The following is a 116,172-nucleotide window of genomic DNA, read 5'->3' as shown; positions in this document are numbered from 1 at the left end:
GTGTCGCATCAACCAAAGAGATTTAGGGTACGTCCTTGCACACTATTCAACTAATTGGGGCTAGCCTCTCTCCCTCCCAGGATGTTACACACTTTTCGACTGATAAGAGTTAGTCTTGCACCCATCACAGGAATTTAATCTAGCCTCTACCCACTTGAGAAATAGGGCTCGTGATACAATTATACTTTCTCTATTCTAGTGAAAATTTCACTTTGGCGATCAAATATTTTAATACTCATTTGTTTTTATTCAAAACTTTCGGACCTTGGAATTGCGCGGCTTCATAATTTAGTGCATTGGCAGACCTATCGGGTTTTGGCGTGACCATTGGGCTTTGGAGTCCCATCGCATTTTGGAGTCCTATACATTAATTTAATCACATGAACTTAAAATCTTTCTGAGTCTCAAATGCAGATTTTGGACTATATAAAGAATTATCTAATCATTCACATCAATAAAGAGAGATACATTTCCTCATAATTATAGATATAAATGAGTGTTAATGATATTCAGCTGATAAAGCTGAAAAAAGACGTATTAAAGTGGGATTTTTAGCATTCATATCTCTTACATACAAAGAAGTGGTAGGCTGCTATCTGACCCCCGTCAAGAATGTTTTTTTTAATCAAGCCTGATAGTCTCGTCCTAGATGTGCACACACTTCCGGATGGAAGTCCCCATTCCTGATAAACTATTCTATCTACAAGACGTGGAAGTTCACAAGATGTACACAGTTTTCTTTGTATTGTGTCTTTTATTTTGTGTAACTGTGACATTTATTTCCAATAGTTACTGTATGGATACAAAATGCAATTATACTAGAACTCTTCGATGTGACATTCTAGCAAACTGCTCGGGATTAAAGCAAAAAGAGATTCTTCTAATTAACAAAAATGTCACCTGCATTGATTTATCAAAAAATCGGCTGTACAATGTCAACAGGGCTGCATTCTATGGATTCAAAAACTTGACATTTATCGATTTATCTAGAAACGTGTTAAAAAATATTGAAGAAGGTGCATTTAGCGACCTAGAAAATCTTAACTACCTAGATATTTCATTTAATATAAATCTTGGATTAGCTGTTCTTCCAAACGTGACATTTGGATTAAACCAGACTAACATAAAGGTGTTCAAGTTTGAGCAGATTACCTGTCCAGGTGGGAGAAGTAATATTCTTCGTCGGCATCATCTAATTAATTTGGATAACACTTTAATTACGGAATTAAGTATTGCAAGTAATCGCATTGAAATGTTTGATCCATGTGTCATATTCAATTTACCAAAAACAATTAAGAAACTTTCCATTGCCGAAAATCGTTTAATAGTTGGTAAATATGTTCTTGAATATTACTTGCTCACTGGAGTTGAAATAATCAATGCAAGTTTAAGGAACACACCAGCTCGTTTTATAGATTCGCTCTCTAGATGTGAAGAAAATGTTGATGCATTTACATGTACGAGTAAAACGTATGACTACAGCTGTCAGAAGAATCTCTCACTTTCCTCAATGCATCATAATGGCTTGATATCTGTATCCATACCGCAAAATCTACAAATTGTTTATGCAAACTCGAGCAAATTATACACACGCGTAACAAAATTTCAACTCAAGAAAAATAATTTAAGAGAAATTTATTTTCAAAACAATGTCATTCATTCATGGATTGGACCCATACAAGGCGTGGAGAATATAACTATTTTAGATATGTCGAAAAACTTTTGTTCCAAGCTTTCAAATGATATTGCTGAACATCTTACTGGCTTACTTAAACTCAAACTGGCTGAAAATTCTTTAGGTTCAAAGTTTCAGTTCGATATGAATGGTAAAATACTTAGAAATTTACGTCGACTTCAACATTTAGACATTTCCTTCAACAGAATACAAGCACTGCCGTTCTTGTTTATGAAAAACCTCTGTAGTCTTGTTTATTTAGACATTTCCCATAATCTAATATCTGACTGGAATATGAAAATGGGGCACATGAAGAAATTATCAGTTCTTAACTTGTCGCAAAATAGATTGGGGACAATATCAAAACAAGGTATGGAAGAACTAAATAAGTTATTTGCTGTTGGAAACTTATCTGTCGACTTGAAAGACAACAGATTGATGTGCACATGTGATAACCTGGACTTTCTGGAATGGATGTTAAAATACAAAGCACATTTTAAAAATTACAAGACCTATAATTGTTCCAATGCACGTCAAAATAGCTTTCAGTTTCATGACTTACACGTGTCAGTAGAAAAACTGAAAAAGGATTGCAAATCTTACACAGCTTATTATATATTAGTATCCATCACGTTGAGTTCGCTGTTAAGTTTGGTTATTTGTATAGCTTTGTACAGAAACAGATGGAAAATTCGATACCTGAGGTATACATTGCTACAGAACCGTAGAAGTGGATATCTTCGGCTCCAGACTTCCTCAGACAACCGCTTCCTGTACGATGCTTTTGTTTCCTATACTAGCAAAGACAGGGAATTCGTGATTAAAGATATGATTCAAAACTTGGAACAAGTCAATGGCTTTCAGCTTCTCATCCGAGATAGATCATTCATACCAGGAGAATCAAAATCTCTTCAAATAGTACGCTCTATTCAAGAGAGTAGAAAAACTGTATGCATTGTCTCAAAAAGATACCTCAAGTCTGCATGGAGAGATTATGAACTTAACATGGCTCGAGTGGAAGGTGTTGAGGCCAGAAATACGCTAAGATATGTTATTCTTATCCTCCTGCCAGAGGTGTACAGCGGTGGATATCCCAAAAAGATTTCAGATTTTTTGAAGAAAAACTGTTTTATTGAATACCCAGATGATCCCGCTGGTTATGAGGAATTCTGGCAAAACTTGTCCGACAGGTTGCGAGAATGCCTCCATGAGTAAATTTCAGTCATACTGAAATGAATTTGCTTATAAGTATTTTATGATAAGGCCCACACATCAATTTACAATGTCATGAGGAAAATTTATATTCTTTTCTTATAAAATCATCTCTACTGGTGGATATCTTGGAGACATACTGTTATTATGTGTACAATGATTATTTTATAGCCCGTTGATCATACATGTATATTAAAAATAAACTGCATTTTTGAAGGTATTCCCCTCTACTCATTTTTCATGGAAAACATATATTATATTTATAAATGTAACAACTTTGCTCTATGCGATAATTGTAAAATTAAAGATCTCCAGGTCAGTGGTTCAAATTACTTAGTGGATTTGATTTGTTTTGTTGCTGTGGTCTTCGTGGCCTTCAATTCAACATGACCGTTCACGGTAGCTCAGTCGGTAGAGCGCTCGCTCCCTGATCGGAAGGTTGTGTGTTCGAATCATGGCCGCGACTGACCTGAGTCGATAAAAAATAGGTAACAACTGTTCCTTCGCCAAGCGCTCGGCACTTTGAAGTGAAAGTTGCAGGTCGTTCGGATGAGACCTTAAAAACCGAAGCCCCGTGTCACGTTAGACGTTGGCACGATACAGAACCCTCACTGCGCAATGGCCCTGAGTGCCAAGTATAGGTCTAAATTTGAAGCCCTTCATCGATATATGGTGACGTCTCTACATGAGTGAAAAATTTTCGAAAGGGGCGTAAAACAACATTCAATCAATCAATCATTTCAACTTTTAGATATGAAAATAGTGAGTGTATTTACCAATAACCAATTACTATCTATAATGTAACTATAACATAGTTAAAAAACTATCAAAGTGAAGGATAGATGTTGAATATTCTTTTGCTTAAATGCAAAGATGTTAGCTACGTTTATTTTTTTTAAATAAGACATTTCTTAACTATCAAAATTGTTCACCAATTGATGTTTAGATTTTTATGTGTTGCAACTTTTTCTTTCAAAAACACTGGTTATAACTTTGTATCCATGAACAGATCCGTTGGGAGAAATTTCAGAAATTTTCAGTTTAGAGTAGACTCTTATCAAGGAATAATTTCTTATAGAGCATACAAAAGTTATCAGAAGTTAATATTTACATGATTTAGATGACACAATCATAAAATAGCTATGTATATAAATCGGCAAAATTATGGGGGGGGGGGGGGGGGACCCCCTCCGGTTCCTACATCTGAGAAAAAAGAATTTACAAGTAATATAATGTATACAGAATAAATTTATGTCAAGTTTTATTTTATGTTGATGCCACTGAATTGAACTTTTCTTGTTTTTTAGTAAAAGAATTCATTTTATGACTCAGACTCATGTTGATTACACTGTATTTAACATTTCTTGATTCTTCATGTACAAATAAATTTGCTCAAGTCAGACAAGCTTTTTAGTAAAGCTAATACCTGTATGTCGATTCGATATATCCCAGTAAACTTGAAATAAAAGACGCCACAGAGTATGACACATCTGTTTCATATTTGGATAATTTACTAGAAAAGGAAGTTGATGGTAACCTAACAACAAAATTTTATGATAACCGTGATGAATTCAACTTTTCTATCTTCAACTTCCCTTAGTTATGTATATGCCCTTATTACCTGCATATGAGGTTTATGTCTCCCAGTTGATTCGATACGTAAGAGCATGCTTTACGTACGATCAATTTTCAAATCGAGGCAAGCTATTAATCAACAAGTTGATGATAAATTGTATGTTGTTTAACGTCCCTCTCGAGAATTTTTCAGTCATCATTTCGCAAGTTCTATGGTTGATACAATGACCTCATCAGCAAATACAATCCATCATTCAGGGCTTCAAAAGGGGGAGGCAGAAGCCGTTGTATTACCATTTCAATGACTCGAATTAGCTGCTTCAGATTTAATAATTGGCAAAATAAACGATTGGAAATAATTCCAAAACAGCCTCTTCAAATGGATAAAATCACCTCTTTTCTTTAGATTTATTAAAAGCACTGATCATTAGGTCAAATTCTGACATGTTTTTCATACTAATTGTTAGGCCATTATTTACACACTTAAATTTCTACTGATTTTTCCGTTTACCTGATCATGACAAGGGGCACACGGCGGATGTGACCGTTCGACATGGGATGCTTACCCCTCCATGGCACCTGATCCTGCCTTTTATATTTTTTGAGGTCCGTGTTTGCTCTGCTCCCTATTTGTATTGTTTAAATGGACTATAAGCTTGAATACTGTTCGCTGTCTCCATATTTCATTTCAACTACATTAACATCACAAGTAACAGTGTGTACATGTGGACATCTAGTTGAAGAAGAGGAGAAAATAAGAATATTCAGGAGGATTTTGTTTTAGCTGGTCAATATCGATGCTTTGTAGAATTTGTTTATAACTGAAAAGTTTGGATTTTTTTCTTCTTTTTTTTTTTTTTATAAAGACGATAAATAAAGAAAAAGGTCTGGTTTTGGCTTATTGTACCCAATAAATTTAATGATTTCAAAAAGGTTTTGAAATTGGTTTAAATATGAGTTATGGATATATGAATGAAAGAATATGACAATAAATGAGGACCATGAGATTTGACGTTATTAATTTGGTACATTTTTAAGTTTGAAACAGAAAAAACCTCAAGATGACTCAATTCAAGAGTTATGTTTCTACAGAAAATAGTGTTCACAGCCATCGTCCACTTCAGTTTTTGGATATGTTGTGTAAAATTCTTTGAAAAATTAATTTTTTCTCAATAGCTTTGTGGGCGATGGATGTCGTCCATATTATCTGTAAGAAAATTCCTTTGAAAATTGATGTCTTCTGCAACTTGTTAAGAAAATGCGGGAAAATACACAAGTTCATGTCGTCACAATGAGCATTAAGGGGTCATATGAGAAAAATGATTTGTACGATCTCAATTCATGGAATTTGAACGATTCAGAAAGCACTAGTTTAAAGTTATTACATCACTTTTATATATTAGAAAAATACAGGGCCAGACTTGTATTGAAACTGTACCTTGCTCTATAAATGATCTAAAAGTTACAAAGAACTTCTTTCAAGCTCAGCAAGATTAACCAAGTATAAAGTAATATAAGATGATGTTCAGATTGCTAAGAATTATATTCTCACATTTCAAAATATCAAATTTTAGATGAGGAAAAATGAATCATAATATTATATTGTCATTCTTACCATCTATAAATTTGAGCACATCATCTGGATTACATGACCTCAGAGGTAATCTTTATTTGAATCAAATGAATGAATTAGTAGATTTAAGCAGTAAATCTTGGAGATAAAACAAAATGATCAATGAAATTGCTTTGTAACTTTTTTTCAAATTATCTATCACAGTCGGAAATTTCATCATCCATACTTCAAAAAAGACATTACACTGAACATTTCTGTTTTTCCATGTAGCCTCCTACTGTAATGTCTTTCCCTTTACCGTATGTCAGATGTCCACTATTAATTTCTTTTCCAGATCCATCTTTTGGTGTACCTTTAACGTCATCCATTTCTGTGTCAGAATTTTCTAGGAGACTCTCAAGAATAATGGACGGCTTTTTTGTTGTGTTGGAATTAGACACACAGTTGGAATTGTTTTGGCTGAAATTCTTCTCTTGTCGAATAACTTCCTTGAAATGTTCGGCTTCATCTTGCTCACGCTTGAGATGGTCCTCTTGGCATACAGATTTTATAGGAGAGTACTTTGGGGATTGACAAAAATTTTGATACATTTCCTCATCTGGTGGATCGCTCACTGTCTTCAATTTAATCTCTTCTCGAAGAGGGCTTTGGTTTGGAGTACTAGAAAAACGAAACCCTCCTTGGTCACCTCTCTCATCTGGAATACTTGCCAAGAAATCAAATTTCTTATCGCCACAATTGTCCATTATTTCTCCAGTAGCAGTAGGCATTTTGTCCTCGGTGTAGACTGGCGGATTTCTAGTTAATTTGGTATCCATATCATTTCCTACTTCATCATCTTTTGAATCCGTTTCATTTCGAGAAATGGCGGGATCGGTATTGGATTCAGAAAAATCCATTATTTCTGGTATCTCTTTTACAATTTCCATGTCTGGCATTTCAATTTTTATTGTCTTTACAGCAATTTCTGTCTCTTTTTCCAAATCTAACGCATTATATACGCCGCTTTGTTGTGTGCTTGAATCAGATTCTGGGATATCCAAAAGTTCTGTACTTGAAACATCGGTAGATGTCACTTCATTACTGAAAGTAAGAATCACATTTAAGAAATATTGCTTTCCATCTATATAAAAGTGATGCTTACCTGTAATTAATTATCAAAAATTAAAGATTTTAACAAATTTGAGTATAAGAATATTGCAGAAGAAACATCAACTCGAAAGTTCCAGAACAGATTATTTCCAATACCTGTAGACTGTCAATACTATAAAATAAATATGCTAAACATAAAAATTAATGATAATTAATTCCACATTTGTGGAATAATTTGTTTAACAACAGATAAACGTACAGTTTCTATGTATACAGTATTCTTATTTGTGAAGAAATATTTTGTTCACTTCGGTACAAAAAGATTTTATAATCAATTAAAAATATCGTGATACGTATCGTATCGTGACACAAATATCTTAATACTGTATCGATATAAAAAGTTTTATCGTCCCAGCCTTTTAAAATACAACATTAAATCTAAAATTATCTACGGTTATTTATTAAACTTACTCTGCCATCTTGGACAACCATTTCGGCATAGAAGGCAGCATATGAATTGGCCATCCCAACTTTTTGGCAACATCCATATCTACCGGTATCATGACGTAGGGTTGTCCATCTAGAGAGAGATACTGGTCGATTCCTTTTGAAAAATAATAAAAAAAATTACCTACCAACAGTAAAATACTCATATACATGTATTGTGAACTGGAAACAATACCAGTCATGTCCTTTTCGATTTTAGCAAAACCAGTCAACTGCAACTCTGCAATTTAGTACGTTATAAAGTCTAATTTTGTAACGCTTTAAAAAATACAATTGTGGTGGTAAGAAGTTTCTGTGAAAATTGTACTCATCAAAAGTATTAAAACAGACAGATGGTAATATTTTTCTTTTTTATCCAGGACCTGAATTTATCTATATTTGAAGAGCAAAATATTAAATTATAACCAAAAAAAAAATGAAGACAATGAACAGTGATCAATCTTCTAAAATCCAGTTTAGAAAACGAATCGTGAACAAGGCAAAACGATGGACCCCTTGTAACATCAGAGGTGGGATCAGGTGCCTAAAAATTATTAAAATTAATCAAAAAGAAGTTAACGGAAATAAGATGTGCAATTTTAAGAAAATATATGTTCATCAAACCTTCTTCAAATGGAGCAATGGTGGGATTGATGTCATCCAGATCATCACAGACGTCCTCTTCTTCTTCCTTGATATCCTGGTCAGAGTCTAAACCCATCATATTGAATTCCACCTCGTCCCCGTCTATCTGGATTTCATCTTCGTTCAGATTTATGTTCAGAAAAGGATCCTGTTCTAGATATTCATCATCTGATATCTCAAAGTTCTCGAACGACTCTGTTGTTACCGGCTCATAGCGAACAGTAATGGAACCCGTTGTTACAGGGGAGCACTTTATTTCTGAGTAGACGGATGTTTGAGCTGGGATGGTCTGTTGGTACAACTGAGGGGCCGCTTGTATGTAGGAACTGTGGACATTCGTCAGGTAAGGGTATCGCAATCTTTGGAACTGTTGAGGATACATTCGTGGTATTAAGTTCACCGACGGCGATGCAAGCTGAAATTGGGCATAATGATGTCCATTCCCAATGATTCTAGGATGGAAGTAACTGTTTCCTTTCAGTCCAGAAACACATGGTCCAATGCTGTAACTTTTACCATAACCATTGTGTCTTTCGATGTTTGGAAAAGTTATCGTGGTTTGTCCTGATTCGTCGACAATAAGAAGGTCTGGGTTGTCCTCGCTGCGTTTGAAAACACCTATGTGTGGTGGAGCTTGTTTATGGTACAGTCCACGCTCCATCATCTGAATCCGCTCCTTGTATGTTGGGTAGGTACGTATGAGAGGCCGAGGTGGTGGTGGTCTCTTTATTGGTTGAGGTTTTGGAGGTCTTGGACGTGGCTGATACTCCGAGCTTTGGGGAAATTTATAAGGAAGTTCATATCTTCTTCGTTTTGACTTCTGAATGAATGGAGAGTCTATCAATTTCATTTCTCCGTTTGGTACAATTATACAATGCTCTGGTCTATCTGGGGCTTTCCGCTTTTGTTCCTCTTTTTGTCTTGGAAATGTTTTCTGATCCGAATCTACAAAATGGTTAAGAATTGTGAACATTGATCGATTATGGAAACGTTCTAATTAAACTTAATTACTGCAATAGTAATTGTTAATTATTATACATGTATCTAGGAGTTGTGCATATCAAAATGTACCGGGTCGTGTATATAGGTCAAGGGAACGACGATGGTATATCAGTTTCTCTTCTTCCGGAAGATCGTGCCAAGAATCTGCCAATCTGAAAAGTATTATATGCAAATTTTACTAATGAAAATTGTAGTTTTTAAAAAAAAAAGTTGTGCAATAAATTTCTAGAAAATCTTGTGGCGCAACTGATGATCTTTAGTAACGACCATACGTACTTTTGTACCAGTCTTAAGCCATATCATAACTGATGAGTAGTACAGTTTTTGTCTGCAAATGCGCATACACCAATACAAAATTTCCTTTTATACTTTAGTCAACTATAGTTTACGATAGTAAATACTTTGCTACTTTCACTATGAAACTTTTATTTAGAACTTTTTTTTTAGAGATTTGAGGCCCTAATATCTCTTTAATTTCACACTGGTAAATTTTAGAAATAATACTAAATATATGAATGTAGAAGCAATATTTCCTTTTGCTATGAAAAAAAAATTGCAAAATGTAAGACTTGGAGAAAATGAAGTATAGAAATATGAAATTCATAGTAAAAATACTTCTTTTTCCTATAGTAAGTACTTGTTTACTGCAGTAAAGACTTTGATACTATGATAACCTACAGTCTACTATAGTATTTTTGTTAGGGTACTAGTAATCTTTTCAACAACTGTTTTTCTTTTTTCTTAATATACGTAATTAAAGGATTTCGACAATTTGACAAGCTTGTTACATACTTAGAACTAAGGTCCACAGCCTTAATACTCGGGTTTTCCATTTCCAATCGAGGTCTCACATCATTTGCAAACAGCATAAATGCGCTAAGGGGCCTGGATGCTGTTTCTTTCTTGTCCTCATTCTGATCTGTGGTAGAAGTATTCTTTATTCAAACTAAAACAATATGTGTCCTGTGGAACGCTTTAACTGCCTTATATAGATCAGGATAATACTTATGTTGTGATGACGTTTTGTCTTCATATATGCTGATACTTAGTCATGATGTACTGAGAATTCATTATACGTTGTAGATCTAAAAATAATATGACTGCGCGTGCCCATACTTCTTTAACTGTTGAAACTTTGAATTGACATTACTTCAGTAATATGATGATACACGTTTGTACTTTGACATTGCGTGCTGATACTTCTTCATTACTGTGAAATCACTAATTTTCGGGGGGGGGGGGGGGGGTAATTTTAGTTGTTTTCGTGGTGTGAAGAGACCCACAAATTCATAACATATTATTACATGATGATTTCCTGACATTATGTGCTGATACTATATAAGTTGCTGATACATGTATCTTAATATGTGCTGACCCACCTTCATTTTATTTAACATACAGTACATCTTCGTCAATATATCTTTTTTGTGAAATACTGTGCTAAATTTGTGCATTTATCGAGGGCATGCAATGCAGCATTAATGTGCAATTATTGAAAGCAAAAGAGTCGAACGTTAGCGAGCTTTGAGTAATCAAATTGCTCGTTGTTTCCTGCTTGAGGTCTTACAGATAGTTTGAATGTATGTAATGAAAAGGTAAGCTGTAATTTGGAAGGGCAGGTCGGGTTACAGGAAATACTCTTTTTTAATCCTTAAGTACAAAGTATCAACATATAATGCACATACATGTATTATTTATTTATTCGCATATTAAGGCAGCTGAGGCATTCCATGGTGTCCTTAGGAGAAAAACATATATTTCAACAAATTCCCCTTTTTCCAATTTTCTTCTTGATAAATATATACATGTTCCTTCCAAAATCCCAATGTAATGTACATGTAGCCATCTAATCACCCTTCCCACCCCTCCCCCTCAAATTCTCCTCTGATTAAATAATATTACAAGTTCCTCCCAAATTTGTATTTATCCAGTTTTATTATGATGCAATTCAATACAGGGCTGAGAGGTAAATGCAATAACAATGCAATAGCATTCGAGAGGAAGAATTCTATCATGCACCCCCCTTTGTTGACGTTGATTCATTCTTTTCTGGTCCTATATGCTAGGCCTATGTGTTGGAGGAAACCTGTGAATTTAGAGGATAGCCCTGGGATATAGGCCTATTTTATTTTGCTATTTGTGATTGAATTCATTTTGAATTCTTCTTCTTCTTCCCTTAATGGAATGAACTCAATTTGAGTGTCAATACTCCAGTAGTAATTATGAGAATATTCCTAAAACTTACTCCTTTTCAATTTTTTAAAGAGAATACACAATGCACACGTGTATTCCACTATTCCTAGATCACGTCATGTCACATTTTGATATAGATCTATCCACTGCACTGTGAACAAAGGTCAAGGTTTGTGAATAAATCTACGAGAGTCGGAGGACACTCCGCCTGGCATTAAATCCGACCCCAAGGAAAATACAGTATGCATAATTAAATTTTAAGTTTATAATTATATATTTATTTACCTTTACCATGCCTTTTCTTAATGGGTGGTGTTGGCATTTTTTATCTTTTTGAAACCTGCCACCTTCCCTACTCCTAGGCAGACGATTACTACGTCATCAGTTTATGTGTATACATAAATATAAATTATGATTGATAAGAACAGCTGTCAATATTCCGGATTATTTTTTTCAATTTTGCCAGGGTTACGTATTTGGTATACACGGTATATTTGCTTTTTGTTTAACTTTACAGCTTTCTTTATTCCCCTATATTTCCTTAATAATGAAGTGTACACGTATTATTATTTTAACAGAGTTTTAGGCGTATTACATGCGCAAGCCGATCCGGTATGCATAAAAAATAATTGCTTTCTGGAAGTTTATGCATAAATTTTGAAATTCAGCATTGATGTTGAATTTTTTTTTTTTTTTTTTGGGGGGGGGGGGGGAGGGTCGGTTCTCACCTACCTACCAACCCAATTTTTTCACGTTGAGTCTGGAGAGGGCAAACAAACATTATTTTAAACTTAGCCTGAAATTACTAAGAAAAAAAAGAAGACTTTTAGGATACATGTATTTCTCTTTGAACAAACAATAAGCGCTCGCTCCGTGATCGGGAGGTCGTGAGTTCGAATCTCGGCCGCGACAGACCTAAGTCGATAAAAAAAATAGGTAGCAACTGTTCCTTCGCCATGCGCTCGGCACTTTGAAGTGAAAGTTGCGGGTCCTTCGGATGAGACCTTAAAAACCGAGGCCCCGTGTCACGGCAGGCGTTGGCAAGATAAAGATCCCTCACTGCTCAATGGCCCTGAGTGCCGAGTAAAGGTCAAAATTTGAAGCCCTTCACCGGTATATGGTGACGTCTCTATATGAGTGAAAAATTCTCGAATGGGACGTAAAACAACATACAATCAATCAATCAATCTTGAACAAACAATAAAGAAGTTCTGATATCTTACGACATAATTACAAAATTTCATGATAAAATCAGTATTTTGAAGGTTATAATTCAGACTTATTTGTTCAAATAAAGCTGTCAAAAATTCGATCTGAAAATTAGCACACACACACCCCGGACATCCATCATGCATGCAGCGTTCTAGGTCATTTGGGTCATCAAGAGGGTCCTAAATCCAATGCCTTTATTTTGCTTTCACATCAAATACACCAGCTAACCCATCTTCGTTAACGCTAAAGAGTTTTCCGTCTACTCCCCTTCCCATGGCTTACGAAGATGCAGCTAACTATGTGCATCCAGTATTGAGTAAATATACATAGGGATGACGATTGTGATTTGCAATCTGAGTGGAAGGGACAAGCGCAAAACACACGCCAAACTTTGTCACTGCGCGGTAGAATACTCAGTAGGAAGTATAAATGCATTTTCAATACTCTAGGAACACCCAAATGTATATTGTTTTTGGCTCAATTTAATTAAAAATAATTACCCCAATAAACTCTCTGAAAAATATAACAGTTGTACGTTTAAAATTAATTTGTCTTTTTCCCCTTGCAATATTCATTTGCGTTATTTTACTTTCCACGTCGCAACGGCAAGCACACGGTCACCAGTACTGAAAGGCGCTAATTTCATCATAAAGATTAACGAAATTAACAATTACGAAGGCAGAAAATTAGACAATGTAAATTATAAGCAATTAATTCTTATTTTTGGGTGTCGTCGGTCCTATAACAGCACCTGTCCGACAAATTATCATATACCGCGCTAACGCGTGCAATTTGTCGGCAGAGCCAGGTGCTGTTATAGCACCGACGACATCCCAAAATAAGAACCCAATGCTTAAATGGGACAAAACGCATAATTCTGTAAAATTGCTCAATATATTCAAAAAAAAAAAATCCTCAGAAGGTCTGGGTTCTGAGTCTACTCGTGATCGTAGAACCTTTGACAAACTTCAATCGATTGTTTACGGGCTGGCCATTTCTCTCGCAAGAAATCATAAATTGGATTTCTTTTTTTTTTTTTTAATAATTAATAGATTTAAAGCAAAATTTCATACAGATGAAAAGGGGGATGTTGAACCTTAAAAGACCCTAAGCTATTCAAACAGCTCCTTCTGCATGACCTTTCCATTATACATGTATGGCGACCGTTGGTGACCAATAAAATTCCGAACTTGGTCACCTAATGGATCATATAATTATGCAGATTTAAAAATCTGGGGGTGGTAACGATGCTTTTTTTTTCTCCGTTATCAGGGTCATTTCAGGCACCTAGTTTCCTTTTTTATCCAAACGCCTTTTAGTGTTGAAAATGTTAATTGAAACAGCGGTTGCCACCCCTCCCACCTCTTGTTTCAGTATAGTGTAATCGTCCCATGGTAATGTGTTAATAAATTAAAGTTTGAACATCCCACCCCAAAAAAATGATTTTCGATTTTTGTACAATTTCCTCTTTTTGCGAAGAATTGAAGATTTTTCAGGTGAGTAATCTTCCCCCCCCCCCCCCAAAAAAAAAAACATTCTACGTAGCTGCATTTCTCGAACACTAATATGTGATCGAGTAATATATTATGTAGATGTGCCCGTCACCCTGCTCTCGTTGAAAGAAAAGCACCGTAATCAACCAATTTCCTGACGTTCCTGCGCCCGTTACCAATTAACGCTAAAAGCAATGCCATTGAAATTAATTTTCCCGAAAGAAATTATGAGCTAATTAAACACGCCCAATTTAAACAAGAAACAACCTTGAACTGATGGATATTACTCTAATCTCCAATAGATCTTTTACGCTGGTTATGGTAAATTAATATATTTAAAAAAATTTGGAAATTAGGAGATATCCATGTTCGAGATACCGAAGTTCAACTGTATATAAAATTTATATTTCATGTACATGCGTAAATGCAGTGTATGGAATATTTTTTTCCTATTCCCCACATAGCATTGTTTGATCATATAATGAAAGTACATCATTCTGATTCGACTTTGAATTGTGACCTCCAATGAAGGTCACTACATATCCTTCGAGGGTTCAGACGATGTTAATGACCATATTAAGCTTTGCCTCAGTAATATGACCTTGAAAAATATCAATTGGTTAAAATACATCACTGGTCTTGAACTCAGTATAAACCAAAAAGCAGCATTCTATAAAGTCCAATGCCAATTGAGGAATGGTCATACCACACATAGAGAATCCTGCAGAACAGCGATCTCAGGCATATTTTTTTCATTATTATATGTCATTCATAAGTATCCACTGTCAAAATACTTAATATTCTTCATTTATATATAAAGTTTTGCAGAAATCCAGCCTTTCATGTAAAATGCCTCCTTAATATATATGTTTTGGAATCATAAGTTGACCAGAATTTCAAGAACATCTTATGCATTTACACAAGAAAAATTAATAGTTGTTTTTCAAACATTTTTATGAAGTGAAATTAGAGTCTGAGCAAATCTTCTCTTATATTGAAGAAATATACAGTGAATGCAAGAACTTTCATCAAACAACCTGCAGGCGTCTTGGGCATGCACTAAAAGCATTACACATTATATTATGTTATATTGTATGTTGAAAAAAAAAAATTAACACATGGCACAAAGTCAAAAAAATCTATTCTGTAAAATGCATAACAAGAATCATGTGATGAAGAAACTGCAACTGGATGAATTCATTATTCTCTTTACTTCCGTTTAGGGGATCGGGACCTGTAAAAAAAGAAAATTTCCTGTGAACATTACACAGCAACCTAATTCCTTTTTTAAACCTACAATGCACTTTACTTTACTTCCTATAAAAACTATATATTTGTACATAGCATAAATACAACACTTAGAAAAACCAACTCTGCATAAGCTAAGAAAAAAAGCACCAACAGTGGACATAAGAAAAAGTAAGATGAGGTTTTCCCACCTTGAGCTGGAGTTAGACCTGTGTCTCGACTTCTTACCGCCACCAGACTTTTTGTGACTGCTGGATCTGGTTTCTTCAGAGGGACTCCTTGAGCGATTCTTTCCTGACTTTTTGTGCTTGCTCTTTAATCGATCCTCACTGTCTGAATGTGACCTTGACCTTCTCCTTTTCTTGGACTTGGATTTGCTATTTTTAGAGTCCAAAGAGCGACGTGATGTTTCCTTTTCATCATCCTGGTATTTGTCACTACGCCTACGACTATCCCTTCCCCTTGACCTACTTCTACTCCTCCTCCTATCCCTTGACCTACTTCTACTATTCCTCCTTTCCCTTGACCTACTTCTGCTCCTCCTCCTTTCCCTTGACCTACTTCTACGTCTCTTTTCCCTTTCCCTACTAGTGCTCCTATCATGCTTCCCTCTATCCCTTGACCTATTTCTATACCTCTCTCTTGACCTTGACCTGCTTCTACTTCTCTTTGACTTCTTTTTTTCAGAATCACGATCCCTACTATCACTTCTGTCACGAGACACTCGAGAACTATCTTTGCGTGAATCTCTCCTCTTTTTACTCTTGTCTTCTCTGCTACTCTGCCTATCATAATCCCTACTATAACTTCTGTCTAACTCCTCCCCCTTACTTCTCCTCCTCTCCTTTTCCTTTACATAGTCAGATTCTCGGTCTTTATGTTTTTCTGACTTACTGCTACTCTTATCCCGACTCTTACCCTTTTCTGACACTTTAGATGAAGAACCCCCAGACCCCTTTTTCTTTTTCCTACTTTTCTTTCTTTTCTCACTGACAGAACTGTCAGAGTCACTTGAAGAACTGGAAGAACTAGAGGAACTATTAGAACTGTCAGAATCAGAATCACTTGAACTCCCAGTGGAACTAGAACTACTACTAGAGGAAGTCCTACTTTTCTTAACTCTCTTAGCTTTATCTTTTGAACGCTCAACCTTTACTTTTGAATCTTTTGACTGATTTTTGGTTTCAGTGCTGTGTTCAGCTTCGGATTTCACATCTAGTCCAGGAATTCCATTATATTTGTTTTGAAAAGGGTAGCTGTGCTTGTCCGAAATTGGGTCTTTAAAGATTTTTGGTGCTTCTGGCTCTGTAAGTTAAAATTCGATGATATGTCAATTGTATGTACATGTAGGCCATAATGACATTTTTTTCATAACATTACTGTTAAAAGAATAGACCACCAGCTGAGAGACCATTGTTGTTACCTAATTCGTCTTCATCATAAATGCCCTGCTCTTTAATTTTGCGTTCAAATGCCTCCTTCTTTTGTCGGATCCGCTCCTCGAGATCCTCGTCTGAGTCTGGCTCCTCTTCTTCTTCCTCCTCCTCCTCATCACTGTCACTGCCATATCCTGCCAGTCCTACAACACCACTGGACTATCACACAACAATACGAATTACAACTCAGTCAATATTTCTGAGAAATTGAAAATTTACTTCATAAGATTTTCTGACTAATAAACTCAATTTTATACCACTAGTACTTTTAATGCCTACTTAAATGGGCAGTATGTCAAAACATCTTAAAACTCTCTATTATATCATGATGACTATTAGTATAGTCTTTGTCAACATGCTTTGTGATACAGTTACTTCCCTTCAAAATGTATTTCTTGAATATTGCATACTGTAAAGCATATACTTTTGAAGGATAAAATATTGATGGTTTAAGGAAAAAATATTAGGGATTTGCTTTTATGGTTGGAGAGGTGTAGATTCTTAGTTTAAAATTTTAACACTTTGTGGTGGACTTGAATTTATGGGTCTCTTCATACTACACAAACAACAAAACTTAACCCCCATGAAATTTAGTGATATTACAGTAATTGATAGAAATAGCTGTTTCTTATTTATTAATTATGCCATGTTTTGCATCTCGTGTTTTTTTTCTTAACATGAAAATGAGACATACATGTAATTTAATCAATATGTTTTATTTTTTTAATTAAAGATTTTTTTTTTTTGAAATTCTTGACTACTCTGATTTGGGTGAAAAGGAATCATAGCAACAATTGTACTGAAACAAAGAGGTTCCTATTTTAAAACATGCTCTGTCACTCAAGACTTTTTTTCAGTAATGCTGAACTCCTATTATAGGGCACTGAACAACTAGCTGATTTGAAAATTAGGAAATAAATAGAAAAAAATACTACCTGACTGAGATTTGCACTTTTTGCAATCAATTTGTTTACAAGGAAGGACAATTGATTGTCTATCACTTTCAAGCAATTAATAAAATCAGCAGTTACTTACCCAAGCCAGTCAAAGATGCTAAAGCAGTAGACTTGGTGAGCTGCTTTGCTGGAGCTTTTTGTACAATTATACAAACATGATTAGTTCCTCATCATAAAACTCAATATCTATACAATTAAAGAGGCTGGATAGGGGAATTATCTCCCCTTACATGTTCTTTGAGCTGTGAAAATAATCTGAATTATATCACCTGAAAGACAAAATAATTAGAACACCCAGGCTAGGAATGTTTCAAATTAAGCCCATAATTACATTGTGTATGAAATTTCTTCTCCTTTGGAGGAAACAAAAAAGTTATACTTCTTTGTTGCAAATTCATGAAAGTATTATTCTAGCCATAAAAATCTAAGAACTTCAGATGCAAGATTCTAGATGTCATATCTCCACTAACAATTTTTTACCTAGCCCAGATGTAAACAGTGCATTTTTGCAGAATGCTTTTGCAAATATTTATGGTATCTAAATAATATCAACTGTTGTATAGAAAACATCCTCAGTAAAGGTTCTATTTTTATTTGATAGTTGAATTTGACAGTCTTTAAGTATAACGTTACCTCATGTGCCACATTTAATTTTATGCACACAGCAGAGTTTCCATTACAAAAGTTCAACCATTGGAATTTTTGGCACATATTGCATAGAGTATACAGATCAAACAGCACAAAATAGGTCTTTAGGCCTTTACCAAAATACCACAAAAGTAGATTTTTCAATGCTTTCTCATTTCTACCTTTGGCAGCTTTAGATTTCTCTTTGCGGACCACTTCTTTGCAAACACTTTCAATTTCCGTGTTGGTCACATCCAAAAGTATTTCTGTCAGCATTTTTCTCACTTTCATCATCTAAAAAAAGTAGTTTTCATGAAAGTTCAAATGCTTCTTTTATCATGGAAGAGTGCTATCTTGATCTTTAGATGCATGTAAATGAGAAAGAACATCAAAATGTGTCAACATGTAGTTTTTTGAAAGTTTTGGTATGAAATACTCACAAACTCCATCTGTTTCTCTTCCTCAGATTTAAATGCCTGCGGGGAAGGGCTTCTCTTTTTTACCTGTTCTGGTGACCTTGACCTGTCCTTGACAGGAGCTGGCGATACAGATCCTCTATCCCCTTCATCATCCGAATCCTTCAACATGTATGCAGTCATAAATATCAATTCTCATTACACTTATTATTGTACATTCTATCAAGTGGATCAAATAGACCCCTAAGAAATATACTCCTCATCAAATGTTTCTATTGTATAAAACTCAATACTTTTATCTATTCCTATATATAAATATCACACACGAACCTTTATAATGTTATACTTATACAACATTACCATATGTATTTTAATGGAAACTCTTACAAATCTGCTCTTTTTTGGGATGTGTGGCTGTCCGTCATTCGTGTCTTCCATTACTTCCTTCTCTATTTCCTCTCGCTGTTTATCAGCTTCCTCTTTCTCTCTTTCTAATCTTTCTTTCTCCATTTTCTTCTGTTTTTCTCTCTCCATTTTCTCTAACCCTTCTCTTATCCATGCTGGAAGAGTTTTCCTTTTAGCAGCATCTACAAAAGTTGAAGAATGTAAAAAGTATTATTAAACTTGAAATTAGCTAAAACAAAATCCAGATATCAATTTTGTTTAATGCAAAATTTAAAAAAAAAAAAAACCTCTGTTGATCAAATTTATGTTGTTTGAAGTACCACATTGCATACAGAGATGTTTTTTCGACATGATGGACGATGACATACCCAATCCACTGCTGTCCTCGTCGGTCCCTGGGGGAGTGGGGTACCGACCTCCTTGGTGGTTGCTTCTGAAGGATCTGCTGTGTTGGGAGTCTTCATCTCCCTCCCAGAACTGATTGTAATTATCACCACCACCCTAAAAATAAAAATTTCATATCACTCTTCAGTACAAGTTGGTAAAACAACTTAGCTATATGTATGTGAATTTCCAAGTAGCCCTGGTTTCATGGTCCACAAGAATTAATGCCAGTGTGCCATTCTGCTGCGAGTAAAAATATTTATTCACAAATGAATGAATGAATGGATTTTTTTCCCTAAACAATAGCATATACAATATACTGAAACAACATACTTGGTAATTATACTGATCTCCTCCATGATTGTAATCAAAGGCTGGTGGGAAATTTCCCTGGTGGGAATAGTCAAAACTCTGTGGATTCTGGTGGGAAAAAAGGATAATTTTTATCAGTGTACAAATGCCCTGAAAATGGGTATAAAATCAAATTCCCGCCATTGTTCTTATCATTATCTACATGTAGGTCTACAGTTTTTATTAAAAAAATCCTTTTAACTTTTGTTTCATTACTTTATGTTTATTTCATGTAGTTTCCATAGATTTAGATACTGCCATATAATGTTCTTGAATTAACCATTACGCATGTGAGTTAAGGCTAGGTATAGGCGTTTCTATGCAAATGAGCATAAAAAGCATAATTTTAAGGTATATTTATTATTCAGAGAAAGTGTTGATTTATTTTCTTATGCATACTTAGTACCCACGATATGTTATAGCCATTACACATTATGACGTCACATTATGACTGATCTTACCTACTGGAGGTAATAAAACACATCAACAAAACAGCTTTGGCACAAGGGATTATCCTATCTTTTTTACATAAAAATTGTATAATGCTAAGAAGAATATTCTATCGATTAATAAAACTGCTGCACAAATCCTAGGTATTTTTTCTTTTGATCGGAATTTGAGAAAACTTATGCCGGATTGTACATTTCTACCCTTATTCAACTTAAAACTTTACAAATAGAAATTATACAAATGAGCTGTTGATATTTGTGCAGCAATACCAGCAAACTTTGGAATATTTTGCTTCTTAATATACCTTGTTTAAGTTAAATCAAATAGAGCATGCCCTTGCGCCGAAGGATTTTTGTTGATCTCCATTATAATCTTGTGTAGTAAAGTACAATGATGTCATAATATGACATCATAATGTGTACTGGCTTTCTCATGTCGTTGATACCAGGTATGTATTAGACAATAAGTTTTAACTTTCTCTGTATAATAGAAATAGTCCTTAAGCATATTAATTAGATTGTTTGCATAGAAATGCCTATACCTAGCCTTAACTCACCCGCGTAATTAATTATCATCATTGAAATAATAAATGATGCCATATAAAGACTACACAATACCTTGCCTTCCCCCATATTCACCCCCCACCCTGTTGCCATATTCATGTTCCAGTTGGGAAGCCCTGTCCATCCCCATCCTTGCTGGTTGTAATCTGTAATAAAATACAAAAAAAATCATGCACTGCCATTCCTATTTACCTTACTACTAAAAAGAGGACTGAAAACTCTTTGAACTGATATATGTTGTAATCTTTTGTCAGATTTTGTAGTTAGTGTATTATCATTTATCATTGATATATTAATAAAAGTACAAATTTTAAGTAGAAGGGTTTTCATCCTTTCAATGCTTAAAATTCAAATTAAATGTAATTTACTCTCATACAGACAAAAGAAAAACAATAAAATATTTCTTATAAAGCAACTAAATTTACCTTGACTCTGATAAACTGGCATATTACCGTAGGAGTTAGAGTCTTGAGAATTATTCTCATTGTCTCCTTCAATGTCCATATCATCCCCTCCGGTGCCCCCATTGGCTGGGGGAGGTGGAGGTGGGGGAGCCGCACTCATCGACATGGAGGGTGGTGGCTCTGCTACATTTTCTCTCTGTTGAATCCACTGCTTTGCAAGTGCAGCCCAATCAACTAAAAGCAGAGAAAGAGAATTACATATCCATCTAAATCTTAAAAACTTTTTTTTTTCAATTGGTAAGCAATCTCAATTTTTTTAAGACACACTGACTACTGGATTTGTCTCTCATTTGTCATTTTCCAAAAATTTGTCTTAAAGCATTCAAAAAAGAAAAATTATATAACAATTTGTAAACCAAATAAAATTGAACTGCCAGCTTCAAATGATGAAGAAAATAAAGATTATAATGGTTTGCAAATTGTTATAAATCCCCCCCCCCAATTTCATTATCAATGTGCTGCCTTAATTACCTTGATCAATGGGCATCCCTTGAAATGCTGCCTGCTGGATGGGCCCACTGCCCCATGGATTGGCCCACATTTTGAAAACCCAATTCCTATCCAAAAACCTTAAAAAGAAAACCAGAAGTCTCTGATGAGACTGTAGCTCTACTGGTCTGTTTGTATAACAAAAGAAAAGTAGCACTTGGATTTGAAACATTGCAACATGCAACAATGAATAGAATTATGTATCTTATGTATCTTAATGTAGTCTACTTCTGTGCCAAGTTATATTGAAATCCAATAAAAACTGTAGGAGGAGTAGCGTTTTGAAAGTATTTCACGGAAATTTCTATTTTCAGTAAAAATGACAACACCACTCACCCAAATAAAAAAAACAGAAATACATATTATGTATCGTAGTGTATTCTGTGTGCCAAATTAGATTGAAATCAGACCAAAATTGTAGGAGGAGTAACGTTTAATGGGAATTTCACAAAAATTTCTATTTTAAGTAACCATGGCAACACTGTCCATCGAATTCAAAAACCAATGCAATAAATTATGTATCTTAGTATAGTCTTCTTGTATGCCTAATTATATTAGAAGCAGACTAAAACTGAAGCAGGAGTAGTGTTTAAAAGGAATTTCACAGAAATTTCTATTTTTAGTAACCATGGCAACACCGTCCATTGAATTCAAAAACCGATGCAATAAATTATGTATCTTAGTATAGTCTTCTTGTATGCCTAATTATATTGAAATCGGACCAAAACTGTAGGAGGAGTAGCGTTTTAAAGGAATTTCACAGAAATTTCTATTTTTAGTAACCATGGCAACACTGTCCAACGAAATCAAAAACCGATGCACTAAATTATGTATCTTAGTGTTGTCTACTTGTAAGCCAAGTTATATTGAAATCGGAACCAAAACTGTAGGAGAAGTAGCGTTTTGAAGGAATGTCACAGAAATTTCTATTTTTAGTAACCATGGCAACACCGTCCATCGAAATCAAAAACCGATGCACTAAATTATGTATCTTAGTGTAGTCTACTTGTGTGCCAAGTTATATTGAAATCGGACCAAAACTGTAGGAGGAGTAGCATTTTGAAAAATTGTTTACAGACAGACGGACAGACAGACAGACAGACGGACAGACGCCGGACACCTTACTATCGCATAAGCTCTTCTGGTCTCTGACCAGTAGAGCTAAAAATTAACAAGTAGTTCAACTTTTGGGTAGCTAGATCCTTTCAACCCCCATCTGGTGGTCAATCGCCCACATCAGAGACAAAATTACTGACCAAATGGTTGTCTTTTTTATTTTATTTGAATCCAATTTTTATTTAAATAAAGCATAGGTGCATTTGCATAGGCATCAGGGAACTTTAGTAAACAGTTCCTCACACCATTAAAACATTTCGGTCAATTTTCCATGTGGAATTTCTGCGAAACTTGGTAAAAACGATACTGAAAGCTGTACCTCACAGCCAAACTTCTTACTCAATTAATGAAAAAAAAAATACTTTTTTGTTAGATAAACTCCATTTTATCCAGAGGTTTAATTTTTGATAAGTTAACCTTTAATTGATATTCTGATCTTCATCAGTAGTAATCTCTATAAAATCCTGTTAAACGCAAGCTCCTTATACCTTATTGGTATGGTTGGCACTCACTGCAATAATATTAATTTTTTCTAGATTTGATTGTAATATTTATTTTTAATATCTTTTAGGATAAAGTTGCAAATTCTGTGCAAACTTTTGAAGTTCAGTATGCATATTTATGGTGATTCTAGTATATTTGACCAATGATTTTGAATACAAGATTTACAAAGTGAAAGTTAAAATTATTCTTGTTTTTATTCTAAGAAAATCATTTTCAAACAAGTTGTACCCTTATCTCCCTGTATATCCTATTTGATAAAGAATTAAGCCATCCCATACAAAAATAAGCAAAGTAAAACCAAAAACTTCATCTTTTCTTTTATTTCTTAATTGAAAATTGACACTAATGTACCTCAAATCAGACTTCTGACCTGGTTCAAGAAAGATCATCATTCTTTATGGGTTTAAATTATTTAATTGGTCATTCCAATCATTGAAATAGAAAGTTAGCAACATGATTGACAGTTGCAATAACATTTAGGAATGAGGGAATTTTTCTTTTTAAGTAAAAGTATAGAAATGTTGCACCTGAATATGTGGGTGACGATTTTTTAAATTATTTGAACGACACTGTGCAAAAAAATTCCATGTTGAATTTCCGAATTTTTTTCTTTCATAGCACCAATAAATGTCTATATTTTATTCCACAAAATTTAAATTCCATAGAATCAAACAAAACGATTTTTCTCTCCCAAATTATCCGTAAACAGGTCTAGGAAAATCACTATATTTAGCTATATAGCTAAATCTACCTATATAGCTTTATTTACCTATATAATATAGCTTTAATTAGCTATTTCAGAGTAAATTTCTGTTTTATGAAAAGCAGACAAAAAGTCGCATAATGAGGCAGTATTAGTTTTCAACTTTGAAATGGACTGAAAACAATTCACCAAAAACCCACTTTTAAAATTGTTTCTCCTTTTGTGCAATTGCAATCAAAGATCTAAAAGTTTTGGAGCTATGTATAACAGTTAATCTGTGAATAAGCAGCTACTTTAACAAAGAAAAGCAGTTTTGTTCAACAAGATAATTGATTGGTAATAATTCAGCACAATGCAAGGCAATCACACTTAGTCATGCCTCATTGCACTTCCAGTAATGGACAGCTATCCAAACAATAGAGATGCATTTTTTGGTTAAAAAGTGTTTAAAAGAGGCAATGTTTTTACTATCTATGCCCTAGGTTGTTTTTATCAAACCTTTTTAAAAAAATATCAGCCATAATTTTCATGCGACTTTTTGTTTGCTTTTCATAAAACAGAAACTTATTCTAAAATAGCTAAATAAAGCTATATTATATAGGTAAATAAATCTATATAGGTAAATTAAGCTATATAGCTAAATATAGTGATTTTCCTGGACCTGGTAAATTCAGACTCCAGTCCAATACCAAACGGGTTAAACCACCATTTGGTGGTCTCTGCCTAACCCGTTTAACATTGCCCGTGACTATTGCCACACCTCAAAGTACAGTGTGGTGTAGTTATCCAAACAAACAAAATACGTCTTTTTCTTAAAAGAATCCAAAAGCTGCAAATACTGCTGAGTTGCTGAGTGCGACTTTTTGTCTATTCCTTACACTGCGACTTTTTTTCTATTTCTTACAAAGACATTTTTGAGAACTGCATATAAATAGCTTTATCAAGCTATTCTAAATATCTTAATACAGTATATAGCTAATTCCTGCTATGTAGCTAAAATAAGAGATTGTGCTGGAACCTGCAAACTACACTATAGCCTCTTTGGGCGCCTTACAGTGCTTTGTAAATAGTGATCACGATACCAGTCCGTGAGGAAAAGCCTGTTAAAACCATCTAGAAAAGTAAGTAATACTCTACAATATTACCATTAAAATTGTCCAAAGATTTTTCGCATGAAAGTTCGCATGCTACAACGTAACGAACGTTTGCTTTAGTTTAACCTTTTTCAGTCGGCCATTTTCTGCATGCAATCGTCACTAGAGGGTATGGAGCAATTGCCAATACATCGACCCCATGTTCACAAACTATAATAATCCGGACTGTAGAAAATTATCTTTAAAATAAACTGAAAGAAAATAAATGATATATTTCAAGCAAATGACAGATGACAGTATAATCTGAATTCAAAATTCAACAAACTAACGTTACTGAACAGTTAGATTAAGAAAACTTTTTCGGGACAAAAAAGGCTACTGTGATTGTAAAACAAGTGATTTAGGGTGCCATTTTTATTTCCGGTAACTTTCAATCATGTTTTGCAAGAGATGTCTAGGACAGTTTATGTCAATATCAAGGTTAGGCATTATCAGCTATTCAAAAAACTCGATTTAGCTATTTGATCATAGCTTTTTCTTAAATGTGTTATATTTTTTAGATTGTATAAAAAGTTGCATCTTGATGTACACAGTGATAGTATTCAACCTTGAACTCTTCTATGTAAAAATCACTCATCAAATTATGTCTTCTTGAGAGACTTTGTACCCAAATTTCTAAAAGTTTTGGGGCTATATAAAGCATTTGATTTGTGACCACACAGTTACTTCTGTTTTGAAATAAATATGTTTAACGGTGTGACCGTTGGGGCGAGCGCAGTTGTACCACCAAAAAGCTATAGCAGCTTACACTTGATCCGCCTCTTCAAACATCAGACCGCAAGAGACACAATCTAGACTGTGACATCACATAACGTCGGAATTTACGGAGACAGCCGACACTCCCGAGCGTCTGGTTGAATGAGACTAAAGATCTTGTGCAATAATAACGTTGTAGAGTAGATGTAATTATTTTTTGTTTCTTTTAAGCTCTCTGCAAAGAAAGAAAAGTAAACGTATCTCTCTGTAATGAATAATTATCCTTGGTCTTTTGTATGTTTTGTAAGAATTTCGCATGGAACCCTGGTAGCGAAGGAATTCTGGGAATGTTGCACCAGAAAATTTGCCTGACGTATGAACAGATTTCATTCCGAATTTCCTCTGTTCTTACACGTAAGTATATTGAGCTCGCTTCGCGCTGCTTGCTGCGCTCGCTATAAAGGAGATAAATTATGGTCAACAAAATAATTGATTGCCAATTCAGCACAATGTGTAGCAATCATTCTTATCCACGCCTCAACGCACACAAGGTGGTGGACAGTTTTTCAAACAATAGAAATACATCTTTTGCTTAAAAGTATTCAAAAGCTGCAATGTTAGAACCATATTTGATCTGGGTTGCTTTTTTGATAGCCCATAGTACATAGAATAGTTAAATACTTTCGACTTTTTGTTTATTTCTTACAATAAACTTTTTGGTGAAAAACTGCAAATAAATAACTTTATCAAGCTACACATGTATTTTGAATAGCTTAATAAAGCTATATAGCTAATTCAAGCTATATAGCTAAATCAAGAGATTGTGCCAGACCTGGTTACTGTTAGATTAGATTATGTGATATGATACATGCCTGAAGCTCTTTTTCATTAATGCATGTATTCTTAAAAACATCTATAATAATTACTGACAGACATTGCGGTCATAACAAAAGATGGACCCATGCACGTCCTATCGCCCAAACCACAATAGATGAAGAGGAGCACGAAAAATTTAAAAAACTGTCACATACCTGGTGGAATGAGGTTGGAGAATTCCAGGCTCTTCATGCCCTCAATGCACTGAGAGTTCCGTGGATAAGAGACTCTTTAGTAGAAAAACAAGACCAGCCACCTCCATTACACACAAAACCTTTAATTGGTCAACAAATTTTAGATGCTGGGAGTGGTGGTGGCATTTTATCAGAGGTAGATATGAAATACATTTTGTTTCTTTTTTTTATTTTGATAAAAAGATGTTTCATATATTTATTTGTTTTCTTTGTGTATATCAATCACACCACAATGTTCATTGCCTATTTAAGCATTAATTGAATTCTTATTTTTGGATGTCATAGCACCTGGCCGACAAATTGAATACCACACATTAGTGCGGCATGATAATTTGTTGGCACGGACAGTCGGACAGGTGCTTTTATAGAACAGACAAATCCAAAAATAAGAATTTAATGCTTATATTTACATTCTCTTATTTTCTCTCTTCATATAAATTGTCAATTTCATTCTTTATTATGAATTTAGCACTTTTCAGAACTGGTGTGCTTAATAGAGCTGTTGTGACGTGGAAAGTTAGATTAACGCAAATAAATATTTCGAGGGGAAAAAAGGACAAATTAATTTTAAACATACAATTGTTACATTTTTACAATAATTTAATAGGGTTATTCTTTCTAATTAAATTGAGCCAAAACAATATACATTTTCATGTTCCTAGAGTATTAAAAAAGCATATAGTTACTGCTGTAAATTCTATCGTGCAGTGACAAGGATTCGTGTGTGTTATAGGGGTTTGAATGTTGTAGATTTCCAATGGATTTCATAAAGAAAATTACACGGAATGTAAATATTCCTGAATAAAGATAATTATTATTATTTAATTTCTAGGCACTGGCAAGACTTGGGGCAAATGTGATTGGCGTTGACATGGTGGAGGATAACATTAAAGTGGCTCAAGCCCATTTAGAGGATGATCCAGCTATTTGTGGGACAGTTAAATACATCCAAGCAACTGTGGAGGATTTAGTCGGAACAAACGAGGAGGCATTTGATGCAGTTGTGGCTTCAGAGGTGGTAGAACACGTATCAAATATTGACACCTTTCTAACATCATGCTGTAAAATCATAAAGGTAAGGCCTATTTTGATTTTTTTTTTCGGGGGGGGGGGGGGTCAAAATATATTTGAATTATATAATTCAATTAAATATAAGACGTATGTATCGTGGCATTTGCTTTTTACATCTAACCTAATGGGTTTACATTTCCAATAAAGCGCTTTGACTTAGGAATGTTTATACTACATGTACCTGTATATCTTATTATACCCCACCCTCCTGGATAGCTGTATGGTTTAGAGAGCTAACCATGATTTATTTAGGCACTTGCATGAGCAGCATCTACTTTATCTTCTGATCCAGACAAAAATACTTCATGACATCAAATCAGAAGATATGTCTGTTAAAGAAAAATCATATTAATATTTTACAGTCTTTATCGCAGTATCACCATTTCATTCTTGGACATTTCTGAAAAAATATCTCTTATTTTGTAGCCTGGAGGATCCATTTTCTTGACTACAATTAATAAAACAGCCATCTCCTATATGGCAGGAGTATTAGCAGCTGAGTATTTGTTACGTTTAGTTCCAATAGGCACCCATGACTGGGAAAAGTTCATCTCACCTGAAGACTTACAGTTTCTGTTGGATAAGAGTAAGAGTCAAGCTTATAATAAAACATAGTGCAGTTTTCAATACGAGTTTCTATATATTTATGCTTCAAAGATTGAAAATTGAGCAAATCTGATTTTTTTCTTTTGTATGTGTGACTGTTCACAGTTTTGACCATGTATGTAGAAGCATGCAAGATTGAGAAATTTATTTGATCAACCTGAAGGCCATAGTTACTGTATTAAATTCATGTAATTTCAAAGTAATGCTCACAAATCAAAGAATGAAATTTCCACCATTAGAATATAACCTGTGTCATGGTTTGGGAAAGAGAGGAATTACCGGTATTTAAAAAATAGCAATCATACAAACAACAACACATTTCAGGTGGATTTTCCACGACCTTGATCCATGGAATGATGTACAACCCACTGACCCGGAGGTGGAACTGGATCAGCCAGACAGGTATAAATTACGGACTTCACGCTGTCAAGTTACATTCACACGACAAACTGGTGTCTGAGACTAGTCCCGAAAATTCAGCAGAAACAATAGAAAAGAGTGCTTAGAATGGACCTGGAATTTACTTTTGTCAAAATACTTTAAAGCCTGTATGTACAATCTCTAAGGTGCATCTTTTGATTCCGTTATAGTGGACTTGTACATTTTCAAGGAAGGAAAATGTTTACTTTGTAGGATATAAAGTAATGCATATTTATGTTGGAATAATTAACACATCTGTGCCCATCTTTTATGTATTAAATTTCGTTTTTGTTTGTTTGTTTTGGTTTTTTATTATTTATAATTTTGATTTCAAACACCTGGAACGTGCAATCTATAGAAAAGGTTATGGATAATTTGCATTTTTACAAGTTAAGGCCAGATGATACAATTTTTTTTTCAAAATCATGAAATTTACAACTAAATCTATATTTACATAAGTAAAATGAATAAGTTTAGCTACAAAAAGGTTTTTTTTTAAGTTATTCAATAATGTCCTATATTGTCCTATAAAGTGGTAAAAATTTGTATAAATTTGTAAAGGTGATTCCAAAAAAATGGAAAATTTGAACATCACAGAAAGTTCACAATTTCTTAATATTTTACAAATCTGATGTATGCATCAATTACCACTAAAATAAATTTAAAATATATACCAATCCATTGCATCCATTTTTTTTGTTTGTACTAGTATCATGTGTCCTTAAATTTTTTCATGAAACATCAGATATTAATTATTTGGACTTGAACCCCAGACCCAGGGGTCCCAATTTATGTGCTTGATTTTCAAGTCCTCATTAAATCTTTCAATGTTGTGTGGAACAAACTACCTTTTTAATCAAAGCAATCCAAATTAGCAAGCTTTTCCATTTAGGAACCAAATACTGATTCATTTGTTTATTCCATTCAAGTTGCGAATAAAGGGCAGTAACTCTCTATACCTAATAATATTTGAAATCATATTGAACATAAATGCAACACTTTTGACTTTGACTATGTTTTATTGGCATTATATTACCTCTGTACTTTGCTACCAATGTAAATCTAAAACTGCATTAAAAGTACATGCAAAACCTTAAGTCAATGGCTATGATAGACATGTATTTTTAAGCACTAAAGATCTCTACCCCCCCCCCCCCCCCCCTCACTCTACTGAAGTAAATACAAAACAATATTTAAAAACTTAGGTACCTTAAATGTACATTTAAATTACTTGTTATATTAAGATTATTACATTTTGAAATGCACACAAATTTTTGTGAATAATCTAACAATCATTATCAAAAAGAAAACAATTGAAGGTCTTAAAATGTTATCATAAACAAGGTTTTTAAATATCCCTATTCTGTATAATAGCATATGTTCAGAAGAATGCATTCAATAATAAAATAGTGATTCTTTGATACTTCTAAAATTAATGCATCGTCTGAAAACAATTCATGAGAGATTCTGACACCCAAACAAACATATCCAAACCAGGATTGGAGTTGGAATGAACTAGTACCCGCGGTAACATAACAAAATTAATAACAAAATATGAAGTTAACAAATTTCACACTAAAAAAAAATAGTGCTACTATAAAATTAAGTCTAATAATGACAACAGTAAAACAACTACACCATTTGCACACAATTTGACAAATAACAAGAAAAAAATGAGACCCTTTGATTCTGAGTACATGTTGAAAAACAAACACTAAACTGGATAACACAGTCTGTAAACACTGTAGTGGATATCACAGTTGGTAAGTGGATGTCACAGATTTAGCACACTTTAGTGGATATAGTCTATACATATTGGAGTTGATCATCAATGTGGATATAACTTAACCTTTTATGTAGCTTAAGCACTAAAGTGGATATAGCTTAAACACTGAAGTAAACACCAAATTGGATATCATTTAAACATTTAAGTGGATATAGCTTAAACACTAAAGTGGATATCACTTAAACACTAAGTGGATATAGCTTAATCACTAAAGTGGATAACACAACTTTTAAACTGTCTAGTGAATACATGAAAATAAAACATAAGTGGATATCACAGCTTACTTTGTATAAAAAAAAAATGTCATGGCACACAAACAAATGGGATGCTTATATAATGGGAGAAGGTTAATTCCGGTGCCCCTCAATGGGTGGGAGTTTTTCGATCTTTGGTAACTCATGGCTATAACAGAATGGGTGGAGGTAAATCAATTAAATTAGGCACTATTTATTTAAACTAATTTTACTTTCTGTAAATTGAAAAAAAAAAAAAAAAAATGGTTAAAATGTTACTACTGCATGGCTTGCACATTTTAATAAATAAAGATTAAAATGCTGACAAACTTTGGCACATTAGTGAAATATTCATCTAAATTATGATATATTGTATATTAGGGGTGAAGTTACTGCACAAGTTACATGTAGGCACTAAGAGATCTTTACCAGGAAAATTTCTGTTTATGCCATTTAACACTACCACAAAAATGTTAAACATTCTATAAATATTGATTTCTCTAAATTTCTTCTGATATATGTATAAATAACTTGTCTTACCCTTAATTCCAAATAATTCAAAATTATTCATGAAGATTACCGGTAAATAAAAGATGTATATATATATATATATATATATATATTTATAAAAATAAAAGATCTAGAAGACTAGCTTTTACATCATGAAACATCATTTGGTAATACATGTATGACTTAGTACAAACATTCATGTATATTTTTCTGGAGTTTTACCAAACTGTGTAGAAAAAAATTGATCATTTCACATTGCCTTATAAAGATCTGGATCTGGGGCATGAGTTAATCCTATTATTAAAAATTCTTCACGAAAAATTAGTCTACCTTTAATAAAATTTTTGTCAATATACTGATAAAGTAAGTAGTAAGCTAGTCCATATTTTTTTTTTTACTTTTGATAAATTACGCCCTCAGATTACTTACTGTTTTGTCTTCATTATTCACAATGGGAATATAAGCTAGCATATTGTACCCAACCAAACAATACATTCTGGCAGTAATTTTTCATGTTTTAGAACTTTTGGGTAATTTTCTTTTCCATGACTTTAGAAAAAGCGAGATTAAGAACTTTGCTCCTACAGGCTGTAGCAAAAATATCACTACCACACTCAACAGTCTGGCTCCTACAGTCTGTAACAAAAATTTCACAACCACCTACTTGCATAACAATCGTAGTGGCCAACAGCTTATTTTCTGAAAAAGAAATGAAAGGCTCTTTATTTAGATTTTGTGTTAATAAGTGCCCCAAATTGTGTGCAAATGATTGATCAATAATTCAATGGCATTTTATTTTCATTTTAAAAATATTATTAACATTTATTATTCCATCAAATAATTTACGTATTAATGTTTCAAGTATAACCCTGTTTTAGGCTTATGAGCAATGGTTATTAAAGCATAAAATGTTAACTTTAACAAAACGTAAGTGACACACTCCTTGTTAATTTCAACATTTACTGCATCCCCAAAGCATCTAAACATTCGATTCAACACATTTAGTTCAAACATGCAATAACAATTAACAATTCAATGGCTCATTTCTTAAAACAATAGAAATGTGATTATTGTGGATTTTTGCAAAATTTTACTTTATCTTTACTTAAATAAAAATTAATCAAAATAATTTTTTTCAAAAATTCTATAAACAAAATTTTAAAAATAATCACATTTCTGTAGCTGTATGACACTGATATTTCAGGATTAAGTATCAACTTGAAGCCATAAAAACCTCAATGAATTAGTTTTACAAAATATGTATATGATGTTAATTTTGTTTTTAATACCTATAAAAAAAAGGAAGTTTAACTAAAAACACTATAATATAAAACATTTATAATTAAATACAAATTCTGAAAGTACAAAAACAAGGCTTTTCAATCAGTATGAAAATGCAGTATAAAATATGTATACTCATGCTCTCTACTTACATGATACTTATACATGTATATCATTAAAGTCTCGATCCAGTCAACATTATAAAAAAGATTAACTTTTTAAATATACATTTTTCAAAAATATAACTAACCCATGCATGAAGTATTATAGTACATATATATGCTAATTTCAAAAAATAAAATTAAAAAATAAAATATTATAATGACAGCTTTGTAATTGTTGGCAATATGGAAATTTAACATGAATATCAGATGAAACAAGATATATTATCAGATTACCCAGTATCACAAAACCATTAAGTATAAAGGTATGAAAAGAAAATAAAAGCTACATACATATGATTTGACTTGCTTTGATCCTGAAGTTTCCTCCAATTATTTATCTAACAATTCTTTGCTAATACTTTAGATTATAATAAAAGAATGAAAACATTTTAAAAATTTTTTTCATTGGATTTTTTTGGAATAGAAAAGATGAAGAAAGATGACAAACCTTTTATAGTAAGCTAGCTTCCTGAGTAGAAGTATAAGATAATCTTCTTTAGAATTTTGTAGTTTTAAGCTTTAAATCAGCAGTATTTTAAATGGGACCTTAAGAGTTAAGAAAAGTTGGGAAAAGAAACAAGTACTGGTCAGGATAATAGATAAAAAAAAAGTTTAAAAATCTTAATTGAGAAACTACAGTAATGATGATTAATTTTAAAGCATAGTCATGATCTTTGTTTTTTTTTAGTACAACAATGTAGATAAAGTACAGTAAAGACACAAAGCACCACAGGAAAAAAAAGTTTCAGATAATTTCACAAGTAACCACATGAGAGAAAAAGAAATTCTACATAAAAAGTCTTACTATTTCTGCCAAACTTTAGTAAACATTCCCTTTTCCAACCTATATATTACATGGATTCTACATTCCAAAATTAACCAAAAAATGTTATTTGGTAATTTAAAAATAAATGTACATGTATAAACTTACCCAAAATGACTTGGATGAACTAACATCACATGTTTGAAAATTACTCTGCAATGTTCCAATACAGATTTTAAAAATGTGTAATTTAAAAAAAATGTTGAAACAGAATTTTTCCTCATTTATAAAAGAAAATCAAGTTTTAAAAAGTTTTTTTTTTTAAAGTTGGGGATTTATATTTCAATATTGGTTTGATAGTGTTTTGAAACAAAAGTGATTGACTCATTCAATGTAGGACTTTAATTTTCAACTTAAGTTATGCAAGAAAAAAAAAAGAAACAGGATTTCATTCTTTTTGATGAAGGAGAAAGAAAAAAGTGTACATATGAGCTACCATGGATGGATTACTTTAACATTCTGAAGCAAATGTCAAATAATTGTTTGACTGATCATGTAATTTACTGTAAGTAAAATTTTTTTTAAAAAATAAAAGAAATGCATTTTTCATTGACTAGACTACAGTTACTGCTAAAACCTCTTTGAATGAAAAACAGAGGTAAAAAAAAAAAAACACTCAATAAAAACTGAAATTTCAGTGTATAAAATTAGCTGCAAATTAAATTTTCAAGTTTATTTGATTTCAATGGTAAAACTGAACAATTAAATGAAACCCAAAACACTTCAGAGGTGATTAAATGTGGTCATAATTTCACCGTCACAGCCATGCAGTGTTAAGTTCAACAATTCTCACCAAAATTATAAAAATTCAAGATCTTGTGTCGCTGAAATGTGGAGTGGTCTCCCTTTAAAGTGTATCAATTCATTTTTCTCCAGAATTGTGAGATGCTGTTACTATTTTGGCTCTATATTTGTAGGATTAGAATGTAATCTATTGGAAGCTGACTTTGCCCTCCTTGTTAACAATTTGGGAGGTGGAGAAGAGGAAATCTGCCTCTCGTTCTGAACACATGATGTAAATGGATTTTCTGTCACTGATTTGGAAGATCGAATATTATCTAAACTGTCTAATAGATTATATTTTTCAGGATATATGAAATTTTCTCTACCAGATTCACAAACAGTTTTGACAACATTAGAGCACAAGTCTGGAGAATCTGAATTTCTATAAACAGAGCCAGGGTAAATAGACTTCAACTTTTTCACACCAAAGTCAGTTAGAAAAGAAAACCCAGACAATCGACTTTCAGACCACGAGGCATGCAGTGTTACCTCAGACCGACTGCTCCACTGTTCAGGGCTCTGGTCCTGGTGGATGACGGTAGTGCAGACATTGCTGTTTGTGTTGGTTGTTACGGACTTCAGACTCCAGACGGATCCAGACATGGATCCAGCAGATGAACAAGATGGCGGACAAATTTGAGGCAAATCATTAAAAATTGCATTATTGTTACAAGATGTTTCTAGTTTCGCTTCAAAGGGATCTAGACCTGCATCATGTTGAGGTAGGTCAAGGTCAGATGAAATGCCACTATCAGCACTGGACTCGGTCAAAAATCTCTGCTTTTTCTGCCCTTCAGGGGTCTCCTGAACTTCAGCCTTAGAATGTAGACTAGTGCAACTACCCTCTTCACATTCGCTCTCTGTAGCTTCAGATGAAAAACTTTCTGAACTCTGACCCTTAACCCGAAATTTATTACCTTTCCCCTTTCTATATTTTTTCCTCACCTTACGAGAGTTTTCAGGGCCAATTCTTCGCCCCCTTTTTAGACGTTGTATATAAGCTAATGGGGGATGAACACGTGGTTGAACAGTATTCAAGCCATTCAAATTTGCAATAGCCTTGAGATTCTTTTTGTATTTTGTCTCATTTTTCATAAATGCTGGCATACGGAGACAGTCTTGCCTTGCTAATCGTTTACACCGGCTTACTTCATCCACACACATTTTCCCACACATCAGAACTTGAAAATCTATGTTGTCTATGTTGCGTAATATTTCCACTGCACCTAAAATAAAAGTAATATGTAATTAAAAATATTTTATTACCTTTTGAAAGCCCTATGATATCATCTTTACCAGTGAATCTCTTAATGTAGATTCCTTAATACATGTACATTTGTATAATAATTATTGCATAATTTCGCGAGAAGCAGCACTTGCTAAATAAAATTATTCGCTTTTATTTTTATGGTTCTTAAATCCATGAAGTCTTTTGATCAACTGTCCAATTGCGAATTATTATTCTTGCTATTTGACGTCTAAGAAGCATTTTGTGATATTAAGTACTCTGGTAAAATAAGGAATCTACAATATCTCATTACCATGTTTATTCAATTAACGAGCAATTAAAATTATGGAAAATATTTTTTTTTTAAATTCTAAAAAATATGAGATTGATTCAAAAATTAAAAGTATTAAGATACCTTCAAAATAGCACTGGTCTTTTCCATATCCTCCTAAATCATTTGGATCTATCAGTCCTCGCTTTATTCTCATGCAGAGGCGCCATCTATGATCTGGACTCTTGACAAACATAGCTAGGTGATCAAACAGTTGTTTAAACGTCATTTCTGCTGCTTTACAGGCTGCATCTGAAATCATAATTATTTGCTTTTTGCAAATATTTAAAAGGATCACTGTAGTGCATAAATCAAGAGGAAATATAGTATTACTCAAATATTTACTTTTTTATTGGTTCATGATTGTTTTGATCCCCCAAACCCAAGATGTTTAAGTTTTTCTTCTTACATCCTTTAAGCCATTTTCTTCTTTCGACACATTAAGTGTTCATTAATTCATATAGTCATATATGCTTATACTTCCTTTAAGAAATATTGAGTATCTATTTTTAAATTACTGATGCAAAACTTTAGGTAGAATAATTTAAGAATTAAGGAAGAAAAAGATTTAGGATGGAGATAAACCTTGATGTTAAAAAAATGTGCTCATTTGGTTATTACATATTACATTACATTTAGATCAAAAAATGCTTACAGTACTGAAGAGCTGAGCTCCAAAGATACCGAACTCTGGCATTCAGTACGGTATTTATACAGGCAAGTCCTTCCTCTGTACGCAGCTGTTCTAAACTCCCCAGACCTCGAACTCCAAACCTCTTCCTGTCCATAAACCAAGGCTGCAAGCCATCATTAAAAGATCGAAACTGATAGGTTAAGGAAAGGTGCATTTATATATAAAAAAAGGATTAGGTCTCTGTCAATGCATACTGGTTAAAGCTCAAATATTAAATGACCTGAGTTAACAAGGCTTGAGTGTTGATCATTTTTCCACATCATAGACTTCAATAACAAATATTATACAAGATTATTTTCGTAATTTTCATTGGCTGAAAGGATGTAATGTGATATTCCTCCTTTTTTGATAACGCGAAAGCGCGTCTGGAAAATGATATCGCACGACACACCGTTCGGTTGCACTAAAGTTACGTAAAACGTGATGTCATAATATAAGAAGCGTGTTTTAACCATTGTGACGTAATGACAGCCAAGTCTGTTCAGTTAGGACTGTGTCAGTGCATTCACTTTGAGTGATTATATAATATAACTATTATGACTTCAGTGAATGATCAATATATGGTTATAAGGACTCATGGCAATTGATATTGACCTCAGACACAGAAAATGATAGCGACCTCGCAGGCTTGGTCACTATCACTTTTTGTGTCTTCGGTCAATATCAATTGCCATGAGTCCTTATAACCACATATTGACCTACACTGAAGTCCATAATTGTATATTATCATTTTTTATTAAATCAAATATTCTGCTATAAATCTTATCAAAACTTTTTAGAGAAGATGGCAGTATTTCACCCATGCATGTTTTTATTTTTAAAATGAAATCTTGGAGCTAGTTTTACTCAGCTTTCAGTGTCAATGATAACTGCAATGAAATCTCTCCCTTTCAAATTGAAATTAAAACACTATAAATTTTCATCAGGATACAAAATGTGTTCCTATTTCATGGTCTGCAAGACATCTGATACCCCATTCTCTTAAAAAGTTGTTATCCTCTGTGTTCTTTATCCAGAAAGAGTAACTCCTAGCCTCTGGTTTGTTGTATTTAGCATGAGGACCGACCCACATCATTTTTGCACTTGAAAACAAGAAGATAACGTAGTAAGTTGAAAGCAAAGGTGTTTCAAAATTTTGAAGAACAGCTTAACTATTCTTAATGGCCATGTTTATACTTAATATTTTTGTTAATATACCAATAATGGCTCCACATTGATCATAGGACAATGACCAAAACAAATCTTAATGTACATAAAATTCATCATAATGCTTGAATGAATATAAATTAGAACAAATTTCATCATAGATACCTTGAAGCTAAATTAGTACACCATATAATGCTCATCGCTCCATCTAGTTTGTTTTCCTTGAGATACTCTAGGAGAATATTATTCGCCTCATCTTTGGTAATTTTTTTCCCATGCATAGCCTCCAAATAATCATGACCATCCCCATATTTTTCCTTCACAACCTTAAGTATATGCTCAGCTTCTCCAAACAGCTCAAACCTTATCTGATTGCTAGCTTTATTGTACAAGTTTTCTATTTCTTCTTCAGAGCCTTTTAAAACAAACTTTGGTAGCCTTCCATGCTTCAGAAACCGCTCTTTCTGCTCTTCTAAGTTCAGAGGACAGATTGCAGTTGCAAATTTTGCTGGCTGCTGTTCTAGAGTTTTGATGTTTGTAGTTTTACCCCCTGAGGAAGTTCGATGCTGGTATTTCTTGGTCATGACTACATCCGCAATGCGTGTGTTTACCAAAAACACTGGCTACCATGGAACCTAGAGGGAAACTAAAGGATAATGATGCACAGATGCTAAACTGTAGCTCTAAGTAAAATTTTCAGTTCACATGTCCCACAACCTAAAATTTTCCTGAGAGCTAATTAAGAAATTCAGCTAACTTACGTACAGTACAAATTTATGCATACACCCTCATTACATATTTGAAATAAAAAAGAATTAATTAAAACTAATATGCAAATGCAGCAGCTAGTATATTCAATGATGACGAAATCAATGTGTAAATTAAACCAGTTATAAGAGAAGGAAAAGAAATCAAAATAAACATTTATTTTAATAGTGTCAAAAGATGGTGGTTTTTCGCTTAAATGCTTGTGTATTTATGGCAAAGATCATAAGAGGATACTTTCAGAGGAGTTACCTTTTATAAACTTGAAAAACTATAAAATAGTTGCAGCGAATTTTATAACCATTTGACTTTCATGATACTCAGATACTAACGTTAGATCTAATAGTATAATAAATGAAAGCATTTTTTATTTACTGATTTATTTAGTCTTTTTATGTTTTTCCGGTAGTCAAAAATGTCTGTTTTTACCTTTTTTACAGTGGGTCTATCATTTTATCACTCAGTCTGTCTTCGCTTACTCGGCAAAAAAATATCTGCCGCCATATCTAAATAACAGAGTCGCTAGGGGAAGTACATTGACGTCACAATATATTACAAAGGTGAATCCAGAGAAGACCCGAAAAGCAGAGAACGAAAATTATAAAGGACTGAAAGTACTGAACCGAGGTAAAATGGTGAAATCCTTCTGGTAAAATTAATAAACTGGCAGATGCAGAAATTTAATAGAATACATTTATACTTTTTATAAGTAAACGGCCAGATGAAATATGGAGATAACGAAAAGAAATCAAGTTCAAAAGTCCATCGAAACATTACAAATCGGGAGCAGAGCAAACACGGACCTCTAAAAACATTAGAAGTGGGATCAGGTCCCATGGAGGAGTAAGCATCCCCTGTCGACAGATCTACTGAAATACGGAATAATTAAAATAGAGCAAGTATTTTTGAAATTTTAAAATATTTTATCATTTTTCGATATTCTCACCTGTCTGCATGATTGGCTAAAAGTATAGATCATGTGGTCAAGTATGCAACAACATACTGACCAGCTAACTGGGTGTTTCTATATTTCAAGTTAAGCTTCCAAAAAATAAAGCATATGATGTTTCAAAAATTGGAAACAATTTTCTCTAAAACGTCAATATAGTATAATGACGTTGCAATAGTTGATATTGACTGGATGTTTCTACAAACTGATACTTCAGCTCCTATATCATAATAAGTACATGATGACGTAACAATGCCTAAGATCAATTTTCCTTACTTTCATCACTTTGAACTAATGTATTTTTACGGAGATCTTTTGTCTGTTCATTTTCCGATGAATGTAATGTCGATTTTAGTAACCGAACTACTTTTCATTATTTATTTTGATACAATTATTGTCAGTGTTCGTCATTCCAATAATTAAAGGCACGCGACTGTGTTATAAACTAAGGCCATTCCAAGTTTTTTAGCGTCCACCCATCTTTCAAAAACCTACCTACCTATTCGCAACCCCCCCCCCCCCCCCCGACGTAACAGTAATAAAAATGACATCATTCAAAGGATTTGATTTCATGAATCTATTTTTCTCATAGAAATGTCTTCTGTTTGGTAGAATCAAGGTATTAAATGCTTAAAATATACATAATATGACTTACTAGTGAGAAATATTTAAAGGGTTTTTTATCACTTCTCAAATTTTTTTGATACTACAAAGTTTACATGCTATTAAAATCATATATTTAAAAATCTTTGTTAGAAAATTAATATTTTTGATGTTTCAGCGATTCAAAGTTTGAATTTCTCAATATGCATATTTTGATCGCCGACGTTACGCACCATTGCTGTCAATCCTGGTCAAGCAAAGTACTTATTGTGTATACAAAACCTGGCTCATTTGTAGTGTCTATTAAACCTGTAAGAAAATAATTAAGAGATAATTGGATAATTGACAGCTAGTAAGGCATAATTTAAAGCTTTAGGATGCACAAATGTGCACAAGAAAGGTTTTAGGAAGAATTTTTTCCCCACATTTCCTAAACTTGGTCGAGAGATGAAAGGGGGACCTTAATTTTGACCCAAATTTTGACCAAAATAATCAATTTTAGGACTCCTAGTTTTTTTTTTTTTTTTTTTTTTTTTTTTTTTTTTTTTTTTTTTCTGATATGGTATGCCAAAAACCAAGGCGCACGCGGACGCTAAACATAGAAAAAACTTGGAATGACCTAATACTCTGTAAAACGTATGACAATGTTCTTTTCATGATTTGAATTCAGCTTCTGTAAATTTTTTGTGTCTCTCCGTGTGCTTTAAAGGAAATATTTTAATCATATGTTTCTATTTTTAAATTATACAATAAAAATTCTTGTTGAGTAGAAGAAAGAAAAATATTCAAATAACTTATTAAGCGAGATAACTGTTGTCAATGAGTAATGCCGGGGATGGCAAGGGATATAACTCTGTAAAGAAGCACGTGTTTTGCGTTTTTTATTTGAAAAGAAAGAATTTACATTGAATTTAGTACAAATTGAAAACCAAACTAGAAAAAAATTATTATGTAGGTTATAAAAGTTAAATGATAAGAAGGACCCTAGACTAAGTTTTACTGATGTGAGTGTTATTATCACATTCTCACGTATTTCGTCTGCACATCAACTTTATACAAGGTATTAACCATGTTAAATGTCAATCAAGTTGTACGTGTATTAAGGTGTATCGACAAGTAAAGGACAAGATAGGCTATGACCCCTTTTTGCCCCTGGTTTGGGGCGTCTTTTTGAATGATGCAACAGTTTATCAGTAAAAACCTGCTGTCATCCCTGCCACAAAATGAGTATTGGTTCTAAGTTATTGGATACACAGAGGTCACAGGAAGGTCAGAAAATATGTCAATTTCCGAATTTTCTCATTTTTATGCAAATTTTTATCGATTTTACAGCACATTTTGGTTCAGAAGACATAGAGCACAAGCTTCCCTATCTACCAAATTTATATATTTCGTACACTAGTATCAGATGCTTCATTTGTATAAAAATCTCAGATAGGCAAGCTTGTGCTCTATATCTCCGGAAGTGAAAAGTATCTCAAATTTGACGAAATTCAACCAGAATTGAGGAAATTCAGGAAAATGTCCTACTTCTGCACCCTCTTGTGGCCTCCGTGTAAGCTTTGCATCAAAATTAGTGCTGGATTTCAAACAAGCGTCATTTTATGTTCTTAACTACAAGCTATCACAATTTTAACTGTCTTCTGAATTTTACATCAAATAAGGGGCCAGATTCGGCCGTTACCATAACTTGTCCTTTATTTCTAGATATTTTTTTTAACCTGAAGATATATCTTTCTAATACTCCATTGCACTCCGACGTGTTGCCGTTGACCGTTTGCTTACTGACAACAAAGCAAGTTTCTGATTGCTCTATGTGTAATCGCTTTTAAAAATTGCACGTGCAGATTTTCATAACTTACGTAATCGATAACTTAGTAAATCAATATAAAGACAATAAAACATAACGGGGAATTCTTTATTTTTATAACATTTAAAAGAAATTATACCCGACTTGTGTACTACAGGCTTTTAGATCCGCTCCCAAGAATCGTGTAATTTTCAAATCGATATATTTCTACGCAGCTGTCGGCATGTAAATTCCGTGCACAATATTTTGAGTTAGCTTAATTAGTAAGTAAGTAAGTAAATATTTTATTATAGTGACATGTGTATATATACAATAATTTTACATTCATTAAACAACTAAACATGTATGAACAACACCTGGCCCATCGGACCTTTAAGTCACTTTAAGAAATATAAATATACATTACATGCGTGAATTTTTTTTGTTGTCTTGTATTATAAATGTTATATATGAAATTTGCAGTTTGACGTGGGAAGTGAGTTAATAGATATTTAAAGAGAACATTTAAATCATTATTACTGAGTATGTAAATTTGAGGTTCCAGTATTTCTTAGAAAGTCTTGTCTACAGTTTTTATAGAGATTATATTTTAATAGAAAATGAAGTTCATCCTCTACTTTGTAAAGATCATAGAGCTTACATATTCTGTCTTGAATTGGTTCTCCACGATAGCGACCAGTCTCGATACGCAGTGGGAGCACTCCACACCGGAACTGCGCCATTGTAGACCTTACTGGTTTCGGCAAGTCCATCTCAACGTATTGTTCAAGGCCGTATTCTTCCTTAATAATGCAGTACGTCCGTAATTTTGCAGATTTCTTAATATCAGATTGCCATTTGGATTGTTGATTTAAAAGCTGTCTCTGAATAAAAAAAAGAATATCGCAAAAACTGCATGTTGTGGAAAATGTTGTTTAAATCTGTGTTTAATCATGAGTATGTACATGAAAAGTAATATGTTTTTCGCTGAAATTGAATTATGCGCATTGACCCCCCCCCCCCCCCCTGGATTTGTAGAATTATTAAATGTATACAAATAAAAAAAAATGTCAATATGGATATGAAGATTTGATTGCTTCTTCTTTAATATGTGTATAGAGGATTCTTTTTAATATATAAAATATTTATCACACTGTAATAATGATTTTATGAGTTTATATACGCCAGACGTCATAACTTTTTCATTTCAAATGTTGAATAATATCATTTAGTAAATCCAAAAAAACCCATTAAAACAAAAAATCTGGGATTTGAATCCGGGTCTCTGGCTTGCTAGGAAAACATCATTACCCTAGACCACGGAGGCACTTGCTTATACAGAAATTTAAATGCAAACATTAGGTCACATATAATGTTTATATTCACGTTCGATATTGTCAAAATTTTACACAATACATGTTGTCTAATTTAGCCTTTACTAAACAGTTCTAATAGATGTAATTTGAATATAAAGTCCGCCGACAACATGTATCATACGTAATAAATCTCCACATGCCCCTGTGCTAAAAATAGTGCCAAGCGACTTTAAATACAATAAATAAAAAAAAACGGGGCGGGACACTTTGAGAGGGGCAAGAGAGGCCATAGGGAGTTATGGAATAAAATTTCATTGCAAAAGCTCAAAAGCTTCTTGAGATATCGCCCGGAAACAAAAGTGTTACACACAGACGAAATTTATGAATTTACGACCTTGAACTTTGACCTTTTGACCTCAAAATCAATAGGGGTCTTCCTTAGGCAACAGGGAGTTGTTATGTAAAATTTCATTGCAAAAGCTCAAAGAATTCGCGAGATATCGCGCGGAAACGAAAGTGTTAAAACAGAGAGAATTTATGAATTTATGACCTTGACCTTTGGACCTCCAAATAAATAGGGTTCTTCTTTAGGCCATAGGGAGTTGCTATGCAAAATTTCATTGCGAAAGCTGAAAGTGTTCTCGAGATATCGAGCGGAAACGAAAGTGTTACAGACATACAGAAATACAGACGGACGGACGGACAGACAGACAGACCCAAATTATTAATATTCCCCACTTTCAGTGAAAGCGAGGGACAACAACCCTGTTTAAAGTCAGCTTTTCGCAAATTCTATGGTCATTATAATGACCTTGTTTGTAAATACAATCTATCGTTGGGTTGTACATGCATGAATTTGGTCTGACATGGTTTATATCATTTGGTAGCCCATTTTTGTCACCCGCTTTCACTGAAAATGGGGGATATTAATTTGGGTCTGTCTTTCCGTCCGTCCGTCCGACTGTATTTCTGTCTGTCTGTAACACTCTAATTAAAACATACTTGGTCAATTTTTATTATTAGGCAAAACAGTGAAAAAAATATAAACTTTCCTGTTTGACTGATGAGTGAATATTTTGAGCCTCAAACAAAGCGCCGATGACTTTGTAGAACAATCAAAGACGCTTTTCAATACTGCTTAGCAGTACTTGTTTAGTGAGATAAGCTCACTCTAAGTCCTTTACACGCGACATTACCAGTAACCGTTATTTACTGGCTCTGACTTTAACACATGGTCATTTGTGAATATCTCTCTAACGTCTTATATATAGTATACAAGCCTGTTACTCGTTAGCATTGCTTAAATATTTACATAATATGAAGCAGAAATCAATGATCGTTTTGTCTACGTTGTTCAAAGGGACATAATTTGAATTATCGAACTTTGAAACAAAACTTACATTATGCAAATTTCCAAAGAAACATTCAATCACAAGGACAAATTGTATATAAAAGCTCTCTTTGGAGGGTGGATGGTGGGGAATATTTCCAATACATTGACAAGTAAAATAATTGTCCTCGTTTAAATACAAGTAGAATTGCACCATACCGCACTCTGCTGCAATACAATGCGATACATTGTGATGCCTGCCACACTCTGCTGCAATACAATGCGATACATTGTGATGCCTGCCAAATTGTCCAATCAAAATTAACTTAGTCAATTTTTTTTTCTTAGTTGAATTTAAAAACTGCATTGAATACACACACTTTTTTCATTTTATGCTTGGAAAAAAGGGTTTCAAAAACAGACTAGAGAGCATTTCTTTTATTCTCATATTCTTAAATATTTGTTTTCTTTGATATGAATCAAAATTAACAGTCAGTAATTAAGTCGAAGGACTTTCACAAAGTTACGTGTTACTGTGTTTTTTTTTAATCGAATGACTAGTTTGAGTATGCATAAAAGATCCAAAAGAAATGAACACTCCTTTTTGACTGATGAGTGGATTTTTTTTGTTTGCAAGAGGATTTATACTGTTTACCATAATAAGAATTTAACAGCATTTTATTGCACTGCCCTACAATGCAATGTCATTCAATAAAATGAAGTCCATTTTTGTTTTACATTATGGTATTGAAAATAAGGTGTAAATTAACATATTTTCTAATATATTTTGATTTTTAAAAAAAGTTTTCAAAAACAGACTGGATGGAATATTTTCATTCACATTTTCTTATTTGATTGTTCTCTTTCCTACGAATCTAAATTAACAATGCACTAATAATGTCGAAGGATTTTTCGACAAGTTTTTCATTGCTGTTTATTATTTTATGCAACGCCTAGTTTGGATATATGAAAGATTGAAAAAGAGAGAAATCTCATGTTTGACTTATGAGTGTAAATTTTGAGAGTAATGCAGATAAGCACCAGGAAGGATAAACAGAATATATTCTGATAACTGTACTTAGAGCTAAGTTCTCATCAAAGAACAGTTACTTCGCTGATTTTTTTATTGAAAGACTGATATGGATATATGCGAACCATCACGAGGAAAACTGGAGTGTCGAGTGAAGTTCTTTAATTGTAAGCTAATTAATTTTGCTTTTAAATAAAAATATAACTGTCCTACAATACATTGCATTGTAATGCTTGTTGTTCTGTCTAATTAAAACATACTTGGTCAATTTTTATTATTAGGCAAAACAGTGAAAAAAATATAAACTTTCCTGTTTGGCTGATGAGTGAATATTAAATTGAGCCTCAAACAAAGCGCCGATGACTTTGTAGAACAATCAAAGACGCTTTTCAATACATGTACTGCTTAGCAGCTTGTTTAGTGAGATAAGCTCACACTAAGTCCTTTACATGTGACATTACTCGTAAAGTTCCAATTTTCGCCGTAAATTATCACAAAAGAGAAGATGAATTATAGTAAGTAGATTGCGACTTTTTATATCCCACTCATTTCTGTTTAAAATCTTTCAGAAAATTCTGGAAACAGATTTTTATAGGACATGTTTTTAAAAGAAACAGATTATAGCAATTTCCTGTTTACTGCCAATTTTATGTTTAAAACCGGTTCAACCTACACCACGTGTCTTGAATTTAAATCACAATAACATGTAACATTTTTTAGCTCACCTCAACGAAGTTCAGGTACAACAAAGTACAGTGAAATATTATTATAAAACACAATACATGAAATTTTAAAGCATTCAAATCTCCATTACAACTTTTAAAATAAGACATTTGCAACAATATATATTTGTTGGTTTAGAAATAAGGTGCTCTTATCAGAAGAATTTAAGCGATATTTTGTACCGTTTTTTGATAGGCAGTGTACAATTTTTTTCACCAAAATTCCAGTTTTTCTTATGGCTCCTGTACAGTTATGTGGTCTTTGACTTATCACATGTATGAATATAGTGAAAATCTGCAGAATGTAATTACAGAGTTTTTGAAAATATTTTATCCTCTGAAAAATATGATGTTCACATAAACTTCTTAACTTATATATGAACAAATACAAATATTGTACTTTTAGAACCGAGAATGCAAAACTCCCAATCGAAATGGGCAGAAAGTATATCAGTCAAACCTCATTATCTCGAACGCAATGGGACCAAGATTAAACTTCAAGAAATCTGATGATTTTGAGATAACCAGGGGAAAAACATAATGAACAAGTAGTTTGGACTGCAAACTCACTTCAACATATCACTGGTATTCAAGATATCGGTGTTCAAGATAAAGAAGTTCAACTATATACGCAGTAGTTATGACAAACTAAATTTCTGTTTACATCATGATGTCATTTATCAGTTTCACTACTCCCTCATGTATTCCTTGCTAAAGATTGTCATATATTTACAGAGTGGAAAAACTCGAATTAAAAAACAAATTCTCAAAATACCTCAAAGTAATTGATAATTGACATATAAAACAATCTTGAATATAACTGAATTTTTTTTCCACAGACACCATGATTTCGCAATTTCAAAAGTCAACACCTTTGCATTCATTTATTATTTAATATCTCATTCACTTCAAATCTACAAATATAAGAAACACACATACATGTACTAGTACAGTCATTTACATCTGAATATTTTTACAAGCTCTGAGACCTGCAATGTTGTGTTTAATCATTCAAGTTTTTTTTTCTTTGTTCTCCTGTGTAAGGAAAGTCTTTAAATCACCCGTCTCACCAAAACTGTCTTTAAGCACCATGGCTTTCTCCTGGAAATAGTTTTTATACCATTCAATGTGTTCATGTTTCTCTTTCACTGTTAAATGGGGGTTCTGAGATAGACCCACTGTCACTTGTTCCATAAACTTTCGTATGGGCCCACTTTTTGGGAAATCTTTGAGCAAATCATCAAGGAACACATGATCAGCGAAGGACACATCCTTTTCCTCCTCAATTCCTAAAGAGCAAAAACAGCTGGGTTTAAGAACTACTGTGGAATCATTTTAATATTCATGGGGGTCAATATTTGTGGGTAAGTAGAATTTTAATGAGTCTTGGGGTCGTAATTTCATGGGTTACTTCAAATGGCTCAATGAATCAATACATTGAAATCATTGTTCATGGGGACATAAATTCATGGATAAGGGTGACCCATGAAAAACCCCAAAAACATTGCCCCCCCCCCCCCCCCCCCCCCGTGGCCAAATTTTTGTTCAGTTATACAGAATTACTACATTTAAACTGACTACATCCCCATGTTTATATGATAGTGAATTCTTCACATTTGATGGCTTACCCTGCTCATTATCAATGGGATAGTGCCACATTTTGCCTTGTTTGGTCAATTGGATCATCTCCTCGAATCCATTATAAGGAACTCTATTGTTAACCAGCCGTTCATGTTCCTCTCTCTCCAACTGATACCACAGGTTGTCTGTTGGATCTGCAAAGACAAGGAAAAATTGTTAGAAAGTGGTAAAATTATCAGAAATACTTTTTTTATTCTGGCCAGCATACATGGAATAATGGGACACTTTCGGCGGAGGGTATTGTTGTGATAAACTACTGTGATGTACCTCTACACCATACTCAGTAGGTAATTCTTAATGCAAAAGCATCTCCAGACATGTGTACTCTTGAAGGGAGGTAGAGCAATCAACTAACCAGACTAGAACCACAAATGTTACTTCTTTACACTGCAAAGTTGATACTAGCCCTAGCTACATGACAGAGTTAATTCATAAGATAAATTACCCAACATTACAGTCATTCATAGCATCAAGTTAATAATTATGTAAATAGAATGGGCTGAAAAAACTTCTTCCAGCAAATTTCAAAAACAGTTCATATACCTCATTATTTTGAACTGAAAGGGACCATTTAAAAAACTGTAAGAATTCCGAAGATTCAAGAAATTGAGATTAAAGTAAAGAAAAATTGGTCGAGACTTCTAATAACTTACTTTAACATATCCATGGTATTTGAGATACCAATGTTTAAAATACCGAAGTTCAATATCGTTATACTTCGGTATCAGGAATGTTGATATCTTGAATACCATGGATATGTCGAAGTTTGTTGGAAGATCCCATCACCTTCTCTTTTGTATTTTTACCTCAATATCTCAAACATCTCAAAATTTTTTCTTGCTGCCATTGAGTTCAAGGTATGACTGTATATTGAAATTGTACATATACGTACAATCAAAGCAGCAAATCTGTAGCTCTCTGGGATATACAGTTTGAGCAGACATACCAGAAAGCTACAGAGCCACCACTGTAAAAAAAACCTGCAAGTAACAGTTTTTTTTTTCAAATTATACACATTTCCCCATCTAAAACATGGTATCCATTGATTAAAAATGTTTTTTAATCCTTTGTTTTTCCGTTTACCTTTCAATGGTTCCAAATGGTCTCTGTGACCTTGCAATGTAACTGTTTTAGAAACCTCACCTTTTGATAGATTTTTGGGGGTTGCAAGGAAGGGAAAATAAGCATGCCGAGGAAATCTAGTAGTGATTTTTTTTTTTGTCAAACAATAACTACATCATCTATAATTATAGTGAGGTTTCAATAAAAAAAATTAGATAAATAACAAGACAGATGCATGGACTATCTTGACGGACATATTTTCCCCTGCATGCATATTTTAGTACAACCCAAAATGGGTGTTAGTACATGTAGGTAAAACTGTTGAAACCATGAAATTCAAAGGCCGCAGAAGCAGTTTGGAATTGTTGGTAATACAGTACAACAAAGAGAAGTAAAATATAGATCCCATGCTGAAGGATGGGGGAATGCGAATAATGCAACAAATAATACCCAAAATGTGTCACAAAAAAAAAAAACACCAAGTGAACGTAAATCGAAGATTTTTTACAATGGATTGCTCTGTAGCTCTTTGGTATGTCTGTCTGAATTATCTATCCCAGAGAGCTACAGCTCAGCAGCCACATACAGTCAGTGAACAGCTTACCTTGTGGTTCTGGCTTCTTCAAATCTTCCTTTGACCAAATCTTTAATGGCTCAACTTTTGAAAAACTGAAATCCTCCCTGGAAAATAAAGCCAAATTTTACAAACATTACTTGTCAATAATCATAAACTCATACTTAACCCATGCAGTTGTATATTTTCTGTATATCAGAATATTAGTTCTTTCCATTTAATTTCTGGGATGATTATTTTTTCTTAGTCACAGAATGCATCTTAATTGTTCTCTAAGATGAAAGAGTCAAATGAATGAAATAAAATCTCTTCCTTATAGGTAAGTGTTTTCAGCAATAGATTTCAGAGTTGGTCATCTTACACCAATAGTAAAAATTAACACACACACATTGATCATTATTCCAAATCTTGATAGCGTTTTGCATAAAAGGAATGTATGAACAAAAAAAAAAATTTGTAATTAATATTGATCTTATAAAAGTTTTTTATTATGATAATTAAGTTCAATGCAATCACTGAAGTCGAGAAAAATAGGAACCTATAAACCCATTTTCAAATACATGTATTGACATGTATGTCAACTGAAAGGCGTGAAAGCAACCTCAACAGAAACTTCTTCCAAATATGGTGAATAATATATACACTTACAAGATAAAAAATAAAGTTGTATCAAATCTCCAATTTCTCACTTACGGAATATTAAGTTTTTGGGTTATCTGAATTTCCCGTTTGTCCAGAGCTTCTTCAATGCGATACAATAATTCCTCATCTTCATCTCGGACTACACGAAAAATAACAGAATTATATCTTTTTTTCAGATATTTAACATTTTGAAAAGGATAGCATAGATAATGCATTGTTTTTCCAAAGAATAACATAGCATATTAGCCTATATTAGGTTTATTTTGTATAAAAGTTAGTTTTCAAACAGACTGTTCAGTCAGAAGTGGATACAATGAAGTGAATATAATATAGAAAAACTTACAATGAGGCATCTCTGTAAAAAAAGAAGAAATAAATCAAAATCTCTACAATCAAAAAGTAAACTTGCATAAAAGAATTTTTTATATTGAAGTTCCTATAAAAGGAATGATAAGAAAGTCCCCAAAAGCTTCCTCATAAGCAGGTTTCACTGTACATTTGTTCTATTTAAGTTTATACCAGTACATATGCTGTTAAATTTTACTGATCTGCTAACTATGGAATTATTCTCTTTAATCTTCAAACTTAGTTTGCTTACGTTTGGGGACTCTAACTTCTCCTATCCTGGAAAAGAAATAATACATCATGAAAAGCTTTCTATTTTACAAGGACAATTAAGGAATTTTTTAAGTTTTGTGTGTGTTATTGATGTGTAAATCATACAGACTTGTCACGTAGGCATATTTCATGAAACGCACTAGCGCTTTATGAAAAATATGCCTACATGCAAGTGTGTGATTTACACACCAATAATTCACACTAAACTTAAAAACATTCCTTATATTTACATTTTACATGTTCAGAAGCATCAAATATATATTCAATGTTTGAATTATTCACTGCCCTATATCATTACATTTTTATTAACGTCTCTGTAGCTCATTGTGACGTCACTTTAGCGCGAGTTTCTCTGTGCATATTTCTACATGTGAGTATATACGAAAATGGCATTCAAATCAATTTCACAGTTGGCATAGTAGAAAAACATAGCAAATGTAAATATATAGTCTTGAAGTCAAGTACAATGTCAGCTGGTAAGTTTCAAATAAACTTAGCTAATATATAAATATAAAAGTTTTATTGATTAAGGCTGTAAACATACCTCTCAGGTGTAAAGCTGTACTTTGAAAATTCATTGACCTGAAACCAACTTAATATGTATACATAAAATATGCAACATGTATCAATGTACAACTATTTCTTATTCTTTATAGGTGATGGTACATTTAAAAAAAAATACCTAGCATTTATATACAATATTACAGTAATATAGGGTTACACAGAACAAGCTTATAATGAATTCTCATTTACAGTGAATTGATTCCCTGTATGATGCCTTTGTCATGGTTGACTTGTTAACAGTTTCACACCATACCTTTGTTATGTCTGACTTGTTATCAGTTTCACACCTTTGCTATGGCTGACTTGTAATAAGTTTCACACCATACCTTTGCAATGGCTGACTTGTAATAAGTTTCACACCATATCTTTTCAATGGCTGACTTGTTAACAGTTTCACACCATATCTTTTCTATTGCTGAGTTGTTATCAGTTTCAAACAATAACTTTGCTATGGCCATATTATATCAATTTCCCACCATACCTTTGCTATGGTAGTATTGTTAACAGTTTCACACTATACCTTTGCAATGGCTGACTCAATATCTTCTTCAGTTCTACCTGATATAGTAAGCTCTTCTCCATCCTGAGTAGGGTTAAAATGCATGTAACAATTTGTCTGAAATGAAAAATCAATATTTGTAAGATTTTTCTTTTAAAAAATTCACATGAATCACCCATACCTAATTAGAATATCTCTACGTTATTTAGAAGGGGATTACATATGCACGAAAAGATATTATTTTAATTGCATTAACTATATGCCATAATTGTAACCTGGGCTTTGTTACAGAGTTCATAACCCAAGTGCAAAGCACTAGGTATCAAACACCAACTTTGGTTCAGTTACTACTCTCATCTTTCATCACATGAACTCTCTCATATTTCTCAAAACACACTAAAACATACAAATAAACATCCCATTAAACTGACCTGTTCCATGATATCTTTCATATTTTGACCTCTGAATCCAACCACCCTTTTTACAACTTCTTGCTGCATAATCATTTTGTGTTCCCGCCTTCAATTGTAAATTTACACTAAATGCAGGTAAAAGGTACAACACAGGATAAACTATCATTTCATACATGTGATGTTTTTAAAATTGTGTTTTTGTACATACATGTATGTGTATATTTATATACAGGAAAACATCACTTTAGGTGAAAGTTCAGCAATGAAAAAAAAAGTGAGTGTAAATTTTACTTTGTGAAATATTATCGAAGTATTTTTGTCTTTGGGCATATTAATGACTTATTTTTTACTCACCAATTTGTTCCGCCCAATTCTTCAATCTTTAAAAGAGGGTAAAGTTGTTAAAATTGTCAAAGTATAATAATATAAGGTACAATTCATCATAATTTATTGAGCTTTTAAATGATCTAATGCATACACACATAAACAAGAGGCCCAGGGGCCACAATGCTCACCTGAGCACTGTGGCTAGGAAAAAAGAAAAATCAGTTTAGTGTTGAAAAGCTTAAATGCATAAATGGTCCCAAACTACCTCTAAAAGGGAGTGAGGGGTATGATTTGAACAAAATTAAATCAACACTTACTAAGGATGTCTACATAATTTTTTGACTGTGACATTTTTCTCTACAAATTGAACTTTCATTGTGACCCCACCCTACCCCTAGAGGTCATGATTTGAACAAACTTGAATCTACCCTATCTGAGGATGCTTCCATATAAATATGACAAACAGAGGCTTTGCTGTTCTTGAGAAGATTTTTAAAGATTTTTCCTATATATTCCTTTGTAAAACTTTGATCATTCATTGTGGTCCCACCCTACCCCAGGGGGTCATGATTTGAACAAACTTGAATCTACACCACCTGAGGATGCTTCCACATAAATATTACCAATCATTGCTTTGCTGTTCTTGAGAAGAAGATTTTTGAAGATTTTTCCTATATACACCTAGGTTAAACTTTGATAGTCCATTGTGGCCCCACCCTTCCCCTGGGGGTCATGATTTAAACAAACTTGAATCTACACCACCTGAGGATGCTTCCAAATAAATATGGCCAATCATAGCTTTCCTGTTCTTGAGAAGAAGATTTTTGAAGATTTTTCCTATATATTCCTATGTAAAACTTTGATCATCCATTGTGGCCCCACCCTACCCCCGGGGGTCATGATTTGAACAAACTTGAATCTACACTACCTGACAATAATTTCACATGAGTTTCATCTTTTCTGGCCCATTGGTTCTTGAGGAGAAGATTTTTCAATAATGCCATTAATTTTTTGCTATTTCGTAATTATCTCCCCTTGGAGGAGGGTGTGGCCCTTCATTTGAACAAACTTGAATCCCCTTCACCCAAGGATACTTTGTGCCAAGTTTGATTGAAATTGGCACAGTAGTTCTGGAGAAGAAGATGAAAATGTGAAAAGTTTACGACGACAACACCAACGACGATGACAACGCCGACAGACAATGGACAAATTTCGATCAGAAAAGCTCACTTGAGCCTTCGGCTCAGGTGAGCTAAAAAATTAATAAATTTTCAAGTGCTAATCCATTCACGGTTTACACACAGACTGACAAAAAAGAGGTCAGTCTTAAATTCTCATGACACCCCCCCCCCCCCAGAAGAACTTACCTCAGCTGTAACCTCCTCCACAATCTCAGAATCTTTGCAGTCAACTACAACAGGTATTGAATCCTTACCACCATAAAATAATCCAGTCCTGATAACCAGCTTCACCTGATTTCCATACTGTAAAGGAACGAAAAAGCTTTATATACAGTGCCCACTAAAACCAAACTGAAACCCAAACAGTCCCAGAAAGCAGGATTATTGAGATGGTGAATTGAGCAAATATCAATACTTCTAGTGATTTCCCCTGAAATACTGTAATTATTACACTAAAACTAATTTTGTATGAACACTGAACAAATATAGTAAATTTAAGGATATAGGGAATTTTTGTGGGGTTCCTTACATTTTTAACAATTCCTCATAAATGTTTATGATTATAATGAACTCTGATATAACTAAATGGAAATAGCAAGTTACTTTTGTGTCCCATCAAAATGAAAAAAATTACAAAATTGAGATCAAATGCATTTTTAACTGTCTCTAAAGTTAACAAAATTAAGCACAATAATTTTCACAATTATTTTTAACTAAAATTTATTGAACAAAAACTTTAGTTCTCCAAGGTAGGTTCTCTATGTAATACTTCAATCAATGTGAATTCAGTAGTCAAAAGAAAGAAAATGTATATTGCATATGTGCTATATAAACATTACTTTTGCTAAATCTATATGGATATAACGAATTATGGATATAGGAAAGTAAATCTACAGGTCCCAAGGACTTCTCTATAACCCAGTTTTACTGCATAATTATCCCCACACAACAAAGTTGGAGGGGATAAACAAATATGCCTGTGTGTGGGTAAGTGAGTGCATGTAACAGAATACTTTAAATTGGGATCAATCAGGGGATGCTCCACCTTGCTGCTCCCTTGTTTAACACTTTTAAATATTTCAATGAAATACGCACCTTATTTTCCAGTTCTTCTCTTTTCCCCATTAATAGGTCAAGGACAGCATTTCTAGAAATTTGTAATCTGTAAATTCAAAATGAAAACATGATTCTAAAAAAAAAAACCCATTAAATTGTCTTTGTAAGAGTAGATCACTCTGACAATAAGTCCATTTCAACTGATTAAATAATTGCATGTTCTGTACATATACTTTTATTATTATCTATGATGAAATGTCTACAAAAATCTTTATATTAATATTTTAATAAATGGTTAACAATCAATGAAATATCACATATAAATTTACCTTTTTGTTAAAGGTAGTTGCTTTTTATGTTCATTGACCTGAAAAAGTTACAACTTGACAATTTTAAAAAAAATCATTATGATTTAATTAAGATTAGCTGAAAGACTTTGACATAGTTAACTTAAGCATTTTTAAAACAAAAGTGTGTTCACAGTATTAAACCAGGGATGTATCAGTCAAGTAAATCTAGTTCACAGTAAGGAAAGGTAATTTGTATAAGATTGCGCCAAAGAACTTTATCATCTAGCTATCATGATTATAATTATGCACATATCCACATTTACAATATCACATCCATGTTTACAATCTCATATCCATGTTTACAGTTTTACAGAATAATATTGTAATGGTTTGACTGGAGTAGCTCTGTTGTTAGAGCTCTTGATTAAAGATGCAGGGGTTACGGGTTCGATTTTCGGTCCAGCCATACATTTTCTCCTTTGCTGTTACAGTATCACATTCTGATATCATTATCCATGTTTCCAGTATCATATCAAGTTTACAGTATCATATCAAGTTTACAGTATCTATTAATGTCTGTAGTATAATAACCATGTTTCCAGTATCATATCAAGTTTACAGTATCATATCAAGTTTACAGTATCTATTAATGTCTGTAGTATAATAACCATGTTTCCAGTATCATATCAAGTTTACAGTATCATATCAAGTTTACAGTATCAATTAATGTTTGTAGTATAATAACCATGTTTACAGTATCATATCAATGTTTACAGCATCCCATCAATTTTTACAGCATAACACCCATGTTTATGGTGTTATATCAATCTTTACAGACTCAGATCAATGTTAACAAATCACAACAATGTTAACACTATTACATCAATGTTTACATACTATAACAATGTTAACAACAATGTTAAAAAATCACAACAATGTTAACACTATTACATCAATGTTTACATATTATAACAATGTTAACATCAGTGTTAAAAAATCACAACAATGTTAACACTATTACATCAATGTTTACATATTATAACAATGTTAACATCAGTGTTAAAAAATCACAACAATGTTAACACTATTACATCAATGTTTACATATTATAACAATGTTAACATCAGTGTTAAAAAATCACAACAATGTTAACACTATTACATCAATGTTTACATATTATAACAATGTTAACATCAATGTTAACAAATCATAACTATGTTGACACTATTACATCAATGTTTACATATTATAACAATGTTAACAGTATAACACCAATGTTAACAAACCATTACAATGTTAAAGGCATAACATCAATGTCTACATATTATAACAATGTTAATTAACACATCAATGTTAATATATCATAAAAATGTTAACAGTATAACATCAATATAACATATAAAGATTTACCTTGGTTAAAGCTGATTTGAGGTCTTTTTTATTTCTGGCATATATAACTAACTCCTCTCCATCCATTGTAGGTTTAAAATTCAGGAAACAATTTGTCTAAAAAATGAATTTTTTCAGTAAAGTCTACAAAACAGATTTATAATAAAAATATTTTGCATCTGATGTCTCTCTTTATGTTGTAACTTTACAGACCATCATCCTTGATAAAAAAAATGCTAATTGTTTGAATGAGGATACCCCTTTGAAGTAATTAAGATGTTAAAATTTTGCCCATTGGAAGAGAGAAAAGATAACTGAAAATTTGCAATAAAATTACTGAATGAACTTAAAAAAGCACATCAAGTACATGTATTCTACATCTGACAGGAAGGATGTCTTTATGCCCTGTTCACATCAATGCACATTAAATTTTTACCTCTCGGTAAATTAATGTGAAGTAAAATAATGCAAATTAAATTAATGTGAATGAAATTAATGAAAATTAAATAGCATTCATGTGATAGTTAATGTGAAGTAATCTAATGTGCTCAAAAATTTTATGACATATATTAAGTCTGTTATGACAACATTTGGAAATTACATCATTTTATGGAAAGTAGATATACATCTGACATAATTCATAAGGTCTGTACACATTTTTTAATGGTTAACATAATTTTTCACTGTTTTTACTTAAAAATAGCATAAGTACCTACATCTGATCACCAACACGTGGCATTTGACTTTAATTTTACTATCACACACACATGAAAATTGAATTTGAAATAGCTTCACTTAATGGTCACTCACAGTTAATGCGAAGTAATTTGATACACCATAAATAAATTTGAATTCAACTAATTTGCATTAAATTCTCCATATGAACAAGGTTCAGATATAATTCGCAGCAACTTGCATTTAATTCAAATTAAACTCTCCATGTGAACAGGGCATTAATAACTTAATAAGAACAGATCCCCAAATCACTCTTTCACATAACACAGAAATGGAATCCATTCCAAACTACTTATATAAATTAACCCACCTTTTCCATGATATCTTTGACAGTTTCACCTTTATGTCCAATGATCTTCTGTGCCAGTTCATTTCCAACTTTCATAGTATGAGGAAGCCTTGTATACAGAAATTAATCACAACTTTCATGTAAAATCATGCAATTAAATTTTAAACTGCCTAGAATTTTGTCAAGAATCCGAGAGCAAATACACTACCAATGAAATTTTGTAAGACTACATTTAGACATCTTTTACCTATTAACTTGTCCTCAGGTAATACTGTAAACGTGGTTATATTGAAGAGTTGAAAGTTCGACGATTTTGGTATTTTATAAATATGGTGAGTGAAAACTTTGAAGAGTCCTCTTTAACTAGAATGTGAAAGTTGACAAGTGGAAACTATGACGATGACCATATTAAGTTATTTCATCAATTTCATCAACGTTTCCACATCATCAAAGTTTCCACTTTTACAGTATCAATAAACTATTCAAAAGCATTACATGTATCATGATTATTAACATTTTTGTTTTTGAAATCCTGCACCTGCATACTTTTAGTATCTCCAAGTATGCATCAAATCCTAATCAATTTTTATGCCCCCGTATCGAAGATTCGGGGGTATATAGTTTTTGCCCTGTCCATCCGTCTGTCTGTCTGTTTGTCCACAAAAACTTTAACCTTGCCCATAACTTTTGATTGGTTGGAGCTATGGCTTTCATATTTCACGTGTTTATTCCTTGTGACAAGACCTTTCTTTGGGTACCACCATATTTGACCTTTTGACCTTGACCTTGGAGTTTGACACAGTTTTGCAAAATTTTATCAAACTTTAACCTTGGCCTTAACTTTTGAACAGTTGGTGCTAGGGCTTCCATACTTCACACAAGTAATCCTTATGACAAGATCTTCCAATGGATACAAACAACTTTGACCCTTTGACCTTGACCTTGGAGTTTGACACAGTTTTGCAAAATTTTAACCTTGGCCATAACTTTTGAATGGTTGGTGCTAAGGCTTTCATATTTCACATGTGTAATCCTTGTGACAAGACCTTCCTTTCGATACCAGCAACTTTAACCTTGACCTTGGAGTTTGACCTACTTTTGGAAAACTTTAACCTTGGTCATAACTTTTGAATGAATGGTGCTTTGGCTTTCATATTTCATCTGTGTACTTCTTGGGGGAATGCCTTTCCTTGGGCACCATTAATTTTGACCATTTGTCCTTGACCTTGATGTTTGACATACCTTTGAAAAAAAAGTTAACCTTTCCTTTATCTATTCAACAGTTGCTGCTAGGGCTTTCATATTTCACAGGTATATTCCTTGAGACTTTGGGTACCAACATATTTGATTTGCATTTGAGAAAGTTTAACCTTTGCTATAAGTTGCCATATGGGGGCATCAGTGTTTCACAAACACATCTTGTTCAATCCTGAAAGACTCAGATGACCTAAAACATGAATTTAAAATATCTACTCATTACTTACCATTTTATTTTATTCAGTTCTTCAATCTGCAAATAAGAAATGATGCATTAATTCTATACACTATCATCACAGCCAAATTAATTAATCTGATCAGTATCTCATACAATGTTCTTTTTACAAAGATGTACTTTAAAATATTACATCAATATCTATTTAATGTCTGGCAAGAAAATTCATCATGGATGCCTATAGTTTTCATGTAATTTCGATTATTGCACTAAAGTAGCTCTTCTAATTTTTTTTTTTTTTTGGTGGTGGTGGGGGTGAGGGTGGGGGTATCTCCAAATCAGTGCTTATGCAGTTGATAGAACATTTTATTGTTAAAATGACATTCTACTAGACCCAGTTTAACCCTCTCCAAGAAACATTAGTAAAAAAATAGGAAGGCCTTCATTTTTAGAGCTAGTAATTTTAAAAATGCAATCTTTTACTCCCTGGACATAACTCCTACCTCAGCCTCAATCTCCTTAACAGTCTCGGGGTCTTCACATTCTATTGATACAATTGAAGAATGCACTGCATCTTGATTGTGAAACATGTCAAAATCACCAACACTAAGCTTCAACTTCAACTGATCCTGAAACTGTAAAAAAAACAAAACAAAAAAAACAAAAACAAATAAGATTGATAATAAAGTGTTAACAGGAGACCCAGGGGCCTTAACAGTCACATGAGTATAATACAACCCTGTAAATGATTAACTTATAGAATAACACAAAATAAACTGAAACTCAAAATCAAGAGAAATAGGATGATCAAGTGTGAACAAAATAATCTGCAACAACTCTGAAGACTGCCTGTATACTGTAGATTCCTTATTTTACGCGAGTACTTAATATCGCGAAAAGGCCCTTAGACGACAAATCGCGAGAAGTCTAATTCGCGAGTGGACGCTTGATTAAGATATTTTATGTGGATTTCAGTACCACAAAAATTAAAGCGAGTAATTTTATTTCGCGAGTGGTTCTTCTCACGTAATAACGCGATAATTAATTCCTCGCATATATTTAGGAATCTACAGTATGCCAGTGCTATCTAAAATCTATCACTATCATCAAAATAAACTTCAGCATATGAAACAGTATTCACATAGTTGATCCTCAACAATTGGCCTCTCTTAAGTCTTTGAATAATATTTAATGTAAATACATGTATATAAAGATTTTTCATGTCATTTTTATTCATCTATTATTACAAGTCTACTAGACCATTTAAAGGAAAGAAATTTTTGTATTATACATGTACATTAAAAATTCTTGTATGATTCTTTTATCCAATTTACCTATCAATAACATTATTTACAGTGATTAATGGACCTTTGCGAGAAGCACTGACTTTTACAGTCGACAGTTTACTTGACATTTAAACCTGCCTTATGTAAGGAGGTACGGAATTGATTATAAATAAGAAAACATGTCATAGGTATGGTGTTAGGGACGCTAACACGATTTACCAGTATACAATCAACACAAGAGATGATGAGAGGCAGAATAACAACTTAACTTACGTTATTCTTGAGAGGTAGTATTTCCTTTTAATCTCATTTGGTGGAGGAGTTAAATTAGGAAGAAAAGAAAATCATTCCGAAAGGAAAACTTAGCAGGAGTCAGTCAAGGCAGAAAGGGAGGGGGTTGAGGATGGGGTGGTTCCAAGATAACGTAATATGTGCTTTGAAACGACCCATTATTACCTTTTAGTTAACTGTTTGGCTAAATATTTATATCGCAAAAGAGCTTCCGTATATTGTTTTAGTGTAAAAGTAAGCTGTTGACTGTAAAAGTCAGCGCAAAGTCCAATAGTCATAGGTCAATAACAATGGGGAATAAGTTTCTTTTAAGCTGACTAAAATTTGTACACATGATCATAATAGAGTCACACCCTGACCCTGGGGCCATGAATATACATTAGTTTGTCTGGTAAATACCCAAGAACAGAGAAGAAGATTTTGAAGGAACTAGATATCAGTGAAATGGTGATCCTTTCAACATTTTGACCTTGGGTCTTAAATGGATTAGTTTAAGGTCACTACACACCTCTACCCCTTGGCAATCTGAGGGTGAAGTTTTAGCAAATAATGGGCCAAGGGGAAAGAAAATATGCTTCGTACAAGATTTAAGACCCAGATGTTTTTGACCTTGGATTAAGAAAATTGGTCAAGGTTTCAGTACATTCTCTATCCATGGGCACTTCGTACATGAAGTTTGAGGAAGATGGTCATGGAGAAAGACAGAGATTTTACACAGTAATATTCTTTTGACCTTGACCTTTGATCTATAGATTGGTTAAAAGTCACTGCACATCCTCTACCCATAAGCACTCTATATGTAAAGGATAAGTGAGACTGGGTCAAGAGAGGGAAATATGCTACCTAATGACATAGCTTCAAGAGCCTGACAACAAACTAAAGTTGCAATCCAATCTCAAAGTTTAAGGTCACTGGTTATGAGAAAAATTCCGTCTAGAACATAATTCCAGAATAAAAACATTAAAAATTTGAACTTAAAAATTTTATAAAAATAATATTTTTGATATATCCCCCTTTCCTACATGTACCTACATTTCATTTTTGTTTACACATGTTTGACTGAAATGTTTCACAATATTAACTTACAACTTCTCTCCTCAGCTATGTATTTACCTTAGTCTCCAATTCTCTCCTTTTCCCAGTGGCCAGACCCAGGTAAGCTTCTCTGGAAATGTTTATTTTCTTCGTGGATCTTAGTGAGAAACAAAACAGGATTATATGACATACTTCATGGGTGAATTCAAAAATATTGACTGGAAGATTGAATTTTTTTGAAAAATTCAACTTGCCATAATATATTTACAAATACATGAACACAATAAGTGCTGTACTGTCAATTGAAATTTATTGCATTATTAATTTTAAATAAGGTATTACCTTGCATCTGTCTTGTGCTCTATAAATTCATTGATCTGAAAGGAAAATAAACACTTAAAATACATTAAAATTCTAAGATCTGCATTATCTTCTGGTAAATCTTCTATAGTCTTAGTAAGTTTCATTGAAAAACCTTACACCTGTTAATTTGAATTATACATTTACATGTAATTCCTTTTTGTCATATCAGGAAAGCAAAGCAAAAGAAAAAAAATATCTAGACAGAGATTTTTGAAACTATTGAAAAGACTAATGATAAATAAACAATATATATATATATATATATATATATATATATATATATATATATATATATATATATATATATATATATATATATATATATATATATATATATATATCTCCACACTAAGGCAGTCTGGGAGGTCAGAAAGCATAACAAATAAAATTAACGATAATCAACAGAATCTAATTAACTTATTCTTCAAAACATGTTCATATCAAAACATATCAATCAACATGCAAAAAAACAATACAATATAAAAAATCATCCTCACTTTTTAATTTATTTAGTAAAATTCACATGTGTTTTATATCACTTGTAATTTACTTTGACAGTTTCAATTAAACAACAGAAAAAAATCTTTAAACATATTAGTAACAATTTACAAACCTTTTAAAATATGACATTACATTCTCTGCAACTTAATTATCTATTCAAAGTTAGATCCTTAATGCTTCCATCTTGTGATATATGTCATTATGTCATCGCTACATGATTGTAGAAGATGGGACCATGAAAGATCTAATTTTAATTAAACTATAAAGTTTACAGCAGGAACAGAATCCCCTCCCCCACCCCTTTTATCACTCGATCAAACAGTACAGCATCCATCCTATTTATACATTAATTAAGACATACCCTGGCCATGGCTGCCTTGAAGTCTTCCTCATTTCTAGCGTAAATGGTCAGATCTCTCCCATCCTCAGCTTCAGTAAAACTTAAGTAACAGTTTGTCTGAAGATAGAGAAGATATTATGTATAGAAGATATTATGTAACTTAAGTAACAGTTTGTCTGAAAATATAGAACTTCAAGATATTATGTAACTTAAGTAACAGTTTGTCTGAAGATATAGAAGATATTATGTAACTTAAGTAACAGTTTGTCTGAAGATTGAGAAGACATTATGTAACTTAAGTAACAGTTTGTCTGAAAATACAGAAGACATTTCGTAACTTAAGTAAGTTTGTCTGAAGATTCAGAGGACATTATGTAAGTTTAGTAACAGTTTGTCTGAAGATTCAGATGACATTACGTAACTTAAGTAACAGTTTGTCTGAAGATACAGAGGACATTTCGTAACTTAAGTAAGAGTTTGTCTGAAGATACAGAAGACATTTCGTAATTTAAGTAACAGTTTGTCTGAAGATACAGACGACATTAACTAAAGAAGCTGAAGATCTCAACATAAAAAAGACAGTAGGGGTATTTAACCTACCTTTTCAATTATATCAATGATGTTTTCACTTCTTACTCCAATAACACGCTTTGCAACATCTTCTTCAACATTTATTGTGTGTGGCAACCTTTAAAAATAGAATTCTATGTAAGTATTGTGTGTAATGCTTGAAGTTTTAAATGACTACACATATCAGAACATAATTTTTATGCCCCCGGATCGAAAGATCCCGGGGGTATATTGTTTTTGTCCTGTCTGTCTGTTTGTCTGTTTGTCTGTCTGTTTGTTGTCAACTTTAACCTTGCCCATAACTTTTGATTGGTTGGAGCTATGACTTTCATATTTCACATGTGTATTCTTTGTAACAAGACCTTTCTTTGGGTACCATCATATTTAACCTTTTGACCTTGGAGTTTGACCCACTTTTGCAAAATTTTATGAGACTTTAACCTTGGCCATAACTTCTGAACAGTTGGTGCTTGGGGTTTCAAACTTCACATGTGTATTCTTTGTGACAAGGCCTTCCTTTGGATACCAACAATTTTGACCTTTTGACCTTGACATAGGAGTTTGACCTACTTTTGAAAAACCATAACTTTTGAACAGTTGGTGCTTGGGGTTTCAAACTTCACATGTGTATTCCTTGTGACAAGACCTTCCTCTAGATATGAACTTCTTTGACCCTTTGACCTTGACATAGGAGTTTGACCTACTTTTGAAAAACTTTAACCTTGGCCATAACTTTTGAACGGTTTTAGAGCTAGGGCTTTCATACTTCACATATGTAATCCTTGTGACAAGACCTTCCTTTGGATACCAACCACTTTGACCTTTTGACCTTGGCCTAGGAGTTTGACCTGCTTTTGAAAAATTTTAACCTTGGCCATAACTATTGAATGGTTGATGCTAGGGCTTTCATACTTCACATATGTAATCCTTGTGATAAGACCTTCCTTTGTATACCAACCACTTTGACCCTTTGACCTTGACATAGGAGTTTGACCTACTTTCGAAAAACTTTAACCTTGGCCATAACTTTTGAATGGTTGGTGCAAGGGCTTTCAAATTTAACATTTTTTTATCTTTTGGCCTGGATTTTGACTTGCATTTGAGAAACTTTAACCTTCGCCATAAGCTGCCATATGGGGGCATCAGTGTTTCACAAACACATCTTGTTTTATTGTTAAAATTGTGAACAACAAACCATATATTTACACAGTCAAACCTTGTTACCTTGAACTTGATGGAGTCATGAAAAAACTTTTAGAGATATCAGAGGATTCAAGATATTCACAGAAGTTATCATAAAGAAAAAGTGGTAAAAACTTCAAAATACTTTGACACATCCATGATATTCCAGAAATAGATGTTCCAGATACCAAAATCTAATAAATTTAATTCTTTATATCCATTAAGTTCACAACATTTTTAAAGCCAGGGGGAATGAAAATCACTGTAAGTGTCAATTCATCATAAGCTTGTTTGCTATAAGCATTTTTTACTGTACGAAGGGACAATCATTATGATAAACTCAAGAATACCTAGCTAATACTTAAACCATTTGCACAAAGAACCTGCCTTATTTATATTTTTAATGAATTCAAGCATTTCAAATTCAAAAGTATATTAGAGAAAGTTATAAAAACTGAGAAGTCTCTTATTCTATTTGCTTTGAAAAACAGAGGAAAATTCAACTCAGAGCTTTCTGCAAATGACAATTTTTCTACTCATGTTTTTCAAATCAATTTACCACATTACCTTGGGTGAAGGCAAATTATTAAAGGGATATTAAGCATTTAGTACATACATGTATATACATGTTCATCTCCAAAAATAAGCAAAGATTTCAGTTTTAATGACTTTCTCCAATAATTTTAACCTGGTCACTCATCCATAAAATAAAGGTCAAATGCAGCATTCTGTTCAACTGTAATCTTGCTCTTAAAACTCAAAAATATGTTCAATCATCCAGAAAATGTAGGTCAAATGCAGCATCTGAAGCATATCTGGTAGTGTGCATCTCTAGATGCAACCTCCAAACAAATTTGGTCCAGGTGCACATTATTGTTAATACATGGGAATAGACCTACTTTAATCTGAGATGCCAATCATTAGATATAGCATAAGCTCATATCAGCTTTGTCAAGAAGAGCTAAAAACCAGAAAGGGTATTTCATGTTATTGATTAAAAGAATTTTTGTCCTAAATTTATTTAGTACTTACCATTTTGTTTCATTCAGTTCTTGAATCTTTAAAAGAAAATACATTTTTTAAAAATAAAAACCAAATTCCAAAAACTGAAAAGGACAGATGCTGAAACTTAACATATTAGGGAAAGTTGCATAGTAATAAAATTTTCAACTTTTCTTCCAGATTCAGGGTTGTCCTTAAGACCCCAGGCTGGGGAATTTCCCCGCCTATAATGATAATCCCCCATTATTCTGGTATTCCCCCTCAACCTCTGTTAGGGGAGGAACCCCAAGATACCCTTCTTTTTTATGTCCTCTGCTTTTTCAATTCTTAGGGACAACCCTGCTCATTTAATTTGTCAACCAAACATCTTTGCAGTGATTCCAAGTTGTATCTGCTTTCATGTACCCCAGTAACTCAAATATTAAACTTGATCTTTCCTGCTTTCCTTTATTATTTGCTGAAAATGTAAAAGTTTGCAGCATGTGAAAGTAAGTTGGTCAACAGCATTTACTAGCATCCCCTTGAAGACACAAACTGAATCTCACCTCAGCTAGAACCTCCTCTGCAATCTGTGGATCTGTGTATTCCAATGAAGCCTGATGATCTAGGGGTAACCTCAGCTTTACACGGTCTCCAAACTGAGAACAAAATTATTATCTCTTACCACAAAAACCAGAAGTCTCTGACAAGACTGTATCTGTAGCAATTTTGAAAGTATTTCAAAGAAAAATCTATTTTTAGTAACCATGGCAACACCATTCATCAAAATCAGAATTATGTATCTTAGTGTAGTTTTCTTGTGTGCAAAAATACTATTGAAAACAGACTAAAACTGTAGGAGGAGTAGCATTTTGAAAGTATTTTAAAGAATTTTCTATTTTTAGTAACCATGGCAACACCGTTCAACAAAATCAAAAACCAATATATATAATTATGTATCTTTGTGTAGTTTACTTGTGTGCCAAGTTATTTTGAAAAACTGTTTACAGACAGACAGACAGACAGACACACGACGGACACCTTACTATCACATGAGCTCTTCTGGTCTTTGATCAGTAGAGGTAATAATCAGAAGTCTCTGATTAGACTGTAGCTCTACTTGTTTGTACTTACAGTGAATAAGAAAAGTAGCATCTGGATCTGAAACATATTCTTAGTTTTACTGTTTTCAGAGTTCTGTATGCTAATATCTTCTAAACTTGTACCCAGTTTTCTTGCAATTAAATCAAAACTTAATTAGGAATAGCATTTTTTTCCACATATTCTTTTTCTTCGTAGTTATGGCAACAGTGATAACTAGAATTATATGTCTTCATCTGATATACATGTACTTGTTTATCAGGTTTCATTTATCAGACCAAAACTGTGGGAGGTGTGGCATTTTGAAGAAAAAAAATTCAAACATTATTCTATTTTTATTAACTATTGAAACATTGTTCATTGAAATCTTAATGTGTACAATCATTATGTGGTATATTTAATCAAAACAACTGATAAACAAGATAATGTATCATAATGTAGCTACAAAGTCTACTTGTGTACCATGTTTTATTGAAATTGGACTAAAATTGTAGGAAGAGTAGAGTTTTGAAAGAACATAAATTATTTAATATTTCATAACCTTTAAAGCTATTTTAAGTAACTATGGAAAGTCTAGATCATTTGTGGAAATAAAAAAAAAACAATGCACAGATATGTTATGAAGGAGTAGCATTGTTAAAAAAAAATTGTCAACAGATAAACAGACAGACAAATGGATGGATGACAGACACCTTACCATATCGCATAAGACCAGTAAGGCAGAAAAGAACATTAAGCAATTAATTCTAATTTATATAGATACTTCCCATTTCATGCCTTAAAGAACTTTATTATTCTCATATTGGCACACTAGAAAAAACATAAGTACTTTAAATTATTTCTGAAAATAGGTGATTCAGTATACTAAATAAATATGAATTTTTTAATTACAAGCACTTCATTTTGTGCTTGTATCATCTTTTCCCTAAAACAAACCCCTCTCTGGAGCAATACTGTTTTAAGGTTCAGAACTTCCACTTTCTCTTTCCATTCTGTATCTACCTTGTTCTCAAATTCTCTTCTTTTTCCCATCAATAGTCCAACAACAGCATCTCGGGAAATATCTATTCTCCAAGGGACTTCAGACCTAATTCAAAGCAAAATGTGATTCATTAATAAAAAAGGATTTTAAATTCTAGTACATTATACAAAGATTGCCTGTAGTTGGGGATAACATTGAAAATATTCATCCTAAGAAAACCCTTGTCTGATTGTTGTTAAGTTCTATCATGCAGGAGGGTGTGGTTTTATCATTCAGAGACTAATAGTGTTTTTTACCAAATTTTCCTAAGAAGAATCAGATTCAAATAATTTACATGAAAGTATAATATAATTGTAAAATAACACATCATAATTGTTCAATCTAAAGTATGTCAAAAGTGCAGAAAATTAAATATTAATTCTTTTCATTTCCCTTTGATTAATTAACTTCTATATTTCTATCTTATATGATGAGTCATCATGACTTTACTGTTTTTCAGAAGATAACTTCTAAAGACTTTTTCCTAATAAGGCAATAAAATTCTATGTAAATTTTGATTGGCTTTTCTGGCCCCACCCTCCCCCTGTGAGAGGAAGGGGGGGGGGGGGGGTGTCATGATTTAAACAAGCTTGAATCTACACTACCTAAAGTTGCTTCTAGATTAATATGACAATATATGGCTTTGCTGTACTTGAGATGATTTTAAAATATTTTTTCATATACAATCCTATATTGAACTTTCGATTCCCTATTGTGGCCCCACTCTACCTCTGGGGACAATGGTATGAAAAAAATTACATTCTACACTACCTCAGAAAACTTTCACCTAAGTTTCATCTGTTCTGGTCCAGTGGTTCTTGAGAAGAAGGTCTTTAGAGATTTTTCCTATATATTTCAATGCAAAACTTTGATTCCCTATTGTGGCCCCACCCTACCCCTGGTGGTCATGATTTTAACAATTTAGAATCTACACAATCTCATCTTTTCTGGTCCAGTGGTTCTTGAGAAGAAGATAAGAAGATTTTTAAAGATTTTTCCTATATATTTCAATGTAAAACTTTGATTCCCTATTGTGGCCCCACCCTATCCAAGGGACCACGATTTGAACAATTTAGAATCTACACTACAATGTACTTCAGGAAGATTCAATGCAAGTTTCAGCCTTTTCTGGCCCAATGGTTCTTGAGAAGACTTTTTAATGACTCCACCCTATTTTTGTCTTTTCTTGATTGTCTCCCCTTGGAAGGGGGTTTGGCCCTTTATTTTAAAAAATTAATTTAAATTACCCTTTATCCAAGGATGCTTTGTACCAACTTTGGTTAGAATTGGCCTAGTGGTTCTTGAGAAGAAGTTGAAAATGTGAAAAGTTTACAGACGGACAGACAGACAACAGATAATGGGTGATCAAAGAAGCTTACTTGAGCTTTCAGCTCAGGTGCATTAAAAACAAATTATTTCATATGCTTTTGTTTAAACAGTTAAAAATTGTGACAGTCACACAGGTCGGAACATGAGTACTCATTCTGAGGACATGAGCGAGGGAATTATTTATGGCAATGTCGCATTAAATATCTTTAAACATTACACTATGAGGTAAGAGCTATCAATCAAGCTATCAAAAGCAGAAATGGAATGAATAAGAATTAGTTTAGTACACTGTTCATCAGGTTATTAATGTAATGCAGAAAAAAGATGGTTTACATCAAAACACATTCAAATGATGTTTATAAATATATTTATATAATAGAATTTCTAATTGATTTGCAGCAAAACTCATTTGTCTTCCTGAAAACACAGTAATTTATTAAATAGTCCAACAAAGGGCACTTATTATTTCAAATAGAAAAAAATAACAGAAATGGACACTTACAGAGGCTTGGGGGCTTACTTGGATAAATATAAATATGCATTCAACATTCAAATAGAAGCCCACAAATCTTCTCTATTAAGTTCTCATCAGTACAAACAATATCCTCTGTTATATCAAATGTATACATACCATTCTGTTATCTTCAATTTTGCATGTTCTTTCATCTGTAATTTATTTAAAGAAAAAATAAATTTAAACAACAAATGTTTCAGAAACATATATATGCCCCACATGTGGTAATATTAAAACAATCAGCTTTAAATTTAGATTGTCTGTTTTAAAAGTTAAAAAAAAAAAGGGTTATCTATTAGTAATGGGCAAGCATAAAATTTTGTATGATCCCTATCAAACCTTGATATCAAAAGGGGCAATTTACTTCTTAGAGGGTACAGGTGTATCAAGCAAAGGGCTCCTAAAATATTGAGCTGTCTGACAATATCTTTCTATGTCTGAAGTAGTTTGACCCATGACCTTTGACCTTGTGACCTCAAAATTATTAGGTTAATCTACTCCTTAGGGGGTCAGTAAAACTTGTTTTTAGTAAGAATATGGATATAACAATTTTACAATATAGCAAATTTTTTTTTTTTTTTGGATCCACAGCAAAATTCTTAACAATTCTTTGTAAAATTTTACAGTTTTAACAACCTCTGATATAACTAATTTATGGATTACTAGAGCTAACTGATTTTGTGCCTTGTAAAGGTTAGAAATACATGTATTTAAATTTATATCTTTTATAAAGAATTTATAACATCTCAAAATTTAAGATAATGAACTGACACTGTTTATCATAAGTATCTATTAGGGATGTCAAAATATTTATTTTCTTTAGTCGAATATTCGATTGCATTATTCGAACGATAGTCGAATATATTCGAAACTTTTTTCGGAAACTAAAATTTAATTTCAAACGTCACTAGTACATGGCATATTTTACCCCAAATCCCCTTTTTCAAAATTTATTAAAAAGTTACATCAAACGTTACACACAGATGTTCACATGGGCCTAAAATGTGGATAGTGTGTTTATATTTACTAAATATAGACCGTTAATTTCTCAAAAATGTATGATTTCCCCATCAATCATGTTCATAAATCAATCTGTAAAGTCGGTTTTAAAATGACAGTACGATATATACATTTTTTAAAGCTTATTAGAATGATTGGGGCGGGGGGGGGGGGGGCATACACGGTGTCTGTGATAATGTTAAATACAGTGGTTCCCGTTTTATCGAATAGTCAAGTTGTCGGCCTAGTTTTATCCGAATAGCCGAAAATTAGAATAGCCGATTGCTCCATACCGAGTCCAAAGATAGATGTATAGAGCTACATGTATTGATAATACATCGTAGCAAATTTCAAACTTGCACTTTCGTTTTCTTTTGACATGTTTACTTAATGACTTTACTAAAAATAATTTATTTCACTTACTTATGAATTTAATATGAAATTTTTTTTTTCAAATAAATTGACGTATAGAATATATTCTTTGATAGTTATTGCCATCTTTCTTCAGCACATGTTTACATTCCTTCTTCGATGGTCGCCATTTTGGAAACGGAAGTAGACTAAATGCTTGACTAATAACCGTAAACTATTTTTCCCTGGATAGATTGTAAATTAAAAATAAACAAAAATATTAAATATATATAATTGTTTCGTTTTTATTTGTTTCTTTAATACGGTTACGTATTTTATACTGTGTGTGAGTTTACCAGTCTCGTTCTTGTCTGCTGAAGAGAGATTTTGAGAGCCATGTGGAGAAAGATGGTATGAATTTTGAGACGTATTTTTATAGAACGGGACATTTGTGATTTTTACCATAAATTTTGCACTGAAAAGTGAATAAATATTAAGCCAATTGACCAAGTTAAACGATTGAATAGGTTTATTTTATTATCAAAGCAAATTGTCATACACAAGCTAATCAGTTCAATAATTAAAATTTCACGCCGAAAAAATTGCAAATAATTGTCATAATTAACAAGTGCATCATTGAACCCAAGCTGATCACCACAACTGTAATCAAAACATATCTATTTACTATGCCCACTATTGACACAGGTAAGGTGCCTGTGTGCTTCCAGGCATGACTAATCCCCTCATTGTCGTACTCAAGCCAGTCAAGGTAATTGGTGTCAAACTGTGTAAACAAAGGCTTCACATACGAAGTTGGAGGTGTGAACAAGGTGCTGATTATCAAAAAACACTATGATAGTCCAAATTTTTGTATCGGATAAAACGAAATTCCAATATTTTCTCATCAGAATATCAGGTGAAATTATTAATAAATATATAAGAAATGGTTTTGTGCTCTGATATTATATTGAAATAGCCGAAATATTCGTTAAACCGCTATCCGATAAAATGGAAGCCACTGTATTTGAATATACTTTTTGTTATAACTATCAAAATGTCTTTAAAATTGGCTGCATTTCAAAATAAAAATTGTCGGAAATGAAATTTAAGAAAGTCGGAAATGCTATGCAAAATTCCGGAAGTGCAATGCAGCGTTAAGATATGTAAAAGAATATTAATTTTATAGTAATTATCGTAGTGTCCAAACATGTCACGGCTATAATGGTTACATGGTATGAGATCAAATCCAATTAATAAATTTACAAAGAAAGCACAGTGTAGTGAGATAATTTCATTACAAAAACAACACATTAATTAACAAATAATTCTCGCGGAAGTGAAGCATTTCTAATCACTGTACTTTCTACATGTAAAGTCAGCAGTTTTTAATGAGGAAAATTATCTTATCGACTGTGTCTGAGGAAAGGCGGTTTCCGAATTTTAAGATGAGAATTCCATCTCTTTATCACTCTTTTATTGAATTTATTTATTCGAATGTTGTTTCGTTATTCGATCGTCGGTCCATTCGACTGATAGTCGAATAGTCGACTATTCGTTGACATCCCTAGTATTTATAATTGAAATTCACTTCATCTGAAAACCTCATCTGTACCCAAGTTGTGTTTTCTTTCTAGTATTTTTCTGACATATTTGGCAGTCATATTTGAAGGAAAACATGTATATTGCAAATTTGCTATATACTGTATATTTTCAGGAATTTGTTATATGAAGATCTGGCAAAAGTAAATAAACAGGTCCCCAGGACTTCACAATAATTGAGTTTTACTGTTACAGTACCAGGATATCAAGTTTGGTGTCTGTCTAGCAAAGAGCAAACATAATCTTCTCATGTCTGGAGTAGATTGATCCTGAACTTCGACCTCATAGTGCTTATTGAGTTAGCAGTTATGGCTTACCCTAGCTAGTGTTAACTTAGCAAGCAGTTATGGTTTACCATAGCTAGTGCTAACTCAGCAAGCAGTTATGGCTTACCCTAGCTAGTGTTAACTTAGCAAGCAGTTATGGCTTACCCTAGCTAGTGCTAACTCAGCTAGCAGTAATGACTTACCATAGCTAGTGTTAACTCAGCAAGCAGTTATGGCTTACCCATGCTAGTGATTACTGAGCAAGCAGTTATGGCTTACCCTATCTAGTGCTAACTCAGCTAACAGTTATGACTTACCCTAGCTAGTGCTAACTCAGCAAGCAATTATGGCTTACCCTAGCTAGTGTTAACTTAGCAAGCAGTTATGGCTTACCATAGCTAGTGCTAACTCAGCAAGCAGTTATGGCTTACCCTAGCTAGTGTTAACTAAGCAAGCAGTTATGGCTTACCCTAGCTAGTGCTAACTCAGCTAGCAGTAATGACTTACCATAGCTAGTGTTAACTCAGCAAGCAGTTATGGCTTACCCAGGCTAGTGATTACTGAGCAAGCAGTTATGGCTTACCCTAGCTAGTGCTAACTCAGCTAACAGTTATGACTTACCCTAGCTAGTGCTAACTCAGCAAGCAATTATGGCTTACCCTAGCTAGTGTTAACTTAGCAAGCAGTTATGGCTTACCCTATCTAGTGCTAACTCAGCTAGCAGTAATGACTTACCATAGCTAGTGTTTACTCAGCAAGCAGTTATGGCTTACCTTGGCTAGTGCTTACTGAGCGAGCAGTTATGGCTTACCCTATCTAGTGCTAACTCAGCAAACAGTTATGGCTTACCCTAGCTAGTGTTCACTCAGCGAGCAGTTATGGCTTACCCTAGCTAGTGCTAACTCATAATCCTCTTCATTTCTAGCATAAATGATCAGTTCTTCTCCATTCTGCTTTGGTTTATAATAGAAACAATTTGTCTAAAAAAAAAAAGAAAACATTTTCTGGTAGTCTGAAAAAATAAATCCAGAAAAATAAAACCAAACGATAAATGTATGCAGTAATATATGGTTACAGTGAACCCAATTTTATTGATTTCATGCTTAACGAATCAAAATTGTTTGCCCCTAGCACTTCACTATAATCATGTTTTACTGTATAATAAATGCATATAATATCATGTCTAAAATAAACTCCCTAGTACACAAACACACAGATCACTTAAAAAATTGATTCTCTTCTGAAAGACATAAACACAATTGATTATTTCTGAACTCAGACTAAATCTGGGGTAGAAATAGTAATGGATTTATTATATTAATTTACACATACATATTAAATATTAACCTTGACTGAGGCTTCACATGAAACTTTATATCACTAAATATGCAGGACACCTTATATTTGCGAGATTGTTTGGTATTTATAAGTGAAACAAAATTTTCACGAATTTTGGTTATTGCTGTATATAATCTTTAATAATAGAATTATACGCGAGAATGAAATTTTTTGTGAGTAGTCAGTCTCACGTAATTACATGAAAATAAAGTTCTTGCAAATAAAATGTGATTTACAGTAACATTTTGTGGAAGAGATTTTGATCTTACCATATCGAAGACGTCTCGCAAGGTTTGTTCTGCATCTTCTGTAGAATCTTCATACTGGACTTTTACTTTGTGTGGCAGCCTTTGATAAAGTAAAGTAAATACATGTAATAGTATTCCTTGACGTTCAACATTAACTAAAAATCTAAGCATCATTAGGATTGTTATGATACCATTTACTGAACAGTGAAACTTGTCTAATCCAGCCATCAATGGTTCCATAGAAATTGGTCAGATTAGACAACATTCTAGATTAGACAACATTCTGGATTAAACAACATTCCAGATTAGACAACATTCTGGATTAGACAACTTTCCAAATTAGACAACTTCCAATTCAATCTGAATTGGTGGTTAAGTTCTTGGTATTATAAAATCACTAAAATTACTTCTCGCTAAATTTATAAACCTTTTCTTTAAGGACAAATTGGTAAAAGATTCCAATTGTATAGTATTTCAAGGTCAAGAGGTCAAAAATATTGGCACCCAATGAAAGTCTTTTCACACATGAAACAACATGAAATCCCAAACTCCAACCAATCAAAAGTTATAGGCAAGTTAAAGTTTTTGTGGACAAACATATAGACAGATAAAAAAAACTATATGCTCCTGAATCCGCAGGGGCATAAAAAAAACTTAAATTATGATTAAGATAAAGGAGAAAGAAACAGTCAATTCGAAATAGCATGTTCAAAAAACATATTCCTTAAATTATTTCTTATTTAAACATAACTATGCTCAAACTTAATTTAAAAGTTGCATATTGTAGCTGTAAAATGACTGCTAGCATCAAGGGCTATAAAGGACTGGGTACATATTCAAGCATGAAAAACAAGGGCACCAAAAAAAGCAATACATTCCCTTGCAAAAGGGCACATCGATCTCAATATATATTATTGCTTGGTAACTTCTGTTACGCATGCAGTCACACACGAGTGCATTACTACATGTATATCCCCTCCTACTTTGTTGTGAGGAGACAATTAAGATGAGATAATAGGAACTTTAAAGAAACTGTTCATTACTTACCATGTTTTATTCTCAAGTTTGTCAACCTTCAAAATAAAAATTTTTTTTAGAATGAATCTGTAACCACTCCCACCTACAGTGGTTTTGAAATCCTACATGAAATACATGTACACTGCATATTTTTAGAAAAGTTGTTTAGTGACCAAATTCTATTAGAGGTATTCCAGTTTCCATGTTAACAACTGAATACAATGAAGTGCTGTCCCAATTCATTTAGATATAAATGAACTTCTAACCTCAGCTTTAACTTTCTGTGTAATTTCTGGATCTTCACAATCTATTGATAAAATAGCTGCCTCTTCCTCGTCAACACTGAATATTTTATGATTATCAAGGTGTAACTGAAGCTTCAGTTTATCCCCAAACTGTAAAAGAAAAGACAAAAATGTTGTTAGCAGGAACAAATTATGTCCATTTCATTAGCACCATTATACTGAAAGTTTTATGACAAACAGAGCACATGCATGCTCAAAAGCATAGACTTACCTCTTAAATGTCAAAAATATGCTGTATATCATCACTATGACCTATTTTGAAATGTAGGTCAAAGAGCAAGGTCAATGGTCATGAGGTCAGTAACCATGGTAATTTACAAAAGCCATAATGCCATGCAATATATGTGCAAAATATCAAATTCACACTTCTTACAGTTCTTGAGATATGAGGTGTGACAGACAGAAAAACAGACAGATGCTAGGTAAAGTGATCCCTAAGTGTCCCTCTGCTCTGCAGGTGACACAAAAAATTAGGGTAACATTAGAGATGTATATTACATTCACTTTTATTCACCTACTCCTTTCTCATCGCATTCCCTTCATTATATATGCCTTAAATCCATGTATAGGGATCTAGAAATTATTTTGTTTTTATACAGTGGACTCTGTACACCCCCAACCCAACATCTATTGCAACATTTCCATCAGTTTCTGATTTAAGCAAACTTATTTTTACTCTAGGATGCTTTCAAATAAATCTCATATTTTTAGGCCTATGGAAAACAAGAAAGAAACTTTAAGGAAGCTCTAAACACTGCACTCTAAAGAGCTCTAATTGTAAGGTAGATTTATGCAGTAAGAGTCATCTGCCCTTAGACTTACGATCGAAAAAAAACGTGAATCTACAATTAATGAGACAATCTGTAATACAGTACACTTAAGTATTCTTAACATTATATTAAACCAAGATAACGTAACGGAGTACAGTATTTGCATTTTGATTGTTCAATAAACAATAGTGCTTTCTGTTCACTAATACTCCATTGCCTTTGAACAATCTTCCTGGGTAAATAAGGCAGGTACCTTATCTTGAAAATGAACTACATGTATATAAACTCACTATGTTCACCCTTTATATGATAAAATGTTTTCAAGGTCCAAAAATGCTTTTTTTTTTGGTGCTTAGAGATTCCTTAAATAAAACAATTTCCAGAGTACATGGATATCTCATTCACTTACAAAAACTATGGATATTTTTTTTTCTTTTATACACAAATTTCTGATTTAAACCTTTGTATCCTTTGTGAACCCATGCTAGTCTTTGGGGAATTAACTGAAACTTCATGTAATCAGACTTCCAAATAATGTTGTCATTTGTCAGAGTACGCATCTTCGCTAGCCAAGGGTTTCTGATACGCTACTCTCCTCATAAGCCCTTGGCATACGGTGTTAAAAAAAGTTGGGATTTTTTTCTCAAGCTGTGATTGGAGTTGATCGACATCGTTCAACCAATCAGCAATTGTTTTTTGTAAATGACGATATTTGCGTTCAGGATATATCTTGACTCTTTAATATCAGGAATGAAAAACGCAAGTAAACAACGATCCGTAAGATAACATGCCATTCTATGAATCATTCATTATCTTAAGCTAATTAATTAAGAATCTATACTGGAGATGTAGATTTGCATTTTAACATGTTTAAATAACAAATTAACATAACTCAATACCTTCTTGTTAATTTTCTTTAAAAACATTATTTTTTTAATACGCTTTTTATTTCTGTCGATGACACAATCGGTGCTCACCTGGTAAGAATCGTGATCACGTGACGAAGACAATCCCGTCTTTTGTCAGCACCGTATGCCAAGGGTTTATGAGGAGAGTAGCGTATCAGACACCTTTGGCTAGCGAAGATGCAGAGTACGTGGCTTTATAAATGAAGATTCAGAATGAATCCATTCTTTTTTTTCTAACTTATCTCTTATTTGGAAGTTAACAAATTAATTCTCTTATACGAATGTACCAGCAAAAGCCAAAGAAAATGGAAAGCAATGAGTAATATTTGTCAACTCTGTATTCTTTTCTTACATGTATCAAGGTCACTTGAACACCTGGTAACATAAAATATGGAGATAAAAAACAGTAATCAACCTTAAAAGTCCATTGAAACAATACAAATTGCGAGCAGAGCAAACATCGAGGTGGGATCAGGTGCCATGGAGGAGTAAGCATCCCCTGTCCACTGGTCACAATTGCCGTGTGCTCTTTGTCATGACTGGGCAAACAGAAAAATATGAGGACAATGCAGTGTTTAAATAATGGCCTAACAATTAGTAAGAAAAATGTCAGTTCGACTTAATGATAGATTTTATTTGCTGAAAAGGTCATTATATTGACCATAGAACTTGATGAATGACTTTAATGAGACTGTTGATATCCTTGTTTCATCAACTTGTTTGTCAAGAGCTTGCCTGGTTTTAGAAATTGTTTGTAAATGCTCTTGCATACTGAATCAACTAGGAGATATAAACTCCATATGCAGGTGATAAGGGTATATTGCTACATAGTTATGGGTTGACGATAGAAAAGTTGAAGTCATCATGTATATCATAAAGTTTTGTTCTTAGGTTACCATTAACATCTTTTTCCAGTAAAATAACCAAATATAAAACAGATGTGTCAGACTCTGTGGTATCTTTTATTTCAAGTTCACTGAAATATATTTATCTTTCTCTTTCACCTGTTAGGACTTCAACCCTATCCCTTAATTATTTATTTGTTTTATTGCTTTTTCCTTTGAGAATTTTTCACTGATTTTGGGATGCCACCAAGTGCAGTGGAGGACTGCAAATTTAGATTTGCCATTATGCACTTATGGCCATTGAGCAGAATGGGATCTTTTTGTTGCCAGCATCTACTGCAACATTAGACCTCTGTCTTTTTTGGTCTCATCCAAAGGACTGCCCTTAATTACATATTCACCTGATTTTCCAATTCCCTCTTTTTCCCCATTATGAGGCCAAGGGCGGCATCTCTAAGGACTTCAACTCTCTTGACTGATCTGTAATCAAAACAAAAAAAATCTTTATATTGTAGCAAACACAAATAACACTAAAGTTTAATTGAGGAATGTTTTTACACAGACTTGTCAGACTGGAATATTTCATCAATGCTAGTGCTTCAAGAAAAATATGTCTATGTGCAAGTCTGTGTTATTTACAACCAATTATTCACTCTAAACTGAAAAACATTCTTTATATTTATTTTCTACATGTTTAAAAGCACCAAAAATAAGCTCAATGTTTGAATTCTGCACTGCCCTATATCGTTATATTTTTATTAACCATGAGTGCACTTTAGCGCAAGTTTCTCCTTGTACGTCTACATAAGAAACAAGTAACAATTTAAAAATTTTGAACATGACATAAGATGAGAAGAATTTTTTTCTGATATGAATCTAAATACACATTACCTTTCAAGTTCAAGCTCTTGATGCACCTGCAAAAATCAGATAGTTATTAATATTTCAAAAGGATTACTTCAATTTTTTCAGTTATTAAGACAAGTGACCCCATGAGCCACAATGACCACCAGAACCATGCAACTCTTACTATAAACTACTGGATTACTTTCCGAGGTTCTGACTAAACTGGTCCGAGAATTAATCTAGAGAACTGCTTATGGAGGTCCTGGTCTTTACTAAGCTAGAAGTAAGCTAAAGGACAACTTATTGAGGACTAAGCTAAAGGACCATTTATTAGGGACTAAACTAGAGACCTGCTTATTGAGATCCAAACATAGCTTTGACTAAGCTAACAGGTCATAAATTGAAGTCTTAACTTAGCTAGATATACGCTGAAGAGAATGATATTTACAAATTTAACCTATAGCTCAATGAAATCTTCAGTTTTTGTGAGGGGTTCATTTTTGTTGTATTTGTGAAATAGTAGACCTATGAATTTATATGCCCCATAAATATTAAAATTTTTAAACTATGGTATGCTTCTTCTTCAACCATGAAATCAAATCCCCTTGAACCAGTGTTTTCCCTCAAATATTTCATAAACTTCCAAGGCAACCAAGAAAATATATGTTCAAGCTAACAAACAAAAATGTATTTCATACACATTACTGATTTATACATATTACCATGTAATCATTTGGGACAAATTTTAAGGATTGCTTAAAATTCACAGGCTCAGTTTGACAATATTGCATTTGGAAACATCTTGTTCTGAATGATATAGGCAAATAGATAGAGAATATTTCATGCAAGGTGTGAATTTATGGATAAGGGGTACTCATAAATTCTAGATAAATTAACCATCCACCAAATATAACTTCAGAATATTCCAAATCAGATTTCTCTAGCACAGAAAGTTTCATTAAACATATACCAGTACATGTAATTGGTTTAACACAGACACCTCATTATAAATTATTAACCATCTACCTGTACCACTTTTAATTCTACCATTTCTAAGACTTTTAAATAATTTTACCTGTTCATTTCTAATATCACCATTTCAACCATTTCTAATTTTACCATTTCTAACACTTCTAATTTTACCATTTCTACCATTTCCAATTTAACCATTTCTACCACTTCTAATTTTACCTTTTCTACCACTTCTACCATTTATACCACTTCTCATTTTACCATTTCAATAGTTTCCTCCAGGTCTTCTTCATTTTGGGCTACAATAACAACCCTCACACTTTTGTAGTCATCATTAATTTTGAGGGAGACTCCTTTCTGGAATGTAAATGAAAACAATATTTATTATAAATATATATAACAGTTGAACTTTGGTATCTCAAATACAATGGATATGCTGAGGTCAGTTGGAAGTCCCAACCACTTATAAATAATATTAACCTCTTCTAGCTGTTCCCTAATTCTACTGAGATTTCCTCCCCCACTGCCAATTAGTTTCCCTCTTTCTGCATAAGTTATTAACAGGGTCTTCCTTAGTTTTCTGTAAATGAAAGAGAAGTAAACAACAAAATAACCAAATAACTCTTTCAAACTACACTCCGATCTTTAAACCAGAAGTCTCTGATGAGACCATAGCTTGTGTGGTTTGTACTTAAAATAGAGGGAGAGAAAAGCTACACCTGGACTCAAAAGATTTTTTACAGATTTATATTTACCGGTACAGAATTATGTATTCCCAACTGTATAAAAAATTTTATTAAATCAAATCAGTAATGTAGGAGAAGTGGCATTTCTCTCTGCAGAACTACTGTATGAACCTTGGTTTACAAAGTAATCTACCTCTGAGTCAGTGCCATGTTTAACTGAAATCAGCCAAAAACTATAGTCAAATACGAAGAGTAAAATTTTGAGGGAATTTCAATGAAAATTTAACCATGGCAACTCCACTTAGGGAAACCATTTTCAACAGAAATCTCTGCCGAGACCATAGCTCCTCTGTGGGTTTGTACTTACAAACCTGGAAGAGAAAAGTTGCACATGGACTTGCAACAATCTTTTTTAGTCTTAAATCTACTATCTTAAATCGAAATTTTACATCCCGTTAGAATTCTAAACCTGTGCCAAATTTTTACTTCAATCAAACTATAACTTTAGAAGGAGTGGCAGACAGAATCTAATCAATAAACTAATAATGACAATAAGGCTGGATACCATCTACTCAAGTACCAATTCAGTTTTATTAAAGTCCACTAATACTGCAAGAGGAATACCATTGGGAAAGAATTTCATAGGGAATTCTTTTTGTGACAATGGAAAAACAGTTCCATTAAAAATTCTAGACAAGATTATTAAATGAAAAATAAAAACCTCTTTTCCATATTTCTTAATTAATTTCTTTGAAAGAGTGTGTGGCCCTCTATTTGAATAAAATTAAATCCCCTAGGATGCTTTGTAGCAAGTTTGGTTGAAAAAGTTCCTGAGGACCATGAGAAGATGAAATGTAAACAGTTCATGACAACAGACAAACTTGAGATCAGGAAAGCTTGCTAGTCTTTTTATTTTATTTTTTATTTTATTTTTTTTTTTATTTTTACATTTTTTTTTTTTACTCTTTCTCCCTCTTGTTTTTTGAAACAGTTATTTTTCTTTCTTTTTTTTTTTTTTTGCTCTATAAATTATGTAGGCTAATTTTATTGAAAATAAGATATATTCCATGTAACAATGGCTTCTATTTTTTTTTTTTTTTTTTTTTTTTTTATCAATTTTTGATGGAAAGCTATATGATATACATATTGTAAAAAACTTAATTATCCCATAAAAATGTGAGATTGTCTGCTTGCGAAAATTTTGTTCCTGCATATATTTGTATTATCAAGGATTATACATAACAACAGCTAACATCCGTGACAATTATATCACCTTTATATATAACAAATAATTATCTCATGAAAATATGATTTGTAAAAATTTGTTGATCTATAGTATTTGTACATACATATATTATTATCCTCAGTGTTGTTTTGTGTTTACATATGAATACAATATGTGTATCCTGGTCATTGTCAAATACCTGCTATCAAAATTATTAGACTGACATAAAATACAACATACCCCATTTCTTCTCGAATCTGAAATAAAAAGAAATGTGTTACATACAATTTCATTCAAGAAATTTGCATTGAACATCATGGACCTGCTCGAATCATTAAACTGATGTACATGTACACTCTATTTTAATGACATAAAGTTTACATGACAACATACATACATGTAGAAAAATATATCACATTTCCTTCTTTTTTTTAAGTAAAAACTGTGCTATTTTGCACTGAAGAAATAGTTAACCCTCAATTATTTTCAAAATTCTGACATGAGGTATACTTGTTTGAGAGAAACTTAAAAACATTACTCTTAGCTGCATATCAATTATGATTGTTTAGAAATTCACAGAAATTCATATTCTTTAAATTGTACTTTCATAACTAGAATATACAATACGATTATTTCTTAAAATTCAAATTAACTTCATCAAAATTGAAAATGATTATTCTTCAATATGCAGTATTTATTTTCTATGAATTCAGACATCATGTGACCGATGAGACTGAACACAGTTCCTATGTCATAATGAACAACCTGTATTCAAGGTCATAATGACATTACCATGGCATAAGCCTCCTCAATAAGTTCTTTGCTATCACCAACCAATACTATGTTTAATGATCCGTCTTTATTTGGTTTTGAAGGTAGTCGGATATCTACACCTTTCTGGAAGAGAGAAAGATTGTCTGTTTTATAAAGTACAGTACACAGTGCAAGACTATATAAATTTGATATTCATAAACCTTGTCAAATTAATCATAATTACATATAAGTGAGACAACTAACATAAAAAAAAAATTAAAGTTATAGATGTGTAAAACATGTCAAAATAGCCAATCCATAACTAGAGGTACTGTGAGCAAGCTCATAAAATAATACCCTCCACTGCATTTTGTTTAAAGTGTCCATCTGCAAATTTGTAAATGAGACCTTGAACTTGCCAAAATGACCTTGATCATAAAAAATGACATATCCTCTGGTCATAAGTAATCTTGGAGTGAAATATGGACATCCAATACTTCTCCATTAGAAAATTATGGACCTGAAAATTTTTCTGCCAGTGACCTTGAACTTGCCACAATGACCATAATTACCTTGGGTCAAGGTTATGACATACTTTTAGCTCACAAAAAATCTTTGTTTGAAGTTTCATTTTCCAAAGGTTCAAGGTCATAACACTCATATTGGACATAAATAATATATGTTTGAAATTTGAGCTTTCAAATTTATTTATTAGAAAGTTATAGACTGGACACAAAATAAATTTTTTTCTGAAAGTGACCTTGAACTTGCCAAAATAACCTTAGGTTAAATTATGATACAACCTTAAGTGATTAGCAATCTTTGTACCAAGTATTACTTCCAATTAGGCCCCATTTGAGAGTTCAGGACACAAATAAATCACTCTTTTGCTAGTGACCTTAAACTTGACACATAATTACCTTGTGTCATAGTCAATACATACCCTCAGATCATATGCAATATTTGTGATAAGTATGAGCCTCCAATGTTCCTCATTACTAGATAGGGTGAGGATGGGAATTAAAACATTTTTCAATAAGTGACCTGAACTTGATCAAATGACCTTGCTTCAAGGCCATGGCACACCTTCAGGTTATAAGCAATCTTTGTATGAAGTATGAACTTCCAATGTTTCTCAATAAAGAAATTGTAGACTGGACAAGAATATTATTCATTTTCCCCCAGTGACCTTGAACTTGCCAGAATCACCTTGGTTCAAGATCAGAACACACCTTCAGGTCATACCGGTACACAATCTTTGTACCAAGTATGAACTTCCATTGATTTTCCATTACAAAGTTATAGTCCAGGCAGTGGGGTATAATAATGCTGAACTCAAAACTTCAAACTGTTATAATTTAAATAGTTCAAAATTACAATCAATGGAATTTAATTATTTTTCTAAATCATAAACTAAAAAATTACAATTACCCAGTATTTTCTCAATACTCAATAATTTATCATTGAACTCTTAGAGCCCTGTATCACTAATAAACTCTCCCACCTTTTAGTTTTGTCTAGAAACTTACCTGATTCAGTGTTTTCTGTATCCTTGTGAATTTTTCACCACCTTTGCCAAGCAGTTTGCCTCTATCTTCCCAGGAAAATGACAGAGTCTTGCTTTCTTGTGGTCTACAAATCAAGAAAAAGAATCAAAATCCATTGCTATTTCCTCACTTTGCTTCTTTTTTTTTCATTTCTCATATGAAAATGATAATTGTCCAGTGATTAAAGGACTAATCCCATGTCTGCTAACATTAATATTATTTAAAAAAAAAAATCAACAAATGTGTATAACCTTCTTACATTCTAATTAAGTTATGATGTGTCACTATACTTTGGGTAGGAAATAAAGAAGTATTTATATAATGGATAATACTTCACAAAATCAATCTGAGGAAACAACAGTGCTCAGAAAGGTCCCTATAACCCTATAAGGTCCCTATAACCCTATAAACCTCTGAAACCAAATTAGACAATCTGGAGTAATCTCCCTTGTCTTATCATATCGTGACTATCCTTAAAAATAATTCATGGATTCAGACATTGATCAGACAATAAAAATAATCAACTCCCTCCAAAGAAAAAACACCTGACACCAAATTTCATTAGAAACAGTTGATAATTTTATGAGATTAAGAGATAAATAGCAAACATTTGGTGATTGCTTCAGAATCTTCAGAGGGATTCAGTTATGAATTATAGTTATAAAATCCTAATCAATGATTCCTCATTTTTTTAAGATTTCATTTCAGGTAAAACCTTTTTCTAAAATTTTATTGAAATCTGTTCTCAACTTTTTCAGATGACGATGGATAGTAAGACTACCAAGTGATAACTCTACATCAAAGGTATACAAATAAATGATAGCTTCTCTTTGTGCTTTACTTTCAGTACAAACTTTTGAATAACCTAAGGCCTAGAAAAAAAATGTTTGTTTCTGCTTTCCAAACTGACTCTAACTTATAACGTTGATCCTTTTTTTTTAATGCTTTTTCAGTGAAGATCTGAACTTCAGCTTTTGTCCAATGTAAAAAAGATTTCTACTATACATTTAAGTCACAGAAATGCTTTAAAGGCACTATTTCTTTTTTCATCAGTGTTACTTACTACATGTTTTGTTAAAATAAGTCCAGAGAAAAACATTCACAAGGACTACATATGTGAAGTATGAAAGCCCTAGCATCAAACATTCAAAAGTTATGGCCAAGGCTAAAATTTTCAAAAGTAGGTCAAACTCCTAGGTCAAGGTCAAAGGGTCAAAGTGGTTGGTATCCAAAGGAAGATCTTGTCACAAGGATTACATATGTGAAGTATAAAACATATCTACCCTAAATTTTATCAGCTTCAAAAACAAACAAACATTTATATACTAGGCCTATATGGAAATTAACTGTTACAAGGATGTAAGGCTAGCAGTGTACCTAGAAATAAATTATTGTGGTTCATGAATAAATACTTTCTAATGCCTACCACACACCGAATTTTCTCAAAAAGGCACAAGATTATAAACATTTAACAATCAAATTTATTAAGAATTCATAATTAAACAATTTACATTAAATAACAACATTCACAGTGCATTCATACCTGTAAACAATGATCAAGACAAAAAAACCCAATCCAATTCCATTTTTAAAAATCTATCCGAACTTTCATTTTTTCACTTACATGTACTTTACTATTAAGCTTCACTGTTTTAACAGGGCAAAGAGAGATAACTCTATCATTCTTAGCAACCTTAAATTATTGTTAAATTATTCAGCTAACAGTGGCATAATAAGAGAGTGAATATACGCTTGTAACTTTAGGAACTATGGTAGTACAGTGTATTGATATTAAAGTCATATAAAAATGAAGATATTGAAATAAAAGTACAACAACATAGTCATAGACTGTTAAAAAGTTAACTGCAAGGGTTAATCCAAAAGTAATTTCAGTTCAGTTTATTACAGACAAGAGACATCTACATCTCATAGACAGTATTTACAAACATATGCATAAGTACATATAATACAGTACAATTGCCATCAAGTGAGTACAATTCATAACACATAATAGGTCATTTGTGCTAAAAAAATCTTTAATAATTTTGTTTGTTCTAAACAACTGTTAAAAAAGAGAAACAAATGGGAAATTTGTCACAGAATAATCACCCTAGACCTCATTACTTACTGGCTTCTGGTCTTCATTTCTCTTATCTTCTCCTCCAACTGAAACAAGAATTTGTCTGCATTGTTAAATTAGAAAACTTGTAAGTTTATACTTGTAAGTTTATACAGTCAACCTTGTTCTCTAGATCTCAGTGGGACCAAGAAAAAAACCCTCAAGATATCCGAGGATTTGAGATATCGAGGGTAAAATAAAGAATAAGTGATTTGGATTTCCAAATCACTTTGACATATCCATGATATTAGAGATATCAGTGTTCAAGATACCAAAATTCAACTGTACAGTAAATATACAAAACATGCTACTGCCCTAAAACTAATGTCCAGAAGTATTAAAACTTAGCAATATAAAACAGAGCAATATTTTCCTTCTTTAAACTGGAATTCATTACCAGGGATAATAAAAATTATTCAGCGTTATTTCAACTCCATAAAGTACACTATTTTTATATTTATATCAGTGTCTGTATGTAAATGAGATTTATTAATTGGAGCAAATATTTATATCAAAGGTCAAGGTGATGTTACCATGGCAATGCCCTCCTGGATGCTCTCTTCATTCTCTCCATACACTTCCACTTCATACGATTCTTCTTCTGATGTTTGCGGAGGTATTACTATTTTTATACCTTTCTGGAAAGACCATTTTCTTTTAGTTAGTATGATGATATTTTGATAAAATAACACCTGTGATTTATCTTTTTAATATTAGCTGACTAAAATTAGACTTAAGGCCAGTATATAAAGAGTTTAATTAAGTCAGATCAGTATAATACTACTGTTGGTTAACAAAAATGATTTAAAGGGTGTTTTAAGTGAAGCTTAAGGTTTCACTGATTGCAAAATTATGCCTCCATACAAAATTTTCAATGCCTTACACTACTTCAACATGATTTCAATACTTGGCACTGGTGGATTTAGAGAGGGGGGTTCCCCTTTTGTGTCCAAAATATACATAAGATTTAATAAATCAATTTTTTTAGGTGTGGCTGTGGGCCCCTTCCCTGATCCCAAACTGGTCGCCGCCCCTTCCCCCCCCCCCCCCCCTTTCAAGATTCCTGGATCCGCCACTGCTTGGTCTAACATGAATTCATAGATTAGCAATCACAAATAGTTAAGCATTTATAAAATTATGTATGCTCTTTCTATCAAAATCTATTGACTGTATTGCTTACTGACTTCTTATTGTCAAAAACTACACCTGATTTAATATATCCTGCATCTTCTTGATATTCTCACCACCTCGGCCTATCAGTCGGCCTCGGTCTTCCCAGGATACGGACAATATACCTTTCTGTTTTGTTCTACAAATAAAGAAACAAAAAAAATAATTTTCATTTGTGTGCCAATAGATTCCAAGAGCCAGTTTTGCTGTCTTTAAATTCCTCATGTGAACTGACAAATTTCTATCAAATGAAAACTGAACAGCAAAAAAAAGTTTAAAATATGTAATTGTAGTGTTCATGCAATACATTTTATATCTGTGCTAGTAAATTCATTAAAGTATTTCATGAATCTCATATCATTAATCAACCATTAAAATTATGGACTTCAAACAGGTTAATCAGAATACTGTATAGTGAGGAAATAACTCAAAAAAGAGAACTTTTTGCTTTTTATATTAATTTGCACTATCAATGAAGCATTGAATTTAAGAAACAATGAATAATTCACATGTAAAATGGTCATTATATACCCTTTAAGAATGTACATTTACACATTTGCACAAATTCAAATATCCAAAATTCAGAAATAATTAAAAAAAAAAAACTAAGAAAAAAATCGAATAGGCAATTTAAAACCTCTATACAGTACCCTGAACCAAAGGATGTTTTATGTCATAATTGGTTGACACTTTGAACAAACAATCTCACTGCAATAACAGACAATAAGCTCATTGATTACCTTGTTTTCATGTTCTTTAATTTTTCTTCCAGCTGAAATAAGAATTAATATAAAATCTGTTTAAGGTTTGGAAGTTAAAAAAAATTATATATACATTGATTATAACAAATAAATTGGATCAAATAAGAACCCTTTAATTTACAAAGTTTTTCACTGCTCATTGTCTTTCTTTGTGCAAATAAAGCAAAAGAGTATTAGCTTTATGTACATTTTTAACTATTTAAATAATTTCCCTAATTGAAATCATGACAATTTTACTTTTTTTTTTATTACAGGGATTGGGGAGGGGAGGGGTTAAAAAAGAAACTCAAAACTGAAAATCTTATTATCAAGTTGTCTAATGCTTCCTAAATTATTCTTAGTTTGTTGCACATGCACATAGTAACATGTATGTGTACATGTATGTCTGAAATGATGTAATTAAATTGGATAGAAGCACAGAGAGACAGTCCAAAGAGAATGCAATCCTCAGAATTTTTTTCCTCAGGAGATAACTGTGTCTGTAAATTGTTTACATATAGCATATTTGAATTTAATTATTTTTGAGACTAATGATTGTTTCCTGGAATGTAAGCAACGTGCTAGGGACTGTTGAAATTCTAAATTAAACTGTAAGGTTTAAATAAAGAGTGCCATTACCGTGGAAACCACTTCATCGATGTCCTCTGCACTATTTCCTATGATCTGGATCTTTGTTTTTTCTCCTGTTGTCTTCTTTGGGATATTTATACTTATTCCTCTCTGGAAAATAAGATAAACTAGAAAATTGACTCAGTCAGGGAGGGAATCACAGCAGGCGGTCACAGGAGAGGGAAACCTATACTTGATAAAGTAAAGCTTAGAATAAACAAGAAGTGTATGAGCCCATGCTCACTAGTAATACCCCCGCCCTGATGTGAATATACACTCTCAGATGAATATACACAAATTCAGTTGCAACAGAAATTTGGTACGAATATGAATCCCACCATGCAAAGAGAAAGATTGCGTTAAAATTTCAAGCATCTGCCATGAGTAGTTGCTGAGAAAACTGCGACGGAAATTTGGTATTCACAGATGCATGGATTAACAGGAAGTTGACATTGGATTCGTACAAAAATTAATCCCACAATATGGCATGCCAAAACAAAGAGTATGCTAAAATTTTAAGCATCTGTGATGAGTAGTTGCTGAGAAAAATATGGCCGAAATTTAGTGAGGACATAAGGAAGGATGGATAAACAGGAAGTTGTCATCAGATTCCTACAGAAATGAATCCCACCATATGGCATGCTTAAAGAAAGAGTGTGCTAAAATTTTAAGCATCTGCGATGAGCAGTTTGGTATGGGCAGACGCATGGATTATCAGGAAGTTGACATCGGATTTGTACAAAAATGAATCTCACCATATGCCTAGACAAAAAGTATGCTAAAATTTCAAGCATCTGCCTTGAGTAGTTGTTGAGAAAACTGAGATGAAAAATTGACAGACAGACACACACATAGACACACAGAGACAGACAGACAGATGGATCTACAAAAAATTCCGATTTTCCCCATCATGTACAAAAAACAAAAGAATCCAACAGGTTCAAAATCATATGAATTATGTACAATGTATATTCTTTTTTTTATGATTCATCATAACTAAAAGTAATTGTTATATTTATCGACATGTACCTAAAGAAAAAATAGTACATGTAGGTTCACTATACATATAGATGTATGAATATGTGAAGTTAGATTCCATTATAACAGGGTTTTTTTTTTTTGGTAAAGGAATTGCTATGAACATTGTCAGAAATTCTTCAGAACTTTGCTATAACCAGAAAATCACTGTATCAGTTTCCATACAAAAACAGTCACACTCTACCTCTGCAAACTGTTCCCTAATACTGGCTATTTGTTCACCCCTGGGACCAATCAAATACTGTGCTTCTTTCTGCAATATTTCCAAAGTTCTCTTTTGGACACTCCTACAAATTCAAACATTAACGCACATGTAATATTTACAGGTTTACTTCAAAATTGACCAATTCTTTAGCTAATCACTTTAACTTAAGAGAAATTAACTACGATTGTTTACCTACCTTGTATTTTCCAATCTTTCTTTAATCTGAAATATTGGACAATATTTAATAACAAATCTTTAACCCACTTTGAGAAGTTTTTGCAGTAAGTAAAATTGTTGACAGTTGAAATATATGGCCCGATACTTTATTCACATGTATTTTTCGATCATACACATGTACATTACCATAGCAACAGCTGCGTCCACATCCTGTTTGTTTCTGGATTCTATGATAAAACACTTTGGAGTGATACCTTTTGGTAAACTGATGTTAACTTCTGCCCCCATCTACAAATACATGCAATAATATCTTTTTTTTAAATCAAATAAGTAAAAATGAATATCATTTTTTTCTCTGACTGTTGTTAAGAGAAGTGTACTATAGGTACATGTAGCTGGACTTTAAAGTTATCACTGACAATATCAGGATTGCTTTGATGTAACTGTTTTTCATTGGATGCTGTAAACTGTTTCTGATTGGATGCTCAAAAATTTTGAAATACATGTACTTTGCTGCTGAGTGATGGTTGAGATTGTTTTTCATTGGATGCTGTAAACTGTTTTTGACTGGATGCTCAAAATTTAAAATACTTTGCTGCTGAGTGATGGATGAGATTGTTTTTCATTGGATGCTGTTTTTCATTGGATGTTGTAAACTGTTTTTGGTTGGATGCCCAAAATTTAAAAATACTTTGCTGATGAGGGATCACTACTGCCAAACAAATGTCCAATTATCTTGAGAATGTAATGTAACTTGACTTATTTTTTTGGTAACAAATCATGCACATTCTGAGGTATACTAGGATCACTGGTCAAGATGGCACAGTATGACAAATCCTGTCTGACTAAGCCCCCCCCCCCCCCCCCCTACACACACACATATTAATTACATTTGTTGTTCATCCGATGGAATATAATGGTTCAGAAAATTCTCCAAGTCATATAAAACATGTACTTGCTCTTCTTCAATGGATTTTGTTGATGAAACTTTACATAAAATGGTACCTGGTAGACATATTGCACAAGCAGATTTTGCTAGCAACTTAGTAAAATTATTTTAAATTCAGTCTCATTTTTTAAATTTTTCGGTTATCAAGCTGCCTCCACCAACAAAATTCTAGATCCGCCACCATTCCTCACCTCCTTTAATTTCTGTTGAATTTGTTTAATGTTTTCCCCTCCCTTCCCTATCACAGATCCTGCTTCTTCTTCTGATACTTCTATTGTACTGGTAGTAAGTCTATTGAAAGTATAGAAAACATAAATCAAGCATTTACTAGACATGATACTTCTACTGTACTGGTAGTAAGTCTATTGAAAGTATAGAAAACATAAATCAAGCATTTACTAGACATGATACTTCTACTGTACTGGTAGTAAGTCTATTGAAAGTATAGAAAACATAAATCAAGCATTTACTAGACATGATACTTCTACTGTACTGGTAGTAAGTCTATTGAAAGTATAGAAAACATAAATCAAGCATTTACTAGACATGATACTTCTACTGTACTGGTAGTAAGTCTATTGAAAGTATAGAAAACATAAATCAAGCATTTACTAGACATGATACTTCTACTGTACTGGTAGTAAGTCTGTTGAAAGTATAGAAAACATAAATCAAGCATTTACTAGACATGATACTTCTACTGTACTGGTAGTAAGTCTGTTGAAAGTATAGAAAACAAAAATCAAGCATTTACTAGACATGATACTTCTACTGTACTGGTAGTAAGTCTATTGAAAGTATAGAAAACATAAATCAAGCATTTACTAGACATGATACTTCTACTGTACTGGTAGTAAGTCTATTGAAAGTATAGAAAACATAAATCAAGCATTTACTAGACATGATACTTCTACTGTACTGGTAGTAAGTCTGTTGAAAGTATAGAAAACATAAATCAAGCATTTACTAGACATGCACTCATGTATTCATGGATTTACATTGAAATATAACTGAAAAAATACTTGCTGTATAAGACCCTAATAATAAGATAATAAATACCTCAGTTTCTCCAATTCTTTATTTATCTGAAAACAAACAAGCATCACCTTGATCACTATATACATGTAATATACTCAAACAAAAGTTAAAGATTAAATGAGAACAGAGTTCATAAAATTTATGTAACTTCATTATCTCCAGAAGATGCAGCAAACAGTATCTGGACTATCTAAGCCTGAATCCTAAAGGAATTTAAAGGTCCCAGGGGCCACTATGCTCACCTTTCACTGTACCCTTCCTGAAATCTAAATGTGACTAGGTGATCCCTCATATTAAAACACATGTTTCAAAGATTTTCATCTGCACATTGTAATTGATATCATGTAAATGTACATGTATATATAAATCAGAGCTTTGTTGTTGTGCAGAAAGTCTACATACATGTATTCTGAGAAGAACTGCTGACCTTTAGAAAATTTAACATTGTTTTTATTTATTGTGGCCCTAAAATAGCTTGATGACCATGATTTGGGAGGGGGGGGGACCTAGAAATTAGAATATACACCACAATTACATGATTATATACATTTTAATTCGACAGTGACCTTGTTGTTCTGATAAAGAAAATAAATAAGTAAATACCGGTATTGAATAGATAAATTTCAATATTATAAAATAAATTTTTTGTTTCATTAAAAATCAAAGCACAACTGTGCTTCAAGGATTGTCATAGACAGACTTCCTGTGAAATACAGTGTGTACATGAACTAATAGCCTCCTGTGCCATGTAATTGTTGCCTGAAGAGCAGAGTGACATTTAGGGATCACTTTACCCATGCAGCAGCCCTGCTGTTCTTGAGAAAAAAAATTTTAAAGATTTTTTAAAAATATATTTCCATGTAAAACTTTCATTCCTTTTTGTAGCCCCGCACTACTCCCTTGGGCCATTTGAACAAAATTTGTATGGCAAGTTTTGTCTTTTCTGACCCAGCAGTTCTTGAGAATAAGATTTTATAATGATTCCACCCTACCTAGTTTGCCATTTCTAGATTATTTATCTCCATCTTAAAGAGGTTCTTCATTTGAATTAACTTTAATCCCCTTCCACCAATGTGTGTTTTTTTTTTCAAGTTTGATTGAAATTCACTTAGTAGTTTTGGAAAAAAGTGAAGTGTGCAAAGTTTATGATGATCACAATGTTGACAGAAAACAGACAAATTTTTATCAGAAAAGCTCACTAGAGCTTTTTTGAAATTTATGCATCAATTTTCATATTAAATCATGCTCTTGATTAAACCATACTTACAATTGCCATAGCTTTATCCAGATTTTCTTCATCTTTTGCCTCAACCAACAAATCTTTGCCCACAAGCACTTCAGCGTCCATCTGAAAAAGGTGGATTCTTTTTTTTAATCATGTTTTCTTATTCTCTTGATCCATTACAAAAAATTGTGACTTGTATATTTCATGTAATTCATTGTTAAGTTTGTAGTTTATCTTGACATAAAATATAACCAAATAGAAACTGAAGATTCTCTCTTCACATGTACATGTGCTGACATTTTTGCTTGACTTTGACCAAATGATATTAACTCAGCTGTGTAAAGGACAGTAATAGGAAATATTTTCTCAATACCTTCTCAATATGTAAGCCTATGTTTAATCATTCTTAAATAAGTAACTACAAAATCGTAAGAAAAGTAATACAGTTGCCTATAATGAATAGGTTTGTGTTGTAGTTTGTACCAGTTACATGGCATGTATCAGCTGTGTGTCACATGACAGATATAAAAAAAGGATAATTAGGCTGAATGTAGAAAATGGTACTAGTGCAAGGGCATCCAGTTATTTTTGGGCATAAAAAATTGATAAACATTAAAAGAGGTTTACATCTCTTACCTGAAAAGTGCTGGGAGCTAGTATGTGTTGTTTGGGAAGTACTCGTGATTTTGCCAAGAATGCGTGTAATAGCAAAAATTTTCCACTTCCCCTCTGCATCATAATTAATTTAAATAATTTTCTTCAGAGCAGAATCCACTCCCAGCACTTTTTAAGAATATACATGATAAAAGCAATTGATTTTTCGTATTTCAGCATAAACAGTCAAGTGTATGCCTTTGCACTTATGAGGTTTATCGGGAATAAGATTATCTTATTAGCGATTTTCTTTACATTCTCTGATGCCGTGCAGCTCTAAAATGTCTTGATAAATTAATCACCCGTATATACACAATTGTTTTTAAGAAATTTTAATTATTTGATTTAGCAATGCCAATGAATTTGTATTAAATTAAGAATTTTTGTAATTATTAAACCAATTAATGGATCCACTCCTCTGGATCACTTGTACTGCGTCAAGTCAAGACAAATGACATCATATATGACACACGATTTATTTCTAAAAATTCGGAAGTTTTGTTAACAAATGGTGATATTTTGCATTCCCTGATAAAATTTTTTTTAAAAAATGCATACAATCTTTTACTTACGCATCATCATGTGGCTTAATTTATTTTTGTTACTTGTTAAATTTTCAATGACGTCACAATGATACTTTCTACACAGTGTCTTACAAATGTGAACTCAGGCCTTCCTTAACGTAGCTAAGTAAATGATCCCAAATTTAGAAAAGGTATTCCTCCCAAGAAGCAAATAAAAGACTGAAAAGCCACACAGGATCATTAATATTCTTGACATTTGATCAACAAACCATCAAAATTCTTTGCTGAATATATTAGACCCCAAACTACAAGTACCTTGTACAAATCCTACACCAATACATTGTTATGAGGAAAATGAATTTTTTATTTTCAAAAGTTTTCAAAAGATAAAAAAACCAGAAGTCTCTGATGAGACTGTAGCTCTACTGGTCTGTACATATACATGTAACAAAGAAAAAGTAGCACTTGGATTCGAAACTTTGCAACATGCAGCAATAAATAGAATTATGTATCTTAATATAGTCTACTTGTGTGCCAAGTTAAATTGAAATCAAATAAAAACTGTAGGAGGAGTAGGAGGAGTAGCATTTTAAAATTCACAGAAATTTCTATTTTTGGTAACCATGGCAACATCGTTCATCGAAATAAAAAAACTGATGCTCTGAATTATGTATCATAGTGTAGTCTATTTGTGTGCCAAGTTATATTGAAACCAGACCAAAACTGTAGGAGGAATTTCATTTTGAAGGAATTTCACAGACATTTCTATTTTTAGTAACCATGTCAACATCGTTCATAGAAGTCAAAAACCCATGCACTAAATTATGTATCTTAGTGTAGTCTACTCGTGTGCCAAGTTATATTGAAACCAGACCAAAACTGTAGGAGAAGTAGCATTTTAAAGGAATTTCACAGAAATTTCTATTTTTAGTAACCATGGCAACATCGTTCATTGAAATCAAAAACCGATGCACTAAATTATGAATCTTAATAGAGTCTACTTGTATGCCAAATCATACTGAAATCAGACCAAAACTGTAGGAGGAGTAGGGTTTTAAAGGAATTTCACAGAAATTTCTATTTTTAGTAACCATGGCAACACCGCTCATCCAAATCAAAAACTGATGCACTATATTATGTATCTTAGTGTAGTCCACTTGTGTGCCAAGTTATATTGAAATCAGATCAAAACTGTATGAGGAGTAGGGTTTTAAAGGAATTTCACAGAAATTTCTATTTTTAGTAACCATGGCAATACCGCTCATCCAAATCAAAAACCGATGCACTATATTATGTATCTTAGTGTAGTCTACCTGTGTGCCAAGTTATATTGAAATCAGACCAAAACTGTAGGAGGAGTAGCATTTTGAAAAATTGTTTACAGACAGACGGACAGACAGACGCCGGACACCTTACTATCGCATAAGCTCTTCTGGTCTCTGACCAGTAGAGCTAAAAAATTAACATAATTAGAATTTCTTGGACAGATAAAGAAACTAATACAAATGAACAAAATTTTAATTTCATTATGTAATGGATATATGCCGAATACTGTTCTATATGTAAAATTATCAGACTGTTTGAGGCCCGTTAGGGCTGAAAACAGTCTGATAATTTTACTTATTATATACCCAACTGTTTGTCACTCAGTTTTACTGTTGAATTTATGCAATCATGTGACGGTGTGATCCTATGTTCCGGATCACCACACTGTGGTTTTCTGAATCCATATCACCCCTCTCTGAAACTGATGACGTAGTGCACAGATAAATGACGTTTTTATTCTCGCGTATCAAAAAGTTCCTTGACAAAATGGATTGTTTAATGGATAAAAGTTATGTAATTGATCCAAAAAGTTTCCTTTTATTATATTTTGCTAGTTAGAAAGGGGTATATAATAAATTTATCATTATAACAGTAACTTGATCCGAAGAGTCGTATCACTTCTCGTTGACAGGCGCAGATCATCAGATCAAACTCGACGCTTCGCGTCTCGTTTGATCTGATGATCTGCGCCTGTCAACTTGACGTGATACGATTCTTCGGATCAAGTTACTGTTATAATAATATATATTTAAAACATTGCTGTGACGTCATGCCTTTGTTCTTGCAGTCTAAAAATTTACCTGTAGCCGTCCGATAATAATAATTAACAGTCCAATAATATATTATCGGACGGCAGTGATAACTAAATCGGACAGTAGTTAAAAAACAACAACTAGAGTGAAATCAAGGTTTAATTTGTCCAGAAACCAACAAAAAGTTAGGGAGAAAAAAATTCCGGGAAAGCGAACGCGAGGAAATTAAGTTGTTAAAAATAGCAAATCCAAGTTGAAACTGGAGTTTTAACCTTCCTCAAAAGTAACACTTAAGTTCCATTCAGTTTTTTTGCAAAGCGTTTTCGATACAACACTGTCAATAAGCCAATTTAAATCCATTTCTGATAAAGAACCAGTCTGCGAATCTCTTCATATAACGAAGTTTGTTCGCCAATGACCGCACTATTAAAACCCAAGATTTTCATTATATCATCCAATCAAAATTTTAGATAAAAATCCGCATTTTTACTTTAAATGCATTTTGAAGATATCATCCAACACTGTATCTGTATCAATGTCAAACGCACTTAATAAAAACAAAATATTCCGAATCATAAAAAATCCTTCATCACCTGACCACTGTCCATAGTTCCTGCTAAGCCAAACGACTGCCATTGAATGAATGAAACAAAAGAGTTCACTCGCTGATTTTACTGTCTAGAGAAAAAAAAATCTCTTTTCTTTTGTCTACTTATTAGATGGTTTCAGGTAGAAAAATACTGATGCCTGAACTCCTATTGTGTAATTATCGGACTCCTCCAGGTAACTTTTGGACATTTAAATAGCAATGTTTTAAGTAAGATATATGCCTCATACAATTCTATATGTAAAATTATCAGACTGTTTTCGGCCCTAATGGGCCTCAAACAGTCTGATAATTTTACATATAGAACAGTATTCGGCATATATCCATTACATATAGAATTGTATGAGGCATATATCTTACTTAAAACATTGCTATTTAAATGTCCAAAAGTTACCTGGAGGAGTCCGATAATTACACAATAGGAGTTCAGGCATCAATAGTTTTCTACCTGAAACCATCTAATAAGTAGACAAAAGAAAAGAGAAAGTTTTTTTCTTTAGACAGTAAAATCAGTGAGTGAACTCTTTTGTTTCATTCATTCAATGGCAGTTGTTTGGCTTAGCAGGAACTCAATCTCCCTTGCAGAGTTGTTGTTCGTTTCTCTCTCAGACACCTCTGCGATGGGCTCACGTCAAGATTTTTGACATAAAGTAAAAAACATGACATTCAAAGGATTATTTCAAATTTAACTAATAGTTCTAGATAAACTTAGTAAATATCTACCTTAAAAGAGGAACATTAGTGCAGGCATTTAATTATAATGAATTTAAACAAACTCACTATTTCTCGTGCTTATCACTGTGATATACGCGAGCCAACGACAGAGGTGAATGTATGAGCCGATGGTAGAGAGTGGCAGGAACTATGGACAGTGGTCAGGTGATGAAGGATTTTTTTATGATTCAGAAATTTTTTTTATTAAGTGTGTTTGACATTTATACAGATACAGTGTTGGATGATATCTATCAAAATGCATTTAAAGTAAAAATGTGGATTTTTATCTAAAATTTTGATTGGATGATATAATGAAAATCTTGGGTTTTAAAAGTGTGGTCATTGGCGAACAAACCTCGTTAAATGAAGAGATTCGCAGACTGGTTCTTTATCAGAAATGGATTTAAATTGGCTTATTGACAGTGCTGTATCGAAAACGCTTTGCAAAAAAACAAATGGAAAGTCTTACTTTTGAGGAAGGTTAAAACTCCAGTTTCTTCTTGGATTTACTATTTTTAACAACTTAATTTCCTTGCGTTCGCTTTCCCTGAATTTTTTCTCCCTAACTTTTTTTTTGGTTTCTGGACAAATTAAACCTTGATTTCACTCTAGTTGTTGTTTTTTAACTACTGTCCGATTTTGTTATCACTGCCGTCCGATAATATATTATTGGACTGCTAATTATTATTATCGGACAGCTACAGGTAAATTTTTAGACTGTAAGAACAAAGGCATGATGTCACAGCAATGTTTTAATAAAAGATATAACATTGGTATCTGGTTCAATTTATGACAGATTACATAGATGAAAACATGCAAACCAAATTCAAGAAATATCTTCATTTCAATTTTTTTGTTTTTGATTTTAAATATAATGCAGAGCAATGGATAAAAGGGTCAACATGGTCAGCCAATCATCCTTTGGATAAAATGACACTTAATTATGTATCTCTTTGAAAAAATCACTTACTTGTTTAAGATTTTTTCTAATCCTTTGTATATTGTTTCCACCTTTGCCAATTAACTTGTACCTTTCATCTGATGTTAGATCAACTCTCCTTTTGGGGTATCTTTTAAAAAAAAAAATTAGTATATTCATGAATTATTAAATTCAAACATTTACATGTACATGGCACATTTTGGAAATTAAAAACCATGAGTTTCTGGGACTGTAAAAATGAACTTTAATTTTAAAAAATATATATATACACATATACATATCAAAATTCTTATTAATGCAAAACCATGGCATAAGGTTCACATTGTAGGCTATATACATGATAAATCTGAAGAATCAAAAAGGTCAATTTTTGAAGGTATTATGTATTATAAAAATATGGACAAATTCTATTCCTTTACCTTTGTGTAGCGTTATTTAATGATTTAAAAACAAGCTTACTTGCTTTTTTCCACAACTTTTTGTATCTGAAAGGAAAAAAAATATACAGTTGTTTCAAATAAATGGAGTCTGAATCCATTCTATATGAAAATCGAACATTTCTGAAACTAGAAATATGTCCATAGGACATGAATGCCCCGCCAAGGGTATATTAGTAATGCAACATTTTAACACAAATTGAGAAAAGTGAGGTCAAGGTCAAAGGAAAGGTCTAGGTCAAAAAATATTGCTGCTGTTGAATAGCTTACATCAGTATGTATCAGCATATGACGTTTGATTCAGAAACTAATTTAAGAAAAGTGAGGTCAAGATCAAAGGAAAGGTCAAGATCAAAAAATGTTGATGTAGTTGAAAAGGTTACATCAGTATGTATTAGCATATGAAGTTTGATGAAAATATTATGAATGGTTTCTTTAAAACTGAGCTAAACACTAATTTAAAAAAAGTGAGGTCAAGGTCAAAGGAAAGGTCAAGGTCAAAAAATATTGATGCAGTTGAATAGCTCTCATCAGTATGTATCAGCATATGACGTTTGACACTAATTTAAGAAAAGTGAGGTCAGGGTCAAAGGAAAGGTCAAGGTCAAAAAATGTTGATGCAGTTGAAAAGGTTACATCAGTATGTATTAGCATATGAAGTTTGATGAAAATATTATGAATGGTTTCTTTAAAACTGAGCTAAACACTAATTTAAGAAAAGTGAGGTCAAGGTCAAAGGAAAGGTCAAGGTCAAAAAATATTGATGCAGTTGAATAGCTCTCATCAGTATGTATCAGCATATGAAGTTTGACACTAATTTAAGAAAAGTGAGGTCAAGGTCAAAGGAAAGGTCAAGGTCAAAAAATGTTGATGCAGTTGAATAGCTCTCATCAGTATGTATCAGCATATGAAGTTTGATAACACTATCTTGAATGGTATCTTTAAAACTGAGCTAAACACTAATTTAAGAAAAGTGGGGTCAAGGTCAAAGGAAAGGTCAAGGTCAAAAAATGTTGATGCAGTTGCATAGCCCTCATCAATATCTATCAGCATATGAAGTTTGATAAAAATATCTTGGATAGTTTCTTTGAAACTGAGCTTTGAACAGAGCTAAACGCAAAGTGTGACGGAAGGACAGACGGAAGGACGGAAGGACGGAAGACGGACATGACAAACACTATATGCCCCGGCCATATTCATGGCGGGGCATAAAAATTTTACGCTTCAACTAACTCGTTTATTTAAATCACACTGACACACAACAAGACAAGCAGACTTCGTAGTGTAGTGGTTAACACGTTCAGTCTTACGCCTAACTGTGAGCTTTGTAGAGAATTCGAATCACGCGTGAAGCTTTTTCTTTACTTTTTTAACATACTTTAAAAACATTAGTGAAAAATAATAATTTGTCAATAATTCATTCAACAAAATATAGGCAGCAAATGTGTAAAAGATTATATTGACAATATAATTTTTGAAAAAATATAACTTTTCATGAACTTTTAGAATTGAAAAATGTCTTCTCTCAGAGCGGGGGATCATCTGTGCCTTGCACGCCTTCATTCTTTATACAGAATAAGAGAAGACAGCCGATACTGCTTATGTAAGGCCTATCCATTACCTTTGCCTTGGCTGCCTCCAATTCCTGCTGATTTTTGGCTTGTATAGTAACCAAAGCTTCGTCATGTGCGTCATTAAACCTCACATAAATCTTTGTCCCAGTCTGATAAAATAAAATGAAATATTCGTTAATCTTTGTTGATTTTGCTTACTGACAGATCTTTCAGTAGTAGCAGTACATGTATTTTCATTGGTATAATATTGCATACATCGGAGATAGGTTAAGGACTTCCATACTTAAATCAGCCTATGCAAAGGTTCGGGAAAACAATGCAAATGAATCTCGATGAATAAATGTTAAATGTTATTTTTCATACACACTAAAATACTTCGTTTTTCATAAATAACACAGAAATAAATTGATGGACAACTTACAATACCATATAATAACACTACTGAATGTAGAATGAAGGCCAACTTGATCTCACAGTACTGAGATGACGTCACCGACTAGTTTGACGTTCATTTTCTATATACTTGAGGCGTGGATCATGCAGAGAGACCCAATATATATACATATGCAAATAGCAGAATTCCCATTCATCAAAATTCACACTGTTTTAAAAAATATCAACCCTGTATTCATTTTCTCAAAATATTTTAAGGTGTATTTCTTACAGGCATCCTTAACCTAACTAAGGTGTATTTCAAAGATTTTTTTTTTCATTATTTAAAAGTAAAACTCCCATGACAGGACAAACAAGGAGAGAAAAGTTTTTCTGCTTCTTTGTAAGAAAGTCAAAACACAAGAAAACTCATCTGAAGGGGAAAAAAATATTCTCTTCATTACTCCCCCTCACCTCCTTTTCCAGGCCTTGTTTCTGCGACCCCTTTCTACCCACGATTATGCGGCCCTCCTGCAAGCTCACGGTCATCTCATCACTCTCACTGTAAACACAATAATACAGACTGCCTGACTGAAGAATGAATAGTTATACAGTCTAAGAAAATCAACTATATCATTTGATCAAAATTATATTCCATTTAGATTAAAAATCTGTAACACCTTACATAAAAAATATCACAAAAACTTAATCCAAGATTGCTTGCCAAAGTGTAAAAAAAATTGTGTGAAATTGATTGAAAAATGTTAGTCATTTGATTCAAAGATAAAAATTCCTATTTGTTTTTTGAAAAGTAATAGTTTCACTGAAATGAACTTTTTTTGACGAGTCCAAAAAAAAAAATGTAACCAGATTCTAACGAAGAAAAACAGCTTACCTTAAATTATTTGCAATAAGGTTCTGTATCTGTACAAACAAACAAAAATTGGGGTTGCATTAAGCATACTCATTAATTTATTTCATACTGTGAAAAATATTAATCAACTTCATTTTTTAAAAAAAATATTAGATATGATATTATGTAAAATGTACGTTACTGTAGATTCCTTACTTTTTGCGAGTACGGTACTTAATATTGGGAAATGGCTCTTTAACGTCAAATAGTGAGAATAATAATCCACAAATGGATGGTTGATAAAGAGATTTTACATGGATTTTAGTACCATAAAAACAAGAGGCCCATGGGCCACATCGCTCACCTGAGTAACTTTGGCCATGCTGTTCATTACCAGACTTCCCCCCTTGTATTACCTATTGTGGCCCCGCCCTACCCCCAGGGGCCATGATTTGAACAATTTAGAATCTACACTACCCCAGGATGCTTCCACATAAGTTTCAGATTTTCTGGTCCAGTGGTTCTTGAGAAGATTTTTAAAGATTTTTCCTATATATTTCAATGTAAAACTTGGAAAACCCTATTGTGCCCCCCCCCCCCCCCATCCCTGGGGTCATGATTTGAACATTTTAGAGTGTATACTACTTGAGGATGCTTCCACATAAGTTTCAGCTTTTCTGGCTCAGTGGTTCTTGAGAAGAAGATTTTTTAAGATTTTTCCCATACATTTCAATGTAAAACTTGGATTCCCTATTGTGGCCCCGACCTATCCCCGGGGGTCATGATTTTAACAATTTAGAATCAACACTACACAAGGATGCTTCCACATAAGTTTCAGCTTTTCTGGCTCAGTGGTTCTTGAGAAGAAGATTTTTAAAGATTTTTCCTATATATTTCAATGTAAAACTTGTATTCCCTATTGTGGCCTCGCCCTACCCCCGGGGGTCATGATTTGAACAATTTAGCATCTACACTACCCCAGGATGCTTCCACATAAGTTTCAGCTTTTCTGGCTCAGTGGTTCTTGAGAGGAAGATTTTTAAAGATTTTTCCTATATATTTCAATGTAAAACTTGTATTTCCTATTGTGGCCCCGCCCTACCCCCGGGGGTCCTGATTTGAACAATTTAGAATCTACACTACCCCAGGATGCTTCCACATAAGTTTCAGCTTTTCTGGCTCAGTGGTTCTTGAGAAGAAGATTTTTAAAGATTTTTCCTATATATTTCAATGTAAAACTTGGATTCCTTATTGTGGTCCCGCCCTACCCCCGGGGGTATTGATTTTTACAATTTAGAATCTACACTATCCCAGGATGCTTCCATAAAAGTTTCAGCTTTTCTGGCTCAGTGGTTCTTGAGAAGAAGATTTTTTCAAGATTTTTCCTATATATTTCAATGTAAAACTTGGATTCCTTATTGTGGCCCCGCCCTACCCCCGGGGGTCATGATTTTTACAATTTAGAATCTACACTATCCCAGGATGCTTCCATAAAAGTTTCAGCTTTTCTGGCTCAGTGGTTCTTGAGAAGAAGATTTTTTCAAGATTTTTCCTATATATTTCAATGTAAAACTTGGATTCCCTATTGTGGCCCCGCCCTACCCCCGGGGGTCATGATTTTAACAATTTAGAATCTACATTATCCCAGAATGCTTCCACATAAGTTTCAGCTTTTCTGGCCCAGTGGTTCTTGAGAAGAAGATTTTTTTATGACCCCACCCTATTTTTGTCTTTTCTTGATTATCTCCCCTTGTAAGGGGACTTGGCCCTTTATTTTAACAATTTAAACTCCCCTTCCCCCAAAGATACTTTGTACTAAGTTTGGTTGAAATTGGCCCAGTGGTTCTTGAGAAGACGTTGAAAATGTGAAAAGTTTACAGACGGACGGACGGACAGACGGACGGACAGACGGACGGACGACGGACAACGGGTGATCAGAAAAGCTCACTTGAGCTTTCAGCTCAGGTGAGCTAATAAAAGCGAGTAATGTTATTTCGCGAGTGGTGCTTCTCACAAAATTATGCAATAATTAATTCCTCTCGTATAATTAGGAATCTACAGTAGGCCTAACTAGAATTACATCATTTTACAGAAACGTGGTAATTAAACGTACAGTTGTTAAGAGCAAGTTGTCATTGTTCTGTTTTTTTTATGACAATTTTATCCAAATAAAGGAATAATTTTGTTTTAACTGACCTTTTCCATTGCTTCTTTGAGATGGCCATCTTCAGCTGCAGATACAGTTACGAGAACGCCATGTTCATTTTCTACATCATACTTAACCTTGATCTGTGAAGCAGTCTGTGCAAGCAAAAAAAAAAAAACACAGTAAGATTGTCTGGTTTTTCATTACCCAAAGTCACGGTTAAATATAGGTAATTTCCCTCAAGAAATGTCACTTTTTCCCCAAAAATTAACTATATTTTCCCAATTGTTTTATAAGATTTTAAGTCAATTTGAAAAAAAGAAAAATGAAAAAAAAAAATTCTCAAAAAAGAATGAAAAGGCTGCTTTTAAATATGAGTGAAAACAATGGATGTATAGTGTTAGTGGGCAGTCTTAGTGGCAATAAAATGTGAAAAAGATTATATTATACTGCATGACTTTTAAGTTTTAAGATTTTTTAAGCCTTTAGATAGAATTTTATAAGTTTCAATTTATGTACCTCATTCTGCATTTCTCTCAACAAAGAACCACTTCTTGCAGTTAGTTGATCTGCACATTCCTTGGGAATAAAGAGTAGTTCCTCTGGCCTTGAAAAAAAAATTGAAGAGTAAAAAAAAACTTGTAGTTTAGCAACAGAAGAACAAGATATGATTATACCGGTAAGTGTAAGACTAAGTGTATGATATACATGTAAATTAGGCGTTAAAAGCTACATGTAATACATGTAGAAGTACGAAAATAACAATTAATATAAAAATAAATATCAAAACATTTAAGTCTCAAATTTCTACTCAAAGAAAAAAATACAAAATACGAACAATAAAAAGCCATAGCACTGTTACTGCATCTATTAAAACTGTGGAGAAAACCATGATATATGTGTGAAAATTCATTGGATTCAAAACAATATTTCTATTCCTTAAACATAAAATCACTGTGGACTAATATCCATGTATATTAAGAGATGTCGCCTAACATTTTTATGGTATATATTTAACAGACATTCCTCTCTGACAACAACTAGTCTATCAAATGATATTACTTGTGTAAAAAGTTTCTTGTTTTATAACTATCCTATAATTAACATCTACTAGATTTTGCATGATTTTTTTTAGATCCACCACACCATTTTTTTTTTTTTACCTGTCCAGAACTGGGAGGTTTTCTTTTGTTTTTTCTATATGTTTCTGTAAGACTCTCTCTATCTGTTTAATTAAAACATTGTCATGATTACTCAAGGACAAAGAATCAGTCATATTTTTTTTTTACTTGAGATTATAAATTCATAATATTCATAATTTTTTTTTTTATTATCATTATTTTAACAGGGTTATAATAATAAAAAAGTCTAACTTTGAATATCTCAGATATCATGGCTAATTCAATCCAAGTCTGTAGTTGCAACCACTTCAAATACATGTATATCAGATTCAGTTTTTATAACTTGAAACCTTGGATATATTAAAGATTTTTTTTTTCATCAGCCCATAAAGTTTTGAGATCCTTACTGAGGTTTGCCAGTATACTCTAGAGTAAATCAACCCCATATTGTACCTCAAACATAGCTTGTTTCATGTCCTCCAGACTTGCAGCTGTAATAAGAACAGGGACCTTTTCTCCCTCAGTTTTATCTGCATCTAGTTCAAGAACTGCACTAGTCTACAAACAATAAATAATAAATATTAGTATTTGAAAAAAAAAAAATCAAATTAAATTAAAACAAAATTAATAAATTAAAACATAGGTAATCAGAGATTACAGAGCTCACCTCAACAAATGTTGTCTTCAAGTAAGGCAAAGTCCCACACTAAACTAATAATCTAGGAGTGTGCATCCCTAGACGCAACATTTATGCAATTTTGGTCCGAAAGGGCTTGCAGTTACTTGGGAATATACTTATCTGAAAACTTAAAACTAATCACTCATCCAGAAAATGTAAGTCAAATCCAGCATCCAAAGCAAGTTTGAGATTGTTCGTCCCTTGATGCATCATCCATGCAAGTTTGGTTCAGATAGGCCTTATAGTTACTTGGAAATGAGATCTGCTCCAAAAACTTTAACCTGGTTACTCATCCGGAAAATATAGGTCAGATACAGCATCCGAAGCAAGTCCAGTAGTGTGCATCCTTAGATGTATCATTCATGCAAGTTTAGTCAATACAGGGCTTATAGTTACTTGGAAATGACATCTGCTCCAAAAACTTTAACCTGGTCACTAATCTGGAAAATGTAGGTCAGATCCAGCATCTGAAGCAAGCCTGGTAGAGTGCATCCTTAGATGTATCATCCATGCAAGTTTGGCCAATATAGGGCTTATAGTTACTTGAAAATGAGACCTGCTCCAAAATCTTTAACCTGTTCCAAAAACATTAACCTGGTCATTCTTTAGCTGAAATTGCAGCATCTGAAACCTTGACTGGTACAATGAAACACACTAGAAACATCCTCCATGCATCTCTGACTAATATAGGCCATAGAAGTACTTGAAAAGAAAACTGCTCCAAAAACCTTAACCTGGAACGCCAACCCCGACGCCGACGGTATTACATAAGCTCCCCCAACTTCGTTGAGGTGAGCTAAAAACTCTTGCTTTCAGTTACTGTTACATAAAGGAATATGGTACATTCTATGATATTAATAATCTTGTTCAAGACTTTAAAACCTATTTTTATTGTAAGAGTATGATTAAAGTGTGCATGCATGTAATTTCACAGACATTAAAACAATTTACGGGTAAAGACAATATTTGCAAAATGAATTATCAAATTTATAATTATACTTACTTTTTTTGTTATTTGATCACTTTGCTGAGAAAGGGCATGTGCTGAGGTCTTAGGAAGCAAGATTGTCTTCTTCGCCACAATTCTGAAATTATTTTTAGGACTAAAATACATTGTGGAAAATTATTACAGAATGCTATGCTTTTCTCAATTGACAATCTTTTTTTTCATGACTGCTATATGGAGAAGAAAAAAAAATCTGGCACATAAAGATGCTACCGATAAGTCTAAGAAGATAAAATTCAGATCCGAACTATTTACCTTGAAAACATACTCGAGTAATAATTAAGAATAAGAAAGCAATATTAATTAATATACAGGTGTTGATTTCTATAATATCTTTCCTATTACAGTTTGTTTACAATTCTGCAAGAGATACAGGAAAAAGCCATTGTCATTTATAATTAAGAGTACCCTGGTGTCCTTTGCAGTACTGCAATATGCCATATATAAATGATATACATGTAGTATACAGCTTTCATTTATCATAGTAATTTTTTCCTCTTTGTTCTTTCGTCTCTCCACTCACAAGGAATAATTTGTATACTCCAAACTGAGGCATATATGCACAATCATCTTTATTTGTAAGTTATGAATTGAAATTTTTTTTTTGGGTATGTCTAATGTGTACATCTGTTTATACCGTTTAAGTGGAATTTTTAGCGGGACACAATTTTTCTTAAAAAAACACTATTTAATTTTAAAGAGAAGTAATTTTTGCTATTTTATAGGGCATAGAAAGATAACATTAACCTCTTCTGCATAATAAATTGTTAGCAATATCTAATTTTAGTGATCACAACATCCTCGCTAAAAATACCAAAATTGAATCCTCGCTAAAATTTCTGCTTATGCAGTAATCATTGTTCTCTTTGTATAATATCGCTCCTTGTGGGTCCATAATTGGTCAATGGATCATCATCTAACTCAATACTGACGTGAGTGAAAAACTGAGAAAAAATTTCTCATTTACTAACTTTTTATCTTCTGTGGTAGTGGATGCTGATGGATTGTCAGATGAAGGAGCTTTTGAGTAGAGTCTTGGGGAGGAACAAACTGGTGTCACAATATCCTTCCTCAGTAAGGAACTCTGCTGACTGTAAAAATTTATTCAGTTACACTTCATGTTTGAAACAATACATGGGGTTTAAAAGACACATAATTAACCTATATGCTCGCCTATACATCAGATTTTTTGGAGTTAAATTTGATTCAAAACTCTATACCCGACTTATAAGCAAGTCCAAAAAAATTCTGTATTTTTCTGGACGAAATATAGAAAATCTAATGCAGGAAAGGAAGATCTAAGGTTAACATATGCCTAAAACACAAATTTTATCAGATTGGAATGATCTTATGTCTTATTTAATTGTTTTTAAAAAAAATCAAATATTGATGACATACCCCAAAACATACTCTGAAAGACAGGTAAATAGAACAGAGTATTAATCTGAAAATGGCAACAAATACTGGCAAAATCTACACTGACTTATAAGTGGATCAATGGTAAATTCCTCCAAAATGATCTTTAAAAAATACAACCGACTTATAAGCAAACCAACTTATAGGCAAGTATATCCAGTAAAAGTTGGCTTTGAGAGTCCATTCTCACTGGAAAAAATGACCATCCCCTTTTTACAAATAGGAAGAGTCAAATACATGTGTACTAGTGATACTATATAGCAGGTTAGGACCAATCATCCAAATGGTATATATAATAGCCCGTTTGGGATATATTATCCCAAATGGAATATAAAGGATCAGTGCACTTAAGCTATGAGAGTTGGATCCCGGTGCTTTGCCAATAATAAATTTCCAAAATTTATAAACTTTTTGAATCAGAATTATTAAACAATATCTTAAGAGCAAGGTTTGATATATTATATCACATAAAAATAATAAATAATGCCGAGCGACACTGGTTTTTGCGACAGGGGTCTAGCAGTTTTGTTACATTTCTATTGTTATTCATATGCATACCAGTTTTCAACGACATTGTTTACATCGAGCCGCAACTTGTCCATTCTTCTCATTGCACAGAATGTGTATTTTGATTTAAACCTATACATATCCAAAGGGCAATGTTGGACAATTTGCGGCTCATATGTAATTTTTTAAAAAATTCTCCAAACTACGGTCGGGTTAGCTACTAAATTAACAGGTCACCGAGTGTCAACCTATTTGACCTGTTTGATATTATAATCACTTTACTCACGTGACATTCCACTGTTCGATATGCTTTCATTGTGTCTATCAATGGACTTCAGAGCTGTACACACGGATATGTATTTAAACTTTTAATACGGTGAATCCTAAGATTTTTCAAATCTTATAAAACTGTATTAAGAATTTATAGGGCAATGCTCTATTTCTTAATACAAGTCTTAACTTACCTTTCATTTTTAAACCAATCAAAAGTACTCACATTGTGGTCATCCTATTTTTATCATAACATAAAAAGCACGTGGTAAATAATGGTCGACTTTAGTTGTAAAAATATCAAAAAACTCGTTGTTTTATGGGAAGAAGATCAAAAGGAGTAACTACATGTGATTGTAAAAGTTGCTCAAATTCAGCATTATCTATTCTAAAGAAGTTTTTATAACTACTGGGGTCTTCTCTTTGCACCTCATCTAGCGATGCATTGTGTGCACCAAGTACATATACGAGTGTCCCACCGCTGTTTCCATTACGATGTTGTTTTTTTTTTCAGTTTTAATGCACTGCATAATACGATAACAGATACTGCTAAAAGAACCTCGTTTTCCACTATTGAGAGAGAGAGAGAGAGAAACACGTAGAAATCCCTAAAGTCTATTAACAATCTAATAAAACGTATAAACGTGTGTACAGGAAAGTATTATAATACAAATATAATACTTGTATTATACAGTAACTACAAATCTCACCATTTGTACCGGCCTGAACAACTTCAAAATAATGAAGAATTTTGCGAGAATTTTATTAGGGTCTTAAAGTTTACCTTGTCTTCTTTCACTAAATTGTGTTTTTTGTTTGGTATTTTGAAGGAGATTCTGGTATTGCCAGTGCAAATCAAGTGCACGATTAGTATGTAGCTGTGTTAGCTCATGTCGCCTCTGTATTATGGTCTGCAGGCATCTACAGACACATCCCTAAACACTAGTATCATACCTGACAATATTTCGATTGCCGAAATGAAAGAGATATTGAAGACATAAGCGAGTGATTATCGATATAGTAACGTTGTAGAATTTTCGTTGACCATGTTTTTTAATTTGAAATATACTTGTTCCGTCAATAAAGTGTTAATTTAAATTACAGATAGTTTATATTTCTTGGAGTTTTCATGTTAACCTAGCGACTCAAATTTTAATAAGTTATAATTTTTTATTTCATTTCCGAATGTTATTTATCTATACATGCATATAATAAAATATGTATCACCGTGAGTACTACATCAGGGCTAGACAAATAGCATTGCCCGACGCCCGGGACAACCAATTTTGTTTAGTGGGCAAGTTATTTGATAAGTGGTGCCTGCCCGCGGACAAGTGCTTTTTCCCATTTACAAAAAATCATATACTCAATATGTCTTTTGTGTTACCGCTTTTAAAATATCATGAATCACAACAAAGCATCTGTTTTCGCTGCTGTTGACCACTATTGAATATGAATTCTCTACAATTTACCCATGAATGTGTTGTTAAAATAAACACAAGTCGTAAAACATGACATCTTTCGATGTCGTCAAAAAAATTGAATTGGATTTTAGACTTTTTTTATTGACAAAATATTAAATTCATTCTGTGAATACAGACGTGCTACTGTTATTAAAATTGGTTGTTGATTGGCAATCACATAGTCATGAAGTCGATAGCTCAATCGGCATGCAGTAGTGTTCACAGATTTGTCTCGTTTGTAGGTTTTTTGAGATCATCTTCACCTTTTTCATTAAGTTTATTCAAAGAAAGTATATGGAGTATCTTATTGAAGAATTTTGAGAATAGAATGAAACTTTGACTTTACCAATGCCCTGAAAATATCGAAAGAAATCTGGGAGAATTTAGTGATTTTAGATCTAGGTTGATTCCCGTGTAGTGTCTCAGTTGAGAAATAATTTAATGTTAATGATTTTGTTTAAATTAAGAAACAGGTCTGACAAGCAAATTTTTTGGTAGGACAAGTAATTTTATGATGGTAACCTGTCCGAGGGCAAGTAATGCAAAATTCTATTTGTCTACCCCTGTACATACATGTATAATTTGTTTCATTACACGTTTGTATTACTCTATACGTACTACATGTACAGTGAATTACAATTAAATGTAGTGTACGTGACATCGAAGTCATGTACATGTGAATCTTTCTTAAAACATACATTCATTCTTTGAATTGAAAAGCATTCAGCATATAAACGAACAATGAAAAAGCTAAAGAAAAAAGAGAGGGCATTTTTTATCATATACGAAAACTTAAGATTGATCTAATTCAGTGCTAGGCATCAAACATATGGATACAAATCGTGAAAATGATCAATATGTATGGCCATGATTCGTTTATTATTTGTGTGAATCATGAAACTACACAATCTTTCTCTCCTCCATTTAAATTCATACTGTAGAATCAATCTGGAAATAATGTGGAAATGTTTACATTCCACTTCCATGCGATTTAAATATCTCCGCCCATTTGCTGGTACCTTAAATTCGAAAGTGGTCCAGTTCAAATTTTCGTAATTTAAGGCTTATACATGTTCTTTTCAATGACGTTGTGTGGAATTATAGCAATATGTTTAACAAAATATTCGAAGTATAAATATCAAAAGCATATGTATGCACAATAATCATAGATTAATTTAGCAATATAGTCTTATTTAAGGCTTAAAATGGGTGGCCGAAAAGGCTCCAAATGACACTCTAAAGTGCACTCATTCTTTACAGTGCAAAAAATGAAAATATTTATTATGGCTATAAATATAATATATCTGCATCAAATTACTTATAAAGGAACAACTTCTGATTAACAAGTTTTTCTTGTATAATACATATTATGTAGGCTAATGACCTCTAAACTCTTTTAAACGTGTTAATGAACAAATTATTAATTTATTGGAAAACAAATACCACAGCTAAACATTTTCAAAAGGATAATCTTGATTGCAATTCACATTGCAAATAGACTAAGCTTCATTTTCAAGGTATCTTGAATATTACATTTTCACGTGTGCATTTACCATCTCGAATTTCCTCATCAATTGTAATAATTAGTTGTTAGCGACGATAAAATGATATACACTATTAAATCATCTTGGCAAAAAATAATAAAATTACACCTCAAACCCCAAAACAAACTTGTCATAACATACCTATTCAAAACAACGTAGAATTTGTGCAATTTTTGATAATGCATTCGGCGTAAGATGTAGGTCGCCATTTTTATTTTTGCTTAACTTGCGCATTATATATTCGTAAAGAGGGTTTCTATAAATAATTTTATGAAATTTACTCTACTAAAGGATAACCAAAACTTTAAAAAAAAAAAAAAAAGAACAAAACAAAAACAAAAAAAAAAAAAAAAAAAACAAAGAGAAAGAATGATTTTTTTTCAAAAGATATCAAATTCTCAGTTCAGGTGATAATTAGGTGGAAGGGGAAAAACATATTATATAGACATAGTATTTTAACATGCAGCCAACTGCTGACTGCGACTTCTAATCCTTTAGACAGCCAACTGTTTACTGCAACTGCTTTACAACACGAAATACAAATAATGTTTTCAACGAAGGTATGGCATGAAAGAACTAGGGTATTTGATTTGGATTTAGTAAATAGGAATCTGGGAGCACTTGAAAAGTGAAAATTTCATTGATTCCTCACATGATCTTTTAGCATTCATTTGGTATACATAGGGTTCCTGTGGCATAGGGAAGAGAAATGAATTCCCGACATTGTGTTTTGATTTGCTAGAATATGCTATGAAATACGAAGCAAGACAAATTCGATATTGCACACAGTCTTTAACTTAAAGTTTTTTTTTTTAAATAATTAAATTTTCTGTAGGGCCATGTAAATATATTTTTTTTTAAAGCAAACATTTTAGGCTTATGTACAAACTGTAGCGGAGAATTTTAAGGCTGAGTCTGTGTATAAATCTTAATTTTATTTTATTGCACAAAAATTTCACTTTGCTTGTAACGCGTCATTTGATTGTATATAAAAATTAGAATATATATCATAACCTGGGTTGCCTATGTCACAATGACTCACGTCAAAAACGTATCAATCCGCTTGACGTTACATTTAAAATATGTACAATATGAAGGCATTTTTGAAGGAGAAATTGTCTAATTTTTTACACTTAATGATGGAAAATAAAATCATAAGGAATGAATTTAATAGCTACCCAAGTTATACTAGTATAACCTGGGTTGGAACAGTTTACGCTTTTTTATGAACCGCTTCGCGGTTTATAAAGCGTAAACTGTCCCAACCCAGTATAACTTGGGTAGCTATTGAATTCATTCCTTAAATATTTAGATTGGGTTTTAAAAAAAGATTTTTTTTTAAGGATTATAGTACTAGTAGTATCAGATATTTTGGACCACCCTGTAATATCATTTCTTAGAAATGTTAACATTATATTATCCATGCAGTTAGAATATGTCAGATGCAGGATCTTCAGTGACATCTAGAGGAGGAAAGTACTCTCTAAACTTTCTTTTCACTTATCCAGAAAATACATAATTATGTAGCCATATACAATATCCGAAACGAGACTGGTAGTATGCATCCCTATTCCTTAGATGTAACATCTACATGTATATTTGCAAAACTGGTTATGCTACGCATAGAACTTAAGACACCTGAAAATGGTCCGAGTGATAGTACCGTATACTATGCATCTGTAGATGCAACACCTATGCAATGCCCAATATATTACATGTATTAGGGAGATGCCTAAAATTGACAAGAGGCCCAAGGGCCTTAACGGTCACATGAGTATAATACAACAATTTAGAGGATCCACAGAGTATAAAATAAACTGATAGATGAAGCTTTGTTGCCCAAAAGCAAGAGAAATAGGGTGATATAAGGATCAGTTAATAATTAGTCTAGTATTCAGTAACAACTCATACATTAAGTTCTTACGTATCTGTCCCCCATTTATACTATCACCATGTAGACTATTATCAAACTATAAGAGCTTCTGTACTTTATTTAACCCCATATTGTAACCTCTCACATTGGCATCTCTTGGTCTTTGAAGAACATTTAATTAATAAGATAAGTTATTTTTGTCTCATTTTTTAGGCATCTCTGGGTCCGAATCGAATTTTCAAAACCTGAATTGCTCATGTACAGGAAATGGGCAATCATAAGCAAAAAGTCAGTTTTACTATCTTCAGAAATGCAGGAAGTCTGTAATAAAGAGACAGAGAGAACATTTTCTAATTTTCTACAGAAAGTGCTGGTATAAAATATTATAAAGTTATTTAATGTCAATAGACCAGAATATTTTATCCCAAGGTGCCGGGAACAGCTCAATGTGTTCTGTTGCCCGAGGCCAACGGCCATAGAACACATTGAGCTGTTCCCAGCACTAAGGGAAAAATATTCTGGTCTATTGACTGATCAGACATTAAATAACTGTTTTATTACCTAACATTCACTACATGTATATAGATTCATGTATATGGTAAACATAATTAGAGTTATTTTCCTTTTAACGTCATTTTTTCCAATTCGATTAAAATAACATCTGTTGCAGAAGCAATATGATTCTGATGTTTACTTTACCCAGTTGCTATGTGCATAATAAATCGTAGGCTCCATACAAATATTTGCCAACCAAATTTTACAGCAACTATATTCAAGTACTACATGAAACAGTCGATACATGCAAGTCTTCAGCATTTTTATACAATCACCTGAACATCCGATTAAGTTTAAGGCTTTATAGTTGTTTTGTTTTTTTTCATGATTTTTGACAAAAAAATTGTTTGCATGATTTGTCCTTAATCAGCCGTGTTACATTCAAATATTTTTTTTTAACTGACTTTGTAAATCAGTGAAAATAATTTCAAAATTCTTTTTCCAATTCCAAGGACCATAACTAGGATCGTTGTATCGAGGGTGGGGGAGGAGGGGGGCTGCCCTCCCCCCAACTTTTTCCAAACATAACTTTTTACTGTTGAAAATGTTCATTGAAAGGCTGGTTGCCCCCCCCCCCTCCCCGTTTGCCCCCATACACTCCTGCAGATACATGTAACCCCTTCCCACCCACGAACTAGGATTTTGATTTTTGAAGTCTGGACAATATACCTTTTATGTTTGCTTGTCAAAAATTTTTCAGATAAGTTGTCAAAATATTTTTTTCTGATCCTATCCCCTTCAAAACGATATACTACGTGCCTGATAACGACAGATTAGCCCCAAGTACTTTTATATATTATGGGTACTCCGGCAGATGCACTTTTCCCGAAGCATTCGAATAAACTCCCATGCAAACATTCTGATAATTTGTTAACTA

At 32.9% G+C, this 116,172-nt stretch overlaps 7 protein-coding genes across 10 annotated transcripts; 2 read left to right on the top strand and 5 right to left on the bottom strand.

Annotated features, from left to right (window-relative positions):
* Positions 1-667: 667 nt before the first annotated feature.
* Positions 668-2,890, top strand: LOC133201627 (toll-like receptor 4). The gene has a single exon (XM_061337418.1). The coding sequence runs from the start codon at positions 668-670 to the stop codon at positions 2,888-2,890; it is 2,223 nt and encodes a 740-aa protein (XP_061193402.1).
* Positions 2,891-5,986: 3,096 nt separating this feature from the next.
* LOC133201770 (uncharacterized) lies at positions 5,987-11,831 on the bottom strand. Its single transcript, XM_061337572.1, has 6 exons — positions 11,739-11,831; positions 10,053-10,179; positions 9,330-9,412; positions 8,238-9,203; positions 7,599-7,731; positions 5,987-7,118 (listed from the first exon to the last, which is right to left on the bottom strand). The coding sequence occupies exons 1-6, from the start codon at positions 11,773-11,775 to the stop codon at positions 6,275-6,277; spliced, it is 2,190 nt and encodes a 729-aa protein (XP_061193556.1). The 5' UTR covers positions 11,776-11,831; the 3' UTR covers positions 5,987-6,274.
* A 3,451-nt stretch (positions 11,832-15,282) lies between these two features.
* On the bottom strand, positions 15,283-25,502 carry LOC133201769 (arginine/serine-rich protein PNISR-like). Its single transcript, XM_061337571.1, has 13 exons — positions 25,416-25,502; positions 21,930-22,027; positions 21,420-21,632; positions 21,049-21,140; positions 19,964-20,050; positions 19,615-19,747; positions 19,229-19,428; positions 18,866-19,003; positions 18,608-18,719; positions 17,878-17,931; positions 16,830-16,985; positions 15,598-16,711; positions 15,283-15,392 (listed from the first exon to the last, which is right to left on the bottom strand). The coding sequence occupies exons 2-13, from the start codon at positions 21,997-21,999 to the stop codon at positions 15,368-15,370; spliced, it is 2,394 nt and encodes a 797-aa protein (XP_061193555.1). The 5' UTR covers positions 22,000-22,027; positions 25,416-25,502; the 3' UTR covers positions 15,283-15,367.
* A 260-nt stretch (positions 25,503-25,762) lies between these two features.
* Positions 25,763-29,544, top strand: LOC133201556 (ubiquinone biosynthesis O-methyltransferase, mitochondrial-like). The gene is made up of 5 exons (XM_061337356.1): positions 25,763-25,844; positions 27,053-27,326; positions 28,023-28,265; positions 28,688-28,847; positions 29,192-29,544. Exons 1-5 carry the CDS (start codon positions 25,801-25,803, stop codon positions 29,371-29,373), a joined length of 903 nt encoding a protein of 300 aa, XP_061193340.1. The 5' UTR covers positions 25,763-25,800; the 3' UTR covers positions 29,374-29,544.
* Positions 29,545-30,286: 742 nt separating this feature from the next.
* On the bottom strand, positions 30,287-39,541 carry LOC133201768 (microtubule-associated tyrosine carboxypeptidase-like). Of its 4 annotated transcripts, XM_061337569.1 has the most exons (8): positions 39,461-39,541; positions 38,432-38,912; positions 38,052-38,202; positions 37,082-37,250; positions 36,511-36,678; positions 35,813-36,093; positions 32,481-32,515; positions 30,287-31,475 (listed from the first exon to the last, which is right to left on the bottom strand). In XM_061337569.1, exons 2-8 carry the CDS (start codon positions 38,848-38,850, stop codon positions 31,421-31,423), a joined length of 1,278 nt encoding a protein of 425 aa, XP_061193553.1. In that variant the 5' UTR covers positions 38,851-38,912; positions 39,461-39,541; the 3' UTR covers positions 30,287-31,420. The 4 variants fall into 4 exon arrangements, with proteins under 4 accessions (XP_061193553.1, XP_061193554.1, XP_061193551.1 ...); XM_061337570.1 differs by having other exon boundaries at positions 30,287-32,515; XM_061337567.1 differs by lacking the exons at positions 30,287-31,475; positions 32,481-32,515 and having other exon boundaries at positions 33,776-36,093.
* An 8,108-nt stretch (positions 39,542-47,649) lies between these two features.
* LOC133201626 (small ribosomal subunit protein mS31-like) lies at positions 47,650-51,042 on the bottom strand. Its single transcript, XM_061337417.1, has 5 exons — positions 51,033-51,042; positions 50,741-50,828; positions 50,078-50,154; positions 48,399-48,545; positions 47,650-48,059 (listed from the first exon to the last, which is right to left on the bottom strand). The coding sequence occupies exons 1-5, from the start codon at positions 51,040-51,042 to the stop codon at positions 47,782-47,784; spliced, it is 600 nt and encodes a 199-aa protein (XP_061193401.1). The 3' UTR covers positions 47,650-47,781.
* Positions 51,043-51,235: 193 nt separating this feature from the next.
* Positions 51,236-113,087, bottom strand: LOC133201554 (vigilin-like). Its single transcript, XM_061337355.1, has 54 exons — positions 113,009-113,087; positions 108,639-108,758; positions 107,665-107,746; positions 106,436-106,540; positions 106,025-106,086; positions 105,381-105,468; positions 104,912-105,016; positions 102,758-102,786; positions 102,337-102,424; positions 101,538-101,639; positions 99,939-99,964; positions 99,510-99,609; positions 94,005-94,085; positions 92,759-92,784; positions 91,891-91,990; positions 90,937-91,038; positions 90,770-90,795; positions 90,553-90,655; positions 89,340-89,441; positions 88,701-88,732; positions 87,997-88,099; positions 87,324-87,428; positions 86,800-86,837; positions 84,654-84,756; positions 83,164-83,268; positions 82,612-82,628; positions 80,941-81,040; positions 80,722-80,817; positions 79,534-79,559; positions 79,044-79,122; positions 76,081-76,209; positions 75,845-75,870; positions 74,819-74,897; positions 74,099-74,191; positions 70,114-70,148; positions 68,135-68,219; positions 66,598-66,690; positions 66,083-66,108; positions 63,899-63,986; positions 63,320-63,415; positions 62,437-62,471; positions 62,173-62,251; positions 59,986-60,117; positions 59,535-59,560; positions 58,072-58,159; positions 57,048-57,143; positions 55,677-55,714; positions 55,387-55,453; positions 54,478-54,594; positions 53,138-53,163; positions 52,802-52,889; positions 52,392-52,487; positions 51,852-51,889; positions 51,236-51,313 (listed from the first exon to the last, which is right to left on the bottom strand). Exons 1-54 carry the CDS (start codon positions 113,074-113,076, stop codon positions 51,262-51,264), a joined length of 4,047 nt encoding a protein of 1,348 aa, XP_061193339.1. The 5' UTR covers positions 113,077-113,087; the 3' UTR covers positions 51,236-51,261.
* Between the last annotated feature and the right edge of the window lie 3,085 nt (positions 113,088-116,172).

Source organism: Saccostrea echinata, unplaced genomic scaffold (assembly GCF_033153115.1).
Source record: "Saccostrea echinata isolate AGI-Se365-2 ecotype Australia unplaced genomic scaffold, CSIRO_AGI_Sech_v1 ptg000045l, whole genome shotgun sequence".
In the NCBI taxonomy this organism is placed as follows: Eukaryota; Metazoa; Mollusca; class Bivalvia; order Ostreida; family Ostreidae; genus Saccostrea; species Saccostrea echinata.
This window is presented reverse-complemented; position numbering and strand designations above follow the sequence as displayed.

What these genes read in the sequence shown, in the direction of transcription:
- LOC133201627 (XM_061337418.1), top strand. Translation starts at nt 668, where the DNA reads ATGGAAGTCCCCATTCCTGATAAACTATTCTATCTACAAGACGTGGAA.
- LOC133201770 (XM_061337572.1), bottom strand. Translation starts at nt 11,775, where the DNA reads ATGCCAACACCACCCATTAAGAAAAGGCATGGTAAAG. An exon ending in GCTGTGGACCTTAGTTCTAA is followed by an intron (nt 9,413 to 10,052) that starts GTATGTAACAAG and finishes AATACTTTTCAG; the next exon opens with ATTGGCAGATTCTTGGCACG. An exon ending in TGGTTGTCCAAGATGGCAGA is followed by an intron (nt 7,119 to 7,598) that starts GTAAGTTTAATA and finishes TCTTACTTTCAG; the next exon opens with TAATGAAGTGACATCTACCG.
- LOC133201769 (XM_061337571.1), bottom strand. Translation starts at nt 21,999, where the DNA reads ATGTGGGCCAATCCATGGGGCAGTGGGCCCATCCAGCAGGCAGCATTT. An exon ending in AGGGATGCCCATTGATCAAG is followed by an intron (nt 21,633 to 21,929) that starts GTAATTAAGGCA and finishes CTCTGCTTTTAG; the next exon opens with TTGATTGGGCTGCACTTGCA. An exon ending in TGAATATGGGGGAAGGCAAG is followed by an intron (nt 20,051 to 21,048) that starts GTATTGTGTAGT and finishes TTTTCCCACCAG; the next exon opens with AATCCACAGAGTTTTGACTA.
- LOC133201556 (XM_061337356.1), top strand. Translation starts at nt 25,801, where the DNA reads ATGTTTTGCAAGAGATGTCTAGGACAGTTTATGTCAATATCAAG. An exon ending in CAGTTTATGTCAATATCAAG is followed by an intron (nt 25,845 to 27,052) that starts GTTAGGCATTAT and finishes AATTACTGACAG; the next exon opens with ACATTGCGGTCATAACAAAA. An exon ending in GTGGTGGCATTTTATCAGAG is followed by an intron (nt 27,327 to 28,022) that starts GTAGATATGAAA and finishes TTTAATTTCTAG; the next exon opens with GCACTGGCAAGACTTGGGGC.
- LOC133201768 (XM_061337567.1), bottom strand. Translation starts at nt 38,850, where the DNA reads ATGACCAAGAAATACCAGCATCGAACTTCCTCAGGGGGTAAAACTACA. An exon ending in GAGCTCAGCTCTTCAGTACT is followed by an intron (nt 36,679 to 37,081) that starts GTAAGCATTTTT and finishes TTATGATTTCAG; the next exon opens with ATGCAGCCTGTAAAGCAGCA. An exon ending in AGACCAGTGCTATTTTGAAG is followed by an intron (nt 36,094 to 36,510) that starts GTATCTTAATAC and finishes CTTTTATTTTAG; the next exon opens with GTGCAGTGGAAATATTACGC.
- LOC133201626 (XM_061337417.1), bottom strand. An exon ending in GAAGAAGCCAGAACCACAAG is followed by an intron (nt 48,546 to 50,077) that starts GTAAGCTGTTCA and finishes TTGTCTTTGCAG; the next exon opens with ATCCAACAGACAACCTGTGG. An exon ending in TCCCATTGATAATGAGCAGG is followed by an intron (nt 48,060 to 48,398) that starts GTAAGCCATCAA and finishes TTTGCTCTTTAG; the next exon opens with GAATTGAGGAGGAAAAGGAT.
- LOC133201554 (XM_061337355.1), bottom strand. Translation starts at nt 113,076, where the DNA reads ATGGCGACCTACATCTTACGCCGAATGCATTATCAAAAATTGCACAAA. An exon ending in GAACTGAATGAAACAAAATG is followed by an intron (nt 63,987 to 66,082) that starts GTAAGTACTAAA and finishes CTATTTTTAAAG; the next exon opens with GTTGCCACACACAATAAATG. An exon ending in TCATTGATATAATTGAAAAG is followed by an intron (nt 63,416 to 63,898) that starts GTAGGTTAAATA and finishes CTCTATCTTCAG; the next exon opens with ACAAACTGTTACTTAAGTTT.